The sequence below is a fragment of the Salvelinus alpinus genome, chromosome 4 (genome assembly GCF_045679555.1).
Source record: "Salvelinus alpinus chromosome 4, SLU_Salpinus.1, whole genome shotgun sequence".
Classification (NCBI taxonomy): Eukaryota; Metazoa; Chordata; class Actinopteri; order Salmoniformes; family Salmonidae; genus Salvelinus; species Salvelinus alpinus.
In genome coordinates, this window is record NC_092089.1 from 20833061 (window position 1) to 20977239 (window position 144179).

Genomic DNA, 144179 nt, shown 5'->3' on the forward strand with positions numbered 1-144179 from the left:
ATCCCTTAGTTTTTTTTAGACTCACACACATTCCTTTCTAACCCCCTACATGCTACCTAACAAATAATTCTAATGGTTAAGTTTCTGGGTAGAACTATTTAATCATTTATCTTAACCCTTGATAAAATATTCTAACAATCCACCCTTAATGACTGAATAATTCATCCTGACATATCAAACATTATATGTAAACATTAATTTTATACAAAAATATACCAAAACAATACATATATTTACATTTATCCATTATAAATGGCCTACATCAGAATCATAACTATTTTTTTCAGAATATTCATTATAATCTTCATTTAAAAAAAAAGAGTCTAAACATAAAAACAAGAAGGGAACTAAACATTTAAAAATGGTTTCATCCAACATAGACTCTTCGTATGTGAGTAAGGAGCCGGGTCCATCTACTAGGTCTGGGGACCTGTATTCCTCTTTCCACTGTTCAGAGCTCGTATTTCACCATCTGTAGTGTCATCGATTTCTCCAGAGTCCTGGAAATGAGACCTTTCACACACAGAATCAAACAGCATTCACACAGAATCAAACAGCATTCACACAGAATCAAACAGCATTCACACAGAATCAAACAGCATTCACACAGAATCAAACAGCATTCACACAGAATCAAACAGCATTCACACAGAATCAAACAGCATTCACACAGAATCAAACAGCATTCACACAGAATCAAACAGCATTCACACAGAATCAAACAGCATTCACACAGAATCAAACAGCATTCACACAGAATCAAACAGCATTCACACAGAATCAAACAGCATTCACACAGAACCAAACAGCATTCACACAGAACCAAACAGCATTCACACAGAACCAAAACACTCACACAGGTGAAATTGGCCCACAACACAGTGATTATGACAATTTTCCATTTCCCAAACATACTGTCAAATCCATTTGTAAGAGAATTCTCCACCCCAGAGTTCTCTGCCAGAACCTTGGTCACTGATTCTACATACCCCGCCCTTTTCTGCCAATTTACATATCGCGAGTCAGTCTATTTTACCAGGCCATGAGGGAGGTGGCGGATAATTGGTCAGAGAACTCTTTACTGCATCCCCATTCTCATTAACAAATCTCTGTTCCTTATAATATATGTCATTAATCCAATCAATATTTATTTTTATTGTCAACCATCAATATAATGTAGTGGTTAAGTCTTCACCTATTTGATCCATAGCTTTGTATTAATCTGTAACTTCCCTGAGGATGCCAATATCATCCATCTAAACTCCCATCCTGGTCAAAACTCCTCCTGTGCTACTTTAGCCTCCTATAACTGGCCTCTGATGACTAACTCCAACTGGTTGGACCAATAACCCTGGGGCGCACGTGCCCGACCACCCTTTCTGGTAGTTTCTGTCGTATGCGTCCTTTGCTGGTACGAGCCCACCCTGCATCAGTTATAGGTGCTGTGAGGTTAAGAATTGTCTCCTGACCTTCCAAACCTAACTCCGTCACATTAACGATTATCTTTCAGCCATTCAAATCATCTAAGTTCTCGGTGTCATTCTTGTATCTATAACACTGGTACTCATCAGAAGTTGAAGTGAACCGAGGTGGGTTGGCCGAGTACTTCAATCTGGCCATCCCAATCCCTGTACAGTTATTTGCTTTCCTAGGGAATTGTTTAATGTTTACCTTAAATCCTACATCATGATCTTCTTTGACTCCTTATTTTGTTAGTCACTTATTAGTGAATTATATAGTTTATCTTTTACTTTTTATCAATGACAATGGCGTCATATAACTAGTACCTCCAGGTGGTTGATTTGGATAATCAGAAAGGTTTCAAAGACTAGGATGCAGCTCAGAGTCCCTACTCTTCCCAAAAACCGCCAACCCTCTACTGCCCTTAGTCGGTCTGCTAGGTACCATCCCATACTCACACTTCTAGGAGCACACATAGTGTGGAACTGTCGGGGTAGGAAATCTTTGTTTAAGGAGGTAACCCCCGGACCCTGTTGGTTCTCGGTTCTTCTCCTAACTCTATGTGTGATCAGCAGTGCTTATATGGGTACATACCTTCTTGCAGTGGGTAACGTGGATCCAAGTGACTCTCTCAGCTATTCTAATGGCAAAGGCGGTGGTTTAACATAACCTGGTATGGATCTTCTCAACGGGCTGCTTTCCGTCTATTTTCCTCAGGGACTGGATCCCCCCCAGTCTCCTGGTTGGATTGAGTGAATCACCTTCTCCTGTCATTCACCTGTTGGACACAAAATCTTGGACATACGGGTTTGGTTACCAGAAAGTCTTCTCATGGGTTCTGCTAGTATATCTTCAACATCTATGTCCACTTGTTAGCTAGAAGTTTTTTTATTTTTTATTATTTTATTATCCAATAGGCCACAGTGTCCTATCCTAGGCCCCCCTAGGCCCCGTCCTATCCTAGGCCACAACTTATCCATCCCACCTTTGATACCTGGGTCCGCCCAGGTAACAACCTTGCCGCATCTTCTAAACAATGACTATGATTAGTAAATTCTCCTCATGTTCTGACCTTATCATGTAGGATCGCCCCTTTCATTCTCCACCTGTCCGATACTCTCTTGGGCGTCCGTTCATGTCTACCCTGTATCAATTCTCTGTCAAGTGTCTTATCTACTTTAAAAGTTATCTGTCCTGCCCCCTAGTTCCTGAAACTAACTAAGTTTTCATTCCCACTTTGTCTCCCCTCAGTAACCGTGACCCAGTCTGTGTCCCTCCTAATCTTGCTGATTTCCTGGCCCCCCTTCCCCACCTTCTCCTCTCTGCTCCCAAACCTTCAAGGTTTTAGCAGTGCGGGGAGGGCTCCTCCTTCCTCCTATCTGTCTGTCAATTATATGGGTGGTTGCCAAATCTTGACTAAGTGTCTTACTGTCTGAACTCATAGATTTTGGAAAAATTACCTGTCCATGGTGGCCATCTCCAAAGTAATTACATAGGTTGATTAAGGTTATCTCTGTGTTCACCATAATTCGGAATCAACACAAATTTAATTTATCCCTGTCCTGTTGGCCTGGATTATGTTCTAAATACTTAACATAAGTCTATCATTAATCCAAGGCTATGCCATTTCTTTCTTCTCATTGGTTCAAATTACCACTATGTATAAGAACTATAAACTCATTCATAATGATCAATTACTCAATTTACCTTAAAATCAGTATCACAAATGACCTCTCAATCTCCATCCAAATGGCCCTCCCATGAGGCTGATCAGACCACAAGAGAAAGCCATGATAGAGGTCAAGAATCATACCACCCGTTTACAGTCGTTTCCCATACTATATTAGACATATTAAAGAACCCTTCATCTGATGGATTCACGTTTTTAATTCAAACTCAGAAAATAAAACTCCTAATATTCCAATTGTGAGTGTACCCCTTTAAGATCACTAGTCTCTGGGAAACATGGAGATCCCCTCAAACCCAAAGGTTTACTACAAACAAAACCTAATAATTATGATAATTCTAGCTACTTCTTCAAATCATTAGTTTTAAATTTCCTCAATGGTTATATGTGAAACCCAGTCATTCCGTTTGCAGACAGTCTCCCAAAATTTTTAATAGGAATATCCTGCCATTAGATACCCACAACTGTGATTAACGTGCACCTATCCTTTAAAATAATATTAACTAACCTTCAATTCCCTTAACCTACCGGACCTGGTTCCACGTAATGGAAACAGATTATAATGTTTAGAATACGTTAACTTCCTCTTCAAATTGTTACGGCTTGCTAATTCCTCCTCCTCGGACGAGGAGAGGCGAGAATTAAGGCGCACATTAAGGATGGTGCGGGGAGCAGGAACAGGGCACACTGGACTCTCAAAGCGCACTATAGGCCTGGTGCGTGGTATCAGCACTGATGGCACTAGGCTGGGGCGGGAAGGTGGCTCCGGATATACCGGACCGTGAACACCGAGCCTGCCCAACCTTACCAGGTTGAGTGTTCCCCGTAGCCCTGCCAGTGCGGCGAGGTGGAATAGCCCGCACTGGGCTATGCTGGCGTACTGGGGACACCCTACGTAAGGCTGGTGCCATGTACACCGGCCCGAGGAGACGTACTGGAGGCCAGATGTGTTGAGCCGGCTTCATGGCACCTGGCTCGATGCCCACTCTAGCCCTGCCAGTGCGGCGAGGTGGAATAGCCCGCACTGGGCTAAGCACGCGTACTGGGGACACCGTGCGCTCCACCGCATAACACGGTGTCTGACCAGTACGACGCCCTCTCACTCCACGGTAAGCCCGGGAAGTTGGCGCAGGTCTCCTACCTGACTTCGCCACACTCCCCTTTACCCCCCCCCCCCCCCCCCCAAGAAATGTTTGGGTGAGCCTCTCGGGCTTCCAGCCGCTCTGCCTTGCTTTCGCCTCATAATACCGCCTCTCCGCTTTCGCTGCCTCCAGCTCCGCTTTGGGGCGGCGACACTCCTCTGGCTCTGCCCAGGGTCCTTTACCGTCTAGGATTTCCTCCCATGTCCATTCCTCTTTGTACCATTGCTGCTGTTGCCGTCCTTCTCCACTCTGCTTGGTCCTTTGGTGGTGGGTGTTTCTGTTACGGCTTTCTAATTCCTCCTCCTCGGACGAGGAGAGGCGAGAAGGATCAGACCAATATGGAGTGGTTAGGGTCCATAATTTATTAGCATCAAAACTGAACACTTACTTGACACAAAATAACAAAATAGAAAACCGACAAACAGTCCCGTGTGGCACAACGACTACACGGAAGACAAACACCCACAAACACACACGTGAACCCCGGCTGCCTAAGTATGATTCTCAATCAGGGACAACGATCTACAGCTGCCTCTGATTGAGAATCATACCCGGCCGAACACAAACAACCCCACATAGAAAATGACACAGACAACCCACCCCAACTCACGCCCTGACCAACTAAACACATACAAAAACAACAGAAAACAGGTCAGGAACGTGACACAAATTCACTGGTGTTACCTAAACAATCTAACCAAAAATCATTAACCAGAAACTTATTACAAAACTTTTACGATTCAACTATTCCGACCTGAATCGCTTACAGCCAAATATAACCCAACGCGCACAACCAACCGGTGATGCCCTTCTAGCAATTTTGTTGCTATATTTAGCATCTTTTCAGACTTATCCTGACAAATTCAGCTACCTTTTTTAATGTATTTGGAACTTTAGCAACTTTTGAAAAGTGTCTCAAAGCTACAATGTACGCATTTTCCCTCTAAATGACAAACAATTTTCTCTGTCACCCCCTCAGTCACAACATCATTGCCTGGCTGCACCCGTGCATTGTGAGTGACGTCAGCAGCAGGCTCTCAGCCCGTGCCCAGTCAGCAGCAATTTCAGCGATTTGCAAATCATTATTGGCTGACTGCAGCAGCAGTTCTACGGGTTCGACAAGCCAAACCTAATTAATATAGTTGGTCACGTATGTACGTTATCACGCAATGATATCACAACGTTATTTAGCAACAAATCAACCTTCCTCCAGCAATTTACACAGAAAATTAGTTGGTAAAACTGCAACCAACTCTTAGTCCTGCCTCTAGGCAAAAATATAAAATATAACCCCTACTCAGTAAAATCAAACTTTCCAACTTTCTCTACTCCAAAATTTAAAAGTACCATGTACTTCGCTAAATTTATAACGTATGTCAGTCAATCCATAATAATAAAAACATTCGATGGACACAACTCTATCGTAATTATCTCTCTGTTATTCTTTAGAATTCATTAGATTTAGGTAACTGTCTCTTCTATGATTCAGTAATTTAAATACAACTTCAGTCTCAATACATTATTCCATCAGATCATTTAGGCAACATAACGTATTACATCGAAATCGCCTCGCTATTATTTTGAATGGCTTAGTCTTTCAATTTAACCTAAACAAGCTATTAAAACGTTCAGTTTATATCTTAAACAAACACTAACAACCGTATCTTTCCAGGCAAAACATATCAAAAGTTGAATTACTATCCGAATGATAGTCTGCATAGATGCATAGTCTGATATACAAACCCGAGTCTCCCGCGTTCTTAGGCAAGAGTTCCACCCCTCGACCACCATCACTATTGGAATGACGGAGCCTCAAATAACCCAATTATTATAATTGTCTGTAGTCGTAACTCTGGCCCGTACTGCCGAGACAATTTCCAGAAAACATCCCTAAATTTAAAGGCTCGACTTTCTCTCTTTCTTTTAAAAATATTTCCTGCTCTTTCCTGCCATTTCCCCAAGAGTAGCAAGAAATATTAAACTCCTGTCTGTCCGCTCTCTCTCTCTCTCATCCCCGGTTAATTCCGGGACCTCCTTTGAGGATTTACTGCCCTTTGTTCGTAAATTTTTTATCTATAGGTGTCTCACAATTAATGTGTATGTCTCTACTCCCTATGTGTGTGTGCTTATATTATGATCGATATATCTATCTCACACGCAAATTATTATCTTGTTATTCTGTGTGTGCTTTTTAAAACTCTGATATCTTCTCACACTCTATGGTGTGTGTATTTCTCCTTTCTGGAAACTTTATCTATAGAGGTGATTTTCGATTGGACATTAGATCTCACCAGTATACAACTATAAGCTATTTTACAGGGGTCGTAAAGCCCTGGTTAACAGCCTATTTCTCTGTTGTTTTTTGGAACCTTTTGACGTTAATACCTCGTATTTCACAACACTATATTATGCTTCCCTCTCATTTTTTTCCTTTTAGTATTGAATAGGTTAAGTTATTTGGTTCGCCTAGAATTACCTTCCTTTCTCACCAAGCCTAGTTTATATCCTCACCTGTTTTAATATATCTATCGCTACTGATTATAGTCCCGGACTACTTCCCATATACCGATAGACTATTTAGGTCGTAGAACTTTATTTTAGGTAGGTCTTTGGAATTTTGGGCTGTCCTTTTTGTACAAAACGACCGTCCTATCTAACAACACCGACTATATCCCTTCCTATAATTAAGCTTAGTTTTATTTATGGTAGCGCACCTTACCTTAAGTCATTTCGGACCTGCCTCCTATTGATTTTTGTTTGATCACAAAGCAAACCCTCCTAGTGTATCTGTTTGGAATACCCAAGCTCTTATCATTGAACAATTCTAAGCATTTTTAGAATACCAAATCAAAGATATCTTAAAACATTTCCCCTAAATACGAGAAAAAAGACTACCAACCTTTTCTTTAGACTGGGAAAAGCAATGTATTTTGGATCTCGTCACCACCTCTGTCGTGTACCAGTTCGCCCCTGGCCTGAAATTTACCCTCAGCTCAGAGGTCAGGTCTTTGTCGTCCATGCACGGGGTTTCAGCAGTTTCCTGGGACGACAGAGGTAGGTTTTGAGATCCGGCTCGAAGGACCAATTGTTGAAGGAATTTGTTTCCTAAATGTTCTTTAACCAATTGAATTATAACAATGCAAATACTCTGTCCGTTTATAAGAATTTGTAAAATTCTTATTAGCATAAAATAGACAGAGACCCTTGTCCAAATTAATTAATAGCTTTATTCTCGAGAGATCTAATAATATAGCCTAAATAATTCCCTGTCTGGCTCCTGATCTATTTAGAGTGTTTATTTAGCCTATTTGAAATGATGTTCGCTTCTTACATTCACTTGTCCAAGTTTATTCAAAAAATATATATTTTACATTTATTTAACTAGGCAAGTCAGTTAAGAACAAATTCTTATTTGACAGGAACAACATGTGAGGCTGTTAGTCTGAGCAGACAGTCAGAACAAATGTGTGTGTGCTTGAGCATTTAGGCCTATGTTATTTTATTTATTTTTGAATAATAAATATTTTTGAATTAGTTAACTTCTTGACGCACGGATCCCTTTAGCGGGATCATTTTCGTAAACATCCGCTGAATTGCAGAGCGCTAAATAAAAAAAAAAAAAAAAAAATATTTATTTTCATGAAATCACAAGTGAAATATACCAAAACACAGCTTAGCTTGTTGTTAATCCACCTATCGTGTCAGATTTTGAAAATATGCTTTACAGCAAAAGCCATCCAAGCGTTTGTGAGTTTATTGATCACTAGACAAAACAGTAAGAACACCTAGCAGCCATGTAGAATGGTCACGAAAGCCAGAAAAGCAATAAAATGAATCGCTTACCTTTGATGATCTTTGGATGTTTGCACTCACGAGACTCCCAGTTACACAATAAAGGTTATTTTTGTTCGATAAAGATTTTTTTTATATCAAAATACCTCCATTTGTTTGGTGCGTTATGTTCAGTATTCCACAGCCTTAGGCAAGTCATCAAGGCTTGACGAAAATTCCATATAGTATCCGTAAAGGTCGTAAAAACATGTCAAAAGTTTTTAATAATCAATCCTCAGGTTGTTTTTAACATCAATTATCGATAATATTTCAACCGGACTGTAAACTATTCAATACTGGAGAGAAAGAAAATGTTGAGCAACAAGTGTCTGGCGCAACAACTAATGGAGGGACATCCGCCTATCCACTGACGCGTTTTGATAAATCTCGCTCATTTTTCAAAATAAAAGCTTGAAACTATGTCTAAAGACTGTTCACACATTGAGGAAGCCACAGGAAAAGGAATCTGGTTGATATCCCTTTAAATGGAGGAAAGGCAGGCAATGGAACAGTGATTTTTCAAATAGGGGTCCCTTCCAGGTTGGATTTCCTCAGGTTTTCGTCTGCAAAATCAGTTCTGTTATACTCACAGACAATATTTTGACAGTTTTGGAAACTTTATATGCATATTCTAGCATCTGGGCCTGAGAAATAGTTTGTTTACTTTGGGAACGTTATTTTTCCAAACATAAAAATTCTGACCCGTAGCTTCATTTAAATCTTTTGAATATTCATATCTTTATTTGTGCTATTAGTACAAATAAACATAACTGCTTATTTGGACGTAGTTAGCTAGCTATTTTAAAGTGAAAGCGAGGTAAATTATCAGATAAGAAATTACCAATAATCTAGTCATTTCTGTATTTCAGCCGGCATAATTCTAGACTATTGTTGTATTTTAATCAGTTATGTGTATTGCTTTATAATCTTGTATATTAATGGAAGTGATCTTTATTCGCTCTGGCCAACATTGTTGTTGTAATGCGTTAGCTTGTTGGTTCCCGGAGCGTGTAACGTTAGGCCTTTTTAAAATCTACTCGCTGTTACCATTTATGTAAAAAGACAAATCAATGTAAGCTCATGGAACTACTTTTTAGTGAATTATTTATTTCACACTCATGATTTATGTGGCGGCCTTTAAGTGACAGACTGTGATACTCAATCTCCCATGATTCCTTAGTACCGGAACTGACCGTTCGTTATTATTATACCTGGGGTTATTTAAATTGTATTTATTTAACCTTTATTTACCTAGGCAAGTCATTTAAGAACACATTCTTATTTACAATGATGGCCTATACCAGCCAAACTCTGACGACGCTGGGCAATTGTGCACCGCCCTATGGGATTCCTAATCATGGCCGGATGTGATACAGCCTGGCTTCAAACCAGGGACTGTAGGGACACCTCTTACACTGAGATGCAGTGCCTTCGACCACTGCGCCCCTCGGGCTGTGTTGAATACCGCACCCAATTTAAAATAAACAATAACTGCATGGAATACATAACCCAACAGAATAAACTATTTTGCCTTTTAATTACATATTTGATGTCGTAGCTAGTTCATTTATGGCCTGTGTGTGTCCCATAGAAATATGATTACATAGCTACACAGGTAGAACATTTTAAACTGTAAACTGTAATTCTCTTTTTGCTGTATGTATGCCAATTGTGTAAATATGAATACACATCTAGTTTATAAATAATAATACCTGCTTTGTTCGCACCCGAGATGTTAATGAATTAAAACAGATTAATAACAAAAACATTTGAGTGTTAATTAACTGTGGAGGCTTTTGCACAATATAACGCAGTTCCCACGATAATGAAAATCCCCCATCCACAATGTATACGAATTTACTTCTGTCATGTGTGAATCTACTATATATATTTGATTGTCTCTCAGTATATGATCACACATTTTGGTACCTTTCTTTTCTACGTTAACATACAATAATGTTTATGCTCAACCAAATAGAGAAATGAGCAAAGAGCGGGATGCTCTTTGGCTAACAGGTTGGCTAACAGGTAGGCTGTTAGCCAACCTGCCAGCTTAGTGGAGTCTGCCAATAGCACAGTCAGTGTAGTCAGCTCAGCCATACCCATTGAGACTGTGTCTGTGCCTCGACCTAGGTTGGGCAAAACTAAACATGGCGGTGTTCGCCTTAGCAATCTTATTAGGATAAAGACCTCCTCCATTCCTGCCATTATTGAAAGAGATCGTGATACCTCACATCTCAAAATAGGGTTACTTAATGTTAGATCCCTCACTTCAAAGGCAGTCATAGTCAATGAACTAATCACTGATCATAATCTTGATGTGATTGGCCTGACTGAAACATGGCTTAAGCCTGATGAATTTACTGTGTTAAATGAGGCCTCACCTCCTGGTTACACTAGTGACCATATCCCCCGTGCATCCCGCAAAGGCGGAGGTGTTGCTAACATTTACGATAGCAAATTTCAATTTACAAAAAAAAAAATGGCGTTTTCGTCTTTTGAGCTTCTAGTCATGAAATCTATGCAGCCTACTCAATCACTTTTTATAGCTACTGTTTACAGGCCTCCTGGGCCATATACAGCGTTCCTCTCTGAGTTTCCTGAATTCCTATCAGACCTTGTAGTCATAGCAGATCATATTCTAATTTTTGGTGATTTTAATATTCACATGGAGAAGTCCACAGACCCACTCCAAAAGTCTTTCGGGGCCATCATCGACTCAGTGGGTTTTGTCCAACATGTCTCTGGACCTACTCACTGCCACAGTCATACTCTGGACCTAGTTTTGTCCCATGGAATAAATGTTGTAGATCTTAATGTTTTTCCACATAATCCTGGACTATCGGACCACCATTTTATTACGTTTGCAATCGCAACAAATAATCTGCTCAGACCCCAACCAAGGAGCATCAAAAGTCGTGCTATAAATTCTCAGACAACACAAAAATTCCTTGATGCCCTTCCAGACTCCTTCTGCCTACCCAAGGACGTCAGAGGACAAAAATCAGTTAACCACCTAAATGAGGAACTCAATTTAACATTGCGCAATACCCTAGATGCAGTTGCACCCCTAAAAACGAAAAACATTTGTCATAAGAAACTAGCTCCCTGGTATACAGAAAATACCCGAGCTTTGAAGCAAGCTTCCAGGAAATTGGAACGGAAATGGCGCCACACCAAACTGGAAGTCTTCCGACTAGCTTGGAAAGACAGTACCGTGCAGTACCGAAGAGCCCTCACTGCTGCTCGATCATCCTACTTTTCCAACTTAATCGAGGAAAATAAGAACAATCCAAAATTTCTTTTTGATACTGTTGCGAAACTAACTAAAAAGCAGCATTCCCCAAGAGAGGATGGCTTTCACTTCAGCAGTAATAAATTCATGAACTTCTTTGAGGAAAAGATCATGACCATTAGAAAGCAAATTATGGACTCCTCTTTGAATCTGCGTATTCCTCCAGGGCTTAGCTGTCCTGGATCTGCACAGCTCTGCGAGGGCCTGGGATCGGGAGAGACACTTAAGTGTTTTAGTACTATATCTCTTGACACAATGATGAAAATAATCATGGCCTCTAAACCTTCAAGCTGCATACTGGATCCTATTCCTACTAAACTGCTGAAGGAGCTGCTTCCTGTGCTTGGCCCTCCTATGTTGAACATAATAAACAGCTCTCTATCCACCGGATGTGTACCAAATTCACTAAAAGTGGCAGTGATAAAGCCTCTCTTGAAAAAGCCAAACCTTGACCCGGAAAATATAAAAAACTATCGGCCTATATCAAATCTTCCATTCCTCTCAAAAATTTTAGAAAAAGCTGTTGCGCAGCAACTCACTGCCTTTCTGAAGACAAACAATGTATACGAAATGCTTCAGTCTGGTTTTAGACCCCATCATAGCACTGAGACTGCACTTGTGAAGGTGGTAAATGACCTTTTAATGGCGTCAGACCGAGGCTCTGCATCTGTCCTCGTGCTACTAGACCTTAGTGCTGCCTTTGACACCATCGATCACCACATTCTTTTGGAGAGACTGGAAACCCAAATTGGTCTACACGGACAAGTTCTGGCCTGGTTTAGATCTTACCTGTCGGAAAGATATCAGTTTGTCTCTGTGAATGGTCTGTCCTCTGACAAATCAACTGTACATTTCGGTGTTCCTCAAGGTTCCGTTTTAGGACCACTATTGTTTTCACTATATATTTTACCTCTTGGGGATGTTATTCGAAAAAATAATGTTAACTTTCACTGCTATGCGGATGACACACAGCTGTACATTTCAATGAAACATGGTGAAGCCCCAAAATTGCCCTCGCTAGAAGCCTGTGTTTCAAACATAAGGAAGTGGATGGCTGAAAACTTTCTACTTTTAAACTCGGACAAAACAGAGATGCTTGTTCTAGGTCCCAAGAAACAAAGAGATCTTCTGTTAAATCTGACAATTCATCTTGATGGTTGTAAAGTCGTCTCAAATAAAACTGTGAAGGACCTCGGCGTTACTCTTGACCCTGATCTCTCTTTTGACGAACATATCAAGACTGTTTCAAGGACAGCTTTTTTCCATCTACGTAACATTGCAAAAATCAGAAATTTTCTGTCCAAAAATGATGCAGAAAAATTAATCCATGCATTTGTTACTTCTAGGTTAGACTACTGCAATGCTCTACTTTCCGGCTACCCGGATAAAGCACTAAATAAACTTCAGTTAGTGCTAAATACGGCTGCTAGAATCCTGACTAGAACCAAGAAATTTGATCATATTACTCCAGTGCTAGCTTCCCTACACTGGCTTCCTGTTAAGGCAAGGGCTGATTTCAAGGTTTTACTGTTAACCTATAAAGCGTTACATGGGCTTGCTCCTACCTATCTTTCCGAGTTGGTCCTGCCGTACATACCAATACGTACGCTACGGTCACAAGACGCAGGCCTCCTAATTGTCCCTAGAATTTCTAAGCAAACAGCGGGAGGCAGGGCTTTCTCCTATAGATCTCCATTTTTATGGAACAGTCTGCCTACCCATGTGAGAGACGCAGACTCGGTCTCAACCTTTAAGTCTTTACTGAAGACTTATCTCTTCAGTAGGTCATATGATTGAGTGTAGTCTGGCCCAGGAGTGTGAAGGTGAACGGAAAGGCTCTGGAGCAACGAACCACCCTTGCTGTCTCTGCCAGGCCGGTTCCCCTCTCTCCACTGGGATTCTCTGCCTCTAACCCTGTTACAGGGGCTGAGTCACTGGCTTGCTGGTGCTCTTTCATGCCGTCCCTAGGAGGGGTGCGTCACTTGAGTGGGTTGAGTTACTGACGTGATCTTCCTGTCTGGGTTGGCGCCCCCCCTTGGTTTGTGCTGTGGTGGAGACCTTTGTGGGCTATACTCGGCCTTGTCTCAGGATTGTAAGTTGGTGGTTGAGGATTTCCCTCTAGTGGTGCGGGGGCTGTGCTTTGGCAAAGTGGGTGGGGTTATATCCTTCCTGTTTGGCCCTGTCCGGGGGTTTCTTCGGATGGGGCCACAGTGTCTCCTGACCGCTCCTGTCTCAGCCTCCAGTATTTATGCTGCAGTAGTTTATGTGTCGGGGGGCTAGGGTCAGTTGGTTACCTGGAGTACTTCTCCTGTCTTATCCAGTGTCCTGTGTGAATTTAAGTATGCTCTCTCTAATTCTCTCGTTCTCTCTTTCTCTCTGAGAACCTGAGCCCTAGGACCATACGTCAGGACTACCGGGCATGATGACACCTTGCTGTCCCCAGTCCGCCTGGCCTTGCTGCTATTCCAGTTTCAACTGTTCTGCCTGCGGTTACGGAACCCTTACCAGTCCCAGACCTGCTGTTTTCAACTCTTAATGATCGGCTATGAAAAGCCAACTGAGATTTATTCCTGATTATTATTTGACCATGCTTGTCATTTATGAACATTTTGAAAATCTTGGCTCTCTCTAATTTTCTCCTTCTCTCTTTCTTTCTCTCGGAGGACCTGAGCCCTAGGACCATACGTCGGGACTACCGGCCGTGGTGACTCCTTGCTGTCCCCAGTCCGCCTGGCCTTGCTGCTATTCCAGTTTCAACTGTTCTGCCTGCGGTTATGGAACCCCTACCTGTCCCAGACCTGCTGTTTTCAACTCTTAATGATCGGCTATGAAAAGCCAACTGAGATTTATTCCTGATTATTATTTGACCATGCTTGTCATTTATGAACATTTTTGAAAATCTTGGCTCTCTCTAATTTTCTCCTTCTCTCTTTCTTTCTCTGGGAGGACCTGGGCCCTAGGACCATGCGTCGGGACTGCCGCCCGTGGTGACTCCTTGCTGTCCCCAGTCCGCCTGGCCTTGCTGCTATTCCAGTTTCAGCTGTTCTGCCTGCGGTTATGGAACCGCCACCTGTCCCAGACCTGTTGTTTTTCAACTCTTGATGATCGGCTATGAAAAGCCAACTGAAAATTATTCATGATTATTATTTGACCATGCTTGTCACTTATGAACATTTTTGAACATCTTGGCATAGTTCTGTTATAATCTCCACCCGGCACAGCCAGAAGAGGACTGGCCACCCCTCATAGCCTGGTTCCTCTCTAGGTTTCTTCCTAGGTTTTGGCCTTTCTAGGGAGTTTTTCCTAGCCACCGTGCTTCTACACCTGCATTACTAGCTGTTTGGGGTTTTAGGCTGGGTGTCTGTACAGCACTTCGAGATATTAGCTGATGTACGAAGGGCTATATAAAAATAAAATTGATTGAAAATTGATTGATGCGGCACGGGTGGCATTTGTGGAGGATCTTCGAGAAAGCGATCGCACAGCATTACAACTTCAACTTCCCATTTCCCCAGTATATTTTTTAGGGCAGTTGAATTGTTGGTACTGTCATGACGTGGCCCTCTTTGGGTATAACGAGTGCCTTCCCCCTCTCTCCCTCTTACACCCAGGTTCTGGTATCTCAGGTCATAAATTCCTGGAGGAGACTCTCTCCCCCCTTGCCATGGAGAAAGAAACACATAGAGAGAACAAAGGAACTTCTTCTACATCACAGAACTTGAGAACTGATCAATATCCATGTTTTGGAGAATGTGTAAACGGTCATTGTAGAATCTAGCTACGACCGGTCCATTTTGTTTTATGATTGTGACCTTATTGAAAGACAATACAGCCACATTACATAACTCTGTTTATCCAGGAGCTTCCGTTATGAGTTATGCATCTAATTATTGTATAAAAGGAATGAGTAAAGATGAAACTATTTGTGAAATTATGTAATGTGATTTTAAACAGGTTTGAGTATAGACCATGCATTCCTCGGTCATCTGAGGGAGCTAAGGTTGTAACGGTTGTTGAATTCCTAACCAAGCCACGTGGAGCATTGGCTACACTGGTGGAAATGGTTAAACTCTGAGACTATCGATACCGACAGAATAAGAGCAAATCTTCGATACTAATAACTAGTCTGCAGCTAGAATTTATGCCGACCTGGAATGCGAAGACCGACAACAGCCGAATCACCTACCTATAAGAACATTTCTGAATGTTACTCTGAAGTATCCATTCTAACTGAAGACTCCAAGAACGCAGAGAGAATCTCGGATGAACTTTCCAACAGAAAAGGACGATTCCAACAGAGATCACGACTACACACTGAGCGTAAATATATATATTGATTGCAGTTATTCCCGAATGAGTGAGCGTTCATGTGCAAAGGATTAGCATTTCAATTATTATAATTATCAACTATGTAGTGTCTTTCGCGCCCTTCTCAGTCCCTTTGTCTACCAAGCCGCCATATCTGTTTAGCCCACTAGGGCACATCCCCTATCATTTCCTTGTAACCATATCTACTGTTTGTTTGTTATGCATTTCTGTGATTATTTAGTTAGTTAGTAAATATGATTAAGACAATTGATGTATGGATGATTCATAGTGAAGGCTGGGTTCGTGCAGATAACCAACAACTTACGATGTTTGGAATGAGACTAACGTGAGGTAAAGAATAATTAATTAATTAGAAGACTAATTGATCAGATATTAAAATATCTGAAAAGTTATATTAGAAAAATTATAACTTTGTAATCTGAAGATTTTTCTTGGTGCCCCGACTTCCTAGTTAATTACATTTACATGATTAGCTTAATCACTGAATAATAATTACAGAGAATTGATTTGATAAAATCAGTCTTCAATTTAATGATGCCAAAACACGACAGTCAACATACTGTACCACAATGTTTTTGTGTTGTGTAATTTTAATCACAGACAGATTCCCATTCGACGTTTGATTTAAATAAATACTTTAGGAACAGAAGGAGCGAGCTGCAAAGCAACAGTCACCTGCTTCTGCCACTAGCCTTGCCCTTGTCCAAAGCGATAGAGGGACAGGAGAGGCAACATAATTCACCAAAGACCTGGACATAAAAGGTCTAAAAAGACCTCAAGACATGGTAAGTGTTATGTACCTATTTAGTTGTGTGTTTGTTCACACATGTAAAGTGTAAAAAAAAAATCTAAATAGATAACATATGGCAGTCCTGGCTGCCTCATGTTAACTGTATATTATTGTAATCAAAATTCACAGCGGAGGACATGGACCTTACCGGAACTGGTGACCATATTGCAGCTAATGTTGGGGGTGAGTACCACCTTAAATAGAGCTTGACCCTGGGGCATCTGACCCTAAAACAGGGCACCCCAACCCTCTCCATTGGCCCCACCAGAATGTTCACATTTTTGTTTTAACCCTAAATTGGCACACTTGATTTAATTAGTCAAACACTTGATGATTAGTTGACTAATTGAACCATGTGTGCCAGTTAAGAGTTAAAACAAAAATGTGAACTGTCTGGGGAGGCCAAGGAGAGGTTTGGGAAACCCTGCCCTAAAGGAAGATGCCAAGAGTGAGATCTCCCTTGGGGGATTTCTTAATAGATTTATCAAGGCTAGGATCGTTACACTACTCCCTCGGTTCAGAAAACACAACTTGTACTTCTATATGACAAATCCCTTACGCCTTCACAGGACATGCATTTGACCCTCATACACTATCCTACTTCTGTTCATCAGAGTAGCAAATGGTAGGAGGGGGTATTGACCTGAGGTAGGCTTGAAGCCAGGTTGCTTGACGCAAAGGAAATCCCACTACACACAACAACCCCAAGAGAGTAAGGGCCTCATCAAGGCTAGCGTCATTCAACTTGTCAGGCAGCATGACTACCTACAGTGGGGAGAACAAGTATTTGATACACTGCCGATTTTGCAGGTTTTCCTACTTACAAAGCATGTAGAGGTCTGTAATTTTTATCATAGTTACACTTCAACTGTGAGAGACGGAATCTAAAACAAAAATCCAGAAAATCACATTGTATGATTTTTAAGTAATTCATTTGCATTTTATTGCATGACATAAGTATTTGATCACCTACCAACCAGTAAGAATTCCGGCTCTCACAGACCTGTTCGTTTTTCTTTAAGAAGCCCTCCTGTTCTCCACTCATTACCTGTATTAACTGCACCTGTTTGAACTCGTTACCTGTATAAAAGACACCTGTCCACACACGCAATCAAACAGACTCAAACCTCTCCACAATGGCCAAGACCAGAGAGCTGTGTAAGGACATCAGGGATAAAATTGTAGACCTGCACAAGGCTAGGATGGACTACAGGACAATAGGCAAGCAGCTTGGTGAGAAGGCAACAACTGTTAGCGCAATTATTAGAAAATGGAAGAAGTTTAAGATGACGGTCAATCGCCCTTGGTCTGGGGCTCCATGCAAGATCTCACCTCGTGGGGCATCAATGATCATGAGGAAGGTGAGGGATCAGCCCAGAACTACACGGCAGGACCTGGTCAATGACCTGAAGAGAGCTGAGACCACAGTCTCAAAGAAAACCATTAGTAACACACTACGCCGTCATGGATTAAAATCCTGCAGCACACGCAAGGTCCCCCTGCTCAAGCCAGCGCATGTCCAGGCCCTTCTGAAGTTTGCCAATGACCCTCTGGATGATCCAGAGGAGGAATGGGAGAAGGTCATGTGGTCTGATGAGACAAAAATATAGCTTTTTGGTCTAAACTCCACTCGCCGTGTTTGGAGGAAGAAGAAGGATGAGTACAACCCCAAGAACACCATCTCAACCGTGAAGCATGGAGGTGGAAACATCATTCTTTGGGGATGCTTTTCTGCAAAGGGGACAGGGCGACTGCACCGTATTGAGGGGAGGATGGATGGGGCCATGTATCGCGAGATCTTGGCCAACAACCTCCTTCCCTCAGTAAGAGCATTGAAGATGGGTCGTGGCTGGGTCTTCCAGCATGACAACGACCCGAAACACACAGCCAGGGCAACTAAGGAGTGGCTCCGTAAGAAGCATCTCAAGGTCCTGGAGTGGCCTAGCCAGTCTCCAGACCTGAACCCAATAGAAAATCTTTGGAGGGAGCTGAAAGTCTGTATTGCCCAGCGACAGCCCCCAAACCTGAAGGATCTGGAGAAGGTCTGTATGGAGGAGTGGGCCAAAATCCCTGCTGCAGTGTGTGCAAACCTGGTCAAGAACTACAGGAAATGTATGATCTCTGTAATTGCAAACAAAGGTTTCTGTACCAAATATTAAGTTCTGCTTTTCTGATGTATCAAATACTTATTTCATGCAATAAAATGCAAATTAATTACTTAAAAATCATAGAATGTGATTTTCTGGATATTTGTTTTAGATTCTGTCTCTCACAGTTGAAGTGTACCTATGATAAAAATTACAGACCTCTACATGCTTTGTAAGTAGGAAAACCTGCAAAATCGGCAGTGTATCAAATACTTGTTCTCCCCACTGTATGTGAGGTCTTTTCTAACTAGATATAAATGCAGTTGCAATGTACTGACCAATTTTAGCTGGCCCAATGGCTTTCATTTGAATGTGGGATTAAAACTTCTTTGGGATCGGTGTCCCTTCCACGGTACGGTTGAGCTAACGTAGGCTAATGCGAGTAGCATAAGGTTGTAAGTAACAAGAACAATTCCCAGGACATAGACATATCTGATATTGGCTTACATTCTTGTTAATCTAACTGCACTGTCCAATTTACAGTAGCTATTACAGTGAAAGAATGCCATGCTATTGTTTGAGGAGAATGCATAATTTTGAACATAAAAAGTTAGGCATATTTGGGCAGTCTTGATACAACATTTTGAGCAGAAATGCAATGGTTCATTGGTTCAGTCTAAACTTTGCACATACACTGCTGCCATCTAGTGCCCAAAATGTATATTGCACATGGGCTGGAATAACACATTAATGGCCATACTCTTGCATTTCAAAGATGATGGTACAAAAAAATACTAAATAACGATTGTTTTTTTCTTTGCATTATCTTTTACCAGATCTATTGTATATTCTTCTCCTACATTCTTTTCACATTTCAACAGACTTCAAAGTGTTTCCTTTCAAATGGTACCAAGAATATGCATATCCTTGCTTAAGGGCCTGAGCTACAGGCAGTTAGATTTGGGTATGTCATTTTAGGCGAAAATTGAAAAAAAGTGGCGGATCCTTAAGAGGAAATACAATGCAATACAATGTAGTGCAATGTAATACAATGCAGTACAATGTAGTGCTATAAAAGCTTTCAAATCCTCAGACCGATTGACTGTAACCTAAGGCTCTGTTTTGCAGGCATGAACTCTTAGGTTGCATGTATTGAAAATAGATTCAAAATGTTATTACTCTCAAAATAAGAAGAACCACTGCTACATTATAACCACATAGTTATGCACATGTCATTTAATGACATATTTCTAATATAATGACATATAGTATATCATAATTTTATGACATATATCTGTCACTGGATTCTCATCTCTTCACCTAAAAAACCCAGTTATGCTAGTGCATTTAAGTTACGTTGATGAAGAAATATAACACCATTTGTATTTAATAGTTTCCAGTACCAGTACCCATCCTCCTGCAGTACCAGTACCAGTACCCATGCTCCTGCACCTATCTCCACAAGATACAGGTACAGTATGCTAGAATGCCAAACAAATGCCATGCCAACCTCACTTTTTTTTTTAATACAACCAAGCTATTCTTTTCATGGTTTCTGTCATGTTATTATTATACATTTTATTTTTATCTCCACTCCCTGATGCAGGACCTACAGGAGCTGATGGGGAGTTTCACGAGGCCAAATTGTCATGTAACCCCAAAGGTGACCTGGGCAGAGAGGCAATGGTGGACAGCATGCTCTCTGCTGAAGGTACTGTGTTGGGCCAGTGTCAGTATTGCAGTAGTGAGGATGCTGTTGTGCGGTGCAGAGATTGCCTGCACAGTCCCTGCCCAGGCATAGCCACCCATAGAATCAAATCAAATCAAATCAAATTTTATTTGGCACATACACATGGTTAGCAGATGTTAATGCGAGTGTAGCAAAATGCTTGTGCTTCTAGTTCCGACAATGCAGTAATAACCAACAAGTAATCTAACCTAACAATTCCACAACTACTACCTTATACACACAAGTGTAAAGGGATAAAGAATATGTACATAAGATATATGAATGAGTGATGGTACAGAACGGCATAGGCAAGATGCAGTAGATGTATAGAGTACAGTATATACATATGAGATGAGTAATGTAGGGTATGTAAACATAAAGTGGCATAGTTTAAAGTGGCTAGTGATACATGTATTACATAAAGATGGCAAGATGCAGTAGATGATATAGAGTACAGTATATACATATACAGTGGGGAGAACAAGTATTTGATACACTGCCGATTTTGCAGGTTTTCCTACTTACAAAGCATGTAGAGGTCTGTAATTTTTATCATAGGTACACTTCAACTATGAGAGACGGAATCTAAAACAAAAATCCAGAAAATCACATTGTATGATTTTTAAGTAATTAATTTGCATTTTATTGCATGACATAAGTATTTGATACATCAGAAAAGCAGAACTTAATATTTGGTACAGAAGCCTTTGTTTGCAATTACAGAGATCATACGTTTCCTGTAGTTCTTGACTAGGTTTGCACACACTGCAGCAGGGATTTTGGCCCACTCCTCCCTACAGATCTTCTCCAGATCCTTCAGGTTTCGGGGCTGTCGCTGGGCAATACGGACTTTCAGCTCCCTCCAAAGATTTTCTATTGGGTTCAGGTCTGGAGACTGGCTAGGCCACTCCAGGACCTTGAGATGCTTCTTACGGAGCCACTCCTTAGTTGCCATGGCTGTGTGCTTCGTGTCGTTGTCATGCTGGAAGACCCAGCCACGACCCATCTTCAATGCTCTTACTGAGGGAAGGAGGTTGTTGGCCAAGATCTCGCGATACATGGCCCCATCCATCCTCCCCTCAATACGGTGCAGTCGTCCTGTCCCCTTTGCAGAAAAGCATCCCCAAAGAATGATGTTTCCACCTCCATGCTTCACGGTTGGGATGGTGTTCTTGGGGTTGTACTCATACTTCTTCTTCCTCCAAACACGGCGAGTGGAGTTAGACCAAAAAGCTCTATTTTTGTCTCATCAGACCACATGACCTTCTCCCATTCCTCCTCTGGATCATCCAGATGGTCATTGGCAAACTTCAGACAGGCCTGGACATGCACTGGCTTAAGCAGGGGGACCTTGCGTGCGCTGCAGGATTTTAATCCATGACGGCGTAGTGTGTTACTAATGGTTTTCTTTGAGACTGTGGTCCCAGCTCTCTTCAGGTCATTGACCAGGTCCTGCCGTGTAGTTCTGGGCTGATCCCTCACCTTCCTCATGATCATTGATGCCCCACGAGGTGAAATCTTGCATGGAGCCCCAGACCGAGGGTGATTGACCGTCATCTTGAACTTCTTCCATTTTCTAATAATTGCGCCAACAGTTGTTTCCTTCTCACCAAGCTGCTTGCCTATTGTCCTGTAGCCCATCCCAGCCTTGTGCAGGTCTACAATTTTATCCCTGATGTCCTTACACAGCTCTCTGGTCTTGGCCATTGTGGAGAGGTTGGAATCTGTTTGATTGTGTGTGGACAGGTGTCTTTTATACAGGTAACGAGTTCAAACAGGTGCAGTTAATACAGGTAATGAGTGGAGAACAGGAGGGCTTCTTAAAGAAAAACTAACAGGTCTGTGAGAGCCGGAATTCTTACTGGTTGGTAGGTGATCAAATACTTATGTCATGCAATAAAATGCAAATTAATTATTTAAAATTCATACAATGTGATTTTCTGGATTTTTGTTTTAGATTCCGTCTCTCACAGTTGAAGTGTACCTATGATAAAAATTACAGACCTCTACATGCTTTGTAAGTAGGAAAACCTGCAAAATCGGCAGTGTATCAAATACTTGTTCTCCCCACTGTACATATGAGATGAGTAATGTAGGGTATGTAAACATTATATTAAGTGGCATTGTTTAAAGTGGCTAGTGGTACATTTTTACATAATTCCATCAATTCCCATATTAAAGTGGCTGGAGTAGAGTCAGTATGTTGGCAGCGGCCGCTAAATGTTAGTGGTGGCTGTTTAACAGTCTGATGGCCTTGAGATAGAAGCTGTTTTTCAGTCTCTCGGTCCCTGCTTTGATGCACCTGTACTGACCTCGCCTTCTGGATGATAGCGGGGTGAACAGGCAGTGGCTTGGGTGGTTGTTGTCCTTGATGATCTTTATGGCCTTCCTGTGACATCGGGTGGTGTAGGTGTCCTGGAGGGCAGGTAGTTTGCCCCCGGTGATGCGTTGTGCAGACCTCACTACCCTCTGGAGAGCCTTACGGTTGTGGGCGGAGCAGTTGCCGTACCAGGCGGTGATACAGCCCGACAGGATGCTCTCGATTGTGCATCTGTAGAAGTTTGTGAGTGCTTTTGGTGACAAGCCGAATTTCTTCAGCCTCCTGAGGTTGAAGAGGCGCTGCTGCGCCTTCTTCACAACGCTGTCTGTGTGGGTGGACCAATTCAGTTTGTTCGTGATGTGTACACCGAGGAACTTAAAACTTTCCACCTTCTCCACTACTGTCCCGTCGATGTGGATAGGGGGGTGCTCCCTCTGCTGTTTCCTGAAGTCCACAATCATCTCCTTTGTTTTGTTGAGTGTGAGGTTATTTTCCTGACACCACACTCCGAGGGCCCTCACCTTCTACCTGTAGGCCGTCTCGTCGTTGTTGGTAATCAAGCCTACCACTGTAGTGTCATCTGCAAACTTGATGATTGAGTTGGAGGCGTGCATGGCCACGCAGTCGTGGGTGAACAGGGAGTACAGGAGAGGGCTCAGAACGCACCCTTGTGGGGCCCCAGTGTTGAGGATCAGCGGGGTGGAGTTGTTGTTACCTACCCTCACCACCTGGGGGCGGCCCGTGAGGAAGTCCAGGACCCAGTTGCACAGGGCGGGGTCGAGACCCAGGGTCTCGAGCTTGATGACGAGTTTGGAGGGTACTATGGTGTTAAATGCTGAGCTGTAGTCGATGAACAGCATTCTCACATAGGTATTCCTCTTGTCCAGATGGGTTAGGGCAGTGTGCAGTGTGGTTGCGATTGCATCATCTGTGGACCTATTGGGTCGGTAAGCAAATTGGAGTGGGTCTAGAGTGTCCGGTAGGGTGGAGGTGATATGGTCCTTGACTAGTCTCTCAAAGCACTTCATGATGACGGAAGTGAGTGCTACGGGGCGGTAGTCGTTTAGCTCAGTTACCTTAGCTTTCTTGGGAACAGGAACAATGTTCCCAAGAACATTGTTCCTGTTCCCAAGAACATTGGGAACAGAGAACATTGGCCCTCTTGAAGCATGTGGGAACAGCAGACTGGGATAAGGAATGATTGAATATGATTGAATATGTCCGTAAACACACCAGCCAGCTGGTCTGCGCATGCTCTGAGGACGCGGCTGGGAATGCCGTCTGGGCCTGCAGCCTTGCGAGGGTTAACACGTTTAAATGTTTTACTCACCTCGGCTGCAGTGAAGGAGAGCCCATAGGTTTGGTAGCGGGCCGTGTCAGTGGCACTGTATTGTCCTCAAAGCGAGCAAAAAAGTTATTTAGCCTGTCTGGGAGCAAGACATCCTGGTCCGCGACGGGGCTGGTTTTCTTTTTGTAATCCGTGATTGACTGTAGACCCTGCCACATACCTCTTGTGTCTGAGCTGTTGAATTGCGACTCTATTTTGTCTCTATACTGGGACTTAGCTTGTTTGATTGCCTTGCGGAGAGAATAGCTACTCTGTTTGTATTCGGTCATGTTTCCGGTCACCTTGCCCTGGTTAAAAGCAGTGGTTCGCGCTTTCAGTTTCACGCGAATGCTGCCGTCAATCCACGGTTTCTGGTTTGGGAATGTTTTAATCGTTGCTGTGGGTACGACATCGTCAATGCACTTTCTAATGAACTCGCTCACCGAATCAGCGTATTCGTCAATGTTGTTGTTGGACGCAATGCGGAACATATTCCAATCCGCGTGATCGAAGCAGTCTTGAAGCGTGGAATCAGATTGGTCGGACCAGCGTTGAACAGACCTGAGCGAGGGAGCTTGTTGTTTTAGTTTCTGTTTGTAGGCTGGAAGCAACAAAATGGAGTCGTGGTCAGCTTTTCCGAAAGGAGGGCGGGGGAGGGCCTTATATGCGTCGCGGAAGTTAGTATAACAATGATCCAAGGTTTTACCAGCCCTGGTAGCACAATCGATATGCTGATAGAATTTAGGGAGTTTTGTTTTCAGATTAGCCTTGTTAAAATCCCCAGCTACAATGAATGCAGCCTCAGGGTGTGTGGTTTCCAGTTTACAAAGAGTCAGATAAAGTTCGTTCAGGGCCATCGATGTGTCTGCTTGGGGGGAATATATACGGCTGTGATTATGATCGAAGAGAATTCCCTTGGTAGATAATGCGGTCGACATTTGATTGTGAGGAATTCTAGATCGGGTGAACAGAATGACTTGAGTTCCTGTATGTTGTTATGATCACACCACGTCTCGTTAATCATAAGGCATACACCCCCGCCCCTCTTCTTACCAGAAAGATGTATGTTTCTGTCGGCGCGATGCGTGAAGAAACCAGCTGGCTGCACCGACTCCGTTAGTGTCACTTGAGTTAGCCATGTTTCCGTAAAGCAGAGAACGTTACAATCTCTGATGTCTCTCTGGAATGCTACCCTTGCTCGGATTTCATCAACCTTATTGTCAAGAGACTGGACATTGGCGAGTAGTATGCTAGGGAGTGGAGCGCGATGTGCCCGTCTCCGAAGCCTGACCAGGAGACCGCTACGTTTGCCCCTTTTACGGCGTCGCATAGGGTCGCCGGCTGGGATCAGATCCATTGTATTGGGTGGAAGGCAAAACACTGGATCCGTTTCGGGAAAGTCATATTCCTGGTTGTAACGGTGGTGAGTTGACGTTGCTCTTATATTCAGTAGTTCCTCCCGACTGTATGTAATGAAACCTAAGATTACCTGGGGTACCAATGTAAGGAATAACACATAAAAAAACAAAATACTGCATATTTTCCAAGGAACGCGAAGCGAGGCGGCCATCTCGGTCGGCGCCGGAAGTAGTAGAACCAAGGTTTTGCACAACAGGGAGTCTCTGTTTTGAAGGTTTGTTTTGCCCCTTGTCCCCAACCACCGTAATTCATCAGGATGATGAGGGGTCCCTTACCCTCCAGGAGCAAGGTGTGTGTTTATTGTTTTGGAGTTTCAAATTAAATCTGATAGCACCTCCTGCAATACCAACTTTTTAGTCATGCTGCACAATATTCAATGCATCAGTATTTACAGTCCAAATATATACAGTAATTTATTTGTGATTCTTTGGTGTCAGATTTTGGTTTCTAGTTTGTCTTTTGCCCATGGCTGTGCCACAGCTGTGTGGTTGTGCCCCCAGTGCCCTGACAATGATGAGTGGCAAGCAGGTCATCCTGATTTGAATAAATGGTAAGTATGTGGTTTTTAAGGACTTTACTTCTATTCAAATGTTTTTAAAGAATGTAATTAATTACTTCCTAATAATGACTCCTGACTCAGGGCGCTACAACCTGTCCATTCCTGCTCTGAACTGCTCCGGGTGTCTGAGACATTGGACAGTGGGGCTGGATGAACTTGTAAAGAGTGGCTACTGGCCAGCCACCGTGACTCACCAGACCATCTTCACAGTGGACGTCTTCAAGTCCTTTGAAGATGTTGGCCCCAGGACGCTCCCGTCAAGCCTTTGTGGGAATACTTGACGGAAGAACAAAGCACTTTGGCAGGGTAAGTGTGTATATCCTGTTGAGGATAGAGGGCGCTATTTTCACTTTGGGGGAAAATCGTGCCCAATTTAAACGGCCTCGTACTCAATTCTTGCTCGTGCAATATGCATATTATTATTACTATTGGATAGAAAACTCTCTCTAGTTTCTAAAACCGTTTGAATTATATCTGTGAGTAAAACAGAACTAATTTTGCAGCAAACTTCCTGATCAGGAAGTGGAAAATCTGAAAACGACGCTCTGTTCTAGGGCCTGCCTATAAATGGGCTTGATATATATTAGTATACATGCACGTCATACACCTTCCACTAGATGTCAAGAGGCAGCGAGAGAAGAAATGGAGTGTTTATCTTGGTCTGAGGTGGAATAAAACCTTTTGGCATGACGTGTCACCCATTTCCTGTTTTCTGTAAAGCGCGATGGGGGACCTTGGATTGCCTTCTGAAAAGCTGTCGTTATAGGCGACTACTATCTCCGGCTTTGATTTTATTTGATAAATGTGACAATATCATCGTAAAGTATGTTTTTTCAATATAGTTTTATTAGATTATTGAAATTTATTTGGGACGTTAGGCGTGTTGCGTTGTGTGCCTAAAGGCACACAACGCAACATTGTGTGCCTAAAGGCACACAACGCAACACGCCTAACGTCCCGAATAAATCAGGAAGGAGAGCTTCGCGCCACTTGGCTAGTGTGCTTGCTAATTCAAGAGGGAAAAAGGACGTTCTAAAACCAAACCACGATTGTTCTGGACAAAGGACCCCTTGTACAACATTCTGATGGAAGATCATCAAAAGTAGGACCCATTTTATGATGCTATTTCATATATCTGTCGAACTTGTGAACTATTCGTTTTGCGCCCAGGTTTTGGGCACTCTCTCGCCATAACGTAAGCCTTATGTCATAATGAAGTTATTTTTAGAATTCTAACACGGCGATTGCATTAAGAACTAGTGTATCTATCATTTCCTATACAACATGTATTTTTTAGTAAAGGTTATGAATAGTTATTTGGTCAGAATAGGTGAGAGTCTAATAGAAATATCCGCACATTCTGGGAAAAAGATGCTACGTTAGCACAATGTATAACGACTGATTTCAGCTCTAAATATGCACATTTTCGAACAAAACATAAGTGTATGTATAACCTGATGTTATAGGACTGTCATCTGATGAAGGTTTATGAAGGTTAGTGAAAATGTATATCTTTTACTGGTTTATTCGCTAACGCTAACGTGCCTATTGCTATCGCTAACGTGACTTGATGAATGAATGCGGTAGTGTGGTAAGCTATTGTAGTAAGCTAATATAATGATATATTGTGTTTTCGCTGTAAAACACTTAAAAAATCGGAAATATTGGCTGGATTCACAAGATGTTTGTCTTTAATTTGCTGTACACCATCGATTTTTCAGAAATGTTTTATGATGAGTATTTAGGTATTTCACGTTGGTCTCTATAATTACTCTGGCTGCTTCGGTGCTATTTTTGACGGTAGCTGTGATGGTAGCTTGTCACGTTCCTGTGTTAGGTTTTGTGCCACACAGGACGGTTTCGGTTTTGTCACGTTGGTTGTTTTTGTATTTTTTAAGTGTTTTGTTGACTTTCATTAAATAATGAACACTAACCACTCTGCGTCTTGGTCCACACCTTCTGTCAGCGAGGACAGCCGTAACATAGCTGCAATGTAAAACTGATTTATACCTCAAATATGCACATTTTTCGAACAAAACATAGATTTATTGTGTAACATGTTATAGGACTGTCATCTGATGAAGTTGTTTCTTGGTTAGTTTGGTTGATTCTTGGTTAGTTTGGTTGGTTTTCTGCAAGCTACCTGTGCTGTGAAAGAAATATCTGTCCTTTTTTGTATTTGGTGGTGAGCTAACATAAATATACGTGGTGTTTTTGCTGTAAAATATTTTAAAAATCGGACATGTTGACTGGATTCACAAGATGTTTATCTTTCATTTGCTGTATTGGACTTGTTAATGTGTGAAAGTTAAATATTTCAAAAAAATATTTTTTGAATTTCACGCTCTGCCTTTTCAGTGGAATTTGGGAGGAGTTCCGCTAGCGGAACCCCAGTCCTAGACAGGATATACTAATCAAATTAGAATTTGAATGACTTAGTGGTTAATATTTGTCCCTAAAAATTGCCCTTTCCTTATAACTCTTTATGTTTTGCATGTTATTAGAGTGGAAAGATATGTGGTGACACATTCCAGAAGGCATTCCTCAAGTGGACGTACGGGCGGTTTGAAATAGATTAGCTTTGTGGAAGCGATCTCCTCGATTGTCCTGCCTGCTCACAGGAGATGCATTTTATTTCAGTGGATGAGAATCACAAGCAATACCTCTTCCAGAAAGCCTCTGGGTTTGTACTACCTTCTTATGTGTTGATGTTTTGTTCAGGGTGTAATTCTAACTTCTTAAAGGGGATACTGGTCTTCTTTTTGTTATGAAGTTTATGTTTGTGATGTTATATTGCAGTTGGTCTTCTTTTTAGAAGACGATGAATTGTCAACTAGAAGGTCATTTTACATGAAGAAAAGTTGTGGGACAGTGATTTGTCTTTTTGCTTTAACCAAATCCCTCCGAGACAGACACAGACACACACACAGAGAGGTTGGAGCAACACGGTCAGATGTCTGGGATTTGAACCAGCAACACACCTCTCTAGGCTACTCTGTGATGGTGTCTTGTCCTGGTCTCTATGTAGTGGTGAGAAGGGCTTCTATGATGGTGTCTTCCTGGCGAAAGACGATGATGTGCCATCCTTCGTCAAACATGTCCATACAAAGACCAATCATGTAATTATTGTCACAGTTTCTATAACATAGATGAATGTCACCCAGTTTAGAACTTGTTTCTTTTAAGTTAATCTCTGCAATTCACTGTGATCTTCATGTTGTAGAAGTCAGGCAAATGAGCGTGTGGAACGTCAGAGTGGACAGCGGCCAAAGAGACATCAGGAAAATCATCTGCCAAAGTAGATGAGGGCCTTGAGATAGCAGTTTGCCGACACGGCGTGCTCCCCAAGGCCCTCAACATGTACAGAGGAGAGATATATTCCTATGTAATGGACTCCTCAACATGTACAGAGGAGAGATATATTCCTATGTAATGGACTCCTCAACATGTACAGAGGAGAGATATATTCCTATGTAATGGACTCCTCAACATGTGCAGAGGAGAGATATATTCTTATGCAATGTTCTTGCAGAAGGAGCTGTCTTCTGCTGGCACGGTGGTCTTTTTCGGCTGCGTTGTTGAATGTAAATACTGGCCATATTTGCCGGAGTAAAGGAAGTTCACCAACATGGATTGCATGTTGGCAAAGAGATATGTGAAGGTATTTTTTTCAGGTGGGGGCTTTCATATTATTTTAAATTTGTACCTGTATCTGCTTTCTTGTGAGCCACAACTCTGCATGACTAGTATAATGTTGCCGTTTTCTGCCACTGCAATGAAACCAATAACAAAAAATTTAAAAAACACATTAAGATAGGTCAAATGGAAGAATTCAAGAAATAACTATTTTCCTGACCTACATACTTCTCTGATTTGGGACACGTGTATATGGCTTAGGTGCAGGAACACCACAATACTTTTGAGCTAATATTCTATAAGAGGAACAGGAGCTCAAGCAGTAGTAAATCTGAGGTGCCAAGTATTTGAAATCTCTTGCTTTGTGGTTTTGTGTAATTTACAACACCTTTCGCTAAATTCACAAATGTACTCCATTGATGATGGAATTGACTTTAATAATTGTACTTCCTTGAAAATAACTAGGTGCAGGTCAAATTGAGGTGACATATTGTTACTGTTTACAGAACATCTAACAATTTCACAAGTTTTACCAGTGTATTGCTTAATAACATCAGTCATAACGGTTCTCCCCTTCCCTGTTACTTCCCTTCGATTCTAACTAACCTCTCTAACTCTGGACTTCACCTTTAATGTTCGTCGTCTGAAGAAGGATCGGACCAAAGCGCAGCGTGGTAAGTGTTCATGTTTTTTATTTACACTGAATACTAAACAAAATAACAAGAGAATAAATGAAACCGAAACAGTCCTGTAAGATGCAAAACACTAAACAGAAAACAACTACCCACAACAACCATGTGGGAAAAAGCTACCTAAGTATGGTTCCCAATCAGAGACAATGATAGACAGCTGATTGAAAACCATACCAGGCCAAACACATAGAAATACAAAACATAGAAAAAAGAACATAGAATGCCCACCCAAATCACACCCTGACCAAACCAAAATAGAGACATAAAAAGCTCTCTACGGTCAGGGCGTGACATCACCACTGTCTCCACCGTTCTTACAGAGTTCCTATCCTTGCATTCTGAAATATGAAAAAAAAAAAAAAATGTATTTCCGTCATCGTACATTTTATTTTTACACATGATAGAATGGTAATGTATTTTAGTCATTGCCTCAAACATAGCAATACATGCTGTTGAAAACTTAGTCGGCTTTCACTGTCATTGCTGGTACATTAATAAACAACAAAGATAACCGTGCTGTACTATAGAGATGACAGCCCAGACTCGCAGTGTACAGTGGAGACAAAGAAAATAGTCAGTGACAAATTAAAGATAGGTCCATGTACCTTTGTACTTATTCGGTTTCTGTCTTTTCTGGCGCTCTGCAGTGCCGGTGTCCTTGTCCGTGGTCACAATGGACCCCTGCTTGTATTCAACTGTGAACTACAAACGGAATAAACACAAACAGACATGATTGATATTGAAACTCTTAGGTGGAACATACACATTATTTGCTGGTCCAAATTCCCTCCCTACCCCTCCTCCTTGGCCCTGACTTAACCCTTCGATTTTTCTGATGTGTCTGGATAGGTATAATCAGAAAAGTGGTGGAGCTTACACCATATTGCTCACACCTTACACATATACAAACATCTAAGGGTTAGGGTCAAGGGAAAGAGTTAGGGAGTGAACTGGGACCGGCTGATTCACTATGGGTAAAGCCCAAATCACAAAGGGAGCCTTTTTTATATCTGCGTGAACAAGCATGTTTACGCAGGAAATAGAGTGCATGGGAATCAATGAGAGAACAGACAGGCTGTGAGCGTCATCTGCATCATAAGTATATAGAAAGCCAAATTAGAAAGCTATTTTTCTCATGGTAAAATGAGCTGATAAATTCTCAGAAAATAGACTGTTTGTGCATTGTTATGGAGTCTGTAATTGTGAAGCGCAGGTTAGCATTTTTTGTCATGAATCTTGTTCTGGAGGCAGCTCTGCTGAGTGGTCACTAGTTGGGACAGTGTCACGCCCTGACCGTAGATTGCTTTGTATGTTTCTATTTTTTGTTTGGTCAGGGTGTGATGTGGGTGGGCATTCTATGTTTGTATGTCTAGGTTTTGTATTTCTATGTTTTGGCCTGGTATGGTTCCCAATCAGAGGCAGCTGTCTATCGTTGTCTCTGATTGAGAACCATACTTCTGTAGCCTGTTTTCCCACTGTTAGTTGTGGGTGGTTATTTTCTGTTTAGTGTTTGTATCACCTGTCAGAACTGTTTCGGTTATTCCTTTTGTTATTTTATATTTAGTGTTCAGTTTCAAATAAATAATATGAACACGTATCACGCTGCACCTTGGTCCTCACCTTCTTCCTCTGAATGCCGTGACACACAGCCACAAAGTCATAAAATCAGATTTTAAACCTAACCACACTGCTAAACCTAATGCCTAATCATAACCCTAAATTAAGACCAGAAAGCTAATTTTTGTTGTCATGAATTTTTACATTATAGCCAGCTCGCCCCTCAAATGGAAAATCCTGACAATTACGCTGGCATACACTAGACTCCCTGTGAATTAACACTTAATGCTGTCGGACATGGTTGACGGAGTACCTAGTGTTATTTCTGCTTAACATTCAGCTTTCTCGCTTACCTGCCCTGATTGGGATCAGTTCCCTCCTCCATGGTGACCACGGTCACCTGCTCTACATCCGTCATCACAGGCCCCTCCTCAGCTGCCTCTCTCTATGATGACCACGGTCATCTTCTCCGCCTCCTCCATCACCACGGGCCCCTCCTCAGCTGCCTCCTCCTGGTTGGCTGACTCACAAGCTGATACTGAAAACCATGCATACTATAAAGTAATACACTTTTGTGATGGAAACAATTGTCATATTTCATTAACATAAAATTACACATTTTCAAAATTACCAATTACATATACAACAGTATTTGCAATGTTTCAAATCATTTTGATTGCAAATGTAATTGGGGCCTTGTTGAAACTTGTTAGGCTACTAATTTTCAATAACCACGTATGACCACAAAAGTCTGTGTACAGTACGGCCAGGTACAGTAAAATAATGTGGTTGAAATGCGACTGGCTATATGCCTACATCATAGAAAATCTCCATACAACATAGGAATTTGAATTACTAGTGATGCCACTGTGTGATTCAGGGGGAAAATAAAAAGGCTAAAATGACAAACGGGTCCATAACTGTAGACGGAGATTCTGGCACTCTCCTGGTGCTTATGGTATTACAACAAAGATGTAATTTGAGAATAGATTGTTCGTTCATTTGAATGGAAATGTGAGAATACCAATCAACCGTGTCAAGGATTAGAATCTCATTTAAAATCTAATTTTTAGTTTTGAAATACCCAATTCTAACATTTAATCCAATTTCCAAAATCTGATTGGAAAAGTTTTGAAAAACTTGGTCCTGTTGATTATTATCATTCACGCCTGTGTCTCACTCTAGATAACTGCTGTCTGAAACCAGATATACACTGAAGTATGTGGACACCGACATGTTTGTGTTAGTTTATTCCCTTACCTGCTGAAAAGCAAAATAACTAAAGAGGAAGTTTTGTATATTTTGTGTGTAAACCCCCTTCGTTCATTGTATATTGGTTTAACAGACCAACATTTTGAGTTAGAGCCCGTTGTACTGAAAAACATGTTTTTTTCCATAAAAAGACTTCACTCATGCGCTGCTTATTCGGCTAGTTTAGCATCATTGGTTAGAAAGTAAGTAAATAATATTTGTGTTAATCTGCATTCATCCCTTATGGCTCTTTATTGGGGTATTCCCTTATAGAGTCATATGATGTTGTTTGTAAAATGTTATGTTCTCATTGCAATATGACATTATGTTGCATGTACACTGAGTGTACAAAACATTAAGAACACCTTCCTAATACTGAATTGCACTTGGGCCATTTACTCTAAAAGGTGATGAAAGCGTTCCACAGGGATGCTGGCCCATGTTGACTCCAAATCTTCCCACATTTGTGTCAAGCTGGCCGGATGCCCTTTGGGTGGTGGACCATTCTTGATACACACGGCAAACTGTTGTGGAAAAAACCCAACCGCGTTACAGTTCTTGACACACTCAAACCGGTGCGCCTGACACCTACTCCCATACCCCGTTCAAAGGCACTTAAATCTTTTGTCTTGCCCATTCACCCTCTAAATGGAACACATACACAATCCATGTCTCAATTGTCTCAAGGGTAAAAATCCTTCTTTAAATTGTCTCCCCTTCATCTACACTGATTGAAGTGGATTTAACAAGTCACATCAATAAGGGATCATAGCTTTCACCTGGTCAGTCTATGTCATGGAAAGAGCAGATGTTCATAATGTTTTGTACACTCAGTATATATCAATCAAGAATAGTTACAGTAGAGTAACTTCTCAAACACAAATCTAAGGGCAGTGTGAGCCACCGTCTCCTCCTCTGACAGGTCCCTAGAGGTTGTGAGGACCTGGGCTAAACTCCCCGTCTTCTTTTCCCCCTGAAGCAGTATGGGGACATACCCTGCTCCCTTTAGACTATGGAGCTGGTCATTATTTCTGTACCGTGTCAAAGGAAAGTCACACAAGCTTCCTTGCTCGTTGATGTAAACTTTTGTAAATTTAACCTTTATATAACTAGGCAAGTCAGTTCTTATTCTTATTTACAATGACGGCCTGACTCCAGACTCTCTGCAGTGGCAGACCATGTGTAACAACACCTGCACAGGATTGGTACATCCGAACATCACACCTGCGGGACAGGTACAGGATGGCAACAACAACTGCCCGAGTTACACCAGGAACACACAATCCCTCAATCAGCGCTCAGACTGTCCGCAATTGGCTGAGAGAGGCTGGCCTGAGGGCTTGTAGGCCTGTTGTAAGGCAGGTCCTCAACAGACATCACCGGCAACAATGTCGTCATTGGGCACAAACCCACCGTCGCTGGACCAGACAGGACTGGCAAAAAGTGCTCTTCTCTGACGAGTCGCAATCCCATTGAGCACGTCTGGAACCTGTTGGATCGGAGGGTGAGGGCTAGGGCCATTCCCCCCAGAAATATCCAGGAACTTGTAGGTGCCTTGGTGGAAGAGTGGGTGACATCTCACAGCAAGAACGGGCAAATCTGATGAGGAGGAGATGCACTGCAGTACTTAATGCAGCTGGTTGCCACACCAGATACTGACTGTTACTTTGATTTTGACCCCCCCCCCCCCTTTGTTCAGGGACACATTATTCAATTTCTGTTAGTCACATGTCTGTGGAACTTGTTCAGTTTATGTCTCAGTTGTTGAATCTTGTTATGTTCATACAAATATTTACACATGTTAAGTTTGCTGAAAATGAACGCAGTTGACAGTGAGAGGACATTTATTTTTTGCTGAGTTTAGATGCAAATTCATATTAATACCATTGCCAAGTTGGCGAGACACAGTAGTGATGACAACATAGGCCTTGTTGATCTCTGCACCAGACAGGATGCTCTTGCCAGCATACTTGGGGATCAATATGTACGCTGCAGCCTGTATGGGCTTTAGGCAGAAGTATTCACACTTTTTGATGTATTTTGAGAACTGCAGTTTCCTCTGCTTGGAGCACCAGTGAAGTGGCAGGGCAGTACAGATTTCTTCTCTTACATTTGCAAGCATAGTCTGAACATCAGACAGGATGGCATTGTCTCCCTCAATCCTTGCAATGGCTACTGCTATAGGTTTCAGGATTTTCAGGCTGCTTACCACTCTCTCCCAAAATACATCATCCAGGAGGATCCTCTTGATGGGGCTGTCCATATCGGCAGACTGTGATATGGCCATTTCTTGGAGTGACTCCTTCCCCTCCAGGAGACTGTCAAACATGATGACAAAACCACCCCAACGGGTGTTGCTGGGCAGCTTCAATGTGGTGCTCTTATTCTTCTCACTTTGCTTGGTGAGGTAGATTGCTGCAATAACTTGATGATCCTTCACATACCTAACCATTTCCTTAGCTCTCTTGTAGAGTGCATCCATTGTTTTCAGTGCCATGATGTCCTTGAGGAGCAGATTCAATGCATGAGCAGCACAGCCAATGGGTGTGATGTGAGGGTAGGGCTCCTCCACTAGACCAAACAGCCTTCATGTTCGCAGCATTGTCTGTCACCAGTGCAAATACCTTCTGTGGTCCAAGGTCATTGATGACTGCCTTCAGCTCATCTGCAATGTAGAGACTGGTGTGTCTGTTGTCCCTTGTGTCTGTGCTCTTGTAGAATACTGGTTGAGGGGTGGATATGATGTAGTTAATTATTTCTTGCCCACAAACATTCGACCACCCATCAGAGATGATTGCAATACAGTCTGCTTCTCCACGATTTGCTTGATCTTCACTTTAACTCTGTTGAATTCTGTATCCAGTAAATTAGTAGATAAAGCATGTCTGGTTGGAGGGGTGTATGCTGGGCAAAGAACATTCAGAAATCTCTTCCAGTACACATTGCCTGTGAGCATTAGAGGTGAACCAGTTGCATACACAGCTCGAGCAAGACATTCATCAGCATTTCTCTGACTACGTTCCTCCATTGAGTCAAAAACACTTCTGATTCTAGGAGGACCATGAGCTCTTGCTATCGATAAGGTGTCTGATTCATCATTTTCACCTCGAATAGAAGTAGAGGGACTTTTGTCAGAGGTTGCTTGTTGTGAGCACTGAGAGAATTTTATGCACTTGTCCAGATGATTCTGCATTCTTCACATATGATTTGGCACAGTATTTTCAAATGTACACAGCTTTTCCTTCTACATTAGCTGCAGTGAAATGTCTCCACACATCAGATAGTACCCGTGGCATTTTCCTGTAAAGATTAGGAAAAAATGAGTAAAAAAAACCAAATACATGCCATGAACAGATAAATAGTTAAGCAGTTAGATTAAACAACTCCTTAGTAAGATAAATGTTTTAGAATGTAACATGTATGGAAACAGGTGAATTAACACTCCTCAGTTAGCAGGCTCAAGCAAGCTAAAAACCCACATGGTAGCAAAAACTAACTAGCAGAAATTGTAAGTTAGAAATGATTTAAACACACTTTTCTGTTGGCTACTATCCATTAGTTAACAAAAAATCTGTATGTCATATAAAATATATTCACCCCACCCAGTATTGTAATCAAAACTTACCAGAAAGCATGTAGTCCTTGGCTCAGACAGTGTAGTAGTGTGGGCTCAATAGCATCTCATTAGTGTGCAAGATCTTGAGAATCAGCTGTACATGTGATGGAAGAGTGCACTGCACATGTGATGGAAGAATGCACTGTGCATGCAGAGGTGTCACGACTTCCGCCGAAGTCGGCTCCTCTCCTTGTTCGGGCGGCGTTCGGCGGTCGACGTCACCGGCTTTCTAGCCATCGCCGCTCCATTTTCTCATTGTTCAATTTGTTTTGTCTTGTTCCCTGCACACCTGGTTTTCATTCCCTAATAACTGCATGTATTTATTCCTCTGTTCCTCCCCATGTCTTTGTGGATAATTGTTTTGTTACGTGTTTAGTGTGATGCGCCAGACTGGTTTTTCCAACGGGTATTGTATTTTGACCCATTGTATGTATTTGTCATACATTTGTATATTTTGGAGTGTTTTCGCGCTTATTGACTTTTACCTGTGACTGGAGGATTTTGGACGCAGTTGCGTCTGTCTTTTGCGCTTTTGCCAAATAAAAGTGCGCCTGATCACAACTCACTGTTCTCCTGCACCTGACTTTGTACCAGTAGCGCACAACCTTGATAAGAGGGTTGCAATTCCGTTGAATTGGGGATAGTTTAACCAAAATATGCCACAAGACCTAGAATTGCCTTATTTGTATCCCACAAAAAAGGTTCACTGTTATAAGCTAACTTTTTTTGATGAATTGAAGCAGAATTCCCGGGCTTAACTTCCCATGGAAAATGTCTGACCCTTTGCAACCCTAGTTTGGACCATGATAGTTTGTTGGTGATGTGGACACCAAGGAACTTGAAGCTCTCAACCTGCTCCACTACAGCCCCGTCGATGGGAATGGGGGCGTGCTCGGTCCTCATTTTCCTGTAGTCCACAATCATCTCCTTTGTCTTGATCAAGTTGAGGGAGAGGTTGTTATCCTGGCACCACACAGCCAGGTCTCTGACCTCCTCCCTATAGTCTGTCTCATCGTTGTCGGTGATCAGGCCTACCACTGTTGTCGTCAGCAAACTTAATGATGGTGTTGGAGTCGTGCCTGGCCATGCAGTCAAGGGTGATCAGGGAGTACAGGAGGTGACTGAGCACGCACCCCTGACGGGCCTCCGTGTTGAGGATCAGCGTGGCAGATGTGTTGTTACCTACTCTTACCACCTGGGGGCGACCCTTCAGGAAGTCCAAGATCCAGTTGCAGAGGGAGCTGTTTTGTCCCAGGATCCTTAGCTTAGGGTCCTTAGCTTAGTGATGAGCTTTGAGGGCACTATGGTGTTGAACGCTGAGCTGTAGTCAATGAATAACATTCTCACGTAGGTGTTCCTTTTGTCTATGTGGGAAAGGGAAGTGTGGAGTGCAATAGAGATTGGATCATCTGTGGATCTGTTGGGGCGGTAGACAAATTGGAGTGGGTCTAGGGTTTCTGGGATAAGGGTGTTGATGTGAGCCATGACCAGCATTTCAAAGCATTTCATGGCTACAGACGTAAGTGCTACGGGTCGGTAGTCATTTAGGCAGGTTACCTTACCTTAGGTTACAAATGAGTCCCTCTCTCTCCAATATGTATCTACAGTAACCCCAGGCTACACTCAGTTCACCTGTATGTACAGTAACCCCAGGTTACACAGTTCCCCTGTACCTACAGTAACCCCAGGCTACACTCAGTTCCCCTGTTCATACAGTAACCCCAGGTTACACTCAGTTCACCTGTACATACAGTAACTCCAGGCTACACTCAGTTCCCCTGTACGTACAGTAGAGTCGTTGGTTAGTAAAGAAAAATACCCAGTCTGTGTCCAAAATGGCACCCTATTCCTTATATAAAGTGCACTTCAGCACTACTTTAAAATAAAAGAAGTGCAAAAGTAGCACACTAAATATTCATTGACTACAGCTCAGCGTTCAACACCATAGTGCCCTCAAAGCTCATCACTAATCTAAGGATCCTGGGACAAAACACCACCCTCTGCAACTGGACACACACCCCAGAGACTTTGAAGCGACTAGAGATGACATGTTGATCTTTGTCCAGCCATAAAGATTGATATATATACGACGGTGTTGGAGAAAACTTTTTCAAGGAATCAGGCAGTCAACTCATTTATCAGTAATATACTTCATTAACACAATGAGCTATACCCCATTCTAGGGGGAGGCAAGCTAACAAAAGAGATAAAGGGTTATTAGCTATACGCCATTAAAGCATTCAAACAAACAAAAGCAGGTTCTAACCAGTTTTCACAGTCTATGTGTCTAAGATAGGGGAGTGATAATATCTTTAGAGCGTTACCAGATAGGAGAAGAATTCAATCTGGCTGGATTTTAGTGTCTCAGAGATAAGATCAAATAACAAATCCCTCCTTTGTGGGGTGTATAAAGAGGTGTTAGGTTCTAATTATCAGAGTAAAAACTCGACAGACACTATGAAAGCTTAAACCAAGTTTATTCTTCCCAAAGGAACGAACAGCTGAATCGACCAAGACATGGTTACAATACTGGTGGTATACGTACAGTTGAAGTTGGAAGTTTACATACACTTAGGTTGCAGTCATTAAAACTCGTTTTTCAACCACTCCACACACTTCTTGGTAAGAAACTCTAGTTTTGGCAAGTCGGTTAGGACATCTACTTTGTGCATGACACAAGTAATTTTTCCAACAACTGTTTACAGACAGATTATTTCATCTATAATTCACTGTATCACAATTCCAGTGGGTCAGAAGTTTACATACTGTAACGGCTGTCGCTCTCCTCATCCTCGGATGAGGTGAGGAGAGAAGGATCCTCAGACCAAAACGCAGGCTCAGGGAAATAAGCCATCTTTATTTAACAACGATGATGGCAACACGAAACGAAACAAAACAAACGCTACAGTCCCATGTGGTACGAACATACATACAGACATAGGAGACAATCACCCACAACGAACACTGTGACAACGCCTACCTAAATATGACTCTTAATTAGAGGAACGCCAAACACCTGCCTCTAATTAAGAGCCATACCAGGCAACCCAAAACCAACACAGAAACAGAAAACATAGAATGCCCACCCAACCTCACGTCCTGACCAACTAACACACAAAAACTAACATAAATAGGTCAGGAACGTGACAGTACCCCCCCCACAAGGTGCGAACTCCGGACGCACCAGCACAAAATCTAGGGGAGGGTCTGGGTGGGCATCTAACCACGGTGGTGGTTCAGGCTCGGGGCGCGGTTCCCACCCCACCATAATCCATCCTAACTTCCTCCCTCCAAGAATGTCCACCCTCTTTTGACCCCCACAAAATTCCCTTAACAACATATCTAATAGGGACAACCCCGGGACAGAGAGATAAATCAAGAAAGAGGGATAGATAAGAATATAGAGATAGATGAAGATAGAGAGGGAGATTAGGATAGAGGGGCAACTCCGGACTGAAAGGCAGCTCCGGACAGAGAGACAGCTCTGGACTGATGGGCAGTTCTGGGTATCCAGCCTTTTCAGGCTGAAGGGCAGCTCATGGCTGACTGACGAATCTCGATGCTCATGGCTGGCTGACGGCTCTCGACGCTCATGGCAGGCTGACGGCTCTCGACGCTCATGGCAGGCTGACGGCTCTCGACGCTCATGGCAGGCTGACGGCTCTCGACGCTCATGGCAGGCTGACGGCTCTCGACGCTCATGGCAGGCTGACGGCTCTCGACGCTCATGGCTCTCTAACGGCTCTAGCTGCTCATGGCTCTCTAACGGCTCTAGCTGCTCATGGCTCTCTGACGGCTCTGGCTGCTCATGGCTCTCTGACGGCTCTGGCTGCTCATGGCTCTCTGACGGCTCTGGCAGATCCTGTCTGATTGGCGGCTCTGGCAGATCCTGTCTGGTTGGCGGCTCTGGCAGATCCTGTCTGGTTGGCGGCTCTGGCAGATCCTGTCTGGTTGGCGGCTCTGGCAGATCCTGTCTGGTTGGCGGCTCTGGCAGATCCTGTCTAGTTGGCGGCTCTGGCAGATCCTGTCTGGCGGGCGGCTCTAGCGGCTCCTGTCTGGCTGACGGCTCTAGCGGCTCCTGTCTGGCGGATGGCTCTGTAGGCTCATGGCAGACGGGCGGCTTTGCAGGCTCATGGCAGACGGGCGGCTTTGCAGGCTCCTGGCAGACGGATGGCTCAGATGGCGCTGGGGAGACGGATGGCTCAGATGGCGCTGGGGAGACGGATGGCTCAGATGGCGCTGGGGAGACGGATGGCTCAGATGGCGCTGGGGAGACGGATGGCTCAGATGGCGCTGGGGAGACGGATGGCTCTGGCCGGATACGGCGCACTGTAGACCTGGTGCGTGGTGCCGGAACTGGAGGCACCGTGCTAATGATAAGCACCTTCCTACTAGTGCGGGGAGCAGGGACAGGGCACACTGTATTCTCAAAGCCTACTCTACCCCTGATGCGTGGTACCGGCACTGGTGACGCCGGGCTGAGGACAAGCACATCAGGATTAGTAGGGGGAGAATATACAGTGTGTACAGGGCTCTGGAGACGCACTGGTAGCTTAGTGCGTGGGGCCGGAACTGGAGGCACCGGGCTAGATACACGCACTACAGGGAGAGTGCGTGGAGGAGGAACAGGGCTCAGGATACGCACTGGTAGCCTAGTGCGTAGTGTAGACACTGTAGGTACTAGGCTGGGGCGGGGAGGTGGTGCCGGAAATACCGGACCGTGGAGGCGTACTGGCACTCTTGAGCATTGAGCTTGCCCAACCTTACCTGGTTGAATACTCCCGGTTGCCCGACCAGTGCGGGGAGGTGGAATAACCCGCACCGGGCTATGTAGGCGAACCGGGGAAACCATGCGTAAGGCAGGTGCCATGTATGCCGGCCCGAGGAGACGCACTGGAGACCAGACGCGTTGAGCCGGCCTCATGACACCTGGCTCAATACTCAATCTAGCCCTACCAGTGCGGGGAGGTGGAATAACCCGCACTGGGCTATGCACTCGTACAGGAGACACCGTGCGCTCTACTGCGTAACACGGCGCCTGCCCGTACTCCCGCTCTCCACGGTAAGCCTGGGAAGTGGGCGCAGGTCTCCTACCTGCCCTTGGCCCACTATCTCCTAGCCCCCCCCCAAGAAATTTTTGGGAATTACTCACGGGCTTTTTTGGCTTCCGTGCCAGACGCGTTCCCTCATAGCTCCGGTTCCTCTCCCCGGTAGCCTCTGCTCTCCTCCGTGCCTCCAGCTCAGCTTTGGGACGGCGATTTTCTCCTGCCTTAGCCCAGGGACCTTCTCCATTCATTATTTGCTCCCATGTCCAGAAATCCTTTCTCTCCTGTCCCTTACTCTGTTTAGTTTCCCTTTGCCGCTTGGTCTTAGCTTGGTGGGTGATTCTGTAACGGCTGTCGCTCTCCTCATCCTCGGATGAGGTGAGGAGAGAAGGATCCTCAGACCAAAACGCAGGCTCAGGGAAATAAGCCATCTTTATTTAACAACGATGATGGCAACACGAAACGAAACAAAACAAACGCTACAGTCCCATGTGGTACGAACATACATACAGACATAGGAGACAATCACCCACAACGAACACTGTGACAACGCCTACCTAAATATGACTCTTAATTAGAGGAACGCCAAACACCTGCCTCTAATTAAGAGCCATACCAGGCAACCCAAAACCAACACAGAAACAGAAAACATAGAATGCCCACCCAACCTCACGTCCTGACCAACTAACACACAAAAACTAACATAAATAGGTCAGGAACGTGACACATACACTAAGTTGACTGTGCCTTTAAACAGCTTGGAAAATTTCAGAAAATGATGTAATGGCTTTAGAAGATTCTGATAGGCTAATTGACATAATTTGAGTCAATTGGAGGTGTACCTGTGGATGCATTTCAAGGCCTACCTTCAAACGCAGTGCCTCTTTGCTTGATATCATAGGAAAATCAAAAGAAATCAGCCAAGACCTCAGAAAAAAATTGTAGACCTGCACAAGCCTGGTTCATCCTTGGGAGCAATTTCCAAATGCCTGAAGGTACCACGTTCATCTGTACAAATAGTACGCAAGTATAAACACCATGGGACCACGCAGCCGTCATACCGCTCAGGAAGGAGAAGCGTTCTGTCTCCTAGAGATGAACGTACTTTGGTGCGAAAAGTGTAAATCAATCCCAAAACAACAACAAAGGACCTTGTGAAGATGCTGGAGGAAACAGGAATAAAAGTATCTATATCCCCAGTAAAACGAGTCCTATATCGACATATACTTAAAGGCCGCTCAGCAAGGAAGAAGCCACTGCTCCAAAACCGCCATAAAAAAAGCCAGATTACGGTTTGCAACTGCACATGGGGACAAAGATCATACTTTTTGGAGAAATGTCCTCTGGTCAGATGAAACAAAAATAGAACTGTTTGCCCATAATGACCAACATTATGTTTGGAGGAAAAAGGGGGATGCTGGCAAGCTGAAGAACACCATCCCAACCGTCAAGCACGGGGTGGCTACATCATGTTGTGGGGGTGCTTTGTTGCAGGAGGGACTGGTGCACTTTACAAAATAGGTGGCATCATGAGGGAGGAAAATTATGTCGATATATTGAAGCAACATCTCAAGACATCAGTCAGGAAGTTAAAGCTTGGTCGCAAATGGGTCTTCCAAATGGACAATGACCCCAAGCATACTTGCAAAATGGCTTCATGACAACAAATTCAAGCTATTGGAGTGGCCATCACAAAGCCCTGAGCTCAATCCAATAGAAAATTTGTGGGCAGAGCTGAAAAAGCGTGTGCGAGGAAGGAGGCCTACAAACCTGACTCAGTTACACTAGCTCTGTCAGGAGTATTGGGCCAAAATTCACCCAACTTGTTGTGGGAAGCTAGTGGAAGGCTACCCAACACGTTTGACCCAAGTTAAACAATTTAAAGGCAATTCTACCAAATACTAATTGAGTGTATGTAAACTTCTGACCCACTGGGAATGTGATGAAAGAATTAAAAGTTTAAATAAATCATTCTCTCTACTATTATACTGACATTTCACATTCTTAAAATAATGTGGTGATCCTATCTGACCTAAGACAGGGAATTTATACGAGGATTAAATGTCAGGAATTGTGAAAAACTGAGTTTAAATGTATATGGCTAAGGTGTATGTAAGCTTCCGACTTCAACTGTACCTACTTTGGGTGGAGTCTCCTCCTTCTCGCTAAACATTGTATCTTTATTCCTAGGCAGGAAACTAAGTGATACGGGCAATAAACTTTTCCTTCTCCCTTAACGTGACCTGACCTGTCCTCGACCCCCTTCATCACTAATCCATGACTCTCTCCCCTTATCAATGCCTGCCACATGATTGTTTTCCCTGCACTCAGTACATTCCAAGCTTAATTGCACCCACCATATACCTTCCTCCTACAGATAACCATTAACTTCTGGCGTAGACCCTAGACTATAGCACTCAATATTTCAATAGGATACCTGATAATTAACCCTATTTCAAGTTTAGGAGTTAGAACCCAGAATCCATCAGAGGTTACTGGACAGCTGTGGAAAATTACCAGTGAATGTGGAAAATTAGCAGTGACTATAAAAAAAAACTTCTGCACCCACAATAGCATCAGAGTGTAATAAAACTATTTTGATTCAAAAACATCTTTCCTCGCGATCAGTGTTCCAGGGTTTCTGTATTTGTATTTATTATGGATCCCCATTAACTTCCTGGGGTCCAGCAAAATTAAGGCAGTTCAAACCATTTTAAAAACATAACAATACATTAATATATTTCACAACACACTGTGTGCCCTCAGGCCCCTACTCCACCACTACCATATCTCTACAGTACAAAATCCATGTTATCGTGTGTGGGTGTATATGCATGTGTCTGTGCCTATGAATGTGTTGCTTCACAGTCCCTGCTGTTCCATAAGGTGTATTTTTATCTGTTTTTTAAATCAAATTTTACTGCTTGCATCAGTTACCTGATGTGGAATAGAGTTCCATGTAGTCATGGCTCTATGTAGTACTGTGCACCTCCCATAGTCTGTTCTGGACTTGGGGACTGTAAAGAGACCTCTTGTGGCATGTCTTGTGGGGTATGCATGGGTGTGCCAGTAGTTCAAACAGACAGCTCAGAGCATTCAACATGTCAATATCTCTCATAAAAACAAGTAGCGATGAAGTCAATCTCTCCTCCACTTTGAGCCAGGAGAGATTGACATGCATATTATTAATATTAGCTCTCGGTGTACATCCAAGGGCCAGCCGTGCTGCCCTGTATTTATGTTAGCGCAGGGTGAGCTGCTCACAGTGGACTTCCTCCTAGGGCATACCGGCTTAGTGCTAACAGTATAAATCGGGTTCGTAGGCACATGATTACTGCATACAATAGCTGTAGAATCAGCAAAGTCATTCAGAGCAGTTAGAGGGACATACATTAGGCTACTTATATTGTATCTGTAACAGTATAACTTTAGACCGTCATCTCGCCCCGACCTGGGCGCGAACCAGGGACCCTCTGCACACATCAACAACTGACACCCACGAAGCGTCGTTACCCATCGCTCCACAAACGCCGCGGCCCTTGCTCTGCAAGGGGCAACACTACTTCTAGGTTTCAGAGCAAGTGACGTAACTGATTGAAACGCTATTAGCGCGTACCCGCTAACTAGCTAGCCATTTCACATCTGTTACACTCACCCCCCTTTCAACCTCATCCTTTTCCGCAGCAACCAGTGATCCGGGTCAACAGCATCAATGTAACAGCATAACTTTAGACCGTCCCCTCGCCCCGACACGGGCGCGAACCAGGGACCCTCTGCACACATCAACAACTGACACCCACGAAGCGTCGTTACCCATCGCTCCACAAAAGCCACTGCCCTTGCAGAGCAAGGGGCAACACTACTTCTAGGTTTCAGAGCAAGTGACGTAACTGATTGAAACGCTATTAGCGCGTACCCGCTAACTAGCTAGCCATTTCACATCCGTTACATATCTACCAATGCCCCTGGTGTAATGTACAATTACTGAAGCATTATGACAACTCTGCGTCACAATAGTAGGGATTAGCTAAGCTGGGCTTGAGTCATTGATAAGTCATTGTCTCAACGCAGCCTTATAATGCTGTGAAAGGATTCAGGAACCCAAATGATTTGGGTGGATCCCATCTTCCTTATAGAACGTGTTTTGTTTCCAAAAGGTATCGAAATTGTCAACAACATTTTTCCACTGTGAGGCTGGTGCAATGTCATGCGGTGCAGTCGACAGACAGGCCAGGAGGCGGAGATAGAAATAAGCGTGTGCGTGAGGGAGTTCCCCTAAACCACACCCTGTACACGTGGCTAGAGAAAGGGGTGGGGCTAACTTCTTTGTGTACTTGTTCTCCTTTTCCGTTTGCAAACAGAAACATATCTAGCTATCGTATCTCGCTAGCATTCCCCAACTTGAAACGATGGACTCTAAGGTTCGGCACTCATCCTGTTCCAGAGCACTCAGGACCTCAGACTGGGGTGAACGTTTCCCTTTCAACATAACAACGACCCTAAGCACACAGCGAAGATGCAGGAGTGGCTTGGGGACAAGCCTCTGAAGGTCCTTGAGTGGCCCAGCCAGATCCCGGACTTGAACCCGATCAAACATCTCTGGAGAGACCTGAAAATAACTGTGCGGCGATGCTTCCCATCCAACTTGACAGAGCTTGAAAGGATCTGCAGAGAAGAATGGAAGAAATGCCCCAAATACAGGCGTGCCAAGCTTGTACGTACAGTAACCCAAGGTTAAACTCAGTTGCCCTGTACCCACAGTATCCCCAGGCTACACTCCAATCACCTGTATGTACAGTAACTCCAGGCTACACTCAGTTCACCTGTATGTACAGTAACCCAAGGTTACACTCAGTTGCCCTGTACCTACAGTATCCCCAGGCTACACTCAGTTCACCTGTATGTACAGTAAGGAGGAGGAGATGCACTGCAGTACTTAATGCAGCTGGTGGCCACACCAGATACTGACTGTTACTTTTGATTTTGACCCCCCCTTTGTTCAGGGAAACATTATTCCATTTCTGTTAGTCACATGTCTGTAGAACTTGTTCAGTTTATGTCTCAGTTGTTGATTCTTGTATTGTTCATACAAATATTTACATATGTTAAGTTTGTTGAACATAAACGCAGTTGACAGTGAGAGGACGTGTCTTTATTTGCTGAGTTGACGTTAGCGTGCAAGGTACATTAATAGCTTCAGGTTGTTTGTTTTTAAGCTCAATTTCAAGATTTCCACCAAGGACGTTGCCTCTTCGGGCAAGGGACATTTAAGGTACACTCAGATGTGACGATGTAAAACACAATTCAAGGGCTGAGGGTTTAGGGCCAACTGCTGTCTACTTTGAATTTGGATTGCTATCTTGGTCTGCACACTCTTCTTTTCTCAACGGATGGAGGGGGAACGTAGGAGTTTTAAACTTGGGGGTGTGGCTTCACTTCTTCAACTCAATAAAGAGGACAGCTTTGTCTTCTGATCATTTGAACACTTGCAGCTTTCCTGAACACTAATTCCTGGTAAGCATACTAATTATACAGGAGTGGTAATTGTATAATGTTAGTATAAAGTGCCCATTTGTTGTTAACCTAACAACTGGATTCTTTGGCTAATGTATTTTACCAGTTTAACAGTGCAAATATTTATTTGTACAAAGGAATGTCAGTTTGAAAGTAGTGTGCAGTGTTAGTGTTCTAGATGGTTTTAAAGTGGTTGTCACACAATGTAGAGAAATCATATTATCAGACCTGGGTCAAAAACGTTTGATTGGCATTTGCAAATTCTTCAAATATGTATTTGTGCTGGTATTTGAAAGGCTGCATTTTTAATTATGTGTATTTAAATGTCTGGGTAGTAATTGTAATCTCAACATGATTTGCAGATTTCTATCAGCATTAATAATAACTACTCCTACATCCTTTATGCTAACAATACAATTTAAATATTATCATGTCAAGCTATAGTATACTTCAAGCTATAGTTGTTATTTTGATACTATTTATACTAAATGGCGGGCAATGAGGATTATACTTTAATTTAAGTGACCATTACAGTGGTCACCAACCGATCGTCAACTAGTCGATCTTCAAGGCCAAACTCAAAAAGCCTACCCAGCGTACCTACTGCACTGGCCAATCGGATAGCTCTAATCACTGTGTCTACAGCTTCCACGGCCCAGTCTACAGGAAAGTTTGATAGCCCACGTGAGATTTCATAACTTTTAAAATCATGACCAGAGAGACTGTCAACAAATACAGCAAAGAGCTGCTGTTTGTACGAGTGAGTTAATGTTGACGTTTTTATTCAACACTATTACAAAACATAAAACATGTTCCTCCCTTCTTCCACTTGTGCTGCAGCTGCAGTGAATGAGTAGCCAAGTGTATCGATAACTTTGCGACTAGTGTCTGAATTTGTGCATGAGGAAGATCGATGCGTTGTGACTCGAGTTTACATATCCTAATATGATGTGCTAAAAGGATGTTCCTCTTACTAAAGACAGTTCTAAAGTATAGTTTCACCATGACATTTATGGTGGGCTCGTAGTTAGAGCGTTGGGCCTGTAACCGAAAGGTTGCTGGCTCGAATCCTTGAGCTGACAAGGTCAGAATCTGTTTTTCTGCCCCTGGTAGGCAGTCATTGTAAATAAGAATCTGTTCTTAATTGACTAGCCTAATTAAAGGTAAAAAATCAACAACAGGCATTTCAACCGTGGCGCGCACAGCAACAGCGAGACAATAACTGCAACTTTATTCCCAGTGTCGACTTTATAAAAAAAAACGTTATTCTCGAAATTCAATTTCAAGTTTTTGCTCGAAATATTGCCACTTTATTCTCAAAATATTAGCACTATATCCTATAAATATTGGTACTTTATTCATGAAATTTACTTTCGATATTATTCTAGAAATATTGTCACTTTTCTAAAGACCTCTGGTGCAAAACATTTTTTCCAAGTACCACCACCCATCGCGCTTTTTTTCCCTTTTTTTTTGCTTGACCATAATACTCTTCCATAGCAAAATCCTCACTCTGTCACTCAAATTTATTCCAGCCAAAGATTATGGATACATTAACAAGATACAGTACATGTCTCTCCGCCCTAACATTGTGAGTCCTTGTCCACAATGCAGCAGGGTGGGCTGTCTAGCGCCCGTCTATCCTTTCTTTGGATTGGTTGATACATCTCATTATTTTAATACTTTTTTGAATATTCAATGAGAGTTGATGACTGCAACCGCCTGTATTCAATGGAGAGATGCTATACTAATAGCCTCATTTCATGTATATGCATAGCCATCTCGAGACAGCTACGATATAAAGTGTTTTTTAACACTTGCAGGGATTTCACGTGTCCTACTTGTATCAGTACACTCGTAACAATCTAAGCATTACGAAACTTCTAATAAACCGAGTAGCAAATAAGCCCTTACATTTTTCGTTGACCAAATTTGACACTCTCATTGACCTCAATAAAATAACTAATCACTTGGAGAGCGAAAGAAATGAAACAACTCCACCTGTTGTATAGAAGACCGATTTTTGGCTGAGTTGGGCCTCTCACTTCGCCTCTTCCTCTCAGTGCTAGTAAAGGTTACTATAGTTATCATGTTTCACATTGGATTTATTAACCACAAAAGGTAGGATTTTTTTTGTTATTGTAGTGCTGCTCTGCACACTAGCTAGCTAACGGTTTAATGTTGGACGAGAGCAAACAACTCAGAAGTTCAAAGATATTCAATGTTCCTACATAGAAGCAGCTTCTCCATAGCTATAATTCTGTGGGCCTAATTCCGGTAATGCATGTCATAACAAGATGCCCAGCGCTTCAAGGCAAGCTTCTTCCATCCTTTTTCACTCTCTCCTCAGCCACAAAATTTCAGATGCATCTTGTGCCCTCCACTATGATTAAATCATGCTGTTAAGGCAAAATACAATTTGCTCTTAAATACTTTCCTACACAGATTACCCGCTCCATAGCTAGCTGCTCTATCCGCACTGATTGGTTAAGTAATTTCATGTCGCGCTAAATGTAAAAAATACATATATATATATATGAGGTTTAAAAAAGGAACAGAAAGGAATGAGATATATATGTGTGACTCGAGAGTAAAGTCTCTGACTCGCTGATGATAGTGAACAAGTCATTATGAGAGGTGAGAGGTGTAAAACGTCATGTCGGGTACTCGTAAATATGCATGTGAACGCCCCTCCAATTTGTAATTACTACTAGGAAAATCTGGTATGATCTCTGGACCCGGATCTTTCCCACATGCTGAATTCTGATGTCATGCACCACTGAAAATGGCTACAAACATGGCCGTGATTTCAGCTGTCAATGGTGAGAAGCACCTTCTGAAGTCGTTCCTCCGAAGTAGACAAGCCACCGAGTCCCTTTACAATAAACAGGAATCTATAACCAACAACTCTTGAATTTTTTAAAAATTGGTCACCGGGATGGGATAATCTGCCCTGCCACACCCACACATTAGGCAATTGAGCAAAATTAACGACATCAGTCAAAAGACATGTTCTTTCTACTGATATTGAAAAATAGTTTTAAATTAGTATTTCAAATAAGTATTTGGAAAATATTTCCAAGTAATATTTGAAATAGTATTTGAATAACTAATTACTGGTAATACAAGTGGTTGTTTTGGAGCTGTGTATTATTCAAAAAGAAATATTAAAATTCCATTTCAAATAGAAATACATGTTGGAATTTGATCCACCTCTGCATTTAACTAACAATAATGTGTTAGAGGTAGACTTCACAGCTCTTTCATTTGTGTCGTAATGTAGCAGATAATAGGCGTTTTATACTGCTAGGTGAAACTATAGGTGTCAATAGGAGTTTTATACTGCTAGGTGAAACTATAGGTGAACGTGTAACTGAATGTTGTTGTGCCATTGTGCTGTGTCTGTCTCCACAGGCTAAGGGCCACCATCGCTATTACAACTGCCATGTCGTCTGATTCTGGGCTTATGTCGCTTTCCTCGACGATTCCGACTATCCGCAACTGCACCATTGAGACTATGAATAATTGTAGTTCCCACATTCTTGTCAACCCGAAGTAACTACTTTTTCTAAAAAACTATTCTGTTACCTCTAACCCCCAAACTACACTGTTGCCGTCGCGGCTCTGTTTGGAATGGATTAAACTATGCACTGCTTCTAGTGTAGACTGGGTGTTAGAGTCAAAGCCACAATACTTAAAGGGTTAGTTATTGATTTGAAGAATCATATCTAATTTACAACTAGCCGAGACGCCTTTCAGTCCATCCAATCAGTTTTCACACCCACATTTTGGTTATTGAGAAAATGGCAGTATCCTCTTGGTAACGTTTAGTTTGCCTGGCCCAGCCCCTGAATTACTCACTCCTCCCCCTTTTATATATATTTTTTCTGTGATTCAGTGTCTGACAGCGCTTCAAACCCAGAAGACTGCCAAATTGTAGACCCAATCATGTCATTCAGGAGGTTCAGCTTCATGAAACTCTCTCATTTACCAATGCATAATTTGTGTAATTTTAGCCCAGAATATCACTTACGGGCCTCTGCCTAAAAGCCCTCAAATTGTTTTGCTCTTAAAAAAAGTGTGATTGGTTTCTATTTTGGTGCCTTTTGGAGTAACCTTGTGATGTTTGTTTTATCATTAGGGTTTACATGAATAGTGGCTACAACTTAAGTCCCTTGCAGCCTACTGTGGGATCCTCAGAAAAAGGCATCAGCACGTTCACCAAGACCTCTATCGTACCAAGGGGAGCTGTTGGTGTTTTCACCTATGAGCTCTTCAATCCCTCCGAGAATAAGCACACTGAGATAATAGCTGTCATGTTCTCTGTGCCCTTTGACTATAGTTTGTACCTAAACTGGTTTGCAGTGGGAATCTTCAACAGGGACAAAAGCTGTGATGAAACTCTTTATGATGAGATGTATAAAAGTACGGTGACAACATTTGTCAGGCGTAAAGCAGATGGCTCCAGTATCATTTATAAAGGTGATAATGTGACCATCAAGGCCTCCATGTCAAACAGTGGTCATGCAGTCATGAGGGTGGAGGTGGGTGACAATTGACAGCATAGTCATTACTAACCTTAAAACCCTGATGGTGTTTAAAGTGTCCAACTGTATGACTCGTGACTATCTGAATTTTAATTAGCAATTTCAATGTGATGTTTCCAGAATAACTTCAACTCAAATCAATAAACGGCAAACTAAACTGAGATTGGGTTTGGTTCTGATTTTATGAAAACAAGGCAAACATTATACTGAACTAATGAAATGTATGTTTTTACTGCCACACAGTAGCTGACTTGACACCAACGTTAAAATGAATAAAGTTATTCAGTTCAGATATACTGTACAATTCTGCATTTTGGTGCTTCATTAGTGTTCAAAGTTTATTTGCCACGTGCACAAGTTACAACATGTTTAAAAACAATACGGTGAAATTCTTACCTTGAGAGCTCTTTCCCAATAATGCAGTGATGATAATAGCAATAAATAATATTAGAAAACGGGTTGTTTGGATGCTGATGTGTTAATCTCATATCTCCACTGTGCTGTGCTGCAGCAGCACTGTCCAGGGCAGGTAATTAATTAACTTAATCTCCCTCAGAAAAAAGCCAACTACACAATGATACTATATGGTTTGCAACCGTTGGGGTTGTATAAACCTACCAGTCTGCCTCTATGAACTGTGCAACAATGTATATATATTTATTTTGACTTGTTCTGTGCTAGTAGGCTAGCCAGACCGAGGAATGAATGGGAAACTAATAATTCCCCAGGAAAACCGCACATTTTTAAAATTCCATTCATTCATTAAACAGCGCAGTGTGGCTTATGTAGGCCTATTGGATATTTATGAAATCAATACTTATTGAAGTTCTTGTCTTTCATCATTACATTTCTGGTAAATAACTACATGCCATGTTCAGCATAGCAATGTTGAATGAGTAGAAGGATTAGTATGAAGACTGGGTCAAAAGAAAATAACTAAAGACCAGCCCGCTTGGGTAGCAATTTCAAAATGCAAATACAAATTTACTTGTTAAAATCATGTTTTTATTTATTAAAACATTTAATTAATATTTGTATAAATATGGTGGCAACCGTTTTATAAAATTTGAATGAAGACTCAAATATGAAATGTATTTTGATGTTTTTAATTTGTGTAAAACTTTTTTGGTTACTACATGATTCCATGTGTACTTTCATAGTTTTGATGTCTTTACTATTCCTCTACAATGTAGATAAAAATAAAGAAAAATCCTTGAATGAGTAGGTGTGTCCAAACGTCTGACGGTACTGTATATATTTAAGCAATAAGGCACGAGGGGGTGTGGTATATGGCCAATATACCACGGCTAAGGGCTGATATTTATTTTATGAAGGTGAAAGCCAAATCATGCCACAGCTGCTTTTTTTTATAGGCAGTGAGAATTAATTTTCATCATTGTTGCTTATCAGGAATATGCTATGCCGAGGAACATGGCAATAGAGGTGCGGCTATAAGGCCATGCGGGTAATGGGTGTACGGGTTGAAAGGCCACGTATAGACTGTTGAATGTTTAAATTGTATTTTTTGGGGGCTTCTCGAAGCATCAATATCGATATAACAACGTTTCTATAATCGTTTATATACACGCACGTAACCTTTATACACCCTTAGGAAACCTTTGGTCTGGTCATGGAATCCCCCCAAATATATATTTTTTGTTTTTTTGTAGCTCAGTCTTCTGGCTTGGCACAAATCATATTTTCCAATCCCATACCCCTGGTGGCCATGGGGTGCTCAGTAGCACCACCCACAGTCAACTTTTCCACAAACTAGATAGATGAACATATCTGAACGTTATTTGACATGAAGGTTTAGTAAGGGAGCCTTACTAAATCTTAAGAATCACACATTTCAATATTAAATAGCAATGACGAAAAACCACTTCAGACATTGAATTGGCATGTGCTGATGCAGTACAGCGTTATGTGCGTCTTAATGAATATGGGCGTCCTCGTGCTAGCTTGCGACTCTAGGTCTTACAGGAAGGCGCTCACCGGCTAAGCACAAGCATTGTCGTGGATGCAAGGTCCGATCACTTCTGACACCAATGTATTGAAATAGCAGGGTGCAGGTCTCAAACTCTTGACCTTCTAGCCCGAAGTCCACAAAATCATGCTCAAGCGGCAGAGTCGATATCCGCGATGATAAACCCATGGTCGTTACACTACATATCATTCTACTCCTAAATTAGAATGATATTGGCGAAGATATTGATAAATAATAAACCGGTTATGAACTCACAGGCTTTGAAAGGAAAGAGAAATGAACTGTGTACAATTCAATATTCATGAAATGTAACAAAACTGTCTGACGGTAAACGTTCTGTTTAATTTGTTTGATGCTAAGAAACAGGACTTCAATTGTCCTCTGTACAGTTGTGGCCAAACGTTTTGAGAATGACACAAATATTCATTTTCAAAGTCTGCTGCCTCAGCTTGAATGATGGCAATTTGCATATACTCCAGAATGTTATGAAGAGTGATCAGATGAATTGCCATGCAAATGAACTGAATCCCCCAAAAACATTTCCACTGCCTTTCTGCAGAAGGCTTCAGGGCGCCCAAGAAAGTCCAGGAAGCGCCAGGACCATCTCCTAAAGTTGATTGAGCTGCGGGATCGGGGCACCACCAGTACAGAGCTTGCTCAGGAATGGCAGCAGGCAGGTGCGAGTGCATCTGCATGCACAGTGAAGCGAAGACTTTTGGAGGATGGCCTGGTGTCAAGATGGGCAGCAAAGAAGCCACTTCTCTCCAGGAAAAACATCAGGGACAGACTGATATTCTACAAAAGGTACAGGGATTGGACTGTTGAGGACTGGGGTAAAGTCATTTTCTCTGATGAATCCCCTTTCCGATTGTTTGGGGAATCCGGAAAAAAGCTTGTCCGGAGAAGACAAGGTGAGCGCTAACATCAGTCCTGTGTCATGCCAACAGTAAAGCATCCTGAGACCATTCATGTGTGGGGTTGCTTCTCAGCCAAGGGAGTGGGCTCACTCACAATTTTGCCTAAGAACACAGCCATGAATAAAGAATGGTACCAACACATCCTCCGAGAGCAACTTCTCCCAACCATCCAGGAACAGTTTGGTGACGAACAACGCCTTTTCCAGCATGATGGAGCACCTTGCCATAAGGCAAAAGTGATAACTAAGTGGCTCGGGGAACAAAACATCGATATTTTGGGTCCATGGCCAGGAAACTCCCCAGACCTTAATCCCATTGAGAACTTGTGGTCAATCCTCAAGAGGCGGGTGGACAAACAAAAACCCACAAATTCTGACAAACTCCAAGCATTGATTATGCAAGAATGGGTTGCCATCAGTCAGGATGTGGCCCAGAAGTTAATTGACAGCATGCCAGGGCGGATTGCAGAGGTCTTGAAAAAGAAGGGTCAACACTGCAAATATTGACTCTTTGCATCAACTTCATGTAATTGTCAATAAAAGCCTTTGACACTTATGAAATGCTTGTAATTATACTTCAGTATTCCATAGTAACATCTGACAAAAATATCTAAAGACACTGAAGCAGCAAACTTTTACATCTGAGATGTGCATCTGAGAATCCTGTTCAAAATACTGTTCACCAGAATCATGTCCAAAGAATATTCAAAACATTTCTGTGAAGTCTGTTATTATTCTATACACATTTGAAAGTGTAAACTTTCTCACATTACTGTGCTACCAGGTTCAAAAAGTATACTTATTAAAACCACGATGAAGTCCATCACCCTGGTCATCTTGATGTCTAGAATACCAGTGTGATGAAGATGTTGTTCTTTTTAATATTGATTCTTTACTCAACATCCCCAATATGTGGAGTCAGTATGATGGTCCTGTGATGTCTGATTCACAGTGATTGAACAACGTAGACATGTTGTCATCAGAAACCCTATGCTGTGTGTGTGTGATTGAACAACGTAGACATGTTGTCATCAGAAACCCTATGCTGTGGGTGTGTGTGGGTGAGAGGGTGTGAGTGTGTGTGTGAGAGAGAGAGGGTGTGAGTGGGTATGTGTGTGGGTGAAAGGGTATGAGTGGGTGTATGTGTGGGTGAGAGGGTGTGAGTGGGTTTATGTGTGTGTGTGGGTGAGAGGGTGTGAGTGGGTGTATGTGTGGGTATGTGTCTGTGCATATGAATGGGAGAGTGAAGGAGGGTGAATATGAATATGTGTAGGAGGGTGGGAGAGAATGGGTGTGTGGAGGACTAAGCTATATGTTGTGTGTGAATGAAGGACAATGGATGAGGAAGTAGAGGGGAGGTGAACTGGCTCTGGTGGGTAAGAGGGTAAGGATGGAAGGGTGGGACAAGCTTGGCTTGGGGAGGCAAGGGGGAGTAAAGATGGGAGGTGGGGTAAAGCGTGGCTTTGGTGGGGTAAAGGGGGGAGAACAGGGAGGGGGTGGTGGAGAGGGATGGATTTTGTTAGAGAGAGAGAAGGAACAACTTAATTGTACTACAATGTCATTGCATTTCTTTCTTTATGACTTGTAAAACCGTTACAAAATTAGTCAGAGTTCAGGACAGATTAGGAAAGGATGTCGAATCATTATTATTCCTTGTTTGTCTTTACAACTAAGATGTAATGGTGGCTATTGGTGAGAATGGAGAGGGGCTTTATCCAGGGGATTAGGATGGGGTGACTGGGAGACCATCAAACACTTCTCTGAGGTGAGAGGGGCTGTATCCAGGGGATTGGGATGAGGTGACTGGGAGACCATCAGACACTTCTCTGAGGTGAGAGGGGCTATATCCAGGGGATTGGGATGGGGTGACTGGGAGAGCATTAGACACTTCTCTGAGGTGAGAGGGTCTATATCCAGGGGATTGGGATGAGGTGACTGGGAGACCATCAGACACTTCTCTGAGGTGAGAGGGGCTATATCCAGGGGATTGGGATGGGGTGACTGGGAGAGCATTAGACACTTCTCTGAGGTATGTGTGGGGCCTCCACTCATCCCATTTCAGTCTCTCAGAGGACCCACTCACCCCAAGCAGTCCCACACCAGCCACTATACTTTCATTTACATTTATAAGGTAATACAAGCTGATAACAATACTTAAGTGGAAGACTTTCTTTAAATGTATGTACAATGTATGCACAGTTTCTTGTTGTTGGTACATTAGGAGGCATAAAGGCATAGTGCTTCAAGTACAAAGATATACTTTGGTTTGTTATGTAGTATTTTATTTATTTTCCCACATGCTCTATATACAGTAGATGTATGTATGTATAGATGCTCTTCAGTGCATTCTGAAAGTATTCAGACCCCCTGACTTTTTCATTTTTTTTATTTATTCTTTCTTATTCTAAAATGGATTAAATAAAAAATGTCCTCATCAATCTAAACACAATACGCCATAATGAGAAAGAAAAACTGGTTTTATTTTAATTTTAGCAAATGTATAAAATAAAAAAAACAGAAATACCTTATTAACATGAGTATTCAGAACCTTTGCTATGAGACTCGAAATTGAGCTCAGGTGTATCCTGTTTCCATTGATCATCCTTCAGATGTTTTTACAACTTGATTGGAGTCCACCTGTGGTAACTTCAATTGATTGGACATGATTTGGAAAGGTACACACCTGTCTATATAAGGTCCCACAGTTCAACAGTGAATGTCAGAGCAAAAACCAAGCCATGAGGTCAAAGGAATTGTCCTTAGAGCTTCGAGACAGGATTGTGTAGAGGCATAGATCTGGGGAAGGGTACCAAAACATTTCTGCAGCATTGAATGTCTCCAAGAACACAGTGGCCTCCATCATTCTTAAATGGAAGAAGTTTGGAACCACCAAGTCTTCCTAGAGCTGGCCGACCGGCCAAACTGAGCAATCAGGGGAGAAGGGCCTTGGTCAGGAAGGTGACCAAGAACCCGATGGTCACTCTGACAGAGCTCCAGAATTCCTCTGTGGAGATGGGAGAACCTTCCAGAAGGACAACCATCTCTGCAGCACTCCACCAATCGGGCCTTTATGGTAGAGTGGCCAGACAGAAGCCACTCGTCAGTAAAAGGCACGACAGCACACTTGGAGTTTGCCAAAAGGCACCTAAAGGACTCTGACCATGAGAAACAATGTTCTTTGGTCTGATGAAACCAAGATTGAACTCTTTGTCCTGAATGCCAAGCTTCACATTTGGAGAAAACCTGGCACCATTCCTACGGTGAAGCATTGGGGTGGCAGCATCATGCTGTGGGGATGTTTTTCAGCGGCAGGGACTGGGAGACTAGTCCGGATCGAGGGAAAGATGAACGGAGCAAAGTACAGAGAGATCCTTGATGAAAACCTGCTCCAGAGTGCGCAGGACCTCAGACTGGGGTGAAGGTTCACCTTCCAAGAGGACAACGACTCTAAGCACACAGTCAAGACAATGCAGGAGTGGCTTCAGGACAAGTCTCTGAATGTCCTTAGTGGCACAGCCAGAGCCTGGACTTGAACCCGATTGAACAACCCTGGACAGAGCTTGAGAGGATCTGCAGAGAATGGGAGAAACTCCTTAAATATACAGTGAGGGAAAAAAGTATTTGATCCCCTGCTGATTTTGTACGTTTGCCCACTGACAAAGAAATGATCAGTCTATAATTTTAATGGTAGGTTTATTTGAACAGTGAGAGACAGAATATCAACAAAAAAATCCAGAAAAACGCATGTCAAAAATGTTATGAATTGATTTGCATTTTAATGAGGGAAATAAGTATTTGACCCCTCTGCAAAACATGACTTAGTACTTGGTGGCAAAACCCTTGTTGGCAATCACAGAGGTCAGACGTTTCTTGTAGTTGGCCACCAGGTTTGCACACATCTCAGGAGGGATTTTGTCCCACTCCTCTTTGCAGATCTTCTTCAAGTCATTAATGTTTCGAGGCTGACGTTTGGCAACTCGAACCTTCAGCTCCCTCCACAGATTTTCTATGGGATTAAGGTCTGGAGACTGGCTAGGCCACTCCAGGACCTTAATGTGCTTCTTCTTGAGCCACTCCTTTGTTGCCTTGGCCGTGTGTTTTGGGTCATTGTCATGCTGGAATACCCATCCACGACCCATTTTCAATACCCTGGCTGAGGGAAGGAGGTTTTCACCCAAGATTTGACGGTACATGGCCCCGTCCATCGTCCCTTTGATGCGGTGAAGTTGTCCTGTCCCTTTAGCAGAAAAACACCCCCAAAGCATAATGTTTCCACCTCCATGTTTGACGGTGGGGATGGTTTCTTGGGGTCATAGGCAGCATTCCTCCTCCTCCAAACACGGCAAGTTGGGTTGATGCCAAAGAACTCCATTTTGGTCTCATCTGACCACAACACGTTCACCCAGTTGTCCTCTGAATCATTCAGATGTTCATTGGCAAACTTCAGACGGGCATGTATATGTGCTTTCTTGAGCAGGGGGACCTTGCGGGCGCTGCAGGATTTCAGTCCTTCACGGCATAGTGTGTTACCAATTGTTTTCTTGATGACTATGGTCCCAGCTGCCTTGAGATCATTGACAAGATCCTCCTGTGTAGTTCTGGGCTGATTCCTCACCGTTCTCATGATCATTGCAACTCCACGAGGTGAGATCTTGCATGGAGCCCCAGGCTGAGGGAGATTGACAGTTCTTTTGTGTTTCTTCCATTTGCGAATAATCACAGAAACTGTTGTCACCTTCTCACCAAGCTGCTTGGCGATGGTCTTGTAGCCCATTCCAGCCTTGTGTAGGTCTACAATCTTGTCCCTGACATCCTTGGAGAGCTCTTTGGTCTTGGCCATGGTGGAGAGTTTGGAATCTGATTGATTGATTGCTTCTGTGGACAGGTATCTTTTATACAGGTAAGAAACTGAGATTAGGAGCACTCCCTTTAAGAGTGTGCTCCTAATCTCCGTTCGTTACCTGTATGAAAGACACCTGGGAGCCAGAAATCTTTTTGATTGAGAAGGGGTCAAATACTTATTTCCCTCATTAAAATGCAAATCAATTTATAACATTTTTGACATGCATTTTTCTGGATATTTTTGTTGTTATTCTGTCTCTCACTGTTCAAATAAACCTACCATTAAAATTATAGACTGATAATTTCTTTGTCAGTGGGCAAACGTACAAAATCAGCAGGGGTTCAAATACTTTTTTCCCTCACTGTAGGTGTGCCAAGCTTGTAGGGTCATACCCAAGAAGACTTGAGGCTGTAATCACAACCAAAGGTGCTTCAATAAAGTACTGAGTAAAGGGTCTGAATACTTATTTAAATGTCTTATTTTGAATACATTTGCATTTAGAATATATTTGAAACTTCATGCACAGTGAAGAGTTTGTTGTTTGACTGAGAAGGGTGCAATTGCGGTCTGCAATTCCGGGCGTTCCTGCATGTAAGCATTCCTGCATCTGCAGGAACCCCTCTTTATACTTCTGTTGGTCCATATTTAAACTAGGACAGGCAGGAGATGGGGGTGCTCCAGTACAGTAGGTACCATAACTCTGGATGTCAACCACCGCCAAACCCCACAGATGAAGGAACCAATTGGATGCTTGAGGGGGGGCGTGCCCACATGCAGGAACACCCCAAATTGCGGGCAACAATCACACGCTATTGGAGAGACGAGCCATGTGCAACATGCAATCCCAGTTACAAGCCTGCTAGAGTTTGCGGCAGGCGGACGACCAATATCCACTGTCGTAGTACGGATGAAGCCTGAGCTGGAATGTGAAGCTAACTGAAGCTGGTTAGCTTTAGAAGACCTTGAGTAGAACTAGCTTTCTTTGTAGGATACCCCCCTGGTGTGCAGCCTGCAGCAGCCTATCATTTTAACTGAGGGGCAGCTCTGGTGTTTACCTAGGTTTAAGGGTCGGTATGTCTCCAGTCAGAACATCACTGAGGGTAAAGTCAGTGGGCAGGTATTTGGGTTTCTGCCAGATCCAGAAATACTTGAGTTTGACAACCAATAGAGAGGGACCAGTTTGTCTGAGTCAATCAGACTGGACACAGGGATCAGGCTGCATTCATCAACAGCAAACGTCATCGTAACAAACACCTTCAATGGAAGACAGACACAGAAATGGTCGAGGATGATGTCTTGGTTTGCAACTGATAACACAAATACGACAAGAACATAAAATAAAAAATACAATAACATATATACAGTTGAAGTCGGAAGCTTACATACACTTAGGTTGGAGTCATTAAAACTCGCTTTATTAGACCAATGATGTACTGTAACCTGTGAACTCGAATCTACACTTGCACACTAGCACTTGTGTACTTTGTAAAGTTGATTTCATGATGTCGAGGATGATGTGCTCCTAATGGTGTTTAATGTCTGTTTTTGTAATTCTAATTCTAATAGTAACCAATTGGAGATCAAAAGATTGAGAGGTGAGCTGACTGTCATTATACAGCAGATATACAGTTGAAGTCGGAAGTTTACATGCGCTTAGGTTGGAGTCATTAAAACTCGTTTTTCAAACACTCCACAAATTTCTTGTTAACAAACTATAGTTTTGGCAAGTCGGTTAGGACATCTACTTTGTGCATGACACAAATCATTTTCCCAACAATTATTTACAGACAGATTATTTCACTTATAATTCACTGTATCACAATTCCAGTGGGTCAGAAGTTTACATACATTAAGTTGACTGTGCCTCTAAACAGCTAGGAAAATTCCAGAAAATGATGTCATGGCTTTAGAAGCTTCTGATAGGCTAATTGACATCATTTGAGTCAATAGGAGGTGTACCTGTGGATGTATTTCAAGGCCTACCTTCAAACTCAGTGCCTCTTTGCTTGACATCATGGGAAAATCAAAAGAAATCAGCCAAGATCTCAGGAAACAATTGTAGACCTCCACAAGTCTGGTTCATCCTTGGGAGCAATTTCCAAACGCCTGAAAGTACCACGTTCATCTATACAAACAATAGTACGCAAGTATAAACACCATGGGACCACGCAGCCATCATACCACTCAGGAAGGAGACGTGTTCTGTCTCCTAGAGATGAACGTACTTTGGTGCGAAAAGTGCAAATCGATCCCAGAACAACAGCAAAGGACCTTGTGAAGATGCTGGTAGAAACAAGTACAAAAGTATGTATATCCACAGTAAAACGAGTCCTATATCGACATAACCTGAAAGGTCGCTCAGCAAGGAAGAAGCCACTACTCCAAAACCACCATAAAAAAGCCAGACTACGGTTTGCAACTGCACATGGGGACAAAGATCGTACTTTTTGGAGAAATGTCCTCCGGTCTGATGAAACAAAAATAGAACTGTTTGGCCATAATGACCATCTGGAGGAAAAAGGGGGAGGCTTGCAAGCCGAAGAACAACATCCCAACCGTGAAGCATGGGGGTGGCAGCATCATGTTGTGGGGGTGCTTTGCTGCAGGAGGGTCTGGTGCACTTCACAAAATAGATGGCATCATGTGTAGGGAAAATTATGTGGATCAATTGAAGCAGCATCTCAAGACATCAGTCAGGAAGTTAAAGCTTGGTCGCAAATGGGTCTTCCAAATGGACAATGACCCCAAGCATACTTCCAAAGTTGTGGCAAAATGGCTTAAGGACAACAAAGTCAAGGTATTGGAGTGGCCATCACAAAGCCCTGACCTCAATCCTATATCAAATTTGTGGGTGTAACAGTATAACTTTAGTACGTCCCCTCGCCCCGACACGGGCGCGAACCAGGGACCCTCTGCACACATCAACAACTGACACCCACGAAGCGTCGTTACCCATCGCTCCACAAAAGCCGCGGCCCTTGCAGAGCAAGGGGAAACCCTATTTAAGTCTCAGAGCAAGTGACGTAACTGATTGAAACACTACTAGCGCGTACCCGCTAACTAGCTAGCCATTTCACATCCGTTACACTCACCCCCCTTTCAACCTCCTCCTTTTCTGCAGCAACCAGTGATCCGGGTCACGGCACCAATGTAACAGTATAACTTTAGTACGTCCCCTCGCCCCGACACGGGCACGAACCAGGGACCCTCTGCACACATCAACAACTGACACCCATGAAGCGTCATTACCCATCGCTCCACAAAGGCCACGGCCCTTGCAGAGCAAGGGGAAACCCTACTTAAGTCTCAGAGCAAGTGACGTAACTGATTGAAACGCTACTAGCGCGTACCCGCTAACTAGCTAGCCATTTCACATCCGTTACATGGGCATAACTGAGAAAGCGTGTGTGAGCAAGGAGGACTACAAACCTGCCTTAGTTACACCAGCTCTGTCAGGAGGAATGGGCCAAAATTCACCCAACTTATTGTGGGAAGCTTGTAGAAGGCTACATTAAACGTTTGACCCAAGTTAAACAATTTAAAGGCAATGTTACCAAATACTAATTGAGTGTATGTAAACTTCTGACCCATTGGGAATGTGATGAAAGAAATAAAAGCTGAAATAAATCACTCTACTATTATTCTGACATTTCACATTCTTAAAATAAAGTGGTGATCCTAACTGACCTAAAACGGGGAATTTTTACTCTGATTAAATGTCAGGAATTGTGAAAAACTGAGTTTAAATGTATTTGGCTAAGGTGTATGTGGACTTCAGACTTCAACTGTATAAACAAGTACACATTAAAGCCTCAGCTAATGAGCCGAGTAGCAGACTGGATAGTCTCAGAAATCAGGGCTAGGAGGCTAGCTACACATACTAATCAAAAGTAGTTCTTATTCGTAAATGTTTAGACGTAACGTTATATGCATTCATAATTCACTGTATCAGCCGCTACCTGTAGGCTGTATTCAGTATGTTCAAAATGACTTCTGCTGCATCCTGCAAGAGCAAGAGTTTCTACCGTTTCCCCTGGCTATGTCATGAGTGCCGAACCTGAGAGTCCATCGTTTCAAGTTGGTGAATGCTAGCTAGATACGATAGCTAGAAATGTTTCTGTTCGCAAACGGAAAAGCAAAAAGTACACAAAGAAGTTAGTTCCACCCATGTCTCTAGCCAAGTGCACAGGGATTGGTTTGGGGGAACTCCCTAACGCACACGCTTATTTATCTCCACCTCCTAGCCTTTATCTCCACCTCCTGGCCTTTATCTCCACCTCCTGGCCTTTATCTCCGCCTCCTGGCCCTTTTCTCCGCCTCCTGGCCTTTATCTCCGCCTCCTGTCCTTTATCTCCGCCTCCTGGCCCTTTTCTCCGCCTCCTGGCCTTTATCTCCGCCTCCTGTCCTTTATCTCCGCCTCCTAGCCTTTATCTCCAACTCCTGGCCTTTATCTCCACCTCCTAGCCTTTATCTCCACCTCCTGGCCTTTATCTTTATCTCCACCTCCTGGCCTTTATCTCCACCTCCTAGCCTTTATCTCCACCTCCTGGCCTTTATCTCCACCTCCTGGCCTTTATCTCCACCTCCTGGACTTTATCTCCACCTCCTGGCCTTTATCTCCGCCTCCTGGCCCTTTTCTCCGCCTCCTGGCATTTATCTCCGCCTCCTGTCCTTTATCTCCGCCTCCTGGCCCTTTTCTCCGCCTCCTGGCCTTTATCTCCACCTCCTGGCCTTTATCTCCACCTCCTAGCCTTTATCTCCACCTCCTGGCCTTTATCTTTATCTCCACCTCCTGGCCTTTATCTCCACCTCCTAGCCTTTATCTCCACCTCCTGGCCTTTATCTCCACCTCCTGGCCTTTATCTCCACCTCCTGGACTTTATCTCCACCTCCTGGCCTTTATCTCCACCTCCTGGCCTTTATCTCCGCCTCCTGGCCTTTATCTCCGCCTCCTGGCCTTTATCTCCACCTCCTGGCCTTTATCTCCACCTCCTGGCCTGTCTGTGAACTGCACCACATGACTTTGCACCAGTCTCACAGTGAGAAATTGCATGATGATGATAATATTTTATTACATCTCCCTTCAGATGAGCTTGGCTCCACGAAGACATTTATCAAGGACCTCAGCCACCCGAGCCACTGCAGGTTCACCCTGATACCAGAAGGTGGGGTCAGTACAGGTGCATCAAAGCTGGGACCGAGAAACTGTTTGTCCTAATATTTTGTTAATTCCATTCTTTTACTTTTTAGATTTGTGTGTATTGTTTTGTGTTGTTAGATATTACTGCACTGTTGGTGCTAGGAACATAAACATTTCGCTAAACCCCCAATAACATCTGCTAAATATGTGTATGTGACCAATACAATTGGATTTGATTTTATGATACATATTAATGTATACGTAAATATATAAACTACAGTACATAGTATACTGTTATGATATGGAGATGTTTAGTGTTAGGACACAGACAAACACACTATCCAGGTTCCACTTCCACACTTCCACACAGCAACCTTGTCGAATTGCTGAGCCTGGTTGATAAGCTCATCATGTTGCTGCCAATTAAGGTGATTGTGAGTGATTGTGGGTTTGTTTGGTGGCCATATTTATGTTTCATCACCATATGAAGAAATGATTATGCGCTTGGACTGGCAGACCAAGAGGTCAAGACGGAGATGTTCCTGACCCCGGTAAGTGGCTGTCTCCTGGACACATGCGCATCCAACATAGTCCTCAAACGCTCATTTCTCAAATAAATGCACACATTCATTCAGGTTACAGACCGTATAACTAGGCCTAGGACCCCTAGACATAACGAGTCTGGTTACAGACCATGTAACTAGGCCTAGGACCCCTAGACATAACGAGTCTGGTTACAGACCATGTAATGAGGCCTAGGACCCCTAGACATAACGAGTCTGGTTACAGACCATGTAACTAGGCCTAGGACCCCTAGATGTAACAAGTCATGTTCTTGACCATGTAACTAGGCCTAGGACCCCTAGACATAACGATTCAGGTTACAGACCGTGTAACTAGGCCTAGGACCCCTAGACATAACGAGTCAGGTTACAGACCATGTAACTAGGCCTAGGACCCCTAGACGTAACGAGTCTGGTTACAGACCATGTAATTAGGCCTAGGACCCCTAGACATAACGAGTCAGGTTACAGACCATGTAACTAGGCCTAGGACCCCTAGACATAACGAGTCAGGTTACAGACCGTGTAACTAGGCCTAGGACCCCTAGACATAATGAGTCAGGTTACAGACCGTGTAACTAGGCCTAGGACCCCTAGACGTAACGAGTCAGGTTACAGACCGTGTAACTAGGCCTAGGACCCCTAGACATAACGAGTCAGGTTACAGACCGTGTAACTAGGCCTAGGACCCCTAGACATAACGAGTCAGGTTACAGACCATGTAACTAGGCCTAGGACCCCTAGACATAACGAGTCAGGTTACAGACCATGTTATTAGGCCTAGGACCCCTAGACGTAACGAGTCAGGTTACAGACCATGTAACTAGGCCTAGGACCCCTAGACATAACGATTCAGGTTACAGACCATGTTATTAGGCCTAGGACCCCTAGACGTAACGAGTCAGGTTACAGACCATGTAACTAGGCCTAGGACCCCTAGACGTAACGAGTCTGGTTACAGGCCATGTAATTAGGCCTAGGACCCCTAGACATAACGAGTCAGGTTACAGACCATGTAACTAGGCCTAGGACCCCTAGACATAACGAGTCAGGTTACAGACCGTGTAACTAGGCCTAGGACCCCTAGACATAATGAGTCAGGTTACAGACCGTGTAACTAGGCCTAGGACCCCTAGACGTAACGAGTCAGGTTACAGACCGTGTAACTAGGCCTAGGACCCCTAGACATAACGAGTCAGGTTACAGACCGTGTAACTAGGCCTAGGACCCCTAGACATAACGAGTCAGGTTACAGACCATGTAACTAGGCCTAGGACCCCTAGACATAACGAGTCAGGTTACAGACCATGTTATTAGGCCTAGGACCCCTAGACGTAACGAGTCAGGTTACAGACCATGTAACTAGGCCTAGGACCCCTAGACATAACGATTCAGGTTACAGACCATGTTATTAGGCCTAGGACCCCTAGACGTAACGAGTCAGGTTACAGACCATGTAACTAGGCCTAGGACCCCTAGACATAACGAGTCAGGTTACAGACCGTGTAACTAGGCCTAGGACCCCTAGACATAACGAGTCAGGTTACAGACCGTGTAACTAGGCCTAGGACCCCTAGACATAACGAGTCTGGTTACAGACCATGTAACTAGGCCTAGGACCCCTAGACGTAACGAGTCATGTTACAGACCATGTAACTAGGCCTAGGACCCCTAGACATAACGATTCAGGTTACAGACCATGTTATTAGGCCTAGGACTCCTAGACGTAACGAGTCTGGTTACAGACCATGTAACTAGGCCTAGGACCCCTAGACATAACGAGTCAGGTTACAGACCGTGTAACTAGGCCTAGGACCCCTAGACATAACGAGTCAGGTTACAGACCATGTAATTAGGCCTAGAACCCCTAGACATAACGATTCAGGTTACAGACCATGTTATTAGGCCTAGGACTCCTAGACGTAACGAGTCTGGTTACAGACCATGTAACTAGGCCTAGGACCCCTAGACATAACGAGTCAGGTTACAGACCGTGTAACTAGGCCTAGGACCCCTAGACATAACGAGTCAGGTTACAGACCATGTAATTAGGCCTAGAACCCCTAGACATAACGAGTCAGGTTACAGACCGTGTAACTAGGCCTAGGACCCCTAGACATAACGAGTCAGGTTACAGACCATGTAATTAGGCCTAGGACCCCTAGACGTAACGAGTCAGGTTACAGACCGTGTAATTAGGCCTAGGACCCCTAGACATAACGAGTCAGGTTACAGACCATGTAATGAGGCCTAGGACTCCTAGACGTAACGAGTCTGGTTACAGACTGTGTAACTAGGCCTAGGACCCCTAGACATAACGAGTCAGGTTACAGACCATGTTATTAGGCCTAGGACCCCTAGACATAACGAGTCAGGTTACAGACCATGTAATGAGGCCTAGGACCCCTAGACATAACGAGTCAGGTTACAGACCGTGTAACTAGGCCTAGGACCCCTAGACATAACGAGTCAGGTTACAGACCATGTAACTAGGCCTAGGACCCCTAGACGTAACGAGTCTGGTTACAGGCCATGTAATTAGGCCTAGGACCCCTAGACATAACGAGTCAGGTTACAGACCATGTAACTAGGCCTAGGACCCCTAGACATAACGAGTCAGGTTACAGACCGTGTAACTAGGCCTAGGACCCCTAGACATAATGAGTCAGGTTACAGACCGTGTAACTAGGCCTAGGACCCCTAGACGTAACGAGTCAGGTTACAGACCGTGTAACTAGGCCTAGGACCCCTAGACATAACGAGTCAGGTTACAGACCGTGTAACTAGGCCTAGGACCCCTAGACGTAACGAGTCAGGTTACAGACCATGTAACTAGGCCTAGGACCCCTAGACATAACGAGTCAGGTTACAGACCATGTTATTAGGCCTAGGACCCCTAGACGTAACGAGTCAGGTTACAGACCATGTAACTAGGCCTAGGACCCCTAGACATAACGATTCAGGTTACAGACCATGTTATTAGGCCTAGGACCCCTAGACGTAACGAGTCAGGTTACAGACCATGTAACTAGGCCTAGGACCCCTAGACGTAACGAGTCTGGTTACAGGCCATGTAATTAGGCCTAGGACCCCTAGACATAACGAGTCAGGTTACAGACCATGTAACTAGGCCTAGGACCCCTAGACATAACGAGTCAGGTTACAGACCGTGTAACTAGGCCTAGGACCCCTAGACATAATGAGTCAGGTTACAGACCGTGTAACTAGGCCTAGGACCCCTAGACGTAACGAGTCAGGTTACAGACCGTGTAACTAGGCCTAGGACCCCTAGACATAACGAGTCAGGTTACAGACCGTGTAACTAGGCCTAGGACCCCTAGACATAACGAGTCAGGTTACAGACCATGTAACTAGGCCTAGGACCCCTAGACATAACGAGTCAGGTTACAGACCATGTTATTAGGCCTAGGACCCCTAGACGTAACGAGTCAGGTTACAGACCATGTAACTAGGCCTAGGACCCCTAGACATAACGATTCAGGTTACAGACCATGTTATTAGGCCTAGGACCCCTAGACGTAACGAGTCAGGTTACAGACCATGTAACTAGGCCTAGGACCCCTAGACATAACGAGTCAGGTTACAGACCGTGTAACTAGGCCTAGGACCCCTAGACATAACGAGTCAGGTTACAGACCGTGTAACTAGGCCTAGGACCCCTAGACATAACGAGTCTGGTTACAGACCATGTAACTAGGCCTAGGACCCCTAGACGTAACGAGTCATGTTACAGACCATGTAACTAGGCCTAGGACCCCTAGACATAACGATTCAGGTTACAGACCATGTTATTAGGCCTAGGACTCCTAGACGTAACGAGTCTGGTTACAGACCATGTAACTAGGCCTAGGACCCCTAGACATAACGAGTCAGGTTACAGACCGTGTAACTAGGCCTAGGACCCCTAGACATAACGAGTCAGGTTACAGACCATGTAATTAGGCCTAGAACCCCTAGACATAACGATTCAGGTTACAGACCATGTTATTAGGCCTAGGACTCCTAGACGTAACGAGTCTGGTTACAGACCATGTAACTAGGCCTAGGACCCCTAGACATAACGAGTCAGGTTACAGACCGTGTAACTAGGCCTAGGACCCCTAGACATAACGAGTCAGGTTACAGACCATGTAATTAGGCCTAGAACCCCTAGACATAACGAGTCAGGTTACAGACCGTGTAACTAGGCCTAGGACCCCTAGACATAACGAGTCAGGTTACAGACCATGTAATTAGGCCTAGGACCCCTAGACGTAACGAGTCAGGTTACAGACCATGTAATTAGGCCTAGGACCCCTAGACATAACGAGTCAGGTTACAGACCATGTAATGAGGCCTAGGACTCCTAGACGTAACGAGTCTGGTTACAGACTGTGTAACTAGGCCTAGGACCCCTAGACATAACGAGTCAGGTTACAGACCATGTTATTAGGCCTAGGACCCCTAGACATAACGAGTCAGGTTACAGACCATGTAATGAGGCCTAGGACCCCTAGACGTAACGAGTCAGGTTACAGACTGTGTAACTAGGCCTAGGACCCCTAGACATAACGAGTCAGGTTACAGACCATGTAATTAGGCCTAGGACCCCTAGACATAACGAGTCAGGTTACAGACCATGTAATTAGGCCTAGAACCCCTAGACATAACGAGTCAGGTTACAGACCGTGTAACTAGGCCTAGGACCCCTAGACATAACGAGTCAGGTTACAGACCATGTAATGAGGCCTAGGACCCCTAGACGTAACGAGTCAGGTTACAGACTGTGTAACTAGGCCTAGGACCCCTAGACATAACGAGTCAGGTTACAGACCATGTAATTAGGCCTAGGACCCCTAGACATAACGAGTCAGGTTACAGACCGTGTAATGAGGCCTAGGACCCCTAGACGTAACGAGTCAGGTTACAGACCGTGTAACTAGGCCTAGGACCCCTAGACATAACGAGTCAGGTTACAGACCGTGTAACTAGGCCTAGGACCCCTAGACATAACGAGTCAGGTTACAGACCTTGTAACTAGGCCTAGGACCCCTAGACATAACGAGTCAGGTTACAGACCATGTAACTAGGCCTAGGACCCCTAGACGTAACGAGTCAGGTTACAGACTGTGTAACTAGGCCTAGGACCCCTAGACATAACGAGTCAGGTTACAGACCATGTAATTAGGCCTAGGACCCCTAGACATAACGAGTCAGGTTACAGACTGTGTAACTAGGCCTAGGACCCCTAGATGTAACATTTTGGGTTATGGGCTTCCTAACAATACATTAAAAAAGCATTATAACAACTATCAGCTATGCAAGTGACTCTGCAAATAGCCTTGTAGTTTTTGAATTTTGTACGCTTTTTGAATGGTCTTCAATGGGCAAGAATGTAGCGCAATGGTCTCCAATGGGCAAAAATGTAGCGCAATGGTCTTCAATGGGCAAAAATGTAGCGCAATGGTCTTCAATGGGCAAAAATGTAGCGCAATGGTCTTCAATGGGCAAAAATGTAGCGCAATGGTCTTCAATGGGCAAAAACTTCATGAAAGCCATCTGGGAGAAGTAAATACAAATGCGTTTTGATGAAAGCCATTATCACGGAAGTATGACGTAGGAATGTGTCATTAATTAATGTACATTAGTTGGAATTGATGTATTGATTTATTCATATTGTTTTATACATTTTTCTTCACACATGCATTATGTTGTTTTTTATATTTTTTTACTCCTGCTCTAAGCCCCTTTGCAATCGTCAACAATACGTTATAAAATGTGACATTTCTGAAATTCATCCCTGGCAGTGCAGTTCATATATCCACTACGTAGCACAAGGAATGTTTCTATTCAGCTAAATCTTTCCTAAAGTGGCCAGGCCATTCACAGCGATACTCATGACTAGAGGAAGGTATCCAGGCTGGTCCTGCATCTCTGTCCTCAGTGTGTCCTCTTCTCTCTTCAGTGTAACTTTAGAGTGACCAAAGAGACTCTCTGTCCTCCCATACACCTCCTCCTCAGTCAGAACAGCCAGACCTGCATCTCTCAGAGAGAGGGTCTCCCCACTCCCTGCTGCCACGTGATGCACCTGGAGGACAAGCAGCACAGGAATACATTGATATGCTTTATTTTCTGGGTCATTCTTGAATTAAGGTGGCATTTGCATCCCTTGACTTTACAACAATGACAAACGCTTTAAAATGACAAATAAATAGAGATTTTACATGTTTTAATTGATAATGAACTGTTTATAAATGTGAAACATAATGGAAGTCTTTTATACTGCAAAACTTTATCTTAGTGACATGTTTTTGGGATCTATTATTTTGAATGCTATAAAATAAACAAAAGTATTTCATATATTTTGTAGATCAATAAAAACAAATATAATACTTTGTTAACGCCTTGAAGATCACTCATTACAAAGACATATACAGTATACTGTATATAGATATATATCCACAAAGTAAAAACAAATATTGAACACAATGTATATAAATCAATAAAGCAAAGAAGGCCTTTAAAATATATATATATTTTTTTACAGTTATTATGTGTCCCTAAGTTTTATGTAATTAGTGTTACCGCCTTAAACATCACTCATTACAAAGATATACAAGAACCTTGAGCATTCCTTCCTGTGGCAAACTGTTATCAGGAGAGGGGTCAATATTAAAGAAGATTATTAGTTAATCACACCCTTATAGTATGTCATCAATGTTATGATTCCAAAGATCATTTGGTTTGTTTAAATAAAACATATCATTGGTGTAACTCAATATTAAATGAAGGGAAATTACACTCTGAGCAAAATTATTAATCAAATCTCTTTAGTAAATTATTAAGTCAATTATTTTTAAAGGTTAAATGACCTTAGATTTGAGATCGGTGGCCTCCATTTAAGAAATTCCTAAATTACTTACAAAAAGTAATTGGTGAGACCTATACTTTGATGCAACACATCATTCCGGGCAGCCCCACCACTATCCAGTAGATGGCGCTGTTCTGCATGTAATTCTGTCTTTCATTCATGTCACAACATTATAATATTTCAGTAAGCAAACACATTTGATTTGTAATTGCTTGAGATAATCAAGCATTCAGTACGTGCTCCCTTCTCTGTTGTATTGTTATTTTGCCAAATGTTATTTGAAGAAAGCCAGCTCCCTAATGCAGCTGTTTCAGCCTCCCTCAGTGATCTGTTATGGAGAGGCTAGCCAGGGGATTCAGTCAGCTGTAGCACACTTGGGTGCTGCTATAGAGATTCATTAGTAAGCCCATGAAGGCTTGATGTCATTTGACACAGATAAATCGACGACTTATCACCGGTAGCAATTTCATAGTTGTTTATCGTCTTCTAGCTAGCTAGTTGAAAAGTCATCATGAATCATGTCAACAATCTCCTAGCAAATTATTTTAAAACTTGTAGAGATAAAACATATTGGTGCTCATCAACCATTGAACAGGCCTCAGTTAAAATAGAGCAAGTTATAAAATAATTAAACCTGAGTGGTTTGGATGTAACTGCGGTGGCTAACAGCTGCTGTTTGAGCTAGCTAGCTAGCTACTACATGTTGTTGTTAATGATTGATGTCAGAATGTAATAACCCATGGAACTGTATCTATGCAATAGTTGACGGGAGGGAGTAGCTTTATAAACGTTGTTTCTTTATTCATAACCTGAGCATCTTGTTAACAGACAGGCAGAGACAACTGCACTCAGAATGGTGTTCTGCTGCGTCCCAAAACTCTAACAATGATTAGCAATATTGCAGACCGATGGTGATATATTTCTGAAGTAAAATATACTTTACTCTATAAAGTATGTTGGACTACTGTGGTCTTCCTTGCAATAGGAACCAAAGATATGGGCAGTAGACTATACATTGGTCATAACCCTTATGTTATAATGTTTGTGTGTGTCTGGTAAGTATTTATGACGGTGCATTCAATGTGTAGTGTAGTAATGTATTGATGCATATTCACTTTTTTCATTGCGTTTGCCCTACCAATATTTTTGTTAGAAATCGCCACTGGTGTTACCGTCATTGGTGTTACTATATCTACTGGTTGTACAATGTTATCATAATGGTAGAAATATTTGTTTATTTAACATGGGAAGATACATTTACATAAACCCAAATACATTTACATAAACAAAAACCTAGAAGAATAAACTCCAGGTCATATATGACTAGAGGCTCAATCAAGCAGGTGTGAACTCACCAGGATCTGCAGGGCCTGTAAGACTGGAGGACTGCAACACGATCCCAACACAGAGAGACCCTCATCTGTCATTCCTGAAGAAATAAATATGGACACATAAAACCACAGTAGTGAACCTAGTTTCCCAGGAACTGATCAAATAATAACAGGAGAATCCTGTGTAAACTGCTCTCTATCTCACCGTCCATGGCACTGACAATGAGGTGGACAGCACTGAGAAGTGGGGATCTGATCTCGTCCTCATCCTTCCCAACACATTGGTCTACAAGATCCAGTACGGCCTGGACTGTTTCCCTCTCAGACTCTTCCAGATCACCCAGGTCAGGAGTCTCACCATCACACATCTGATCCAGCTGTGTGTGTGTGTGTGTGTGTGTGTGTGTGTGTGTGTGTGTGTGTGTGTGTGTGTGTGTGTGTGTGTGTGTGTGTGTGTGTGTGTGTGTGTGTGTGTGTGTGTGTGTGTGTGTGTGTGTGTGTGTGAGAGAGAGAGAGAGAGAGTGTGTGTATGAAAGACAGATAGTGTGTATGAAAGACAGAGAGTGTGTATGAAAGACAGAGAGAGAATGTTACATATATCCTGGGTGAGATATTCATCCCTGCTATTAGGTGTGTTTGTGCCCTGTTTCTGTATGTCTCACTCACCACACTCTCCAGCACACTGACTGCCTCTCTGTCCTCCATGGTTGTCTTGAGGAGCTGGAGCAGGGAGGAACGTGTGGCTGCTGGCAGGACTGACAGCAGCTGGAAATGATCACTCAGTTTCTTCAGTTCTATCAACACACAAACAACAGACAGACCATGTTACTTTGGCAAAGTGTAATCAATGTTTTTTTTATATACCAAAAGTGTGGTAACTTCGTAATTACTAATTAAATAGAACAACTTAAATATTGAACATTCCATTCAGTAGACAACCTTATATGTTGACCAGCCGTTCCATTCAGTAGACTACATGTTGACCAGACGTTCCATTCAGTAGACTACATGTTGACCAGACGTTGCATTCAGTAGACTACATGTTGACCACTAGACAGGAGACATTACCCTCCACTGGCATTATTACCTTTGTTCAGATTTAGGGGGCTGTTGGCATCAAAGTCGCCTACCAGGTCCATAATTCCATCCTCTTCAATCTCGTAATTTGACTTATCTATTTCAAAGCCCCCATTGTTGGCGAAGAGGCACAGCTCTGTGGACAAGAGCAGACAACAGTCATAACCAGTCACACACAGACAGATACAGTGGCTATACTAAATACAGTGGCTATACTAAATACAATGGCTATACTAAATACAGTGGCTATACTAAATACAATGGCTATACTAAATACAGTGGCTATACTAAATACAGTGGATATACTAAATACAATGACTATACTAAATACAGTGGCTATACTAAATACAGTGGCTATACTAAATACAATTGCTATACTAAATACAGTGGCTATACTAAATACAGTGGCTATACTAAATACAGTGGCTATACTAAATACAGTTGCTGTACTAAATACAATGGCTATACTAAATACAGTGGCTATACTAAATACAGTGGCTATACTAAATACAGTGTCTATACTAAATACAGTGGCTTTACTAAATACAGTGGCTATACTAAATACAGTGGCTGTACTAAATACAGTGGCTATACTAAATACAGTGGCTATACTAAATACAGTGGCTATACTAAATACAATGGCTGTACTAAATACAGTGGCTATACTAAATACAATGGCTATACTAAATACAGTGGCTGTACTAAATACAGGGGCTATACTAAATACAGTGGCTGTACTAAATACAGTGGATATACTAAATACAGTGGCTATACTAAATACAATGGCTATACTAAATACAGTGGCTTTACTAAATACAGTGGCTATACTAAATACAGTGGCTATACTAAATACAATGGCTGTACTAAATACAGTGGCTGTACTAAATACAGTGGCTGTACTAAATACAGTGGCTGTACTAAATACAGTGGCTATACTAAATACAGTGGCTATACTAAATACAGTGGCTTTACTAAATACAGTGGCTATACTAAATACAGTGGCTGTACTAAATACAGTGGCTATACTAAATACAGTGGCTATACTAAATACAGTGGCTATACTAAATACAATGGCTGTACTAAATACAGTGGCTATACTAAATACAATGGCTATACTAAATACAGTGGATGTACTAAATACAGTGGCTATACTAAATACAGTGGCTATACTAAATACAGTGGCTGTACTAAATACAGTGGATATACTAAATACAGTGGCTATACTAAATACAGTGGCTTTACTAAATACAGTGGCTATACTAAATACAGTGGCTATACTAAATACAATGGCTATACTAAATACAGTGGCTGTACTAAATACAGTGGCTATACTAAATACAGTGGCTATACTAAATACAATGGCTGTACTAAATACAGTGGCTGTACTAAATACAGTGGCTGTACTAAATACAGTGGCTGTACTAAATACAGTGGCTATACTAAATACAGTGGCTATACTAAATACAGTGGCTTTACTAAATACAGTGGCTATACTAAATACAGTGGCTGTACTAAATACAGTGGCTATACTAAATACAGTGGCTATACTAAATACAGTGGCTATACTAAATACAGTGGCTATACTAAATACAGTGGCTATACTAAATACAATGGCTATACTAAATACAGTGGCTGTACTAAATACAGTGGCTATACTAAATACAGTGGCTATACTAAATACAGTGGCTGTACTAAATACAGTGGATATACTAAATACAGTGGCTATACTAAATACAATGGCTATACTAAATACAGTGGCTGTACTAAATACAGTGGCTATACTAAATACAGTGGCTATACTAAATACAGTGGCTATACTAAATACAGTGGCTGTACTAAATACAGTGGCTGTACTAAATACAGTGGCTGTACTAAATACAATGGCTATACTAAATACAGTGGCTGTACTAAATACAGTGGCTGTACTAAATACACTGAGGAACATAGACACTGGCTGTGTACTTTATCATGGTACTTAACCATGCAGCTATACCTGGGACATTGACAAACCATACACTTCCTCACCAAACTTTCCATCGCATTTGACCTTGAGTTCAATCAGACTGAAGGCAATGACAGTATTTGCAGGAATACCCAGTGACACATCACTATCTGTCTGAGTACTGCCGCTCTGCTTCATAGAGGCCTGTGAAGAGAATGTCAAATCAGTCAGAGACGTTTGGTGCACAAACGACCCAGATTCTAACCCAGACACCTATACTACACCATTACATCATCAGGAAGTGGTTCTAATGATAAAAACAGGAAATTATCTATGTGGGAATTCAGGGCTACTTCATTCATCACTGCTGAACAGACATCTGTGATCTGTCAATATCGTCCTGACATTTACTTTACTTATGTAGGCCTAGCTATCATAAAGTGAGATTGTTGAGATAAAAAATAGAGATAATGTAAATCTGTGTTGTCAGTTATACATTATGATGTTTTCCACTCATGAAAATATGATGAAAACATCATTCACTTCAGTAGGATGCCTGGTAATCTTTCCTCCTACCTTCACGCTCAGGGCCACGCGGACGCTCATGTTGGCTCCTACATTGCCACGCTTCCGGACTTTGTTTGTTACCGGGCAAGGTTGTGATGTCATAATCCTCTCCGTCAACACCCCTATTATTGCCCTGGGCTTCTCCCGGGTCTGCTTGATCACAGGGTGGGTCATGTTCAGATGTCTGCAGGAGGGTCCCAAATAAATTATATTATACAAAATATAGAATGGGCAAGCAACTATTATTTAAAGGTACTAGTTATGCTTCTTACTAGAGGGTTATTCTTGAACTGCAATGTCTTTTACGTCCCTCGCCTTTGCAACCATGAAAAACACTTTAAAGGCTCTCTTCAATCTGTAACACTGAAGCGTTACGGATTACGCAGAAGAAATGTAAAAGTCCTTTCCGTTTGAGCCGACATATGCAGTGTTTACCAGGGAAAATAATGATGCATTTCAATCACACTGTAAAGCTGGATTTCCGTGATCCGGATTGAATACAGCCCTAAAATGACAAATAGTTTTAGTTGATATTGAACTGTTTATCAATGTGAAAACATAATATAAGTCCTTTATACTGCAAAACTTTATTTGTATGTGTTGTTTAAAGAACTTAAGGAAAGCAGATAGGCTTGTCCCAGTAGTGATGAGTAGAGTTGTAGTGACATGTTTCGGGGGTTTAGAGACATCTATCTATTATTTTGAATGATAGAAAGTAAATAAAAGTATTTCATACATTGTATAGATCAATAAAAACAAAGAAGGCTATTAAAATACTTTTTTATAACAAATATAATATGTGTCCATAAGTTTTATGTCATTATTGTTACCACCTTATAAATCACTCATTAAAAAATATAAAACGACATTAAGCATTCTCTCAATTGGCAAACTGTTGTTATACTAGCTAATCACACCCTTTAAGTACAGTATGTCATACATTTGAGGATTTTATTGATCAGTTGGTGTGTGTCTAAATAAAAAGTGTAATTGCTGTTACTCAATTTAAATGAAGGGAAATTACATTGTGAGCAAAATACTTTAATCATATCTCTTTAGTAAACTATTTTTAAAGGGTTAATGGCCTTAGATTTGGACATAAACACTGCATACTGTACATGTCGTCTCAAGTGTAAATGACCTTCCGTGGTCCGGACTGAATCTAGACCCTGCGATTCTTTAGTGTAAATGACCTTCCGTGGTCCGGATTGAATCTAGACCCTGCGATTCTTTAGTGTAAATGACCTTCCGTGGTCCGGATTGAATCTAGACCCTGCGATTCTTTAGTGTAAATGACCTTCCGTGGTCCGGATTGAATCTAGACCCTGCGATTCTTTAGTGTAAATGACCTTCCGTGGTCCGGATTGAATCTAGACCCTGCGATTCTTTAGTGTAAATAACCTTCCTTGGTCCGGATTGAATCTAGACCCTATGATTCTTTAGTGTAAATGACCTTCCGTGGTCCGGATTGAATCTAGACCCTGCGATTCTTTAGTGTAAATGACCTTCCTTGGTCCGGATTGAATCTAGACCCTATGATTCTTTAGTGTAAATGACCTTCCTTGGTCCGGACTGAATCTAGACCCTGCGATTCTTTAGTGTAAATGACCTTCCTTGGTCCGGATTGAATCTAGACCCTATGATTCTTTAGTGTTATGACCTTCCTTGGTCCGGATTGAATCTAGACCCTATGATTCTTTAGTGTAAATGACCTTCCTTGGTCCGGATTGAATCTAGACCCTACGATTCTTTAGTGTTATGACCTTCCTTGGTCCGGATTGAATCTAGACCCTATGATTCTTTAGTGTAAATGACCTTCCTTGGTCCGGATTGAATCTAGACCCTATGATTCTTTAGTGTAAATGACCTTCCTTGGTCCGGATTGAATCTAGACCCTGCGATTCTTTAGTGTTACTGACCTTCCTTGGTCCGTATTGAATCTAGACCCTATGATTCTTTAGTGTAAATGACCTTCCTTGGTCCGGATTGAATCTAGACCCTACGATTCTTTAGTGTTATGCTGATTGTGATAGCAGTGAGTATTCTAAGCTGTATTCTAAGTATGAGGAAGTTGCTAAACCAGTACAGTTCCACTTCTTTGTCATCTGACAGCACTTCAACCAGAAAACGTTCTATGTACAACCAGTATACAACCTGACCATGATGTCAGAAAAGATGCCAGCATGACCACATTGCAACCCCTTTTGCCCGCTGGTCTTGGGTCTAAATATTGACTCCTTGGGCAGGTGAACCGTGTGATTGTAGTTAACATACCAACCTGGACTCAGGGATCGAAGTAAACGTAAATCTGTCTCTCTCCATATAGTGTAATATGTTACGTTTCGTATGTATTCATTTGTGGATGTCCATCATTCATTTCGTATGATATGTTATGAAATACGATTTGTATGACATGTTACTAATTGCAATTCGTACAATATGTTATGAATTTGCAATACGTATGATATGTTACAAATGTCACTTTGCTGTGGCTAACGTTAGCTAGGTGGCTAGATGGGCAACGTTAGCTAGGCGCTAGGGTTAGGGTCAGAGGTTAGGGTTAAGGTTAGGAGTTTGGGCTAGGAGAAGGGTTAGCTAACATGCTAAGTGCAAAGGCTAATTTGCTAAAGTTGTCTATGATGTGATTCGAACACACAAACTCCCTCCTTTTGTTTTTGGCTCATGTAACCATACATATCTTACTAATTTCAGTGTCACAGATTTACATTTACTATGTTACGTCTTTTAGGCCAGGCTGAATATACACTGAGTGTACAAAACTTTTACACCTCACTAATATTGAGTTGCACAGCCCCCCTTTTACCCTCAGAACAGCCTCAATTCGTCGGGGCATGGACGCTACAAGGTGTCGAAAGCATTTCACAGGGATGCTGGCCCATGTTGACTCCAATGCTTCCCACAGTTGTGTCAAGTTGGCTGGATGTCCTCTGGGTGGTGGTCCATTCTTGATACACAACTGTTGAGCGTGAAAAACCCAGCAGCGTTGCAGTTCTTGGCACAATCCGGAGCGCCTGGCACCGTTCAAAGGCACTTACATTTTTTGTCTTGTCCATTCACCCTCTGAATGGCACAATTAATGTAGGAGAATATAACACATTAGATCTGGTGAAAGATAATACAAAGAAAAAAACATGCGTTTTCACATTTGTTTTTTGTTCCATCATCTTTGAAATGCAAGAGGAAGGCCATTACATGAGTTAGGAGTCTAGCCGCAATTTAGATGTTGGCCACTAGATGGCAGCAGTGTATGTGCAAAGTTTTAGACTGATCCAATGAACCATTGCATTAGTGTTCTGCCCAAATGTGCCTAATTGGTTTATTGATACATTTTCAAGCACATAACTGTGCACTCTCCTCAAACAATAGGATGGTATTCTTTCACTGCTACTATAAATTGGACAGCGCAGTTAGATTAACAAGAGTTTAAGCTTTATTCACATATAAGACATGTCTATGTTCTGGAAAGTTTGATGTTACTTACAACTGCCATGCTAATGACATTAGCACACGTTAGCTCAACCGTCCCGGTATAGGGATCCCGATCCTGTCTCCTCCCCTTCATCTACACTGATTGAAGTGGATTTAACAAGTGACATCAATAAGGGATCATAGCTTTCACCCAGATTCACCTGGTCAGTCTGTCATGGAAAGAGCAGGTGTTCTTAATGTTTTGTACACTCAGTGTATGTACAGTATAGGGCAACTCACTTGTTTTTCGAATAGTTAACCAACTCCTTCACTTCCACCTCCTCTTTCTTCAGTCTGCCAAAGGACGACTCTTGTTCGCTGAAGCTTTTTAAGCCCAAGTTAAGTTTTAAATCAGCTGCCAATCCCTCCACATTTCCTTCTGAGTTCATTTCTTTCTTGTCACCAAATGTCCCACTGTGGTCCACGAAGTCAGACTCCTTCACATCTGAGGGAACATTCAACATTAGAATAGACACATGATCATTTTCATCATTTATCATAAAGGGGGGAATTCAGACCTGAGTTATGGGCACATACATTTCATTCATTTCACTTCTATGCACTTTTCTCTCTACACGTATTCTGACCTTGCACTTAAGCATGGAGAAACGCAGGTGGCAGACAGATATTCATTTGCGGTGGAGATCACAGACATGGAGGTGTGTCTACAGATACACCGTATTCTGACCTTGATTTAATTCCCTCATAATTCCACCACCTTCACACACAAAGAAACCATGAATAAAGTTGAGCAACCTGTCGGTTCCAGGTGGAAAAACATCGACTTGGTCGCAGCTCCTTCCCCCTCTACACCCCTCTCCTTCCCCCTCTACACCCCTCTCCTTCCCCCTCTACACCCCTCTCCTTCCCCCTCTACACCCCTCTCTTGGTCCTTGGTCCTGCGTAGCTCAGTCGGAAGAGCATGGCGCTGTGGCGCTATTTTACTCACGTTAGTCTGTCAACCATGTCCAATCACCCAGCATCTCCATGTCTACGTTTCAAAAGCCAATCATGTATATAGCCATAGCTCACATTACCTATAAACCAATGAGAGGCGGCTGGTAGCATAGCGGTTAAGAGTGTTGGGTCTGTATCCGAAAGGTTGCAGGTTCAAATCCCAGAGCCGGGAAGGTGAAAAATCTGTCGTTCTGGTCTTGAGCATGGCAGTTAATCCCCAACAACTGCTCCCCATGTCCCAGTGATGTTGATTAAGGCAGCCCCCCACATCTCTTTTATTCAGGACTGTCTGTAACCATGGTAGCATCCACGATAATGTAGAAGTGTTTAGAAACATATTATATTCTTATTTACAATAAAAGTGACTCCAAAATGACATTATTTTTATCCCGGAAAGTTGCCATATTCAAATGCTCAGGCCCAAAGTGAGGAGTAGCATGAGTACTGGAATTTATTGTCAGATATTTCACAACAAAAACATGCTAGCAACAACAACATGATTTTCCCTGTACCCTGCAGTTACATATGCATACATGTTACTTAGAAACTCCTTCTATCTAAGCCATTGTTATTGTACCATAACAAGTCAATTGTTAACCTGGGCGTTTATTTTATTATATCACTGAACACAAAAGGTGCTTATTACAGACAGGCTTTTTTTGCCAGGTGTCTATTTCCTTAATGTACACAGCTTTTGCTAATTTGCATACCGATATTTAATTGTTTAATTCCAGCTCTCACTTCCAGCATTTTTATCAATTTCTTCATTTTCTGCAATAATGTGTTGTCATTTACACACTGTTACTTTTATTTTGTCTTAGTATGGCACTATTTTCGATTTGTTTTGTTATTTTCCTTGACAGAATCGTTATTTTCCTCTTTGACTGTGCATTGTCGTCAGCATTTTCGTCAGTTCTTTTTTCGCCAATGGATGGCGATCGGACGATTTCTGGGGGTTTGTACTCGTAAAGTTGTTGACTGTTTTTGTACTTGCCAGTTATCTTGCAGTTCTCAGCTGTTGCAGGCAATGACTAGCAGTTTCTTACTGGCGATAAAAACGGTTGATTGCCATCATTTCCCCCCCGACTCATTACTAAATTATTTAATGTAACAAATCAAACATAAAGCCTTGTAAACAATTCATTTACATTACAATTGGCGTTTATTTGAAATAAGCAATATTTGCTGAAATGTGTGCCATTGCCAGGCTATTAAAACGGACAGGCAGCTATTTCAGACCGCGTTTAGCTGAAGTTTTACGGTAAAACAAAGAGGATATTGTAAGCAAATTGTTCCCGGAGGTCAGGGTTGCCATGTCCGTTATTTCCCTGTGATGTTTGTGTGTGTAGAGAGAGAACTGCAGCAGGCAGCTTAGTCTAAGGGTCTCGGGGGCTGCGTGAGTGGAAATTTGAAATGAAAGTTATGGAACTGCCTCGAGTGATTCTGTTGTGGGGAAGAATCCTCAATGAAACTTACATTAAATGTGGAGAATGACACATTTGCAACTGTTGCCAATCAAGTAGCCTATTAATTGACATGCCATTGTAGGCTACTGTATAAAATCATTTGACAAAATAAATATGTTGAAATGACTATATCGCTGGAGTCAATGAAAATCAATTTGTGCCACTTGTGTAGCCTACTTGGAGCTGGCATGCAGATTTCATAAGTAGCTTATAACTGCAGTTTATTGTTGTTGTTGCCTTGTGTTATTATGCAGTTATTAATGGCCATGTTTAGTTCATTAAATTGTAAGTTATCAAAGCTCTATCGCAATTGTCATCAATTGTTAGAATGCATTAGATTGACGGTAACAGTCAGTCAGATTAGGCTACAGGTAAACAAACACTGGCTGTTGTTGACGAGCATATTCAGTTCATATACATATTATTCATATTTAATTCAGTGATTGAAATGATGACCTCATCCCCAGTAGCCTATTCCAGCAGGCTATTGGTTAACACAAGCACCTGTCTGTGGGGCTGCTCTGGTGTTTACCTGGGTTTAAAGGATGTATCTATAATTATGTACATGTGCTAAATGGATTTATTTACAATTATAAACCGGGTTCGAGCCCTGAATGCTGATTGGCTGAAAGCCATGCTATATCAGACCATATACCAAAGGTATGAAAAAACACTTATTTGTGCTGTTCTAATTACGTTGGTAACCAGTTTCTAATAGCAATAAGGCACCCAGGGGGTTTGTGGTATATGGCCAATATACCACAGCCAAAGACTGTATCCAGGCACTTGGCGTTGCATCATGCTTAACAACAGCCCTTAGCCGTGGTATATTGGCCATATACCACACCCCCTCAGGCCTTATTGATTAATCATAGGATCCCTGTCTTATAAGAGTTGATTGTTTATCTTGTCATTATTGTACTGCCGTGTATTGTTTATATGGTCTCTCTTTGAGTTTAATATTGACATCCATTGATGGAAAATAATCTGATGAGTTTAATAAGGGCAAATTATATTTTCTCTTGCGACATATTCAAATTCCTTTATTATATCATGTTATAGTTTACAATAAATATTATTTGGATGAAAACCGAACTTTGCTTCTAACGTCATTACAAGTTACGTGAATATTCCTTCTTAATTGGTTCGATAACGTTATGGAAAAAGGGTTTATTGCTGTAGGAAATAAAGGTTGGACTAGTTTTCAGGCCTTTTGGGTGGGTTTTGAGTAGTCAACGTTCTGGGAATTTTTCTAGACCTGGCAACCCTGCCGGAGGGCCTTTTTTTAAATGATTTTTTTTATTTTACCTATATTTAACTAGGCAAGTCAGATAAGAATATATTCTTATTTTTAATGACGGCATAGGAACAGTGGGTTAACTAACTTGTTCAGGGGCAGAATGTCACGTTCGCCGTATGGAGGAAGAGAGAAGGACCAAGGCGCAGCGTGATACGAATAAATTCTTCTATTTATTTAACACGAAACGAAGAACACTTAAACAAACTAATCAAAACAACAAAACGAACGTGAAGCTATATATATAAAGTGCAGACACAAGCAACCAATACATAGACAATAACCCACGAAATACCCAATGGAATATGGCTGCCTAAATATGGTTCCCAATCAGAGACAATGATAAACAGCTGCCTCTAATTGAGAACCAATCTAGGCAACCATAGACATACAAACACCTAGACTAGAAAACACCCCATAAACATACAAAACCCCTAGACAAGACAAAACACATAAATCCCCCATGTCACACCCTGACCTAACCAAAATAATAAAGAAAACAAAGATAACTAAGGCCAGGGCGTGACACAGAATGACAGATTTTTACCTTGTCAGCTCGGGGATTCGATCTTGCAACCTTTCGGTTACTAGTTCAACGCTAGTCCAATGTTCTGGTGTTTACCTGGGTTTAAAGGTTTGTCTTCAGGTTCTCCAGGAATCAGCACATCACTCAGGGAAAAGCCTCTGGACTGGTATTTTGGTTCCTGCCAGAAGCATCCACATCTGGGCTTGGTCTTCACAATGAGTGAGAGGAGATTCAGTTTACCAGAGCTGTCGTTCAGACTGGACACAGGGATCAGGGTACCGTTAGAATCTACTTCCTTCAACATGGATTTTACGGCATTGGAAATCATGATGGTGGTGGATCGTGTTTCTGGCTGCAACAGATGACAAAGACACAAATGACAAAGATGTCTAAGAAACAAAACTAGGATGAACACATGAACACTCAATCAATACAACAGCTTCTGAAGAGTATTCTAAATACATTTCACAGTTGGCAAGACACTCAATAATGCAAACACAATCTCTTTGAAAGGTTCACTTTCCCTGGGAAAAGAGTGGATCAGAACAGAGTAGCATTGCTTTAGACATGACAAGACAGGAATACAAACAGTAAATCATTTCAGTCAAAAATGTTGGTCATTCAAGACAATTTTTTTCCTGATCGCAACACTACAAGAGCTTCAATACCTGGTTCCCACTGCTTCCTCTGGGTCCTTATGACTTAGAGATACGTTATTAAGAATGAGATATGAGTACGTCTGAAATGCATTAGCTAAGAGTTCATTACATACTAGTAGGAGGAGGAGTCTCTTAATCTTAACCCCTTCCTGGGAAACTGTCCCGTTAGACTCTTACATTCCTGCTCTTCACTTCTGTTTTATTTAATGAGAAAATAGCTTCACTAGAAGCAGGCAGAACTACATGCCACATTACTGGGAAGTATATTCCGTTTTGATGTGTTGTCATCCTCATAGCAGTGAAGCGGTGTTGGAGAGTAGTTCTTACATGTAATAGCTCAGTAACTCATCCACTTTCACTTTCACTTTCTTCAGGCTACGGAAGCACAGCGTTGTCTTTACACTGCTGCTACTCGCTGTTTATTATCTATGCACAGTCACTTTACCCCTACCTACATGTACAAATTACCTCAACTAACCTATACCCCCACTAATTGACTCTGTACCGGTACACCCTGTATATAGCCTCGTTATTGTTATTTTATTGTGTTACTTTTTAATAATTTTTTACTTTAGTTTATTTGGTAAACATTTTCTTAATTCTTTCTTGAACTGCATTGTTGGTTAAGGGCTTGTAAGTAAGCATTTCACTGTAAGTCCACACCTGTTTTGTATTTGGTGCATGTAAGGAATAAAGTTTGATTTGATGAGGAATGTTTTCTTAAAGTCCCTGTACACACTGAAGGTGAAGAACTCATAATGCACAACACATTTGGTAAAACTGTTTTCATACAACAGAGTGTTTCTGCACAAACAGTGTTGTGGAGACATTGCACAATGGTTGTGTGAAATATTTTGTGTAGATGAACTCTGTTATAGCACAAGAATATCAGTATTAGCCGACTGTATTTTAAGGCTCCAGAGTGGCGCAGTGGTCTAAGGCACTGTATCTCAATGCTAGAGGCAAATCTGCAGACCCCGGTTTGATCCTGGGCTGTATCACAACCGGCCGTGATCGGGAGTCCCATAGGGCAGCGCACAAATGGCCCAGCATCGTCCGGGTTAGGGGAGGCCGGGGTAGGCTGTCATTGTCAATAAGAATTTGTTCTTAACTGATTTGCCTAGTTAAAAAAAGGTGAAATATTACTTTTATTTTTTTTAAGTATCATTCACAACCTTTGTGTCCAATGTGTGGTAAATCAGTTGTCCAACCTGATTGTGTACGGGGCCTAACTGTTACTACAGGGTCAGAAAGTCACATCCATATACTTCACCACTGTACTGTAGGAGAGTCCAACACCAACAGACAGCTATCAGTTCCAAAGTGCAATAACAGTTCTCAAGGTCAAGTTTTAGTTTCAGTTTGAACAAATCCCAGGAGCCTTGCAGTAATAGCACACACAGCACAGGGTTTCTGATGACAACATGTCTGTGTTGTTCAATCACTGTGAATCAGACATCACAGGACCATCATACTACACATATTGGGGATGTTTTCTCTGAGTAAAGAATCATTATTAAAAAGAACAACATCTTAATCACCCTGGTATTCTAGACATCAAGATTACCAGGGTGCTGTGTCAAGTTGGCTGGATGTTCTTTGGGTGGTGGAATATTCTTGATATACAACTGTTGAGCGTGAAAAACCCAGCAGTGTTGTAGTTGTTGACACAAACCGGTGCGCCTGACACCTACCACCATACCCTGTTCAAATGCACTTAAATCTTCTGTCTTGCCCATTCACCCTCTGAATGTCACACATACACAATCCATGTCTTAATTGTCTCAAGGCTTGAAAATCGTTCTTTAACCTGTCTCCTGCCCTTCATCTACACTGACTGAAGTGGATTTAACAAGTGGCATCAATAAGGGATCATTCACCTGGATTCACCTGGTCAGTCTATGTCACGGAGAGAACAGGTGTTCTTAATGTTTTGTACACTCTGTGTATAACTATTATTTTAATGTAATATCTTATGTTGTTCTTGTCTGTAACCGTTCTGTAATTTGTCATGTATTTGTACGTGTCATGTGGACTCCAGGAAGAGTAGCTGCTGCATGTGCAGTATCTAATGGGGATCCTAATGAACTAACCTCCTGTAACGATTGTCGTCAGGAGGAGAAGGAGAAGAGCAAAGTGCAGCGTGGTGAGTATTCATAATTCCTTTTAATGAATACGAATACTAGAACAAAACACCAACACAGGTGGGAACAGGCTACCTAAGTATGATTCTCAATCAGAGACAACGATAGACAGCTGCCTCTGATTGAGAACCATACCAGGCCAAACACACAGAAATACAAAACAAGGACAACATAAAACACCAGACATAGAATGCCCACCCAAACTCACGCCCTGACCAACCAATAGAGACATAAAGAGGATCTCTACGGTCAGGGCCCCCCCCCTGTAATGTCCCACTTCATGTTGTATTATCTAATGATTAGAAGAATGGAGGTCGGGATGTCTGATATTGTTTGTTGAACTTTACTGAAAGCGTTACAAGGATACATACACTGTTGTTCACTAGTTCTTCAGCTCAACTAGTGCAGGAGTCAAATACTGGAATGAAATACTGAGTGTATCAGTTCAAACTGGATTTACAAGTTTCATAATATATGCCATTTAGCAGACACTTTTATCCAAAGCAACTGACAGTCATGCGTGCATACCTGTTACGTATGGGTAGTCCTGGGGATCAAACCCACTACCCCGTGCCATGCTCTACCAGCTGCACAACAGAGGACCATATTCTCTCTCTCTCAATTCAACATTGAGGACAGGGAAGAATAACCATCTTCCATCTACTTTCCAGCATAACAACTATGATTTGTTCTCTTTGAATACATATATTTCCCCCCCCTGATTTGCTTTGAGCTCTGTGTTATTGAAGAATAACATCAACTGCTAACAATGTCTATATACAGTGATGTAACGATCTGCAAATAGTTAAAGTACAAAAGGGAAAATAAATAAACATAAATATGAGTTGTATTTACAATGGTGTTTGTTCTTCACTTGTTGCCCTTTTATTGTGGCAACAGGTCACATCTCTCTCTCTCTCCCTCTCCCTCTTCCTCCCTCCTTACACTAAAGAGGCCAGGCCTTTCACAGTGATACTCATGACTAGAGGAAGGTATCCAGGCTGGTCCTTCATCTCTGTCCTCAGTGTGTCCTCCTCTCTCTTCAGTGTAACTGTAGAGTGACCAAAGAGACTCTCTGTCCTCCCAAACACCTCCTCCTCAGTCAGAACAGCCAGACCTGCATCTCTCAGAGAGAGGGTCTCTCCACTCCCTGCTGCCACATGCTGCACCTGGAGGACAAGCAGCACAGGAATACATTGATATGCTTTATTTTCTGGGTCATTCTTGAATTAAGGTGGCATTTGCATCCCTCGACTTGGCAACAATAACAAACACTTTAAAATTACAAATAATGAGAGATTATACATGTTGAATTGATATTGAACTGTTTATCAATGTGAAACACAATGGAAGTCAAGTCCTTTATACTGCAAAACTTTATCTTAGTGACATGTTTTTGGGATCTATTATCTTGAATGTTATAAAAATTAAACAAAAGTTTTTAATAGATTTTATAGATCAATAAAAACAAATATAATATGTTGTTACCCCTTGAACATCACTCATTACAAAGATATATATATCTACAAAGTAAACAAAATGAATGAATACACTGTATATAGATCAATAAAGCAAAGAAGGCCATTCAAATATATATATATTTTTACTACTATTATGTGTCCCTAAGTTTTATGTAATTAGTGTTACTGCCTTAAACATCACTCATTACAAAGATATACAAGGACCTTGAGCATTCCTTCCAGTGGCAAACTGTTATCAGGAGAGGGGTCAATATTAAAGAAGATTATTAGCTAATCACACCCTTATAGTATGTCATCAATGTTATGATTCCAAAGATCATTTGGTTTAAATAAAACATATCATTGGTGTAACTCAATATTAAATGAAGGGAAATTACACTCTGAGCAAAATTATTAATCAAATCTCTTTAGTAAATTATTAAGTCAATTATTTTTAAAGGTTAAATGACCTTAGATTTGAGATCGGTGGCCTCCATTTAAGAAATTCCTAAATTACTTACAAAAAGTAATTGGTGAGACCTATACTTTGATGCAACACATCATTCCGGGCAGCCCCACCACTATCCAGTAGATGGCGCTGTTCTGCATGTAATTCTGGCTTTCATTCATGTCACAACATTATATCAGTAAGCAAACACATTTGATTTGTAATTGCTTGAGCTAATAAAGCATACAGTACGTGTTCGCTTCCCTGTTGTATTGTTATTTTGGTAAATGTTGTTTGAGGAAAGGCAGCTCCCTAATGCAGCTGTTTCATTGTCACTCAGTGATCTGTTGTGGAGAGGCTAGCCAGGGGAAAGCCCTCATTGATCTACTCTGGTTGTGCGCAATTGGCTGCGCTTGATTGGCGCATTCACAATGGTTCAGATGGGTGAGTGAATGCATTGGGACAGTGCAACAGCACGTACTGGGATACTCAGTCAGCTGTAGCCCAACAGCATGTACTGGGAGACTCAGTCAGATGTAGCCCAACAGCATGTACTGGGAGACTCAGTCAGATGTAGCCCAACAGCACGTACTGGGAGACTCAGTCAGATGTAGCCCAACAGCACATACTGGGAGACTCAGTCAGATGTAGCCCAACAGCATGTACTGGGAGACTCAGTCAGCTGTAGCCCAACAGCACGTACTGGGAGACTCAGTCAGATGTAGCCCAACAGCATGTACTGGGAGACTCAGTCAGATGTAGCCCAACAGCACGTACTGGGAGACTCAGTCAGATGTAGCCCAACAGCACGTACTGGGAGACTCAGTCAGCTGTAGCCCAACAGCACGTACTGGGAGACTCAGTCAGATGTAGCCCAACAGCACGTACTGGGAGACTCAGTCAGATGTAGCCCAAAAGCATGTACTGGGAGACTCAGTCAGATGTAGCCCAACAGCACGTACTGGGAGACTCAGTCAGATGTAGCCCAACAGCACGTACTGGGAGACTCAGTCAGCTGTAGCCCAACAGCACGTACTGGGAGACTCAGTCAGATGTAGGCCAACAGCATGTACTGGGAGACTCAGTCAGATGTAGCCCAACAGCACGTACTGGGAGACTCAGTCAGATGTAGCCCAACAGCACGTACTGGGAGACTTAGTCAGCTGTAGCCCAACAGCACGTACTGGGAGACTCAGTCAGCTGTAGCCCAACAGCAAGTACTGGGAGACTCAGTCAGATGTAGCCCAACAGCATGTACTGGGAGACTCAGTCAGATGTAGCCCAACAGCATGTACTGGGAGACTCAGTCAGATGTAGCCCAACAGCACGTACTGGGAGACTCAGTCAGATGTAGCCCAACAGCATGTACTGGGAGACTCAGTCAGATGTAGCCCAACAGCACGTACTGGGAGACTCAGTCAGATGTAGCCCAACAGCACGTACTGGGAGACTCAGTCAGATGTAGCCCAACAGCATGTACTGGGAGACTCAGTCAGATGTAGCCCAACAGCATGTACTGGGAGACTCAGTCAGATGTAGCCCAACAGCACGTACTGGGAGACTCAGTCAGCTGTAGCCCAACAGCATGTACTGGGAGACTCAGTCAGCTGTAGGCCAACAGCACGTACTGGGAGACTCAGTCAGCTGTAGGCCAACAGCACGTACTGGGAGACTCAGTCAGCTGTAGGCCAACAGCACGTACTGGGAGACTCAGTCAGCTGTAGGCCACTTGGGTGCTGCTATAGAGATTCATTAGTAGTGCCTGCCCAAGAAGGCTTGATGTAATTTGCCACAGATAAATAGATGTCTTATCTCCTGTAGCAATTTCATAGTTGTTTATCGTCTTCTAGTTAGCTAGCTGAAAAGTCATCATACATCATGTCAACAATCTCCTAGCAAATTATTTTAAAACGTGTAGAGATAAAACATATTGGTGCTCATCAACCATTGAACAGACCTCAGTTAAAATAGAGCAAGTTATAAAATAATTAAACCTGACTGGTTTGGATGGAACTTGTGGTGGCTAACAGCTGCTGTCTGAGGTAGCTAGCTAGCTACAACGTGTTGTTAATGATTGATGTCAGAATGTAATAACCCATGGAACTGTATCTATGCAATGGTTGAAGGGAGGGAGTAGCTTTATAAACGTTGTTTCTTTATTCATAACCTGAGCATCTTGTTAACAGACAGGCAGAGGCAACTGCACTCAGAATGGTGTTCTGCTGCGTCCCAAAACTCTAACAATGATTAGCAATATTGCAGACCGATGCTGATATTGATTCTGAAGTAAAATAGACTTTATTCTATAAAGTATGCTGGACAACCGTGGTGTTCCTTGCAATAGGAGCCAAAGATATGGGAAAGTAGCCTATACACTGGTCATAACCCTTATGTTATAACGTCTGTGTGTGTCTGGTAAGTATTTATGATGGTGCATTCAATGTGTAGTGTAGTAATGTATCGATGCATATTCACTTTTTCATGAAGTTTCTCCACCAATATTTTTTTGTTAAAAATTGCCACTGGTTACCGTCATTGGTGTCAGTACTGCTACTGGTTGTACAATGTTATCATAATGGTATAAATATTTGTTTATTTAACATGGGAAGATACATTTACATAAACCCAAATACATTTACATAAACAAAAACCTAGAAAAATGAACTCCAGGTCATATACGACTAGAGGCTCAATCAAGCAGGTGTGAACTCACCAGGATCTGCAGGGCCTGTAAGACTGGAGGACTGCAACAGGATCCCAACACAGAGAGACCCTCATCTGTCATTCCTGAGAAATAAATATGCACACATAAAACCACAGTAGTGAACCTAGTTTCCCAGGAACTGATCAAATAATAACTGGAGAATCCTGTGAAAACTGCTCTCTATCTCACCGTCCATGGCACTGACAATGAGGTGGACGGCACTGAGAAGTGAGGATCTGATCTCGTCCTCATCCTTCCCAACACATTGGTCTACAAGATCCAGTATGGCCTGGACTGTTTCCCTCTCAGACTCTTCCAGATCACCCAGGTCAGAAGTCTCACCATCACACATCTGATCCAGCTGTGACAAGAGAGAGAGGGAGATAGAGAGAGAGAGAGAGAGAGAGAGCGAGAGAGAGAGAGAGCGAGAGAGAGAGAGAGAGAGAGAGAGAGAGAGAGAGACAATATGAAAGACAGAGAGAGAATGTTACAGATATTCTGGGTGAGATATTCATCCCTGCTATTAGGTGTGAGTGTGTGTGTCTACAATATGACAAGACAGAGAGAGAGAGAGACAGAGACAGAGACAGAGACAGAGACAGAGACAGAGACAGAGACAGAGACAGAGACAGAGACAGAGACAGAGACAGAGACAGAGACAGAGACAGAGACAGACAGACAAGACAGACAGGGAGAGAGAGAGAGACAGAGATAGAGAGAGAGAGACAGAATGGTAAAAAGAGACAAGGCAAGAAGGCCATTTGCTCTTGGGGGTGGCAGGTAGCCTAGTGGTTAGAGCATTGGGCCAGTAACCGAAAGGTTGCTAGATTGAATCCCCGAGCTGACATGGTACACATCTGTTGTTCTGCTCCTGAACAAGGCAGTTAACCCACTGTTCCTAGGATGTCATTGTAAATAAGAATTTGTTATTCACTGACTTATCTGGTAAAATAAAAAAGGCCATAAAAATGAACATAAAATTTGACATACCAATTAGGATTTTGCTAAAAATACTTCAATCAGATATAGAACCTGTTGCCACTGTGTAGGTATGCGTAACTGGCTGTAAGGGAGTCAGGCGCAGGAGAGCAGAAGTTGGGTAGCCAAAGGAGTCTTTTGTTTCGGGGAACAAAACACACAGCACTAAGAACACTAAACACAATATGGGTTGACATAACCCAGCGCAAACCAGTCTAGCGTGCACATACACGAAACAACAAACAATTCCACACACAGACATGGGGGGAACAGAGGGTTATATACACGTCTGATACTGAGGGCATTGAAACCAGGTGTGTAGGAAAACAAGACAAGACAAATGGCAAAAATGAAAGGTGGATCGGCGATGGCTAGGAAGCCGGTGACGTCGACCGCCAAACGCCGCTCGAACAAGGAGAGGAACCGACTTCGGCGGAAGTCGTGACACACTGGTTATGGTTGTGAAGTCTGGGGTCCGCTCACAAAATGGGACAAACACCAAATTGAGACTCTGCATGCAGAATTCTGCAAAAATATCCCCTGTGTACAACATAAAACACCAAATAATGCATGCAGAGCAGAATTGGGCTGATACCCACTAATTATCAAAATCTAGAAAAGAGCCATTAAATTCTACAACCACCTAAAAGTAAGCGATACCCAAACCTTCCATAACAAAGCCATCACCTACAGAGAGATGAACCTGGAGAAGAGTCCCCTAAGCAAGCTGGTCCTGGGGCTCTGTTCACAAACACAAACAGACCCCACAGAGCCCCAGGACAGCAACACAATTAGACACAACCAAATCATGAGAAAAGAAAAAGATAATTACTTGACACATTGGAAATAATTAACAAAAAACTGAGCAAACTAGAATGCTATTTGGCCCTAAACAGAGAGTACACAGTGGCAGAATACCTGACCACTGTGACTGACCCAAAATTAAAGAAAGCTTTGACTATGTACAGACTCAGTGAGCATAGCCTTGCTATTGAGAAAGGCTGCCATAGGCAGACCTGGATATCAAGAGAAGACAGGCTATGTGCACACTGCCCACAAAATGAGGTGGAAACTGAGCTGCACTTCCTAACCTCCTGCCCAATGTATGACCATATTAGAGACACATTTCCCTCAAATTTCACAAACCCACAAAGAATTTGAAAACAAACCCAATTTGATAAACTCCCATATCTATTGGGTGAAATACCACAGTGTGCAATCACAGAAGCAAGAATTGTGACCTGTTGCCACAAGAAAAGGTCAACCAGTGAAGAACAAACACCATTGTAAATAGAACCCATATTTATGTTTATTTATTTTTGCTTTGGTACTTTAACTATGTGCACATCGTTGCAACACATTTGAAATGTCTTTATTCTTTTGAAACTTTTGTGTGTAATGTTTACTGTTTTTATTGTTTATTTCACTTTTGTTTATTATCTATTTCACTTGCTTTGGCAATGTAAACATACAGTACTAGTCAAAGGTTAAGACATACCTACTCATTCAAGGGTTTTCTTCATTTTTATTATTTTCTATATTGTAGAATTAAAAGAAGTAAAGACATCAAAACGATGAAATTACACATATGGAATCACTTAGTAACCAAAAAAGTGTTAAACAAATCAAAATATATTTTAGATTCTTCAAAATAGCCACCCTTTGCCTTGATGACAGCTTTGCACACTCTTATAGACTTGTTTACGTGCTGCTGTGCATTTTGTTGCTAACCTTACTTTCCTACCTGACAACTTTACGTTTTTTACTTTTTAATTACCGTTTATATTTTTTGTTTTTTCCTCGCTCAACTTTTTGTCTTTCAACTTTTCACTCCGGACGCTTTATCTGGACGTGGTTCGTCAGGACCTCCAACAGCCGAAGCTAAGTAGTAACATTAACATGATGCCTTCTAATTGCAGTCGCTGTACTCATAATATACAGCAGAACGATCGACTTACGGCGAGGATAGCTGTGCTGCAAGCCCAGCTTCAGACGCAATCGTTAGGCAAGGGTAATTTCAGTGTAGGAAAGGAAGAAACAGCGTCTGTGCCACCAGTAAGTACAGATACTAACGTTAGTATAAATCCCCCCACACAGTCCCCGCAGCCGGACAACTTTCTCATGGCTTCTGGAGGGAAATGCTGTTGGAATGCTCAACCGGTGTCGCTCATTCAGCCGACAGAAACATTCAACCGGTTTTCCCCATTAAGCAGCGGGTCGGAGTCTGAGGCCGAGCCTTCTCTGGTCTCTAATCCTCCCGTTACGGGGTCTGAGACGCCGAAGCCTCCCACCATTAGCTCTGACAAATTGAAAACCCTAGTCATTGGCGACTCCATTACCCGCAGTATTAGACTTAAAACGAAGAATCCAGCAATCATACACTGTTTACCAGGGAGCAGGGCTACCGAAGTTAAGGCTAATCTGAAGATGGCGCTGGCTAAAGTTAAAACCTCCTGAGAGTATAGGGCTAAAACTGAGTGTAGAGAGTATAGGGATATTGTTATTCACGTTGGCACCAATGATGTTATGATGAAACAGTCAGAGGTCACCAAGCGCAACATAGCTTCAGCGTGTAAATCAGCTAGAAAGATGTGTCGGCATCGAGTAATTGTCTCTGGCCCCCTCCCAGTTAGGGGGAGTGATGAGCTCTACAGCAGAGTCTCACAACTCAATTGCTGGTTGAAAACTGTTTACTGCCCCTCCCAAAAGATAGAATTTGTAGATAATTGTCCCTCTTTCTGGGACTCACCCACAAACAGGACCAAGCCTGGCCTGTTGAGGAGTGACGGACTCCATCCTAGCTGGAGGGGTGCTCTCATCTTATCTAGGAACATAGACAGGGATCTAACTCCTCTAGCTCCACAATGAAATAGGGTGCAGGCCAGGCAGCAGGCTGTTAGCCAACCTTCCAGCTTTGTGGAGTCTGCCACTAGCACAGTCAGTGTAGTCAGCTCAGCTATCCCCATTGAGACCGTGTCTGTGCCTCAACCTAGGTTGGGCAAAATTAAACATGGCGGTGTTCGCCTCAGCAATCTCACTGGAATAAAGACCTCCATTCCTGCCATAATTGAAAGAGATACCTCACATCTCAAAATGGGGCTACTCAATGTTAGATCCCTCACTTCCAAGGCAGTTATAGTCAATGAACTAATCACTGATCATAATCTTGATGTGATTGGCCTGACTGAAACAGGGCTTAAGCCTGATGAATTTACTGTGTTAAATGAGGCCTCTCCTCCTGGTTACACTAGTGACCATATCCCCCGCGCATCCCGCAAAGGCGGAGGTGTTGCTAACATTTATGATAGCAAATAGAATTAAATTAAATTAAAACGACGTTTTCGTCTTTTGAGCTTCTAGTCATGAAATCTATGCAGCCTACTCAATCACTTTTTATAGCTACTGTTTACAGGCCTCCTGGGCCGAATACAGCGTTCCTCACTGAGTTCCCTAAATTCCTATTGGACCTTGTAGTCATGGCAGATAATATTCAAATTTTTGGTGACTTTAATATTCACATGGAAAAGTCCACAGACCCACTCCATCATCGACTCAGTTGGTTTTGTCCAACATATCTAAGTAACCTACTCACTGCCACAGTCATACTCTGGACCTAGTTTTGTCCCGTGGAATAAATGTTGTGGATCTTAATGTTTTTCCTCATAATCATGGACTATCGGACCACCATTTTATTACGTTTGCAATCGCAACAAATAATCTGCTCAGACCCCAACTAAGGATCATTAAAAGTCGTGCTATAAATACTCGGACAACCCAAAGATTCCTAGATGCTCTTCCAGACTCCCTCCGCCTACCCGAGGACATCAGAGTACAAAAATCAGTTAACCACCTAACTGAGGAACTCAATTTAACCTTGCGCAATACTCTAGATGCAGTCGCACCACTAAAAACAAAAAACATTTGTCATAAGAAACTAGCTCCCTGGTATACAGAAAATACCCGAGCTCTGAAGCCAGCTTCCAGAAAATTGTAACGGAAATGGCGCCACACCAAACTGGAAGTCTTCCGACTAGCTTGGAAAGACAGTACCGTGCAGTATCGAAGAGCCCTCACTGCTGCTCGATCATCCTATTTTTCCAACTTAATTGAGGAAAATAAGAACAATCCAAAATGTATTTTTGATACTGTCGCAAAGCTAACTAAAAAGCAACATTCCCCAAGAGAGGATGGCTTTCACTTCAGCAGTAATAAATTCATGAACTTCTTTGAGGAAAAGATCATGATCATTAGAAAGCAAATTACGGACTCCTCTTTAAATCTGCATATTCCTCCAATGCTCAGTTGTCCTGAGTCTGCACAACTCTGCCAGGACCTAGGATCAAGGGAGACACTCAAGTGTTTTAGTACTATATCTCTTGACACAATGATGAAAATAATCATGGCCTCTTAACCTTCAAGCTGCATACTGGACCCTATTCCAACTAACCTACTGAAAGAGCTGCTTCCTGTGCTTGGCCATCCTATGTTGAACATAATAAACGTCTCTCTGTCCACCGGATGTGTACCAAACTCACTAAAAGTGGCAGTAATAAAGCCTCTCTTGAAAAAGCCAAACCTTGACCGAGAAAATATAAAAAACTATCGGCATGTATCGAATCTCCCATTCCTCTCAATAAAAAAAAAAAAAGCTGTTGCACAGCAACTCACTGCCTTCCTGAAGACAAACAATGTATACGAAACGCTTCAGTCTGGTTTTAGACCCCATCATAGCACTGAGACTGCACTTGTGAAGGTTGTAAATTACCTTTTAATGGCGTCAGACCGAGGCTCTGCATCTGTCCTTGTGCTCCTAGACCTTAGTGCTGCTTTTGATACCATCGATCACCACATTCTTTTGGAGAGATTGGAAACCCTAATTGGTCTACAATGAACAAGTTCTGGCCTGGTTTAGATCTTATCTGTCGGAAAGATATCCGTTTGTCTCTGTGGATGGTTTGTCCTCTGCGGGGTGCATCACTTGAGTGGGTTAAGTCACTGACGTGATCTTCCTGTCCGGGTTGGCGTCCCCCCTTGGGTTGTGCCGTGGCGGAGATCTTTGTGGGCTATACTCGGCCTTGTCTCAGGATGGTAGATTGGTGGTTAGAGATATCCCTCTAGTGGTGTGGGGGCTGTGCTTTGGCAAAGTGGGTGGGGTTATATCCTGCCTGTTTGGCCCTGTCCGGGGGTATCGTCGGATGGGGGCACAGTGTCTCCTGACCCCTCCTGTCTCAGCCTCCAGTATCTATGCTGCAGTAGTTTATGTGTCGGGGGGCTAGGGTCAGTCTGTTATATCTGGAGTATTTCTCCTGTCTTATCCGGTGTCCTGTGTGAATTTAAGTATGCTCTCTCTAATTCTTTCTTTCTTTCTTTCTTTCCCTCTCTCTCTCTCTCTCTCTCTCTCTCTCTCTCGGAGGACATGAGCCCTAGGACCATGCCTCAGGACTACCTGGTCTGATGACTCCTTGCTGTCCACAGTCCACCTGGCCGTGCTGCTGCTCCAGTTTATTATTATTTGACCCTGCTGGTCATCTATGAACATTTGAAAATCTTGGCCATGTTCTGTTATGATCTACACCCGGGACAGCCAGAAGAGGACTGGCCACCCCTCATAGCCTGGTTCCTCTCTAGGTTTCTTCCTAGGTTTTGGCCTTTCTAGGGAGTTTTTCCTAGCCACCGTGCTTCTACACCTGCATTGCTTGCTGGTTGGGGTTTTAGGCTGGGTTTCTGTACAGCACTTTGAGATATCAGCTGATGTAAGAAGGGCTTTATAAATACATTTGATTTGATTTGATTCTGGCTTTCCCTCAACCAGCTTCACATGGAATGTTTTTTCAACAGTCTTGAAGTAGTTCCCACATATGCTGAGCACTTGCTGGCTGCTTTTCCTTCACTCTGTGGTCCAATTCATCCCAAACCATCTCAATTGGGTTGAGGTCTGGTGATTGTGGAGGCCAGGTCATCTGATACAGCACTCTATCACTCTCCTTCTTGGTCAAATAGCCCTTACACCGCCTGGAGGTGTGTTTTGCGTCATTGTCCTGTTGAAAAAAACAAATGATAGTCCCACTAAGCACAAACCAGATGGGATGGAGTATCGCTGCAGAATGCTGTGGTAGCCATGCTGGTTAAGTGTGCCTTGAATTCTAAATAAATCACAGACAGTTTCTCCAGCAAAGCACCCCACACCATCACACCTCCTCCTCCATGCTTCACGGTGGGAACCACACATGCGGAGATAATCCGTTCACCTACTATGCATCTCACAAAGACACGGCGGTTGGAACCAAAAATCTCAAATTTGGACTCATCAGATCAAAGTTGTGACGTGATGAGGTTGGATCCAGGTGCGTAGAAGAGACCAGACGAGGAATCAGTGGTTAAACATAAATACTTTACTGAGAAACGGTATCCAAAGGATCACAGTAACAACAAACACTAAGTCTCGAAAACTCACTCAGGAAACAAACGCACACGATAAACAATTCAAGCTTCAGCAAAGGAAACTAGAAAACACACCTCTTTTAACAGGAAACTCATAATGAATGATAGGACACAGCTGAGTGGTGTTAATGTCTCAAGGTGACAGGTGAAACCATGACAAAAGGACATATTTCCACCGGTCTAATGTCCATTGCTTGTGTTTCTTAGCCCAAGCAAGTCTCTTCTTCTTATTGGTGTCCTTCGCAGTGGTTCATCTTTGCAGCAATTCGACCACACCAGCTGGCTGGTGTGTTTACGGACATATTCAATCAATCCTTATCCCAGTCTGCTGTTCCCACATGCTTCAAGAGGGCCACCATTGTTCCTGTTCCCAAGAAAGCTAAGGTAACTGAGCTAAACGACTACCGCCCCGTAGCACTCACTTCCGTCATCATGAAGTGCTTTGAGAGACTAGTCAAGGACCATATCACCTCCACCCTACCGGACACCCTAGACCCACTCCAATTTGCTTACCGACCCAATAGGTCCACAGACGACGCAATCGCAACCACACTGCACACTGCCCTAACCCATCTGGACAAGAGGAATACCCATGTGAGAATGCTGTTCATCGATTACAGCTCAGCATTTAACACCATAGTACCCTCCAAACTCGTCATCAAGCTCGAGACCCTGGGTCTCGACCCCGCCCTGTGCAACTGGGTCCTGGACTTCCTGACGGGCCGCCCCCAGGTGGTGAGGGTAGGTAACAACATCTCCACCCCGCTGATCCTCAACACTGGGGCCCCACAAGGGTGCGTTCTGAGCCCTCTCCTGTACTCCCTGTTCACCCACGACTGCGTGGCCATGCACGCCTCCAACTCAATCATCAAGTTTGCGGATGACACTACAGTGGTAGGCTTGATCACCAACAACGACGAGACGGCCTACAGGGAGGAGGTGAGGGCCCTCGGAGTGTGGTGTCAGGAAAATAACCTCATACTCAACGTCAACAAAACAAAGGAGATGATTGTGGACTTCAGGAAACAGCAGAGGGAGCACCCCCCTATCCACATCGACGGGTCAGTAGTGGAGAAGGTGGAAAGTTTTAAGTTCCTCGGTGTACACATCACGGACAAACTGAACTGGTCCACCCACACAGACAGCGTTGTGAAGAAGGCGCAGCAGCGCCTCTTCACCCTCAGGAGGCTGAAGAAATTCGGCTTGTCACCAAAAGCACTCACAAACTTCTACAGATGCACAATCGAGAGCATCCTGTCGGGCTGTATCACCGCCTGGTACGGCAACTGCTCCGCCCACAACCGTAAGGCTCTCCAGAGGGTAGTGAGGTCTGCAGAACGCATCACCAGGGGCAAACTACCTGCCCTCCAGGACACCTACACCACCCGATGTCACAGGAAGGCCATAAAGATCATCAAGGACAACAACCACCCAAGCCACTGCCTGTTCACCCCGCTATCATCCAGAAGGCGAGGTCAGTACAGGTGCATCAAAGCAGGGACCGAGAGACTGAAAAACAGCTTCTATCTCAAGGCCATCAGACTGTTAAACAGCCACCACTAACATTTAGCGGCCGCTGCCAACATACTGACTCAACTCCAGCCACTTTAAAAATGGGAATTGATGGAAATTATGTAAAAATGTACCACTAGCCACTTTAAGCAATGCCACTTAATACAATGTTTACATACCCTACATTACCCATCTCATATGTATATATACTGTACTCTATATCATCTACTGCATCTTGCCATCTTTATGCAATACATGTACCACTAGCCACTTTAAACTATGCCACTTTATGTTTACATACCCTACAGTACTCATCTCATATGTATATACCGTACTCTATACCATCTACTGCATCTGCCATGCCGTTCTGTACCACCACTCATCCATATATCTTTATGTACATATTCTTTATCCCTTTACACTTGTGTGTGTGTGTAAGGTAGTAGTGTGGAATTGTTAGGTTAGATTACTGTTGGTTATTACTGCATTGTCGGAACTAGAAGCACAAGCATTTCGCTACACTCGCATTAACATCTGCTAACCATGTGTATGTGACTAATAAAATTTGATTTGATTTGATTTGATGAAGGCCTGATTCACACAGTCTCCTCTGAACAGTTGACGAAGGCCTGATTCACACAGTCTCCTCTGAACAGTTGATGAAGGCCTGATTCACACAGTCTCCTCTGAACAGTTGATGAAGGCCTGATTCACACAGTCTCCTCTGAACAGTTGATGAAGGCCTGATTCACACAGTCTCCTCTGAACAGTTGATGAAGGCCTGATTCACACAGTCTCCTCTGAACAGTTGATGAAGGCCTGATTCACACAGTCTCCTCTGAACAGTTGACGAAGGCCTGATTCACACAGTCTCCTCTGAACAGTTGATGAAGGCCTGATTCACACAGTCTCCTCTGAACAGTTGATGATGGCCTGATTCACACAGTCTCCTCTGAACAGTTGATGAAGGCCTGATTCACACAGTCTCCTCTGAACAGTTGATGAAGGCCTGATTCACACAGTCTCCTCTGAACAGTTGGTGAAGGCCTGATTCACACAGTCTCCTCTGAACAGTTGATGAAGGCCTGATTCACACAGTCTCCTCTGAACAGTTGATGAAGGCCTGATTCACACAGTCTCCTCTGAACAGTTGATGAAGGCCTGATTCACACAGTCTCCTCTGAACAGTTGATGAAGGCCTGATTCACACAGTCTCCTCTGAACAGTTGACGAAGGCCTGATTCACACAGTCTCCTCTGAACAGTTGATGAAGGCCTGATTCACACAGTCTCCTCTGAACAGTTGGTGAAGGCCTGATTCACACAGTCTCCTCTGAACAGTTGATGAAGGCCTGATTCACACAGTCTCCTCTGAACAGTTGGTGAAGGCCTGATTCACACAGTCTCCTCTGAACAGTTGATGAAGGCCTGATTCACACAGTCTCCTCTGAACAGTTGGTGAAGGCCTGATTCACACAGTCTCCTCTGAACAGTTGATGAAGGCCTGATTCACACAGTCTCCTCTGAACAGTTGATGAAGGCCTGATTCACACAGTCTCCTCTGAACAGTTGATGTTGAGATGTTTCTTTTACTTGAACTCTGTGGAGCATTAATTTGGCTGGTAACTTGAATGAACTTATCCTCTGGGTCTTTCTTTCCTGTGGCGGTCCTCATGAGAGACAGTTTTGTCATAGAACTTGATGGTTTTTGCGAAAATTTCACGCATTGACGGACCTTCATGTCTTAAAGTAATGATGGACTGTATTTTCTCCATGCTTATTTGAGCTGTTCTTGCCATAATATGGACTTGGTCTTTTACCAAGTAGGGCTATCTTCTGTATACCACCCCTACCTTGTCACAACACAGCTGATTGGCTCATACTGTAAGGACCGACGCTGGAGCAGAGAAGCAGGTACGGGGAGTCAACATTTAATAAGGAACAGACATGGAACATGACAGGAACAGCATCAGAACAATGCTGAAGCAGAGGGGGGGGGGGGGGCAGACAGATATAGGGGAGGTAATGAAAGAGGTGATTGAGTCCAGGTGAGTCCAATAACCGCTGATGCGCGTGACGGGGGAAGGCAGGTGTGCGTAATGATGGTGGCAGGAGTGGGTAATGCTGGGGAGCCAGGCACCCTCGAGCGCCAAGGGGGAAGAGCGGGAGCAGGCGTGACACAAACGCATTAACTTCTTGGAACTATAGGGGGTGCTGTTCCGCATTAGCATATTTGTGTCTCCAAATTAAACTGCCTCGTGCTAAATTCTTGATCGTACAATATGCATATTATTGTTATTATTGGATAGAAAACACCTTCTAGTTTCTATAGAAGTTGGAATTTTGTCTCTGAGTGGTACAGAACAATTTCTACAGCACTTTTCATGACAGGGTTCAGATTTCAGAAATTTTTACCTCTGATCTGGGGTCTGTTTTTAAGGCGACAGTGCCTACGTCTTCCTCTGGGTGTCTGTACGTCATCACGTTTTCAATGAAATCGATGGGACATTCACAGCCATTATAAAAGACCAAAATGTACAGAGACCCCCCTTTCTCATCGTGCGCCTGAAGCGTGAAGGACATCGGACCTGCCTCGTTCCAAATCGTTTTCTAACCAGCAATATTTCTCCGGTCATGTTTTCAGTCGTTATAGTTGTTAAAAACATCATAATGTAGTTAATTTGAACCGTTTTATAGCAATTTATATCCGTTTAGTGCGATTTTGAGGAATTTCTTTGTCGTGCCCTTTTTAGCTTTGGAAACGTTTCGGGGTGTCGGTCGTTGGTGGTGGACATTTCGAAGGACAGAGGACATCTATCGACCAAAAGACGTTTATAACATAGAAAGGATACATTGCCCAAGAATATGATGGAAGAACAGCTCAAAGTAAGCAATATTTAATATGATAAATCGTGTTTCTGTCGAAATATTTTAAACGCATATTTCGCCATTTTGTTTGGTATAGCTTCACTTGGCGAACCCTGTATTGAAAAGTAAGGATAATTTTAAAAATGTAAATCAGCGGTTGCATTAAGAACTCATTTGTCTTTCGATTGCTGTCAACCCTGTATTTTTTAGTCAAGTATATGATTAGCTTTCAATTAAACTAGATCACTCTGATAGATGACGTCAGACATATTGAGGCTTGATTTCCTAGTATTTTTATTGTGTAACCACGGTTTTGTATGGCTAAATATGCACCTTTTCGAACAAACTGTATATGTATGTTGTAAAATGATGTTACAGGAGTGTCATCGGAAGAATTCTGAGAAGGTTAGTGAAAAAATTAATATCTTTTGGCGGTGATTACGTTATAGCGCTCTTTGGCTGGAATCGATGCTCTGGTAACGTTTGCACATGTAGTATGCTAACTTATCGATTTATTGTGTTTTCGCTGAAAAACGCTTAGAAAATCTGAAATATGGTCTGAAATCACAAGAACTGGGTCTTTCCATTGCTATGCTTTGTCTATTTTTATGAAATGTTTTATGATGAGTAAATTGGTCATACACGTTGCTCTATCTAGTAATTCTAGTCGATTTGTGATGGTCGGTGCAATTGTAAACTGTGATTTCTACCTGAAATATGCACTTTTTTCTAACAAAAACTATCCTATACCATGAATATGTTATCAGACTGTCATCTGATGGTTTTTTTTATAGGTTATTGGCTATCAATATCTTAGTTGAGCCGAATTGGTGATAGCACCTGAAGGAGTAAGAAACTGATGGAGTTAGAATAGTGGTGTATTTTGCTAACGTGTTTAGCTAATAGATTTACATATTTTGTCTTCCCTGTAAAACATTTTAAAAATCTGAAATGGTGGCTTTATTCACAAGATCTGTATCTTTCATCTGGTGTCTTGGACTTGTGATTTAATGATATTTAGATGCTACTATCTACTTGTGAAGCTATGCTAGCTATGCTAATCAGTGTGTGGGGGGTGGGGGGTGCTCCCGGATCCGGGGTTAGTAGCCGTGAAAGGTTAAGTAGGAAAGAAATTCCACAAATTAACTTTTAACAAGGCACACCTGTTAATTGAAATGCATTCCAGGTGACTACTTCATGAAGCTGGTTGAGAGAATGCCAACCGTGCTTATAGCTGTCATCAACGCAAAGGGTGGCTACTTTGAAGAATCTCAAATATAAAATATTTTTAGATTTGTTTAACACTTTTTTGGTTACTACATGATTCCATATGTGTTATTTCATAGTTTTGATGTCTTCACTATTATTATACAATGTAGAAAATAGTACAAATAAAGAAAAACCCTTGAATGAGTAGGTGTCTCCAAACTTCTGACTGGTACTGTATGTTTCCCATGACAATAAAGCCCCTTAAATTAACATTGAATTGAATCGAGAGAGAGAGAGAGAGAGAGAGAGAGAGAGAGAGAGAGAGAGAGAGAGAGAGAGAGAGAGAGAGAGAGAGAGAGAGAGAAAGAGAGAGAGAGAGAGAGAGAGAGAGAGAGAGAGAGCGAGAAAGAGAGAGAGAGAGTATGTTACAGATATTCTGGTTGATATATTCATTCCTGCAATTAGTTGTGTGTGTGTGTTTGTTCCCAGTTTCTGTACGTCCCACTCACCACACTCTCCAGCACACTGACTGCCTCTCTGTCCTCCATGGTTGTCTTGAGGAGCTGGAGCAGGGAGGAACGTGTGGCTGCTGGCAGGACTGACAGCAGCTGGAAATGATCACTCAGTTTCTTCAGTTCTATCAACACACAAACAACAGACAGACCATGTTACTTTGGCAAAGTGTGATCAATGTTTTTTTTTTATATACCAAAAGTGTGGGAACTTTGTAATTACTAATCAAAGACAAATATTGAACATTCCATAGACATTACATGTTGACCAGACGTTCCATTCAGTAGATTACATGTTGACCAGACGTTCCATTCAGTAGATTACATGTTGACCAGACGTTCCATTCAGTAAACCACATGTTGACCAGACGTTCCATTCAGTAGACCACATGTTGACCACTAGACAGGAGACATTACCCTCCACTGGCATTATTACCTTCGTTCAGATTTAGGGGGCTGTTGGCATGAAAGTCGCCTCCCAGGTCCATAATTCCATCTACTTCCATCCCATCCTTTGACTTATCTATTTCAAAGCCCCCATTGTTGCAGATGAGGCACAGCTCTGTGGACAAGAGCAGACAACAGTCATAACCAGTCACACACAGACAGATACAGTGGCTGTACTAAATACAGTGGATATACTAAATACAATGGCTATACTAAATACAATGCCTATACTAAATACAATGGCTATACTAAATACAGTGGCTATACTAAATACAGTGCCTATACTAAATACAATGGCTATACTAAATACAGTGGCTGTACTAAATACAGTGGCTTTACTAAATACAGTGGCTGTACTAAATACAGTGGCTATACTAAATACAGTGGCTGTACTAAATACAATGGCTATACTAAATACAGTGGATGTACTAAATACAGTGGCTATACTAAATACAATGGCTGTACTAAATACAATGGCTATACTAAATACAGTGGATATACTAAATACAATGGCTATACTAAATACAGTGGCTGTACTAAATACAGTGGCTATACTAAATACAGTGGCTATACTAAATACAATGGCTGTACTAAATACAATGGCTATACTAAATACAGTGGATATACTAAATACAATGGCTATACTAAATACAGTGGCTGTACTAAATACATTGGCTATACTAAATACAGTGGCTGTACTAAATACAGTGGCTATACTAAATACAGTGGCTATACTAAATACAGTGAATATACTAAATACAGTGGCTGTACTAAATACAGTGGCTATACTAAATACAGTGGCTGTACTAAATACAGTGGCTGTACTAAATACAGTGGCTGTACTAAATACACTGAGGAACATAGACACTGGCTGTGTACTTTATCATGGTACTTAACCATGCAGCTATACCTGGGACATTGATAAACCATACACTTCCTCACCAAACTGTCCATTGCATTTGACGTAGAGTTCAATCAGACTGTAGGCCATGACAGTATTTGCAGGAATACCCAGTGACACATCACTATCTGTCTGAGTACTGCCGCTCTGCTTCATAGAGGCCTGTGGAAAACATTTAAAATTAGTCAGAGACGTTTGGTACACAGATGACCCAGATTCTAACCCAGACAGTCATCTATTCTACACCATTGCATTTTCAGGAAGTGGTTCTAATGTCAAGAACAGGAAATTATGTGGTAACTAGAGCTGGGGGATTCCACCAATTCGGTTTGAGAAGTGTAACTTGAAAAAAAAAAATGCATCTCAAGAGGTAACCTTTTATGACTATAGTAAGTGCCTGTTAAAGTGCCAAAAAAAGTAAGTAAGGTTGAACATAACTAGGGATATCCTTGTGACAGGGGGAATGTAAGCTTGCTGTTTGCAGGGATTGGCAATTGAATGCAAGCTTCACAATTTTTTTATTTTATTGTTAAAACATTTGTAGCATGTCTATCTATGGCGTGTTGTGGTCGACCTGCTCAGTGTTCCACCACAAAACACAAGAAAATTGGCAAAAACAATCAAACCAGCTCACCTGCTTTTACACTATAAATTGAATATTAGATGTTCAATATTTCTTCTGAAAAAAATATTTAAAAGGAATAGTTTTGAGAGTTCAGTTCACATAAAAGTGTTGACCTTAAAATGAGGGACGGACGTAAATGAATGCTGCATGGATGGACAATATGCTGAATGGTGGCACTTTAACAAGTCTTTATTCATATTAAAAATCTGATTTATTGAATTCTCCATGTGGTCTATATTAATTAAAGGGCACTTCATTTAATATAACATGCTTTTAAAATTCAATATTGGTGCACAATTTATTCTTAAAATATCAAGACACTATTTTTGTGGAACAACCCAGGTACAGCATTCTGACTAGAGCAAGAGACAGTATTACCACTACTGAACAGACATCTGTGACTATTACCACTACTGAACAGACATCTGTGACTATTACCACTACTGAACAGACATCTGTGACTATTACCACTACTGAACAGACATCTGTGACTATTACCACTACTGAACAGACATCTGTGACTATTACCACTACTGAACAGACATCTGTGACTATTACCACTACTGAACAGACATCTGTGACTATTACCACTACTGAACAGACATCTGTGACTATTACCACTACTGAACAGACATCTGTGACTATTACCACTACTGAACAGACATCTGTGACTATTACCACTACTGAACAGACATCTGTGACTATTACCACTACTGAACAGACATCTGTGACTATTACCACTACTGAACAGACATCTGTGACTATTACCACTACTGAACAGACATCTGTGACTATTACCACTACTGAACAGACATCTGTGACTATTACCACTACTGAACAGACATCTGTGACTATTACCACTACTGAACCAGACATCTGTGATCTGTCAATATGGTCCTGACATTTACTTTATTTATGAAGGCCTAGCTATCATAAAGTGAGATTATTGAGATAAAAAATCTATTTTACAACTAAATCTGAGTTACCAGGAAATATCAATCACTTCAGTAGGATGCCTGGTAATCTTTCCTCCTACCTTCACGCTCAGGGCCACGCAGGCGCTCACGTTGGCTCCTGCATTGCCACGCTTCCGGACATTGTTTGTGACCGGACAAGGTAGTGACGTCATAATCCTCTCCGTCAAGACGCCTAACACTGCTCTGGGATTCACACGGGTCTGCTTGATCACAGGATGGGACATGTCCAGAACTCTGCAGGAGGGACACATTTTAGGTCATATTTCATAGAAATCTGGAAACACTGGAAAGCTACTTTAAAAGTAAAAAAATGGATGTACCAATCACAGATTGTCCCTTTAAACTAAGCTAGTAGTGAAAACAGTGAGGAGGTAGTTCAAGTTTAAGGAAGTTGCTAAACCAGTACAGTTCCACTTCTTTGTTGTCTGAAAGCACCTCAACCTGAAAATGTCCTTTTTACACAAAAGATACCTGTCTGATGTCATTGCAACCAGTTTTGCCCGCTGCTCTTGGGTCTTGGACTCCTTGGGAAGGTGAACTGTATGATGTATTATGACTGTATGATGTATTATGACTGTATTATGATGAATTATGATGAATTATGACTGTATTATGATGAATTATGACTGTATTATGATGAATTATGATGTAGTATGATGAATTATTATGTATTATGACTGTATTATTTTATTTATTTTATTTTTATTTTACCGTTATTTTACCAGGTAAGTTGACTGAGAACACGTTCTCATTTGCAGCAACGACCTGGGGAATAGTTACAGGGGAGAGGAGGGGGATGAATGAGCCAATTGTAAACTGGGGATTATTAGGTGACCGTGATGGTTGAGGGCCAGATTGGGAATTTAGCCAGGACACCGGGGTTAACACCCCTACTCTTACGATAAGTGCCATGGGATCTTTAATGACCTCAGAGAGTCAGGACACCCGTTTAACGTCCCATCCGAAAGACGGCACCCTACACAGAGCAGTGTCCCCAATCACTGCCCTGGGGCATTGGAATCTTTGTTTAGACCAGAGGAAAGAGTGCCTCCTACTGGCCCTCCAACACCACTTCCAGCAGCACCTGGTCTCCCATCCAGGGACTGACCAGGACCAACCCTGCTTAGCTTCAGAAGCAAGCCAGCAGTGGTATTATGACTGTATTATGATGTATTATGATGAATTATTATGTATTATGACTGTATTAGGATGTATTATGACTGTATGATGATATATTATGACTGTATTATGACTGTATTATGATGTATTAGGACTGTATGATGATATATTATGACTGTATTATGACTGTATTATGATGTATTATGACTATATTATGATGTATTATGCCTGTATTATGATGTATTATGATGAATTATGACTGTATTGTGATGTATTATGACTGTATTATGATGTATTATGACTGTATTATGACTGTATTATGACTGTGTTATGATGTATTGTGACTGTATTATGATGTATTATGACTGTATTATGATGTATTATGACTGTAGTATGACGTATTATGACTGTATTATGACTGTACTGAACATGCATACAGTATAGGGTAACTCACCTGTTTTTTGAGTAGTTGTGTAAGTCCTTCACATCAACCTTCTCTTTGTTCAGGCTGCCAAGGGACAGATTCTGTTTGGTGGACCATTTCCCTCCCACGGTAATGTTGAAATCAGCCAACTTTGCCTCCACGTTTCCATCTGTGTTCATTTCTTTCTTGTCACCAAATGTCCCACTGTAGTCCACAAAGTCAGACTCCTTGACAGCTGAGGGAAAGTTCAACATTTGAATGGACTCTATGCTATTATACCACAGCACATATATATAACAGCCACATCCATGACATTATAATTTTCCTTTTCTGCTCAGAAAAACAAGAGAAGGATAAATAATTAAATCAATGGTCAGATATTTTAGAACAACATCAACCCATAGTTATTTGTCACTAGCGGGCTGCTCTGGTGCTTACTTGGGCTTAAAGGTGTGTTTCCAGGCGCTCCAGGCTTCAGGACATCACCGAGGGTAAAGCCAGGGGACTGGTATTTGGGTTCCTGCCAGAAGCATCTGTTCCTGGTCTTGACAATGAGTGATCGGAGATTCAGTTTGTCTGTGTCGTTCAGACTGGACACAGGGATCAGGCGTCCCTCATGATCTGTGTCCTTAACAAAGGCTTTTGTGGCTTTGGCAAACATCTGAGAGATGGTGATGGATCGTGTTTCTGGCTGCAGCAGATGACAAAGACACAAATTACAAAGATGTCTAAGAAACAAAACTAGGATGAACACACAAACACTCAATACAACATCTTCTGAAGAGCATTCTAAATACATTTCACAGTTGGCAAGACACTCAATAATGCAAACACAATCTCTTTGAAATGTTCACTTTCCCTGGGAAAAGAGTGGATCAGAACAGAGTAGCAAACAGGAAATACAAACAGGAAATAATTTTTGACCAAAATATTGGTTATATATCATTCAAGGCTATACAAAGCATGCTGTATATTTTTCTTAGTTGTTTTATTTCAACAACCTGCAAGAGCTTCAATACTAGGTCCTCACCAATTCTTCCTCTGGGTCCTTATGACTGACAGGTTGCAGAGATATGCTCTTAAAAAGGAGATACTAGTATGTCTGAAATGCATTAGCTAATATTTCATTACATACTAGTAGGAGGAGTCTCTTTAACTTAACCCCTTACTAGGAAACTGTCCTGTTCCACTCTTGCAAACCTGCTCTTCACTTCTGTTTTATTTCATGAGAAAATAACTTCACTAGAAGCAGGCAGAACTCAAGGAGCAACAGGCCTGTAATATTTTGTGTTTAAGAGCAGGGAATCATCCATTGCCATGTCTTTGGTACATACCAAGTTGCAGGGAAGCATAATGTGGTTTAGGTGTTGTCATCCTAATGTTAGTGAAGCAGTGTTGGGGAGTAGTTCTTACATGTAATTCAACATAGCACAGTTTAGTTTGTACAAGTACATGAGTGTACATATGGCCAAAGTGCTTAGCTGGAAGGTCCAAGTAGAGAGTGTGTTGGAGGTCCAAGTAGCTGGTGGGTCCAAATAGAGAGTGTGTTGGAGGACCAAGTAGCTGGAAGGTCCAAGTAGAGAGTGTGCTGGAGGACCAAGTAGCTGGAAGGTCCAAGTAGAGAGTGTGCTGGAGGACCAAGTAGCTGGAAGGTCCAAGTAGAGAGTGTGTTGGATTACCAAGTAGCTGGAAGGTCCAAGTAGAGAGTGTCTTGCAGGTCCAAGTAGCTGGAAGGTCCAAGTAGAGAGTGTGCTGGAGGACCAAGTAGCTGGAAGGTCCAAGTAGAGAGTGTGTTGGAGGACCAAGTAGCTGGAAGGTCCAAGTAGAGAGTGTGTTGGAGGACCAAGTAGCTGGAATGTCCAAGTAGAGAGTGTGTTGGAGGACCAAGTAGCTGGAATGTCCAAGTAGAGTGTGTTGGAGGACCAAGTAGCTGGAAGGTCCAAGTAGAGAGTGTGTTGGAGGACCAATTAGCTGGAATGTCCAAGTAGAGAGTGTCCTGGAGGTCCAAGTAGCTGGAAGGTCCAAGTTGAGATTGTGCCAGTTTACTCTCTCAAATGACACCTTCTTAATAATAAGACTTCATAAAAATGTCACCACTATGATATTTAATTAGATCTCATGGAGCATCTAACATACAAGCCAGTTACATTTGGAAGTCGGAAGTTCACATACACTTAGGTTGGAGTCATTAAAACTTGTTTTTCAACCACTCCACAAATTGGCTCTCATGAGGACCGCCACAGGATAGGAAGACCCAGAGTTACCTCTGCTGCAGAGGATAAGTGCATTAGAGTTAACTGCACCTCAGATTACAGCCCAAATAAATGCTTCATAGAGTTCAATTAACAGACACATCTCAACATCAACTGTTCAGAGGAGACTACGTGAATCAGGCATTCATGGTCGAATTGCTGCAAAAAAAAACACTACTGAAGGACACCAATAAGAAGAAGAGACTTGCTTGGGCCAAGAAACACGAGCAATGGATATTTGACAGGTGGAAATCTGTCTGATGAGTCTAAATGTGAGATTTTTGATTACAACCGCTGTGTCTTTGTGAGACTCAGAGTAGGTGAACGGATGATCTCTGCATGTGTTGTTCCCCCTGTGAAGAATGGAGGAGGTGTGATGGTGTGGGGGTGCTTTGCTGGTGACACTGTGATTTATTTAGAATTCAAGGCACACCAGCATGGCTACCACAGCATTTTTACCAGCTATACGCCATACCATCTGGTTTGCGCTTAGTGGCACTATCACTTGTTTTCAACAGGACAATGACCCAAAACACACCTCCAGGCTGTGTAAGGGCTATTTGACCAAGGAGAGTGATGGAGTGCTTCATCAGATGACCTGGCCTCCACAATCATCTGACCTCAACCCATATGGTTTGGGATGAGTTGGACCGCAGAGTGAAGGAAAAGCATATGTGGGAACTCCTTCAAGACTGTTGGAAAAGCATTCCTCATGAAGCTGTTTCAGAGAATGCCAAGAGTGTGCAAAGCCGTCATCAAGGCAAAGGGTGGCTATTTTGAAGAATTTAAAATATAAAATGTATTTTGATTTGTTTAACACTTTTTTGGTTACTACATGATTCCATATGTGTTATTTCATAGTTTCACTATTATTTACAAAGTAAAACATAGAAAAAATAAAGAAAAACTCTTGAATAAGTAGCTGTGTCCAAACTTTTGACTGGTACTGTATATGCTGTGTATCATTCCTAAACACTATATCCACCAATTATTCACGTGCCTTTTATAATCAAATCAAATCAAATCAAATCAAATCAAATTTTATTAGTCACATACACATGGTTAGCAGATGTTAATGCGAGTGTAGCGAAATGCTTGTGCTTCCGACAATGCAGTAATAACCAACAAGTAATCTAACCTAACAATTCCACAACTACTACCTTAAACACACACACAAGTGTAAAGGGATGAAGAATATGTACATAAGATATATGAATGAGTGGTGGTACAGAACGGCATGGCAAGATGCAGTAGATGGTATAGAGTACGGTATATACATATGAGATGAGTACTGTAGGGTATGTAAACATAAAGTGGCATAGTTTAAAGTGGCTAGTGGTACATGTATTACATAAAGATGGCAAGATGCAGTAGATGATATAGAGTACAGTATATACATATGAGATGGGTAATGTAGGGTATGTAAACATTATATTAAGTGGCATTGTTTAAAGTGGCTAGTGGTACATTTTTACATAATTTCCATCAATTCCCATTTTTAAAGTGGCTGGAGTTGAGTCAGTATGTTGGCAGAGGCCGCTAAATGTTAGTGGTGGCTGTTTAACAGTCTGATGGCCTTGAGATAGAAGCTGTTTTTCAGTCTCTCGGTCCCTGCTTTGATGCACCTGTACTGACCTCGCCTTCTTGATGATAGCGGGGTGAACAGGCAGTGGCTTGGGTGGTTGTTGTCCTTGATGATCTTTATGGCCTTCCTGTGACATCGGGTGTGATTGCTTGTGGGTTCCTTCATGTGTGTGTAAAATATTACTGTTCTCAGATTTTTTATTCATAGACTTTATATGTATATATTTTTTTGTTGCTAAATGCGATTCTGTATATATCCATTGTTTAGCTGGAAAGGAATGTTCGTATCCTGTATATTTGACTGTGATATGTGGTTGTCTCACCTAGCGATCTTACTAAGTTGAATGCATTAACTGTAAGTCACTCTGGATAAGATGTCAAATGTACATACTTTACATACTTTTGTGTATATAGTGTATGTATGTGGACACCCCTTCAAATTAGTGGATTCGGCTGTTTCAGCTACACCCGTTGCTAACAGGTGTATAAAATAGAGCACACAACCATGCAATCTCCATAGACAAACATTGGCAGTAAAATGGCTTTACGTCAGCACAATAACTGTTCGTCGGGAGCTTCATGAAATGGGTTTCCATGGCTGAGCAGCCGCACACAAGCCTAAGATCAACATGTGCAATGTCAAGTGTCGGCTGGAGTGGTGTAAAGCTCGCCACCATTGGAATATGGAGCAGTGGAAACGCGTTCTCTAGAGTGTTGAATCACGCTTCACCATCTGGCAGTCTGATGGACGAATCTGGGTTCATGAGATGCCAGGAGAACGCTACCTGCCCCAATGCATAGTGCCAACTGTAAAGTTTGGTGGAGGAGGAATAATGGTCTGGGGCTGTTTTTCATGGTTTGGGCTAGGCCCCTTAGTTCCAGTGAAGGGAAATCTTAACGCTACAGCATACAGTGACGTTCTAGACAATTCTGTGCTTCCAACTTTGTGGCAACAGTTTAGGGAAGGCCCTTTCCTGTTTCAGCAAACGGTTTGTCGAGATCGGTGTGGAAGAACTCGACTGGCCTGCCCAGAGCCCTGACCTCAACTCTATCGTAACACCTTTGGGATGAATTGGAATGCCGACTGCAAGCCAGGCCTACAGTAATTGCCCAACAACAGTGCCGACCTCACTAATGCTCTTGTGGAGTGAGATGTTCGACGATCAGGTGTCCACATACACTAAATGACCAAAAGTATCTCATATTATTGTACAGATTTTTTTAACATTTAAAAAATATATAACATTTGTACAGTTCTCTATTAAAAATGTAGTTATTTGTCACATTTGACTGTGTAAAACCTAGCAATACTACTTATTTCTCTGAGACTGAGGCGGATATATAGCGTTTTACAATCTGCAGATCCTCTCAAGCTCTGTCAGGTTGGATGGGTAGCATCGCTGTACAGCTATTTTCAGGTCTCTCCAGAGACGTTCGATCGGGTTCAAGTCCGGGCTCTGGCTGGGCCACTCAAGGACATTCAGAGACTTGTTCCGAAGCTACACCTGCGTTGTCTTGGCTGTGTGCTTAGGGTCGTGGTCCTGTTGGAAGGTGAACCTTCTCCCCAGTCTGAGGTCCTGAGTGCTCTGGAGCAGGTTTTCATCAAGGATTTCCCTGTACTTTGCTCCGTTCATCTTTCCCTCAATCCTGACTAGTCTCCCAGTCCCTGCCGCTAAAAAACATCCCCACAGCATGATGCTGCCACCACCATGCTTCACTGTAGGGATGGTGCCAGGTTTCCTCCAGACGTGACACTTGGCATTCAGGCCAAAGAGTTCAATCTTGGTTTCATCAGACCAGAGAATCTTGTTTCTCATGGTCGGAGTCCTTTAGGTGCCTTTTGACAAACTCCAAGCGGGCTGTCATGTGCCTTTTACTAAGGAGTGGCTTCCGTCTGGCCACTCTACAGTCGTGGCCAAAAGTTTTGAGAATGACACAAATATTGATTTTCACAAAGTCTGCTGCCTCAGTTTGTATGATGACAATTTGCATATACTCCAGAATGTTATGAAGAGTGATCAGATAAATTGCAATTAATTGCAAAGTCCCCCTTTGCCATACAAATGAACTGAATTCGAATAACAGACTGGAAGCTTCAAAAGGAGGGTGGTGCTTGGAATCATTGTTCTTCCTCTGTCAAACATGGTTACCTGCAAGGAAACACATGCCGTCATCATTGCTTTGCACAAAAAGGGCTTCACATGCAAGGATAATGCTGCCAGTAAGATTGCACCTAAATCAACCATTTATGAGTTCATCAAGAACTTCAATGAGAGCGGTTCAATTGTTGTGAAGAAGGCTTCAGGGCGCCAAGAAAGTCCAGCAAGCACCAGGACGTCTCCTAAAGTTGATTCAGCTGCGGGATCGAGGCACCACCAGTACAGAGCTTGCTCAGGAATGGGAGCAGGCAGGTGTGAGTGCATCTGCACGCACAGTGAGGCAAAGACTTTTGAAGGATGGCCTGGTGTCAAGAAGGGCAGCAAAGAAGCCACTTCTCTCCACGAAAAACATCAGGGACAGACTGATATTCTGCAAAAGGTACAGGGATTGGACTGCTGAGGACTGGGGTAAAGTCATTTTCTCTGATGAATCCCCTTTCCGATTGTTTGGGGCATCCGGAAAAAAGCTTGTCCGGAGAAGACAAGGTGAGCACTACCATCAGTCCTGTGTCATGCCAACAGTAAAGCATCCTGAGACCATTCATGTGTGGGGTTGCTTCTCAGCCAAGAGAGTGGGCTCACTCACAATTGTGTCTAAGAACACAGCCATGAATAAAGAATGGTACCAACAGATCCTCCGAAAGCAACTTCTCCCAACCATCCAGGAACAGTTTGGTGATGAACAATGCCTTTTCCAGCATGATTGAGCACCTTGCCATATGGCAAAAGTGATAACTAAGTGTCTCAGGGAACAAAACATCAATATTTTGGGTCCATGGCCAGGAAACTCCCCAGACCTTAATCCCATTGAGAACTTGTGGTCAATCCTCAAGAGGCGTGTGGACAAACAAAAACCCACAAATTCTGACAAACTCCAAGCATTGATTATGCACAAATGGGCTGCCATCAGTCAGGATGTGGCCCAGAAGTTAATTGACAGCATGCCAGGGTGGATTGCAGAGGTCTTGAAAAAGAAGGGTCAACACTGCAAATATTGACTCTTTCCATCAACTTCATGTAATTGTCAATAAAAGCCCTTGACACGTATGAAACGCTTGAAATTATACTTCTTTATTTCATAGTAACATCTGACAAAAATATCTAAAGACACTGAAGCAGCAAACTTTGTGGAAATTAATATTTGTGTCATTCTCAAAACTTTTGGCCACGACTGTACAATAAAGGCCTGATTGGTGGAGGGCTGTAGAGATGGTTGTCCTTCTGGAAGGTTCTCCCATCTCCACATAGGAACTCTGGAGCTCTGTCAGAGTGACCATCGGGTTCTTGGTAACCTCCCTGACCAAGGCCCTTCTCCCCTGATTGCTCAGTTTGGCCGGGTGGCCAGCTCTAGGAAGTCTTGGTGGTTCCAAACTTCTGTCATTTAAGAATGATGGAGGTCACTATGTTCTTGGGGACGTTCAATGCTGCAGAAATGTTTTGGTACCCTTCACCAGATCTGTGCCTCTACACAATCCTGACAATTCCTTTGACCGCAAGGCTTGGTTTTTGCTCTGACATGCACTGTCAACTGTGGGACCATATATAGACAGGCATGTGCCTTTCCAAATCATGTCCAATCAATTGAATTTACCACAGGTGGACTCCAATCAAGTTGTAGAAACATCTCAAGGATGATCAATGGAAACCGGATGCAACTGAGCTCAATTTCGTGTCTCATAGCCAAAGGTCTGAATACTTATATAAATAAGGTATTTCTGTTTTTTTAATTTGCAAAAATGTCTAAATACCTTTTTCTGTGTTGTCATTATGGGGTATTGTGTGTAGATTGATGAGGAAAAACATTTATTTAATCAATTTTAGAATAAGGCTGTGATGTAACAACATGTGGAAAAAGTCAAGGGATCTGAATACTGTATCTTTGCCATAGATGAACGTCAAGGGGTCTGAATACAGTGTCTTTGCCATAGATGAATGTCAAGGGATCTGAATACAGTGTCTTTGCCATAGATGAATGTCAAGGGATCTGAATACAGTGTCTTTGCCATAGATGAACGTCAAGGGGTCTGAATACAGTGTCTTTGCCATAGATGAACGTCAAGGGGTCTGAATACAGTGTCTTTGCCATAGATGAATGTCAAGGGATCTGAATACAGTGTCTTTGCCATAGATGAACGTCAAGGGGTCTGAATACAGTGTCTTTGCCATAGATGAACGTCAAGGGGTCTGAATACAGTGTCTTTGCCATAGATGAATGTCAAGGGGTCTGAATACAGTGTCTTTGCCATAGATGAACGTCAAGGGATCTGAATACAGTGTCTTTGCCATAGATGAAAGTCAAGGGGTCTGAATACAGTGTCTTTGCCATAGATGAATAGGGTAAACTTGTAATTCTATTTGCTGACCCCTACAGTATCTATCTAGCCTAGCTATATAAATCACACCCCTCCGCAAACACGCCTTCTCCAATGTTGGTTACCCGGCGGTACTTATGTAAATTAGGTAAGAGAATACAATGTTACCAGTGTTTGACATGGGGGAGGGGCCAGTAACTTTATGATCAAACTTGATCAATATAGAAACAACGATAATTTTTCATACCTTGGTCATCAATACTTTAATCTGGTTTCCTTCAAATATCATCCAATTTCATGAAAAACATGATTTTGACCTTTAAACATGACCTTTAAACAATAAAAGCTAATTCACCAACATTTCTGAAAATGGATATATAGCATTTTAGAATGAAACTTCATATACATACTTCATTATTTAAAGAATTCCTCCTCACACTAGCACACGTGCCCTTCTGAAACATCTCCGTTTGTTTTTAAACAGGAATTACAGTAAAACGCAATATAGTTCCCCAGTAAGGCATTAGACAGGTGCAGAATAAATATTTGACATGTACACCTTCTCAATGGTGTTACAAGTACCATGGAATCTCATCTCAGAGGTAGAAAACCGCATGTGTTAAGACAGTGTTGTACAGTCAATGTAGACTAGTAGCTAAGTTAGCAAGGAGCGGCAATACAAAAAGGGAAGGATTATTTGACAGTCTTTGCAGAACCAACAAGGCTAGTAATTCATTATTTAGTACCTTGTTGAAGTATACAGTATTTCTTATGTGTTCTATTCTGCACGATGAGACACTACAGGTGGAAAGACAGGACACCATTTTTGCATAATAGTCTCTGCATTCGAAGGGTATGCTCGCATAAAGACGCTACATTAATACACTACTCGGATAAATGTTGTCTATTAAGGCAATAAACTGGATAAACTCTCAAATGAAAAAATGAAAACAACAATGAATTATAAAGCAGCAACATGCGTGGGGGGGTGCTGGGTAGTGGATGGACATGTGAATAATGGATAGTAGATGGACATGTGAATGATGGATAGTAGATGGACATGTGAATGATGGATAGTGGATGGACATGTGAATGATAGATAGTAGATGGACATGTGAATGATGGATAGTGGATGGACATGTGAATGATGGATAGTGGATGGACATGTGAATAATGGATAGTAGATGGACATGTGAATGATGGATAGTGGATGGACATGTGAATAATGGATAGTAGATGGACATGTGAATGATGGATAGTGGATGGACATGTGAATGATGGATAGTAGATGGACATGTGAATAATGGATAGTAGATGGACATGTGAATGATGGGTAGTAGATGGACATGTGAATGATGGATAGTAGATGGACATGTGAATGATGGATAGTGGATGGACATGTGAATAATGGATAGTAGATGGACATGTGAATGATGGATAGTGGATGGACATGTGAATGATGGATAGTAGATGGACATGTGAATAATGGATAGTAGATGGACATGTGAATGATGGGTAGTAGATGGACATGTGAATGATGGATAGTAGATGGACATGTGAATGATGGATAGTGGATGGACATGTGAATAATGGATAGTAGATGGACATGTAAATGATGGATAGTAGATGGACATGTGAATGATTGATAGTAGATGGACATGTGAATGATGGATAGTGGATGGACATGTGAATGATGGATAGTAGATGGACATGTGAATGATGGATAGTAGATGGACATGTGAATGATGGATAGTGGATGGACATGTGAATGATGGATAGTGGATGGACATGTGAATGATGGATAGTAGATGGACATGTGAATGATGGATAGTGGATGGACATGTGAATGATGGATAGTGGATGGACATGTGAATGATAGATAGTAGATGGACATGTGAATGATAGATAGTAGATGGACATGTGAATGATGGATAGTGGATGGACATGTGAATGATGGATAGTGGATGGACATGTGAATGATAGATAGTAGATGGACATGTGAATGATAGATAGTAGATGGACATGTGAATGATGGATAGTAGATGGACATGTGAATAATGGATAGTAGATGGACATGTGAATGATGGATAGTGGATGGACATGTGAATGATGGATAGTGGATGGACATGTGAATGATAGATAGTAGATGGACATGTGAATGATAGATAGTAGATGGACATGTGAATGATGGATAGTAGATGGACATGTGAATGATGGATAGTGGATGGACATGTGAATAATGGATAGTAGATGGACATGTGAATGATGGATAGTAGATGGACATGTGAATGATGGATAGTAGATGGACATGTGAATGATGGATAGTAGATGGACATGTGAATGATGGATAGTGGATGGACATGTGAATAATGGATAGTAGATGGACATGTGAATGATGGATAGTAGATGGACATGTGAATGATGGATAGTAGATGGACATGTGAATAATGGATAGTGGATGGACATGTGAATGATGGATAGTAGATGAATATGTGAATAATGGATAGTGGATGGACATGTGAATAATGGATAGTGGATGGACATGTGAATGATGGATAGTAGATGGACATGTGAATGATGGATAGTAGATGGACATGTGAATGATGGATAGTAGATGGACATGTGAATGATAGATAGTGGATGGACATGTGAATGATGGATAGTAGATGGACATGTGAATGATAGATAGTGGATGGACATGTGAATGATGGATAGTGGATGGACATGTGAATAATGGATAGTGGATGGACATGTGAATGATGGATAGTAGATGGACATGTGAATAATGGATAGTGGATGGACATGTGAATGATGGATAGTGGATGGACATGTGAATGATGGATAGTAGATGGACATGTGAATAATGGATAGTGGATGGACATGTGAATGATGGATAGTAGATGGACATGTGAATGATGGATAGTAGATGGACATGTGAATGATGGATAGTAGATGGACATGTGAATGATAGATAGTGGATGGACATGTGAATGATGGATAGTAGATGGACATGTGAATAATGGATAGTGGATGGACATGTGAATGATGGATAGTAGATGGACATGTGAATGATGGATAGTGGATGGACATGTGAATGATGGATAGTGGATGGACATGTGAATGATGGATAGTGGATGGACATGTGAATGATAGATAGTAGATGGACATGTGAATGATAGATAGTAGATGGACATGTGAATGATGGATAGTGGATGGACATGTGAATGATGGATAGTGGATGGACATGTGAATGATAGATAGTAGATGGACATGTGAATGATAGATAGTAGATGGACATGTGAATGATGGATAGTAGATGGACATGTGAATAATGGATAGTAGATGGACATGTGAATGATGGATAGTGGATGGACATGTGAATGATGGATAGTGGATGGACATGTGAATGATAGATAGTAGATGGACATGTGAATGATAGATAGTAGATGGACATGTGAATGATGGATAGTAGATGGACATGTGAATGATGGATAGTGGATGGACATGTGAATAATGGATAGTAGATGGACATGTGAATGATGGATAGTAGATGGACATGTGAATGATGGATAGTAGATGGACATGTGAATGATGGATAGTAGATGGACATGTGAATGATGGATAGTAGATGGACATGTGAATGATGGATAGTGGATGGACATGTGAATAATGGATAGTAGATGGACATGTGAATGATGGATAGTAGATGGACATGTGAATAATGGATAGTGGATGGACATGTGAATGATGGATAGTGGATGGACATGTGAATGATGGATAGTAGATGGATATGTGAATAATGGATAGTGGATGGACATGTGAATGATGGATAGTAGATGGACATGTGAATGATGGATAGTAGATGGACATGTGAATGATGGATAGTAGATGGACATGTGAATGATAGATAGTGGATGGACATGTGAATGATGGATAGTAGATGGACATGTGAATGATAGATAGTGGATGGACATGTGAATGATGGATAGTGGATGGACATGTGAATAATGGATAGTGGATGGACATGTGAATGATGGATAGTAGATGGACATGTGAATAATGGATAGTGGATGGACATGTGAATGATGGATAGTGGATGGACATGTGAATGATGGATAGTAGATGGACATGTGAATAATGGATAGTGGATGGACATGTGAATGATGGATAGTAGATGGACATGTGAATGATGGATAGTAGATGGACATGTGAATGATGGATAGTAGATGGACATGTGAATGATAGATAGTGGATGGACATGTGAATGATGGATAGTAGATGGACATGTGAATAATGGATAGTGGATGGACATGTGAATGATGGATAGTAGATGGACATGTGAATGATGGATAGTGGATGGACATGTGAATGATGGATAGTAGATGGACATGTGAATAATGGATAGTGGATGGACATGTGAATGATGGATAGTAGATGGACATGTGAATGATGGATAGTAGATGGACATGTGAATGATGGATAGTAGATGGACATGTGAATGATAGATAGTGGATGGACATGTGAATGATGGATAGTAGATGGACATGTGAATGATAGATAGTAGATGGACATGTGAATGATGGATAGTGGATGGACATGTGAATGATAGATAGTAGATGGACATGTGAATGATGGATAGTAGATGGACATGTGAATGATGGATAGTAGATGGACATGTGAATGATGGATAGTAGATGGACATGTGAATGATGGATAGTAGATGGACATGTGAATGATGGATAGTGGATGGACATGTGAATGATGGATAGTAGATGGACATGTGAATGATGGATAGTGGATGGACATGTGAATGATGGATAGTGGATGGACATGTGAATGATGGATAGTGGATGGACATGTGAATGATGGATAGTAGATGGACATGTGAATGATGGATAGTGGATGGACATGTGAATGATGGATAGTAGATGGACAGGTGAATGATGGATAGTAGATGGACATGTGAATGATGGATAGTGGATGGACATGTGAATGATGGATAGTAGATGGATATGTGAATGATGGATAGTGGATGGACATGTGAATGATGGATAGTAGATGGACATGTGAATGATGGATAGTAGATGGACATGTGAATGATGGATAGTGGATGGACATGTGAATGATGGATAGTAGATGGACAGGTGAATGATGGATAGTAGATGGACATGTGAATGATGGATAGTGGATGGACATGTGAATGATGGATAGTAGATGGATATGTGAATAATGGATAGTGGATGGACATGTGAATGATGGATAGTAGATGGACATGTGAATGATGGATAGTAGATGGACATGTGAATGATGGATAGTGGATGGACATGTGAATGATGGATAGTAGATGGACATGTGAATGATGGATAGTGGATGGACATGTGAATGATGGATAGTAGATGGACATGTGAATGATGGATAGTAGATGGACATGTGAATGATGGATAGTAGATGGACATGTGAATGATGGATAGTGGATGGACATGTGAATGATGGATAGTAGATGGACATGTGAATGATGGATAGTGGATGGACATGTGAATGATGGATAGTAGATGGACATGTGAATGATGGATAGTGGATGGACATGTGAATGATGGATAGTAGATGGACATGTGAATGATGGATAGTGGATGGACATGTGAATGATGGATAGTAGATGGACAGGTGAATGATGGATAGTAGATGGACAGGTGAATGATGGATAGTGGATGGACATGTGAATGATGGATAGTAGATGGATATGTGAATAATGGATAGTGGATGGACATGTGAATGATGGATAGTAGATGGACATGTGAATGATGGATAGTAGATGGACATGTGAATGATGGATAGTGGATGGACATGTGAATGATAGATAGTAGATGGACATGTGAATGATGGATAGTGGATGGACATGTGAATGATGGATAGTGGATGGACATGTGAATGATGGATAGTAGATGGACATGTGAATGATGGATAGTGGATGGACATGTGAATGATGGATAGTAGATGGACAGGTGAATGATGGATAGTAGATGGACATGTGAATGATGGATAGTGGATGGACATGTGAATGATGGATAGTAGATGGACAGGTGAATGATGGATAGTAGATGGACATGTGAATGATGGATAGTAGATGGACATGTGAATGATAGATAGTAGATGGACATGTGAATGATGGATAGTAGATGGACATGTGAATGATAGATAGTAGATGGACATGTGAATGATGGATAGTAGATGGACATGTGAATGATAGATAGTAGATGGACATGTGAATGATAGATAGTAGATGGACATGTGAATGATAGATAGTAGATGGACATGTGAATGATGGATAGTGGATGGACATGTGAATGATGGATAGTGGATGGACATGTGAATGATAGATAGTAGATGGACATGTGAATGATGGATAGTGGATGGACATGTGAATGATGGATAGTAGATGGACATGTGAATGATGGATAGTAGATGGACATGTGAATGATAGATAGTAGATGGACATGTGAATGATGGATAGTGGATGGACATGTGAATGATGGATAGTGGATGGACATGTGAATGATGGATAGTGGACGGACATGTGAATGATAGATAGTGGATGGACATGTGAATGATGGATAGTGGATGGACATGTGAATGATGGATAGTAGATGGACATGTGAATGATGGATAGTAGATGGACATGTGAATGATAGATAGTAGATGGACATGTGAATGATGGATAGTAGATGGACATGTGAATGATGGATAGTGGATGGACATGTGAATGATGGATAGTAGATGGACATGTGAATAATGGATAGTAGATGGACATGTGAATGATGGGTAGTAGATGGACATGTGAATGATGGATAGTAGATGGACATGTGAATGATGGATAGTGGATGGACATGTGAATAATGGATAGTAGATGGACATGTAAATGATGGATAGTAGATGGACATGTGAATGATTGATAGTAGATGGACATGTGAATGATGGATAGTGGATGGACATGTGAATGATGGATAGTAGATGGACATGTGAATGATGGATAGTAGATGGACATGTGAATGATGGATAGTGGATGGACATGTGAATGATGGATAGTAGATGGACAGGTGAATGATGGATAGTAGATGGACATGTGAATGATGGATAGTGGATGGACATGTGAATGATGGATAGTAGATGGACAGGTGAATGATGGATAGTAGATGGACATGTGAATGATGGATAGTAGATGGACATGTGAATGATAGATAGTAGATGGACATGTGAATGATGGATAGTAGATGGACATGTGAATGATAGATAGTAGATGGACATGTGAATGATGGATAGTAGATGGACATGTGAATGATAGATAGTAGATGGACATGTGAATGATAGATAGTAGATGGACATGTGAATGATAGATAGTAGATGGACATGTGAATGATGGATAGTGGATGGACATGTGAATGATGGATAGTGGATGGACATGTGAATGATAGATAGTAGATGGACATGTGAATGATGGATAGTGGATGGACATGTGAATGATGGATAGTAGATGGACATGTGAATGATGGATAGTAGATGGACATGTGAATAATGGATAGTAGATGGACATGTGAATGATGGATAGTAGATGGACATGTGAATGATGGATAGTGGATGGACATGTGAATGATGGATAGTAGATGGACATGTGAATGATGGATAGTAGATGGACATGTGAATGATGGATAGTGGATGGACATGTGAATGATGGATAGTAGATGGACATGTGAATGATAGATAGTAGATGGACATGTGAATGATGGATAGTGGATGGACATGTGAATGATGGATAGTGGATGGACATGTGAATGATGGATAGTGGACGGACATGTGAATGATAGATAGTGGATGGACATGTGAATGATGGATAGTGGATGGACATGTGAATGATGGATAGTAGATGGACATGTGAATGATGGATAGTAGATGGACATGTGAATGATAGATAGTAGATGGACATGTGAATGATAGATAGTAGATGGACATGTGAATGATGGATAGTAGATGGACATGTGAATGATGGATAGTAGATGGACATGTGAATGATAGATAGTAGATGGACATGTGAATGATAGATAGTAGATGGACATGTGAATGATGGATAGTAGATGGACATGTGAATGATGGATAGTGGATGGACATGTGAATAATGGATAGTGGATGGACATGTGAATGATAGATAGTAGATGGACATGTGAATGATGGATAGTAGATGGACATGTGAATGATAGATAGTAGATGGACATGTGAATGATGGATAGTAGATGGACATGTGAATGATGGATAGTAGATGGACATGTGAATGATGGATAGTAGATGGACATGTGAATGATGGATAGTGGATGGACATGTGAATGATAGATAGTAGATGGACATGTGAATGATGGATAGTAGATGGACATGTGAATGATGGATAGTGGATGGACATGTGAATGATGGATAGTAGATGGACATGTGAATGATGGATAGTAGATGGACATGTGAATGATGGATAGTAGATGGACATGTGAATGATGGATAGTGGATAGTCATGTGCAAGATGGTACGTCCCAAATGGCATCCTATTCCCTTTAGCGTATGATGCACTACTTGGGCCCATAGGGCTGGGGTCAAAAGCAGTACACTATGTAGGGAATAGGGTGCCATTTGAGGCGTAACCAATGAGACGGATAGAGCAGCAGGACTCCAGCCCCCAGAGCCAGCCTGGGCCACAGTACAGACAGGAAGTCCAAACAGGGTTGTGTTCATAAGTGCACACCGTAGCAAAACGTTTTGCAACTGAAAACAAAACAATTAAGTTTCTTATTGGACTGGAAGTTGCAGTCTGTTTTCTTCCGTTTGGTGCCTTATGAACGCACAAGCGTTTCTTACTGGACACGTTCAGGTAGTCCCACCCTGTTTCAGTCCTGTGCCTAATAAACATGACCCAGTCCAGGAGGTGATAGCCTGGTTCCCTCCTCAGGTCACCACAACACAGGACAGTCCAGGAGGTGATAGCCTGGTTCCCTCCTCTGGTCACCACAACACAGGACAGTCCAGGTGGTGATAGCCTGGTTCCCTCCTCAGGTCACCACAATACAGGACAGTCCAGGTGGTGATAGCCTGGTTCCCTCCTCAGGTCACCACAATACAGGACAGTCCAGGTGGACAAAGCCTGGATCCCTCCTCAGGTCACCACAACACCGGACAGTCCAGGTGGACAAAGCCTGGATCCGTCCTCAGGTCACCACAACACAGGACAGTCCAGGAGGTGATAGCCTGGTTTCCCTCCTCAGATCACCACAATACAGGACAGTCAAGGTGGTGATAGCCTGGTTCACTCCTCAGGTCACCACAATACAGGACAGTCCAGGTGGGCAAAGCCTGGATCCCTCCTCAGGTCACCACAACACAGGACAGTCCAGGTGGGCAAAGCCTGGATCCCTCCTCAGGTCACCACAACACCGGACAGTCCAGGTGGTGATAGCCTGGATCCCTCCTCAGGTCACCACAATACAGGACAGTCCAGGTTGGCAAAGCCTGGATCCCTCCTCAGGTCACCACAACACCGGACAGTCCAGGTGGGCAAAGCCTGGATCCTTCCTCAGGTCCCAGTAAGTGTTGTTGCTAACCCAGGTGTCGTCCTTTGATTTCCTGTGGACAACAGAAAGACATTCTTTACCTGAATTGAATAATGAAATACCTTCTAAAAAGAATCAACAACAAAAAGATCATGATGCAAAACACAGCATCATCATCATCATCATCTGCCTCATCATCCGCCTCATCATCATCATCATCATCATCATCATCCCATTTTTGCTTTTTACTAAGTGCTCTATCTTGAAAACTTGACTGCTGACATTTTTGTGGATTGTATTAACAGTGAACTAACGAACAAAATACTAAACTTAGACCGTTTTTGAACTATGCCTTCACTCACAAGCTCGCCAACAGAATTGAATGGAAACTGAGAACCAGCTACTGAGAATGGAGTAACCTAATGTTCCCATTGACATGTTACATGCCTGGTGTGTCTGTTGTGGTACATGTACATCTATATAGGTACATCCATATTGTGTTATAAACTGGGTGGTTCAGGCCCTGAAAGCTGATTGGCTGAAAGTCGTGGTAAATGAGATAACACGGGTATGACAAAACATTTATTTTTACTGCTCTAATTATCTTGGTAACCAGTTTATAATAGCAGTAAGGCACCTCGGGGGTTTGTGGTATTTGGCCAATATACCATGGCGAAGGGCTGTATCCAAGCGCGTTGCGTCATGCATAAGAACAGCCCTTAGCCGTGATATATTGGCCATATACCACACCCCCTCCTGCCTTATTGCTTTAATAAACCCAGTGGGAATAAATGCAAGTGGAGTTTAGCTGTGGAGTTGTATTAGAACAGGGAAGACAAAAAAAAATCCCAAGGGCCCCTTTATAAGAAACATAAAGTCTAGACCCAATGTTATTCCACTACCAAATACGTTTTATTATTATCATTTATATGAACCCTCAAATTAATTGGACGTATTCTCTTTTACAGAAAGGGCCTGATTCCGACCTGAGTTAAGCGCAAGTAAATGGAAGGTAATTATCTGAACTTGAACTAAAGCATGAGAATAGCGTGATGTTCACCTGCTATTCGTTTTGGGTGGAGATGGAATAAATGGAGGTGTGGCGGAGGTGTGTCTACAGATACGGCGGATTCTGACTGACTTAATGCCCTCATAATTCCACCACTTTTACGCGCTAGGAAACTATGAATGAGGTCTAGCAAACCTACCGAATCCAAGTGGAAAAAGCATCAGATTACCTTTTTTTCCCCCCAATCAAAAAATAACCATTCTCCATGCACTGTAATTCACAACTTGATCAGAGCTATTGATTAGAGCTTGGTAAACGAGTACTTGATAAGAGGTATTTATTAGAGCTTGGTAAATGAGTAATCAGTTTGGATGAGGGGATTGTAAATATAAATGACACTTGTTTTAGATCTATTTGACATTATAATCACTGGAGACGAATGTGAAACCAGTCATATGGTAGAAAACTGAAACATTTCAACATATCAACTTTCTCACAGAAAACTCCACGATAAAATCTGTTGGCCAGTAAATGGGATTACATTTATTCAGTGCGCGCAGGGGGGGGGGGGGGGGGGGCACACCTGCAAAGCCCATTACGCACCTTCGTAAGGCAATACCAAGTACTGAGAAGTGCGTAGGAAAGGTGTGCGTAAGAAACGTGTAATTTCCAAAGTCGTAATCGGTCCCAAAGTGAATAGATCAATTGATAGCAACCGAATCGCACATTGTATCAGATTACTTCCCAAGCAAAGATAACCCCATGTGCATCAGTGTCTTCCTCTGGGAGTCTACCACTTGTTTCTAGCATCGCAGAGCTACAGTGGGGCAAAAAAGTATTTAGTCAGCCACCAATTTTGCAAGTTCTCCCACTTAAAAAGATGAGAGAGGCCTGTAATTGTCATCATAGGTACACTTCAACTATGACAGACAAAATGAGAAAAAAAATCCTGAAAATCACATTGTAGGATTTTTTATGAATTTATTTGCAAATTATGGTGGAAAATAAGTATTTGGTCACCTACAAACAAGCAAGATTTCTGGCTCTCACAGACCTGTAACTTCTTCTTTAAGAGGCTCCTCTGTCCTCCACTCATTACCTGTATTAATGGCACCTGTTTGAACTTGTTATCAGTATAAAAGACACCTGTCCACAACCTCGAACAGTCACACTCCAAACTCCACTATGGCCAAGACCTAAGAGCTGTCAAAGGACAGAAACAAAATTGTAGACCTGCACCAGGCTGGGAAGACTGAATCTGCAATAGGTAAGCAGCTTGGTTTGAAGAAATCAACTGTGGGAGCAATTATTAGGAAATGGAAGACATACAAGACCACTGATAATCTCCCTCGATCTGGGGCTCCACACAAGATCTCACCCCGTGGGGTCAAAATGATCACAAGAACGGTGAGCAAAAATCCCAGAACCACACAGGGGGACCTAGTGAATGACCTGCAGAGAGCTGGGACCAAAGTAACAAAGCCTACCATCAGTAACACACTACGCCGCTAGGGACTCAAATCCTGCAGTGCCAGACGTGTCCCCCTGCTTAAGCCAGTACATGTCCAGGCCCGTCTGAAGTTTGCTAGAGAGCATTTGGATGATCCAGAAGAAGATTGGGAGAATGTCATATGGTCAGATGAAACCAAAATAGAACTTTCTGGTAAAAACTCAACTCGTCGTGTTTGGAGGACAAAGAATGCTGAGTTGCATCCAAAGAACACCATACCTACTGTGAAGCATGGGGGTGGAAACATCATGCTTTGGGGCTGTTTTTCTGCAAAGGGACCAGGACGACTGATCCGTGTAAAGGAAAGAATGAATGGGGCCATGTATCGTGAGATTTTGAGTGAAAACCTCCTTCCATCAGCAAGGGCATTGAAGATAAAACGTGGCTGGGTCTTTCAGCATGACAATGATCCCAAACACACCGCCCGGGCAACGAAGGAGTGGCTTCGTAAGAAGCATTTCAAGGTCCTGGAGTGGCCTAGCCAGTCTCCAGATCTCAACCCCATAGAAAATCTTTGGAGGGAGTTGAAAGTCTGTGTTGCCCAGCAACAGCCCCAAAACATCACTGCTCTAGAGGAGACCTGCATGGAGGAATGGGCCAAAATACCAGCAACAGTGTGTGAAAACCTTGTGAAGAATTACAGAAAACGTTTGACCTCTGTCATTGCCAACAAAGGGTATATAACAAAGTATTGAGATAAACTTTTGTTATTGACCAAATACTTATTTTCCACCATAATTTGCAAATAAATTCATAAAAAATCCTACAATGTGATTTTCTGGATTTTTTTTTCTCATTTTGTCTGTCATAGTTGAAGTGTACCTATGATGAAAATTACAGGCCTCTCTCATCTTTTTAAGTGGGAGAACTTGCACAATTGGTGGCTGACTAAATACTTTTTTGCCCCACTGTATGTGTCGTTATAGATCGGTTTATACAATTGCGCATTTGTAAAAATAAATACTGTATAGTAAAAAAAAAAGATCCCTCAAATCAAGGAAGGTCCCGCGACACCTAGGTTGGGAAGCCCTGTACTAGAGTGCTCATCTCCTGTCTTTCGCCACGTCCGTGACAGTTTAGGCATCGCCCTGTATCCAGCTCTAGGAGTTCACCTGAAGAATGTGGGTTGATGTGTCATGGTGTTTTCCTCCAGGACTCTGCGTCTGTCTCTCTGCTGCTGTTCTATCTTCTGTTTCTGTTCCTCTGCTGCCTCTACGTCGCCCTCCTCTAGCAGCCTGGTACACACACACACACACACACACACACACACACACACACACACACACACACACACACACACACACACACACACACACACACACACACACACACACACACACACACACACACACACACACACACACACACACACACACAGAGGGACATTTGGATACACAATAAATCAAACCCAACTGTGTATGTTGTAATAATGGTCATTTGATGAGTGTAATACGAAACTGTATTGCCAAATGTGCATTTCTACATTGTTACGACATGCTCATTCCTACACCATGCTGGTGCTTACACCATGCTGGTCTCTACGCCATGCTGGTCTCTACACCATGCTGGTCTCTACGCCATGCTGGTCTCTACACCATGCTGGTCTCTACGCCATGCTGGCCTCTACTGGTCTCTACACCATGCTGGTCTCTACACCATGCTGGTCTCTACGCCATGCTGGTCTCTACACCATGCTGGTGCCTACACCATGCTGGTCTCTACGCCATGCTGGTCTCTACACCATGCTGGTCTCTACGCCATGCTGGTCTCTACGCCATGCTGGCCTCTACTGGTCTCTACACCATGCTGGTCTCTACGCCATGCTGGTCTCTACGCCATGCTGGTCTCTACACCATGCTGGTCCCTACACCATGCTGGTGCATACGCCATGCTGGTCTCTACACCATGCTGGTCTCTACACCATGCTGGTCTCTACGCCATGCTGGTGCCTACACCATGCTGGTCTCTACGCCATGCTGGTCTCTACGCCATGCTGGTGCCTACACCATGCTGGTCTCTACACCATGCTGGTCTCTACACCATGCTGGTCTCTACGCCATGCTGGTCTCTACGCCATGCTTGTCTCTACGCCATGCTGGTCTCTACGCCATGCTGGTCTCTACACCATGCTGGTCTCTACGCCATGCTGGTCTCTACGCCATGCTGGTGCCTACACCATGCTGGTCTCTACGCCATGCTGGTCTCTACGCCATGCTGGTCTCTACGCCATGCTGGTCTCTACACCATGCTGGCCCCTACACCATGCTAAGACAACGGTGTGTTACTGTAGCACTCTTCTCTCTGTCTCTCACCTCTGGTCGAGCCGTAGCCGGGTGTCTGTGGCAGGCAGCAGCAGTTTTAGTGAAGGGTCCAGCTCATTGAGCTCCATAGCAAACTTAGTGAAGCCGTAGTACTGCTCGTGGTCAGCCGGCATGGCATCTGAGAACACACACACACACACACACACACACACACACACACACACACACACACACACACACACACACACACACACACACACACACACACACACACACACACACACACACACACACACACACACACACACACACACACACACACACACACACACACGACAGGGTAAAAAATGCCTTTTATGTAATAAGGAACAGTGGTGTAAAGTACTTAAGTAAAAATACTTGAAAGTACTACTTAAGTCGTTTTTTTGTGTATCTGTACTTTACTCTACTATTTATATTTTTGACAACTTTTACTTTTACTTAACTACATTCCTAAAGAAAATGATGTACTTTTTACTCCATACATTTTCCATGACACCCAAAAGTACTCATTGCATTTTGAATGCTTAGTAGCACAGAAAATGGTCCAATTCAAGCACTTATCAAGAGAACATCCCTGGTCATCCCTACTGCCTCTGATCTGGTGGACTCACTAAACAGAGAACATCCCTGGTCATCCCTACTGCCTCTGATCTGGTGGACTCACTAAACAGAGAACATCCCTGGTCATCCCTACTGCCTCTGATCTGGTGGACTCACTAAACACACATGCTTTGTTTTTAGATGATGTTGGAGTGTGACCCTGGCTATTCGTAAATAAAAAACAAGAATATTGTGCCGTCTGGTTTGCTTAATATAAGGAATTTTAAATGATTCATACTTTTACTTTTGATATTTAAGTATATTTGATCAATTACATGTACTATTGAATCTTAAGTATATTTAGAACCAAATACTTTCAGACTTTTACTGTGTGATTTTCACTTTTACATTTTACTTCTATTACGGTATCTTTACTTTTGTGAGAACTTAGTACTTTTTCCACCTCTGATAAGGAATACTTACATTTACATTTAAGTCATTTAGCAGACGCTCTTATCCAGAGCGACTTACAAATTGGTGCATTCACCTTATGATATCCAGTGGAACAACCACTTTACAATAGTGCATCTAACTATTTTAAGGGGGGGGGGGGGGTTAGAAGGATTACTTTATCCTATCCTAGGTATTCCTTAAAGAGGTGGGGTTTCAGGTGTCTCCGGAAGGTGGTGATTGACTCCGCTGACCTGGCGTCGTGAGGGAGTTTGTTCCACCATTGGGGTGCCAGAGCAGCGAACAGTTTTGACTGGGCTGAGCGGGAACTGTACTTCCTCAGAGGTAGGGAGGCGAGCAGGCCAGAGGTGGATGAACGCAGTGCCCTTGTTTGGGTGTAGGGCCTGATCAGAGCCTGAAGGTACGGAGGTGCCGTTCCCCTCACGGCTCCGTAGGCAAGCACCATGGTCTTGTAGCGGATGCGAGCTTCAACTGGAAGCCAGTGGAGAGAGCGGAGGAGCGGGGTGACGTGAGAGAACTTGGGAAGGTTGAACACCAGACGGGCTGCGGCGTTCTGGATGAGTTGTAGGGGTTTAATGGCACAGGCAGGGAGCCCAGCCAACAGCGAGTTGCAGTAATCCAGACGGGAGATGACAAGTGCCTGGATTAGGACCTGCGCCGCTTCCTGTGTGAGGCAGGGTCGTACTCTGCGAATGTTGTAGAGCATGAACCTACAGGAACGGGTCACCACCGCCTTACTTCATAAGTACAGATGTACAGGGCTACTTACAGTATATTAATATTGTTTAGCTTCAGACAGATATTTTGCTAAGATATCTACTGGTATAAATAAAGATATAGAGATACATTTCAAAATCAACTGTATGGATAAGAAAAGTAATTATGTAAATGTCATATTTCATTTACATTTTTTGTACAAATTAGCAAAAAAATGCTTTGTCAAGATATAGACACAAGGGGTCTGCACTGTATCTACTAGTAGAAATTAACATATAGACACAAGGGGTCTGCACTGTATCTACTAGTAGAAATTAACATATAGACACAAGGGGTCTGCACTGTATCTACTAGTATAAATTAACATATAGACACAAGGGGTCTGCACTGTATCTACTAGTAGAAATCAAGATAAGGAGATCATTTAAAAATCAACTGTACGGATAAGAACAGTATGGATAGTTCCAACCGATGTTTACATGGGCTAAACATGTAAAGCCCTGCTCTATAGCATGTGTAGGTCAAGCCACTGGGCTCAGTATAACAGGTTCAGTCTATTATTACAATCATACATACTGGCTCTCCAGATGCAGGTGGCAGAGGGTGGGTCTCCACAGTACACCCCCTCGTTCCACTTCCCAAACAGTCTGTGGATGACCTTCCCCTTGTGGTCTGTGATGGTGCCCTCCACCTCGTTAACACTCGAGTTCCAGTACTTTGCCTGTACACAGGGAGGAATGCATAACATTGTTATTGAATATCAAGCCCTGGCCAAAAGTATTGCAGTATACACTTAGAGAAAAAATATGCTATAACCGTAAAGGGTTCTTATGCTGTCCCCATAGGAGAACCCTTTTGGATTCCATGTAGAACCCTTTCCACAGAGGGTTTGACATAGAATCCAAAAGGGTTCAACCTGGAACCCAAAAGGGTTCTACCTGGAACCAAAAAGGGTTCAACCTGGAACCCAAAATGATTCAACATGGAACCAAAAAGGGTTCTACCTGGAACCAAAAAGGGTTCTCCTATGGGGAAAGCTGAAGAACCCTTTGGAACCCTTTTTCTAAGAGTGTCTAGGGAATAGGGTTCCATTGGGGACAGGCCCTAAATGACTCTTATTTAATAGTTCTCAGGTTTAGTTTGTCTGTCACTCTGATCTATGAGTCACTGTGGGTAAGAGTCATAAAATATCTTTATTTTCATCTTCATATATCAGCCAGTAGATGGCTGTGTTGAGTTATCTATGTTCAAACACAACATGCTGAACCAGTAGAGTACAGTAGTTTACAATGAGAACCACTGAGGAGATGAGGGGACAGGAGAAGAGAGGAGAGGAGAGAGGAAAGAGGAGAGACGAGAGGGGTGAGGGGTGAGAGGAGAGAGATGAGAGAGGAAAGAGGAGAGAGGGGAGAGGGGAGAGATGAGAGGGGTGAGAGGAGAGGGGGTAGAGATGAGAGAGGAGAGATGAGAGGGGAGAGTGGAGAGGAGAGAGGAGAGAGGAGAGAGGAGAGGACAGCACACTAGAGGACAGGACAGGACAGTAGAGGACAGAAGAGGGGAGAGGGGAGAGGGGAGGAAAGAGGAAAGAGGAGAGGACAGGAGAGGTTATATTGTATAATGAGCTCCTACATGTCTTGACCTGGCATCTTACACTGCAGTAGACCTTTCAACTCCTCAGAGACCAACACCAATTACCTGTCAGCTTTTGGAATGGGCTCTACGAAGTTCAACTTCAAAACGCAGAGATGGATGGAGTTGTTGTTCATTCAGGGGAAAGGCCATGCACACCCTGTGTAAGATGCCAGGTCAAGACATGTGTGTGTGTGTGTGTGTGTGTGTGTGTGTGTGTGTGTGTGTGTGTGTGTGTGTGTGTGTGTGTGTGTGTGTGTGTGTGTGTGTGTGTGTAACACAGTTTGGACTAATTTAAGCTTTTAACAACCCTTTCACCAACCTGCATCACTTATAAAGAAGCATTTCCACTCAGCTTCCAGCTTTCCAGTGTCCACTTAGACTGGGGAGTGGCTGAATATCTCTCACTGAAAACCAGCTTCATTACTGCCATGGCCAGGGGGGACTCACAAACCCAAATACTGACTGACTTCATTACTGCCATGGCCAGGGGGGACTCACAAACCCAAATACTGACTGACTTCATTACTGCCATGGCCAGGGGGGACTCACAAACCCAAATACTGACTGACTTCATTACTGCCATGGCCAGGGGGGACTCACAAACCCAAATACTGACTGACTTCATTACTGCCATGGCCAGGGGGGACTCACAAACCCAAATACTGACTGCTCTAAATATCAGGTGAAACAGGTGGAATATCCCCTCCGGTTCATACACACACATACTCCCCCCCCCCCTGTCTCTCACCTTGATGAAGATGACCTTACACTGGCAGATATCAGTGCTGGTGTTCCTGATGGAGATCTCTCCATAGTGTTCTATCCCCCCCCCCTGTCTCTCACCTTGATGAAGGTGACCTTACACTGGCAGATATCAGTGCTGGTGTTCCTGATGGAGATCTCTCCATAGTGTTCTATCCCCCCCCCCTGTCTCTCACCTTGATGAAGGTGACCTTACACTGGCAGATATCAGTGCTGGTGTTCCTGATGGAGATCTCTCCATAGTGTTCTATCCCCCCCCCCCCCCCCTGTCTCTCACCTTGATGAAGATGACCTTACACTGGCAGATATCAGTGCTAGTGTTCCTGATGGAGATCTCTCCATAGTGTTCTATCCAGCGCTGGCCACTCAGGATGTTGTGGATGCAGGACGTCACCTTGTTCCACTCATAGTGGTCACCAAACCTGCAGGACGGGGAGAGGGCGTGTCACAATATGTGTGTGTGTGTGTGTGTGTGTGTGTGTGTGTGTGTGTGTATGTGTGTGTGTGTGTGTGTGTGTGTGTGTGTGTGTGTGTGTGTGTGTGTGTGTGTGTGTGTGTGTGCGTGCGTGCGTGCGTGCGTGCGTGCGTGCGTGCGTGCGTGCGTGTGTGAGCATGAGATAAGACGCAGGTCAGTGTACAAAACAACAAAAGTACCTTTAATAGAATTAAATCAGTCCATTATCAGTCTATCAGTCTATCATCAGTCTATCATCAGTCTATTATCAGTCTATCATCAGTCTATTATCAGTCTATCAGTCTATTATCAGTCTATCATCAGTCTATTATCAGTCTATCAGTCCATTATCAGTCTATCATCAGTCTATTATCAGTCTATCATCAGTCTATCAGTCTATCATCAGTCTATCATCAGTCTATCAGTCTATCATCAGTCTATTATCAGTCTATCAGTCTATCATCAGTCTATCATCAGTCTATCATCAGTCTATCATCAGTCTATTATCAGTCTATCATCAGTCTATCATCAGTCTATCATCAGTCTATCAGTCTATCATCAGTCTATCATCAGTCTATGATGGACCATGGATGTAGTGGCTAGTTGGTCAGTAAGGGTGGTCTGGTTGTACCATGGATGTAGTGGCTAGTTGGTCAGTAAGGGTGGTCTGGTTGGACCATGGATGTAGTGGCTAGTTGGTCAGTAAGGAGGGTCTGGTTGGACCATGGATGTAGTGGCTAGTTGGTCAGTAAGGGGGGTCTGGTTGAACCATGGATGTAGTGGCTAGTTGGTCAGTAAGGGTGGTCTGGTTGGACCATGGATGTAGTGGCTAGTTGGTCAGTAAGGAGGGTCTGGTTGGACCATGGATGTAGTGGCTAGTTGGTCAGTAAGGGTGGTCTGGTTGGACCATGGATGTAGTGGCTAGTTGGTCAGTAAGGGTGGTCTGGTTGGACCATGGATGTAGTGGCTAGTTGGTCAGTAAGGGTGGTCTGGTTGGACCATGGATGTAGTGGCTAGTTGGTCAGTAAGGGTGGTCAGGTTGGACCATGGATGTAGTGGCTAGTTGGTCAGTAAGGAGGGTCTGGTTGGACCATGGATGTAGTGGCTAGTTGGTCAGTAAGGGTGGTCTGGTTGGACCATGGATGTAGTGGCTAGTTGGTCAGTAAGGGTGGTCAGGTTGGACCATGGATGTAGTGGCTAGTTGGTCAGTAAGGGTGGTCTGGTTGACCCATGGATGTAGTGGCTAGTTGGTCAGTAAGGAGGGTCTGGTTGGACCATGGATGTAGTGGCTAGTTGGTCAGTAAGGAGGGTCTGGTTGGACCATGGATGTAGTGGCTAGTTGGTCAGTAAGGGGGGTCAGGATGTACCATGGATGTAGTGGCTAGTTGGTCAGTAAGGGTGGTCTGGTTGGACCATGGATGTAGTGGCTAGTTGGTCAGTAAGGAGGGTCTGGTTGGACCATGGATGTAGTGGCTAGTTGGTCAGTAAGGAGGGTCTGGTTGGACCATGGATGTAGTGGCTAGTTGGTCAGTAAGGGGGGTCTGGTTGGACCATGGATGTAGTGGCTAGTTGGTCAGTAAGGGTGGTCTGGTTGGACCATGGATGTAGTGGCTAGTTGGTCAGTAAGGAGGGTCTGGTTGGACCATGGATGTAGTGGCTAGTTGGTCAGTAAGGGTGGTCTGGTTGGACCATGGATGTAGTGGCTAGTTGGTCAGTAAGGGGGGTCAGGATGTACCATGGATGTAGTGGCTAGTTGGTCAGTAAGGAGGGTCTGGTTGGACCATGGATGTAGTGGCTAGTTGGTCAGTAAGGGTGGTCTGGTTGGACCATGGATGTAGTGGCTAGTTGGTCAGTAAGGAGGGTCTGGTTGGACCATGGATGTAGTGGCTAGTTGGTCAGTAAGGGTGGTCTGGTTGGACCATGGATGTAGTGGCTAGTTGGTCAGTAAGGGGGGTCAGGATGTACCATGGATGTAGTGGCTAGTTGGTCAGTAAGGGTGGTCTGTTAGAGTGGGATTGAGAGGGACAGTAAAGGACTCACCCTGGCAGAATCACATGGGTGGTGCCCACAGGAACTATTTCCATAGACTTCCCCCAGAACTTGTTTTTCCACCTCACGTCTAAAGACATCACAGGAAAGACAACAGCAGCGTTAGTGCATCCAAGAGGAACGGCCTCCAGCTTTAAACTAATAGCTGCTATGGTTGGTTAGGACCTCCAGCTTTAGACTAATAGCTGGTATGGTTGGTTAGGACCTCCAGCTTTAAACTAATAGCTGGTATGGTTGGTTAGGACCTCCAGCTTTAGACTAATAGCTGGTATGGTTGGTTAGGGCCTCCAGCTTTAAACTAATAGCTGCTATGGTTGGTTAGGACCTCCAGCTTTAGACTAATAGCTGGTATGGTTGGTTAGAGCCTCCAGCTTTAGACTAGCTGTAATAGCTGCTATGGTTGGTTAGGACCTCCAGCTTTAGACTAATAGCTGGTATGGTTGGTTAGGGCCTCCAGCTTTAAACTAATAGTTGGTATGGTTGGTTAGGGCCTCCAGCTTTAAACTAATAGCTGCTATGGTTGGTTAGGACCTCCAGCTTTAGACTAATAGCTGGTATGGTTGGTTAGAGCCTCCAGCTTTAAACTAATAGTTGGTATGGTTGGTTAGGGCCTCCAGCTTTAGACTAATAGCTGCTATGGTTGGTTAGGACCTCCAGCTTTAGACTAATAGCTGGTATGGTTGGTTAGAGCCTCCAGCTTTAGACTAGCTGTAATAGCTGCTATGGTTGGTTAGGACCTCCAGCTTTAGACTAATAGCTGGTATGGTTGGTTAGGGCCTCCAGCTTTAAACTAATAGTTGGTATGGTTGGTTAGGGCCTCCAGCTTTAAACTAATAGCTGGTATGGTTGGTTAGGGCCTCCAGCTTTAGACTAGCTGTAATAGCTGCTATGGTTAGTTAGGGCCTCCAGCTTTAGATTAATAGCTGGTATGGTTGGTTAGGGCCTCCAGCTTTAGACTAATAGCTGGTATGGTTGGTTAGGGCCTCCAGCTTTAGACTAGCTGTAATAGCTGCTATGGTTAGTTAGGGCCTCCAGCTTTAGATTAATAGCTGGTATGGTTGGTTAGGGCCTCCAGCTTTAGACTAATAGCTGCTATGGTTGGTTAGGACCTCCAGTTTTAGACTAATAGCTGGTATGGTTGGTTAGGACCTCCAGCTTTAGACTAGCTGTAATAGCTGCTATGGTTAGTTAGGGCCTCCAGCTTTAGATTAATAGCTGGTATGGTTGGTTAGGACCTCCAGCTTTAGACTAATAGCTGGTATGGTTGGTTAGGGCCTCCACGTTTAGACTAATAGCTGGTATGGTTGGTTAGGTCCTCCAGCTTCAGACAAGCTGTAATAGCTGCTATGGTTGGTTAAGGTCTCCAGCTTTAGACTAATAGCTGGTATGGTTGGTTAGGGCCTCCAGCTTTAGACTAATAGCTGGTATGGCTGGCTAGGGCCTCCAGCTTTAGACTAATAGCTGGTATGGTTGGTTAGACTAGCTATAATAGCTGCTATGGTTGGTTAGGGCCTCCAGCTTCAGACTAGCTGTAATAGCTGGTATGGCTGGTTAGGGCCTCCAGCTTTAGACTAATAGCTGCTATGGTTGGTTAGGGCCTCCAGCTTTAGACTAATAGCTGGTATGGTTGGTTAGGGCCTCCAGCTTTAGACTAATAGCTGGCATGGTTGGTTAGGACCTCCAGCTTTAGACTAATAGCTGCTATGGTTGGTTAGGGCCTCCAGCTTGAGACTAATAGCTGGTATGGTTGGTTAGGGCCTCCAGCTTGAGACTAGCTGTAATAGCTGGTATGGTTAAGACCAGTGTTCCGAGTGGTCAGGAAAATCTCTTGCCCCTAGTTATAAACCCAGTGTCTGTGTCAGGTGAAAGGGTGTGTATCAGGTGAAAGGGTGTGTATCAGGTGAAAGGGTGAGTATCAGGTGAAAGGTTGAGTATTTGGTGAAAGGGTGAGTATCAGGTGAAAGGGTGTGTATCAGGTAAGAGGATGAGTGTCAGGTGAAAGGATGAGTGTCAGGTGAAAGGATGAGTGTCAAGTGAAAGGATGAGTGTCAGGTGAAAGGGTGTGTATCAGGTGAACGGGTGAGTGTCAGGTGAAAGGATGTGTGTCAGGTGAAAGGGTGAGTATCAGGTGAAAGGGTGAGTATCAGGTGAAAGGGTGAGTATCAGGTGAAAGGGTGAATATCAGGTGAAACGGTGCGTCAGATGAAAGGGTGTGTATCAGGTGAAACGGTGTGTGTCAGATGAAAGGGTGAGTATCAGGTGAAACAGTGTGAGACAGATGAAAGGGTGTGTTTGAGGTGAAATGGTGAGTGTCAGGTGAAAGGGTGAGTGTCAGGTGAAAGGGTGTGTATGAGGTGAAAGGGTGAGTATCCGGTGAAAGGGTGAGTATCAGATGAAAGGGAGCGTATCAGGTGAAAGGGTAAGTATCAGGTGAAAGGGTGAATATCAGGTGAAACAGTGTGAGACAGATGAAAGGGTGTGTTTCAGGTGAAAGGGTGAGTGTCAGGTGAAAGTGTGTGTATCAGGTGAAAGGGTGCGTATTATGTGAAAGGGTGAGGATCAGGTGAAAGGGTGTGTATCAGGTGAAAGGGTGTGTATCAGGTGAAAGGGTGAGTATCAGGTGAAAGGGTGTGTATCAGGTGAAATGGTGTGAGGCAGATGAAATGGTTTGTGTCAGGTGAAAGAGGGTGTGTCAGGTGAAAGGGTGTGTATCAGGTGAAAGGGTGAGTATCAGGTCAAAGGGTGAGTATCAGGTGAAAGGCTGAGTGTCAGGTGAAAAGTTGTGTATCAGGTGAAAGGGTGAGTATTATTGAAAGGGTGTGTATCAGGTGAAATGGTGTGAGACAGATGAAAGGATGAGAGACAGATGAAAGGGTGAGTATCAGGTGAAAGGGTGAGTATCAGGTGAAAGGGTGTGTATCAGGTGAAAGTGTGTGCATCAGGTGAAAGGGTGAGTATCAGGTGAAAGGGTGAGTATCAGGTGAAATGGTGAGTATCAGGTGAAAGCGTGAGTATTAGGTGAAAGGTTGTGTATCAGGTGAAAGGGTGAGTATCAGGTGAAAGGGTGAGTATCAGGTGAAAGGGTGAGTATCAGGTGAAAGCGTGAGTATTAGGTGAAAGGGTGAGTATCAGGTGAAATGGTAATAGTTTATAGAGGACCATGGTGTTGACTTACCTTGCCAGAATATGTAGTTTTTAGAGTCAGCGTGGCATGCTGATATAGGTGGGTGATGGCTGACCTGAGAACAGAGATAAAGAATGGCAGGCTTGTACTTGATGGATCAAACCCTATGAATTCTTCAGATGTGGGACAAATACTTACAGGCCATATTTAGGACATGTGGGTCTGTGTACAGTACCTGTTCTGCTACAAATCGGAGGCCCTTGTCGGGACGGTCACACTCGTAGGTCTCCCCCAGGACCGGGTTGAAGGGCTTCCCTCCCGCTCGGTGGTAGCTGGACGCGTACCCCGACACTGCAAACGTGGCTATGTACACCTACAGACAGTTAACAGCACTGGTCAGTTCATACTCCTCTGTTCAAGTATCAGTCATCAGCACATTCTAACCTTGAGCAGGATAACCACACACACACACACACACACACAGACACACACACACACACACACACACACACACACACACACACACACACACACACACACACACACACACACACACACACACACACACACACACATAGTAGTTAGTGAATCAAAACACAGAAGGTCAAACCAAGACTGACATTATGCCAGTTTTTATGGATGACAGAAAGTGCAAAGTGGAACCATAGAGTTGGATAGAGGACTTGGCCCAAAGCTTGTTTTAGCCCTCAATGGCACTGGCTGTGCTATCTCCATTCTCCAAAGATGAGCCGAGCGGAGATGAACTCTCTAGTACATCTCTATGAGATAAGAGGTCGTCCCACCATAATTACCCCAGGGGGTCCGCAGGAGAACTGTTTGTAGTGAGTTTGTGTCCATCCAATAACCCTTCATTCTAACAACTGATCATTGCTGGTGAAATTCCCATTCGATTTCCCACAGATAAAGCTATCATTGGTCTCCCGAGTGGCGCAGCATCTCAGTGCTAGTGGTGTCACTACAGACCCTGGTTCAATTCCAGGCTGAATCACAACCGGCCATGATTGGGAGTCCCATAAGGTGGCGCACAATTGGCCCAGTGTTGTCCGGGTTAGGGTTTGGTCATTGTAAATAAGAATTTGTTCTTAACGGACTTTTCTAGTCAAATAAATAAAATGTAAATAATTTCCTCTCCACTTGAGTAGAATGGGCCTGATGACCTCAGTAATGTGAAACTGAATGGGAGAGGCTGTGTCCCAATGGAACTAGTGCACTACTTTTAATCAGGGCCCATAGGGAATAGGGTGCCATTTGAGAGGAAGCCAGAGTGGCTGGCTGGCTGAGTGGATGCTGTCTGGATCTGGATGTCCCCTCTGATAGGCCACACTGGGCCAGGGGAAAAAGCACTCAACATCATCATCATCATCACCATCTCCTCCACTCCACAAAGACACTGATGGGATAGCTGTCTTCATCTGCCTGCAGCCTCTCCTCTTCAACACAGATTAGAGCTGTCTTCATCTGCCTGCAGC

The 144179-nt window shown here is 42.7% G+C and overlaps 3 protein-coding genes across 5 annotated transcripts in view; all 3 read right to left on the bottom strand.

The window, feature by feature from the left end:
* Positions 1-70931: 70931 nt before the first annotated feature.
* Positions 70932-85825, bottom strand: LOC139573006 (gasdermin-E-like). Its single transcript, XM_071395972.1, has 10 exons — positions 85475-85825; positions 84903-85158; positions 80801-81005; positions 77081-77255; positions 76588-76708; positions 74573-74698; positions 74152-74279; positions 73691-73862; positions 73510-73583; positions 70932-71371 (listed from the first exon to the last, which is right to left on the bottom strand). The coding sequence occupies exons 2-10, from the start codon at positions 85132-85134 to the stop codon at positions 71138-71140; spliced, it is 1467 nt and encodes a 488-aa protein (XP_071252073.1). The 5' UTR covers positions 85135-85158; positions 85475-85825; the 3' UTR covers positions 70932-71137.
* A 2111-nt stretch (positions 85826-87936) lies between these two features.
* Positions 87937-111302, bottom strand: LOC139573008 (gasdermin-E-like). 2 transcript variants are annotated; one of them, XM_071395974.1, is made up of 10 exons: positions 111264-111302; positions 110672-110924; positions 110264-110468; positions 108750-108924; positions 107130-107250; positions 106177-106302; positions 105738-105865; positions 92411-92582; positions 92231-92304; positions 87937-88778 (listed from the first exon to the last, which is right to left on the bottom strand). In XM_071395974.1, exons 2-10 carry the CDS (start codon positions 110892-110894, stop codon positions 88551-88553), a joined length of 1452 nt encoding a protein of 483 aa, XP_071252075.1. In that variant the 5' UTR covers positions 110895-110924; positions 111264-111302; the 3' UTR covers positions 87937-88550. The 2 variants fall into 2 exon arrangements, with proteins under 2 accessions (XP_071252075.1, XP_071252074.1); XM_071395973.1 differs by lacking the exon at positions 111264-111302 and adding an exon at positions 111235-111253.
* A 15442-nt stretch (positions 111303-126744) lies between these two features.
* Positions 126745-144179, bottom strand: part of osbpl3b (oxysterol binding protein-like 3b) — a 148941-nt gene continuing 131506 nt past the window's right edge. Inside the window, exons 17-24 of one of the 2 annotated variants that reach the window (XM_071395968.1) lie at positions 142925-143062; positions 142741-142804; positions 139557-139635; positions 137340-137484; positions 135245-135389; positions 132950-133076; positions 131750-131872; positions 126745-128191 (exon numbers count right to left, since the gene is read on the bottom strand). In XM_071395968.1, the coding sequence (XP_071252069.1) occupies positions 128095-128191; positions 131750-131872; positions 132950-133076; positions 135245-135389; positions 137340-137484; positions 139557-139635; positions 142741-142804; positions 142925-143062 (918 nt within the window). In that variant the 3' untranslated portion in view covers positions 126745-128094. The remainder of the gene's footprint in view (positions 128192-131749; positions 131873-132949; positions 133077-135244; positions 135390-137339; positions 137485-139556; positions 139636-142740; positions 142805-142924; positions 143063-144179) is intronic. The other variant, XM_071395969.1, reaches the window with a different exon arrangement.

Excerpts from the sequence above, each read along its gene's own strand:
- LOC139573006 (XM_071395972.1), bottom strand. The coding sequence starts at position 85,134 with ATGATTTCCAATGCCGTAAAATCCATGTTGAAGGAAGTAGATTCTAAC. Across the intron at positions 77,256-80,800 it reads GTTAACTATTCGAAAAACAA|ACATCTGAACATGACCCACC; the intron begins GTGAGTTGCCCT and ends ACCCTCCTGCAG. Across the intron at positions 74,699-76,587 it reads CAAATGCGATGGAAAGTTTG|AGCTGTGCCTCTTCGCCAAC; the intron begins GTGAGGAAGTGT and ends TCTTGTCCACAG.
- LOC139573008 (XM_071395974.1), bottom strand. The coding sequence starts at position 110,894 with ATGTTTGCCAAAGCCACAAAAGCCTTTGTTAAGGACACAGATCATGAG. Across the intron at positions 92,583-105,737 it reads TCAGTGTGCTGGAGAGTGTG|CTGGATCAGATGTGTGATGG; the intron begins GTGAGTGGGACG and ends CTCTTGTCACAG. Across the intron at positions 88,779-92,230 it reads TACAGGCCCTGCAGATCCTG|GTGCAGCATGTGGCAGCAGG; the intron begins GTGAGTTCACAC and ends CTTGTCCTCCAG.